The 144,179-nt window shown below is 42.7% G+C and overlaps 1 long non-coding RNA gene across 6 annotated transcripts; it reads right to left on the bottom strand.

The window, feature by feature from the left end:
• Positions 1-44,014: 44,014 nt before the first annotated feature.
• Positions 44,015-135,858, bottom strand: LOC112659692 (uncharacterized). Of its 6 annotated transcripts, XR_004803532.2 has the most exons (11): positions 135,724-135,843; positions 125,784-125,874; positions 85,298-85,647; positions 84,738-84,912; positions 81,442-81,570; positions 80,790-80,887; positions 80,580-80,702; positions 67,760-67,913; positions 57,614-57,685; positions 45,297-45,349; positions 44,015-44,391 (listed from the first exon to the last, which is right to left on the bottom strand). It is a non-coding gene; the product is annotated as an uncharacterized LOC112659692 (long non-coding RNA). The 6 variants fall into 6 exon arrangements; XR_004803529.2 differs by having other exon boundaries at positions 44,015-45,349; positions 135,724-135,858; XR_004803531.2 differs by having other exon boundaries at positions 44,015-45,349; positions 67,760-67,858; positions 80,558-80,702.
• Positions 135,859-144,179: the final 8,321 nt, after the last annotated feature.

The raw sequence follows: 144,179 nt of genomic DNA, 5'->3' as shown, positions 1-144,179 counted from the left end.
AAAGACAAAATCATACAATTTCACTCACGTAGAATTCAAGAAACAAAACAGATGAACATAGGGCAAAGAGAAGGAAATATAAAATAAGATGAAAATTGAGGGGATCCCTGGGTGGCTCAGCGGTTTAGCACCTGCCTTCGGCTCAGGATGTGATCCTGGAGCCCTGGGATCAAGTCCCGTATCAGGCTCCCTGCATGGAGCCTGCTTCTCCCTCTGCCTGTGTCTCTGCCTCTCTCTCTCTCTCTCTCTCTCTGTCTCTGTCTCTCTCTGTGTGTCTCTCATTAATAAATAAAATCTTAAAAAAAAAGAAAATTGAGAGGGAGACAGACCATTAGAGATGCTGAACTCTAGGAAACAAACTGAGGCTTGCTGGTGAGGGGAAGGGGTAATTGGGTGATGGGTATCAAGGAAGGCACTTGATGTGTTGAGCACTGGGTGTTATACGCAACTGATGAGTCACTAAATTCTACCTCTGAAGCTACTAGAAAAATTATAAAATGCATCAGGCAATCAATTTATGCAGAGTAAAGAAAATCCTAAAATAAAATTGCATCAAAATATAAAGTCCTTATAGAGAGTCAATAATAAATTGACTGCAGAAAGTCAGCATCCTTTGAAGTCATAGCTATATGTGTCTTTCCAATTTAGAAATTTGGTTTTGGGGGCATCTGGATGGCTCTGTCAGTTAAGGGTCTGCCTTTGGCTCAGGTCATGATCGCAGGGTCCTGGGATGGAGCCCCACATCAGGTTCCCTGCTCAGGGGGGAATCTGCTTGAGATTCTCTCTCTCTTCCTCTCCCCCTCCCACTGCACGTGCTCGCTCTCTCTCTCTCTCTCTCTCTCCCTCCCCCAAATAAATAAAAATCTTATTTTTTTTTATTTTGGAGTGCCTGGCTGACTCAGTTGGTAGAGCCTATGATTTTTTTTCGTGAGGCCATGAGTTTGAACCCCACATTGGGCAGAGAGATTACTTTAAAAATAATAAAATATTAATGCTTAAAAAATTAATTAGATTTTAATTAGACAAGTAGCAAATGAAAACATTGTTGTAAACTCTTCAAACAATTCAGATAAATATCAAGCAAGCCCCTTCTACCCCATTAGTCAATTCCATTCCCACATCCTCTGGGGGCATGGCAGAAATTTCAGAATTTCTTCTATGCGCTTAGAAACATATTGGTATATAGATACAGCACAATCTATGGATTCATGTTAGACTAAATCAGAACATATTTTATTGTTGTCAGTATAGTTACACATAGGGATGCCTGGGTGGCTCAGCAATTGAGTAGCTGCCTTTGGCCCGGGGTGTGATGCTGGAGTCCCGGGATCGAGTCCCACATAGGGCTCCCTGCATGGAGCCTGCTTCTCTTTCTGCCTGTGTCTCTGCCTCTCTCTCTCTCATCTCTCATGAAAAAATAAGTAAAATCTTAAAAATATATATATATATACATGGTTACACATATACCTCATCCTTTTGCATGGCAGTGTAACATTCCTAAGGTGAATTTTTTGTACGTGGCTTATTTGACCATTTTCATCATTCTTCCCTTGTTAGAATCCTAATTTATTTGCTTATTTTTTCTATTACAAACAATATCACAATAAGCATTCTTTTATACAAGTCTTTGTGTATATCTTAAATTTTAACAGATTGCACAATTTCCCTCTATGATGACTGTATAATTCATATTTGCCATTGCCTCCTCTGATATTAGCAAAGTTTTGGGGGAATTTTTTTTGCCAATTTGATGAGTCAAAAGGGAATCTTTCTTTTTTCTAAAGATTTTATTTATTTGGGCAGCCCTGGTGGCTCAGCGGTTCAGTGTCACCTTCAGCCCAGGGCCTGATCCTGGAGACCCGGGATCCAGTCCCACATCAGGCTCCCTGCAGGGAGCCTGCTTCTCCCTCTGCCTGTGTCTCTGCCTCTGTGTGTGTGTGTGTCTCTCTCATGAATAAAATAAAATCTTTAAGAGAAAAGATTTTATTTTATTCATGAGAGACAGAGAGGTAGAGACACAGGCAGAGGGAGAACAGGGTCCCCAAAGGAAGCCCTGGGCAGGACTCGATCCCAGGACCCTGGGATCATGACCTGAGCCAAAGGCAGACACTCAACCACTGAGCCACCCAGGCATCCCCAAAAGGGAATCCTATTTAGGTTTTTATTTCTTTATTTACTAATGAGGTCAAGCAGTTTTCCATATGCCTGCTAAATTTCATCACTTGTGAATCGACTATCTATATCATTCACATCATTTTTTTAAATCAAGAAAACACATACTAAAATATAGAAAGACCAGGGCTGAATTACCTTTTCTGGAATATACAATGCCTTGCATATACAGCTCCATAAATACTTATATATGAATGAATAAAGCAGCCAACATCATGAAAATCTCTCTGAAATTAAGAGGATGGGGAGGAAAAATTAAGCCCATACTGTTTTGGGTTTTTTTTTTTTTTTTAAGATTTTATTTATTTATTCATGAGAGACAGAGAGAGAGAGAGAGAGAGAGAGAGAGGCAGAGGGAGAAGCAGACTCCATGCAGGGAGCATGACATGGGACTTGATTCTGGGTCTCCAGGATCACGCCCTGGGCTGAAGGCGGCGCTAAACAGCTGAGCCACCGGGCTGCCCATCCATACTGTTTTTAAACTAAGATCCATATTTCAGAATATCAGAGGTAGACAGGTAAATGATAGGTTTATGTCACAACTTCTAAAATTCCCCATTATTCTACTAGAGAACTAAATTCTAAAAATCCAACTAAAAAATATGCATTCTATAACCCCCTCAAAAAGTATTTTTGATGGAACTGTTATTCTAAATCTCAGTAATTTTTTTCTCTAGACTTCAATCTCCCCAAATTCTCCATAACAAAATAAGAATATCTTAATTCATATGCTTTTCATATTTCACAGAGTTGATTGCCACAGCTAAACAATTAGGATAATTCAAGCTACTTTCCATCACAAATACCCCCAAAATGTTTCCACTCCTGCCGTACTTACCAACATTGGCTCTCTTCTGGTAAGAGTACACTTTATTTTCTTGGTGGAATCTGCTCCTGACCAGTCTCAATCCACATAGCATCTGTAAGGCTGACTCCAATCCCAGCCCTCTGGGTGGGTTTAGAAGCAAAAAGTGGAGCCAATTATATATCACCCCAGGGTTTTGCAGCAGCAGTAGGGAGAGGTAGTCTCGTTCCAATGTAAGTCCAAAGTGACTCGCAGCCATTTTGCTACTTGGTCTGAAAAATATGCAAAAAAGAAGCAAAGAGGAACAAAGTCTGGAAATGGACAGAGAAATGGGGCAGGAAAGGAGAGAACCACATCTGGATCATGAAATTTAAACCGTGAGATCAAGTTGCACTTGAAACCACATCTACCCATTGATATCTCAGAGTATCCTAAAATATGAAATAAAAAAAAATTTAAGTCCTTTTTTGCTTGATATCATTGGAATTAGGGTTTTGGTCTCTTATGATGAAAAGTATCCCAACCAACACATTTGGACAAGAGGTGTATTTTTTGAGGAACCATTCTGAATTATTCGGTGTCCAGATTACCTCAGATTCCCTCTGCCTCTCTGGTTTTTAGAGACTTTGTCTGAATCTGCTTGTCTGTGGTTGACAACAGCATCACTTCTTAGGTGTGAAACATTTTTTCCATGTTATATTCTCTCATGCAAATAATGGTGTAGAAGCTATACAGAACAAATGCTATTATCCTTGTTCTAATGAGAAAAATGGAGACATAACAAAGTAACAGTGTTCAAGGTCTGCGACAATATCCAAGATTTCCAACTCTGTTGCTTCTTCTGAGCCCATGAATTTCCCACATGATGCTAAAGGTTCAGTGAATGAGCGGGAAGACCCAAGACTTGACAGAAAGGGTCTGGTGACACCATCCTGGATACTTCCTGGCCTCACGCAGTGATTTCACTTTTAATTTATACTCTACATGAAGGTGTATGGAAACACCCTCCTCTGCAGTAATAAATAGCAATGGCAGAGTCTGCTTCCAATCATAGACAACGCTGATCCCACCAAATGACTCAGTGAAAGGACAGTGGACACTGATACACAATCCATTACACGAAACAATTGGAAGTCACTAGACCTCTGGAATCCAGCTTTTTAAAGAAAATAGGGTAAACTGTAGTGGAAAAGTTAGGAACATGATCTGGAATTAGACAAACTACTCTCTATCATAAATAAATCTTAAAAAGAAAAAAGAAAATGGAATTAGACAAACTAGTGCTTGAATGCGAGCCTTGTCACTTATTACTTGTGCGACATAAGTATGTCATCATGCTCTCTATTTTATTCTCACTGCCTCCTCTGAGTTGGCTCAACTCTCCCAGTTCTGGTGAGTGGCAGGAAGGGGAGCAATTAAGCACCTGTTCCAGCCTTGAGAAGCCCTATCAGATCACAGGCCAAGGAGTCTCTGTCCCATGCCTGTCCTTCTTGCTCCCTTCCAGGCAGTGATGACATGGTATCATGTACTATACAGTTTGTCATCCATCTTGACTTGCATTAGAGCCAGAGGAGTCACAGGACCTGCCCCATACCCAGTACAGGCTCAAAGTCACACCTCATTCTTTACCCACATCACAAACCTCGCCTGAGCTCCGTCCCAGGCTTTCACGGGAGGTGAAACTCAGGAAAACAGGGAATGTGGCTCTGAGTACCACTTACATAGATTATGCATGGTTGGTTGTTTTTGTTTTTGTTTTTGTTTTTATCCATTAGAATATCACGTATTTGGAGAGGAATTCCTGTTGTCTGGGAGTTTGCTGCTGGGTAGAAATAGTCATTTCTTTTTGGATGCTTTGCCTTGTTTGCTCAAACCTGAAAAGTGTCAGACACAGACATTCCTCAGCCCTCCTCCACTCCTTATTTTGTTAGCTTCTGGAGGTGCAGGCATCGGTCAGCGACTCGCTCATTCCACGTATTCCAACTAACCACCCCAGATGCAGAGATTTCTCTGACTAATGAAGAATACTCAAACCGGTCCTCTCTGAGCCTTGATTTCTCCATCTGTAAGATGGGAGGTTAGGGACAAATTTGTGCTCAAATAGAAAACAATGCATTTTCTGGAGGATATTCCTCTGAGAAGTCATTTACAGCTATTCAATCTATAGACCTGCAAATTCTGTCCAGTTAAGTAGAAATTCAGGTGACTTCCGTTACCCTTGCTGTAGAAAAAAATATGTTTTGCCTCCATTTGCACATTCACTTCAAGACTTCCGATCTGCAAACGTTTCTCTTTTCCGGATTCTCTCTTGAATCAGTTGTAACATTCTGATTTATGAACAGGGTAACATCTTTAATACCCATTCTTTTTTACATCTGTAAGATAATCATCATTTCACCCTTTCTGAAAATTATTTTTAACAGCAATTAAAACATGACCTATCTCAGAGGGCTGCATTGAAGCTTTAGGATAGTTGGAAATGTCGAAGAGATGCAGATACGCTGTCAAGGAAGTGATGTTTATAAAACATAGCATGCATTAAATACTCAATAAATGTTATCTGTGATGATTTCAGAAGAGAAGCTCATTTTTCAACCAATCACTTGTTATTTTTTAACATTTAAATAAATCTTTAGATAAATGACTCTATATCAGAATTACTAACGATAGATGTCTGGGAAAAATGGACCTTCCCTCAAAATTATTAATAATAATGGCTCCCAGCCTGACCAACCTAGTTCAACAGCCACCCTTTTCAGGGAATAATGCCTTACTGAAGCTTTTGCCCATCTGGGCATTTTCTTCACAAAACATAGCAATCAAAACATGGTAACAGAAATTTTACAACTGGCAACAATAGGGAATTTGTGTGAAAAGTGGAAGTAATTATTTCCAAGTACGAAGCAAGAATGTGCCTCTAAAAACAAATAGGAAAGGTTAATTCTCAGGCTTCCGGCAGATCCATTCTGCATTGTTCCAAAGTACAACCACCTTGCAGAAGCCCCAACAATAATGATTTGTTCGAGTTTTTCTTATTAAGCTTACAGCTAAAAAGACATTCCTCAGGCATTTGTTGTTGCTTACTACCAACTGCTGGCCTTTCTCCTAAGAAGGACAGAAATTCCTTCAGATGAGCGGGAAGGATGGCAAAGAATGTGAAAGATTTTATCATCTTTTTTTTCTCCAACCATATATTGTGATGAGTGATTATTTGTGTAGCCAGTGATGCAACTTAATAAAGATTGCATTCAATCTTATTTTCCTAAGTGTTAACATTTCCAATATTTGCATTTTCTATCTTGTTTCTCATTTAGAGAAGGAGCTCCTGTCAAATCTTTAGCTTGCATGGTAAGTTCAGCCAAAGAAAACTGTACCCTAAGAAAACAGTCACTGAAATGCTCCATACTTAAGGATCTAATATTATAAAAATTCCAAGGAGATTTTATGTTTTCCTCACCTTTGCTTGCTTGCAACAAACACATCCTGTGTCCAAAAAGGTTTTCTATTTTTACCTTATTGATTTAAAATTTATTTTTTAGGAATGCCTGGGTGGCTCAGCAGTTGAGTGTCTGCCTTCAGCTCAGGGTGTGATCCCCCATCCCAGGATGGTGTCCCACATCGGGCTCCCTGTGAGGAGCCTGCTTCTCCCTCTGCCTGTGTCTTTGCCTCTCTCTGTGTGTCTCTCATGAATAAATAAATAAGATCTTTTAAAATAAATAGATAAATAAATAAATAAATTTATTACTTCTATTTTATTTGTATTTTTTTCTATTTATTTTTCTATTTATTTTATTTTTATTTCTAGTAACCTGATTGGCTTCTTAACAATGATATCTAGTCCTGGTGACCAAATCTATTTCTAGCTTGTCAGTGTAGACATTTGGGTCACCACAGTAGCCACTAGATGGAATTGCCACGTGCTTGATTCAATTAAAGGTCTTCAATATCACATGTTCCCTGTCACATCATGCAGTTACTCTAACCCTCCCAAATCAAATGCACTATGCACATTCCATTGATTGCCTCCCTGATCCATCATTATCACGGCCTAGAAATGTCATCAAAAAGAAAACCATCAATTCAAGCATACCATGCAGTCCTCTGACAGAGTAGAGATCCTGGAACCAAGTTAGTCTGGTGCAATTTAGTAGAGCTGGAACTATCAAAGAGTGGCAGCCACTCTGTCTAAGACTGATAAGAACATTCCCAGTTGGACCCTAGAAGAGTCTATACCAGACACCCATGCCCCCATTCCACCCCTGTAGACCTGATTCACAGCATGGACCCAGGCCCTGCAGAAACCACCACCAAAGCAGAGCATTTCAGTGGTGTGGTTTGCAAATGATAAGTAATTCTAACTTACCAAGTTCTCAAAGAAACCTCAATCGGTAGGGATGCCTGGGTAGCTCAGTTGTTGAGCATCTGCCTTTGGCTCAGGTCGTGATCCCAGGGTCCTGGGATTGAGTTCTGCATTAGGCTTCACGCAGGGAGCCTGCTTCTTCTCCCTCTGCCTGTGTCTCTGCCTCTCTTTCTGTGTCTCTCATGAATAAGTAAATAAAATCAATAAATAAATAAATAAATAAATAAATAAATAAATAAATTTTTTAAAGAAATAGAATTGATAGAAGTGCACTTCCTCGTCATCACGCTAGCTTCCTTATGACTCACATGAAGCATGTTTGAAATAACAGTACATGAGAAGACAAACATAGCGTGAACTCTGCTAATCAGGGAAAGCTTCACTGAACCAACAAAATCCATCCTTTTTTTTCTCACATACTTCTCTGCATGTCTCCTGAAAATACACATGCCTGATGTGTAACCAGCCTCCTGCACCATACCCTAAGAACATTTTATTCCTTTTTGTATTCTCAGCTCCCCAAACCCATCACAACCTATAATCCAAGACCTTTTACCTGAGCTACACACACCACTGGCGTCAGGCAGGCGGGGACCCTCCCAGACTTCTGTATACTGATCCCCTCCACACTTGTTTGGGCCAATTGCACACTTTTTATCGTAATTCTTAAATAAATAAACATGGGAACAAAAAAATCATTGTAGTCCTTCTGAAAAGCAAATTCAGACTTTAGAAAAATTTGATAAAGGTGAGTAACTACGAAAAAAATTGCTGTTACGTTGGTTGTGGACCAGACATATGTAAATAATCAGGGAAAAACACAGATTTCTGCATTCAGGTTGCTCTGCATATACATGTGAGTTCCTGCTCCTTTTTAAACAAACCCTGAAAACGGAAATTCAAGACAATGTATTGTGGGAGTTTAGATGAGAAAAGCTAGAGAACTCCAGGGAGGAGGCTGTGGGCCAGCATCAAAGGTTAGTAAACCAATGTATGTTTGTGTATATTGCATTAAAATATTTAGGTTAAAAAAATTTTTGTGGGGCACCTGGGTGGCTCAGTAAGTTAAACATCTGCTTTTGGCTCAGGTGATGATCTCAGGATCCTGGGAGTCTCACTCTCACTCTCAATAGATAAAAAATAAAAAATAAATTTTTGTGCACAGTTCCCTGGTTTGACTTTTAATCAGCTGAACAAGCGCCTGCCAGTCCCCGTTGCTTCAAATGAAAGAGTTCTACCATAGGCAATTTTCAAAAAGTGTTAAGTGAAAGACTCTCTGATTAAATCAAACTAGAACATAAAGGGTCTACAGACCCAAGACAGCAGAATGGCAGGATGGAATAGTGCTCAGGAGCAGGCGTGGTGAAGTTTCAGAGCAATGGTCCTTGCCTTTCCACAGGCCTGGTTCCAGGGATTTTGCTCTGCTCAGCTGGCCTCATTTTAAGGGACAAAGCTCAAAACTCATTTTCTCCCTCCTGGGGCCTTTATTTGTCCCACCCTCACTTTAAATTACTTGCTCATTAGCTTGAGCCACTTAGAGACATTTAAATTTTTTTTTTAGTCATTTTATTTCACATCAAAATATGCCGTGATGTCAATACAGGTCATGTCTGGATCCAGCCTTAGGTAACACACTGTATTTTCCACATTTTATATTGCTTATTAAGAGATAAAGATTTGGTTTTGTTCATTAATCATCTTCTCAAAAAATGTTATGTATACTTACATTGATTTCCTGTGAGAAATAATTCTTTTGACGTTTCTTAACTGGAAATGTTTTAGGAAACTCCAGACGGCAGCATCATACAGTGAGTTGTTAATAGAACTGTGCCTTTTCAAGGTTTGCTCAAAGAGAAAGAAAAATGCAGTTATAAAGGCTTGGATAAAGATTGGATAACTGAATTCATGAAAATCACCTTTTAGGGGCGCCTGTCTTCAGCTCAGATCATGATGTCCTGGGATCAAGTTCCACGGAGGGCTCCCTGCTCAGTGGGAAGTCAGCTTCCTTCTCTCCCTCTGCCCTTCTCTTCTGCTCGTGTTCTTCCTCTCTTTCTCTCTAATAAATAAATAAAATCTTTTAAATTAATTAATTAAATCACCTTTACCCTCATTTTGAAGTTTACCTTTCCGAAACTACACTGGTATCCATCAGAAGCCTAAGAAGTGCTCAGCGCTCCCCAAAGCTGACAGTTCAGACAAGCCTACAGGATCTTTGATGGGTATCTCTTCCCCTGCTTTCCACTCACTCACTGCTCAGAAACCCTTTACTAATTACTATGGGCCAGGCAGGGGTGGGGGGGGGATGGAGGGATGCAAATGAATCTTCAAACCGACATGTGTGAGCCTGACCTCTGCCTTAATGTGTCTGTTAAGAAGACAAAAAAATGAAAATAAAAATAAACAACAACAACAAGGAAAAAGCCAGGCTGGAAAGAAAGAGCCTGGTTCAGCTGTAGATAGTCACAACCATGATTTTGATGAGCTTCTTATATTTCACATTCTAAACACTGATAACCCTGTTCCATGTTTATAAAATGCCTTTTTCTCCTTCAAAAATATGTGATTTTCCCTGTGAGTGTGGCATGCATAGTGATTTCTTTTATGGGTATGTGATCACAGAGGAAGGGGATCAGTTCCACTCTCGGAAAACAGAGTTGATAAATGATAGAAAGATCAATAGATGATTAGAAATAAAGAGATCTATGATTTGTTGTGTTTGTATGAAGGTGAACCACAAGTGTATTCCAAACATAGATAATATCAACACCCTTAGTTCCTAAGAAATCACTCTTCCCAAATTATTATGGATTCCACATTTCTTAACTTTTCCCACTGGGGTTGGCTGATCCGACTACTTGAAACAAAAGTAACCATATTCTGATAAGGACTTCCGAAAATCCCAGAAACAGTTCTGGGTAAACAAAACTCACAGGGAAGAACTGGCATCTCTCTCTCTCTTTTTTTTAATATATATATTTGGAGCTGTATTAAGGTTCTTAGAGCAGCTGCAGGATTCCTGCCATCCCTCCTATTAGCTGAACGACCAAGGCTGGCTCTGGAGCCTGCAAGGCCTGGGGTCCCCCTCAAGTCTGCTCTTCCACATGCACCAGTTCTTGTCTTGTTGTCTGGTTCAAGTCGTCTGCTCTCATCATACCTTCTCAGAGACATCTGGGGGATTCATTTAACCCTACCATTTTATTATTTGTCATCAACCACAGGTCACGGACACTTAAAACTTTGTGCAAGTTGTTGTTAACAATCCAGGTCTCCTATACTGTTGATGCTGAGCTGCGGAAGGTGGCATGCTTAATAACTCAGCATGTCCGCTGAGAACATGAGGAGAACTTCACTGGGTTATATTTGCTTGTGGCCTTGTTGATCTGAATATAATATGATGATGTATGTTCACAAGAATGCAGGCAGTGGTAACTGTATTTTCAATAAAGTTTCATAAATGTTTCATAGTTTACATAGTACATTAAAAATGCTTTCTGCTGCAAGCAAACAGCTCGTAAGGCTTTATTCAACAGGATTTTCAGAGAAAGCTCAAACATAACTCCTCTCTCCTAATAAACAGGTATACAGTGTCGCAGAGGTTCCCTGATGCTATTTGAGTGAATGAAGTGTTAGATCTGGAAAGTGTGTGCTGTGCTCTATTCTGGGCTCTTCTACTTTTCTTCTAGCGTCCCTCACCTTAGAGCAGCACGTCCGTTAAGCACGGTCCCGGCTACTGTGCCTGCAGCCAACCAGAGAGCTTCGTGGTAGTTTTTGCAGCACTAGCAGGTGTGAAATCCACAGTATCTTAGACTCAGTCAAATTGCAATTGTATCGGAATCTCCAGGATGTCCAAACAGGGTAGGATGTGGACGTGCATATGAGTGATGTTGGAAGGACTCAGAAACCGTGGGGAACAAGGGCAGGGTTGACAAATCCTAGCTCAACAATCACCACTATCGCTCTCTTTCCTTCTAACCAGAACCAGCGTCCAAAGTGCTTCTTGGAGTAACCGGTCTGCCAGTGGTCTCCAGGGACGATCAAACGTGGCACTTGGGGTTGAATCTACTCGCTGTTCCGCCAGGTTACATTTCAGGACACAGTGGTTCCCCCAAATATTGGCGGGCCAGAGGAGAACAGTTCTTCTAAACAAGATAAGCAGACAGTGTTGTTGCATCCTCCCCCTCGCTTTCAGGGGACTTGCCTGTTGGGGGACTAGCATTTTAAAGGCCCAGGGAAGTCCTGCAGACATGAAGCCTGGTTCCTTTGATGAAGACAGCATTTCCCACACTTGCAAAAATAACAGAAGGTCCCTCGGAATGCATGTGGCAAAACCCCCGCACTTAGAATCTCCTCGTCCTCCATGTGTGAGGCCAGTGTGCACACACAGCCCTTCAGTGGGGTGGCTATAGAAAGAGAACCGTGGTTTCCTCTCTGGCGCTCTCACATTCAACAAACAGTCCCCCAGGACGCCCAAAGGCCCCTAGAGATCTTTGCATATAAAAGGCAGTGAACAGAAGCCCCACAGCAGCCAGCAAACACTATAGAGCCATAGCTATGGAGCCTCTGGCCCATTGGCTTCCTGCCCTGGCAAGGGTACTGGTCCCTTTGTGCTGACTCCCTAAATACATGCTGCTTTTCCTGTTTACTAAGAATCTGTAAGTGACCATGTTTGTTTATGAATTGTTGATCAAATACCATAAAACTATGTTCAAATACACTATCGCCTTAATAACCTAAGTTAAATTAGATAAACTGCACTTTGAACTCATGAAAATTAAAAGAATAATTAAATCCGAATTTTCTGCTTGATGAAGATCTCAGAGGTCTAATCCCCTCATTTTACAGGTGAGACAATGGAAGGCCAAGGAAAGAAAATAAATGTCAAAAGAAATTGATTTGGTTGTTTTTATGGAGCAAAAATAATGCGAACTACATGTTGACAATTCATTAGGACGTAGAACAGATTTTTAGGACATTGAATATTACATTAAAGGGGCCTTGGTGATGAGGAAAATCTTAAAAACTGATTGCTTTCAAACAAGCAACTCTCCTTCAAACATGCTTATTCTGGGGCACGTGGCTGGCTCAGTCAGTAAAGCATGTGACTCCTGATCTCAGAGCTATGAGTTCCAGCCCCACATTGGGCTGGAAAAGTAAGTAGAGCTTACTTTTATCTATCATTTATTTATTTGTTTTACTTACTTATTTTGATTACACTTTTTGTTGATTTACATTCCATAAGGTAAAAGGGTACATATCACTTTGGTATACTTGTAGCCACAGAGGGGGGCCCTTTGGTGTTCCGTGCCTCAATTTCATGTCACATAATCTAACCCAAGCCTTTAACACGAAGTACCTGTGTTGACTGAGGCTATGGGTTTGCTTCCTGAAGACAGAATAAGAGGCGATAAATAGATAGGTAGGTAGAATGATAGATGAGAGACAGATACAGCTAGATTTGTCAGTTAAAAAGAGCAATGCTCACAGATCATTTAAGACTTCCTTAAATTTCAAGCTGACATGGGTCCCTAGCTTTGCACTTCACAAACACTGCTAACATCCCCAGTACTGCCTGTGCAAATATCGAGGCAAATAGGCTAGGAGCTCACTATAACAATATCATAGAAGCTGAAACAGCAGGTTGCAAAGCAGAAGACCTCATCTTTAGCTTTTCCACATTTCATTCAAACCTGTCATGTTCTGGGCTGGAGAATGAAAAGGCATCAGAAGGTCAGGTTTTCAAAGATCAAACTTTCCATTGTTCTTTGAATCAGAGATCGGGCTGTGAGTACAGAGCTTTGCATAAGAATTAGTCCTCTTCCTTGTATCAAGTCAGCTATTTTCAGCACAGCCTAGCAATCTTCGATTTCTGGTTGTGTAACTATGGCAATAAGATTAAATGGCATTCAGTAAAATTCATTTTACAAATTAGCTTCGGAGGGTGTCCGTGATGGTGATGAAATAACAATGCAAAACTACTAGGAAACAAGAGGGAAATGAAATAGGGTTTTAGAATCGTCTTCAAAATAATCCTCAAAATCATCTCGTGCCATATGGCAGTTTTCGAGTGATGTGTGGTGACTTGGAAAAAAAAGATCAGATAACTGCTTGACAGGTTCCTTGACTCAGCGGAAGGTACCACACCTCTCCACTTGCCTCTGGACCGTCATACAGTGTCCTTTGTCTGTGAACGCCTATGTGTCTGTGGGCATGCCAGAGTCTTTGATCTGGGACTTTTTATACCAAATAACAGTCAAATCAATTTCAAACACCTTCATTACAGTACACAGCTCATTATGTTCTGGAATAATGTTAGGTTCCAAGCCCCAGGCCACGTTATAATGAGGACAGGAGTGCACCCTAGTCCACACACCACAGTGTCTCCATATTTCTAGGCGATGGTGCAATCACCACTGGTCCAAGTGGAAAGCAGGCACTCATTTGCAGCCTCTAAAGACGGTTTTCTAATGTTTTAAACCATTTGCCATAAAACATAGTCCAAGTTGTTTTTGTTTATTTTAATTGAAGTCTACCTGACATACAATATAGATTAGTTTCAGGTGTACAACATAGTGACTCAACATTTATGTACATTATGAAGTGATCACCATGATAAATCTAGCTACCATCTGTCACCACGTAAGCTTGTTACAATATTATTAACTGCACTGTACATTGCAGCTCCTTGTCTTATTTATTTTATAACTAAAAGTTTAAACCTTTTAATTCCCTTAATTTTGTTACATTGTTAATGTTTTTTCCTTTCTGTTGGAAGCTCTTTTATGAAAACCATATGTAGATATGGAAAAGAAGACGCTGGATAAATATTTTTCCAAATCCTTAACGAGTGGTTACACGCACACATGGTATGGTACATAAAAAGTCATTCTTTTAAATCTATTTTAATTAATTAATTTTAAAACTTTTATTTATTATTTGAGAGAGACAGATCAAGAGAGAGCACAAGAGGGGTAGGAGAAGGGAGAAGCAGGCTCCCCATTGAGCAGGGAGCCTGACTCTGGGCTCTATCCCAGGACCCTGAGATCATGACCTCAGCCAAAGGCAGACACTTAACTTAGGCAAGCACCCTTAAATCTACTTTTTAAAAGAAATTGTCTATATATACAATGTTTATTTCTCTCTACGCCTATGTCTCTATGTGTGTGGGGGTATATCAAATTCTTTTCAAAAAATAAACTTAAAACAATTACTTTACATGAAAAGTTAGAGGACAGATTGCCATCTTAAGCCACTGCTGGTTCACAAAGAAACTCAAGTACATGGAAAGGCCAACAGCTTTATGTGTATTTACCCCTCTTATTTTGGTAAGGCAGGAAAATGAACATAACTCATGGCCCCATTTCTACTCCCTAATATTTGTACCATTTCAGTGCCTAAGTGACCATCCATGAAACTGTGACATTACACTTGAAATAAATGTGACACAATGTTGGCTGCTAGTGTTTTTCCTCTCTGATTTAATTATAAATTCTTGCTAAAAGCCAATAATAAGGGAATTATTTCACTGGACACACAAGACATTATCAAAATTACTTGTGTTTCTCTGTTGCTGGGAATATAAGGTAGTGGGGTAGAAATTCTTCTTGCTGTCACAATTGATTATCAGTGATTAATTGTTTATAACTCTAGATGGAAACAAATGCATACTGGCATATAAATAATCATAACTTGTTCTTTTGCCAGCAAGTCATAGTCTGCTTGGCATCTGAGAAAACGCTGGTATAGCAAAGGAATTGCAATGTTTTTTTTAAAAGGATTGTTACAAAGATAAAACAGATTTTTATGCAGCATAAGCAAGTGATAACAGTTTTCATGTTAACCTTGAAACTCTACTTGAGAACAGGATTCAGCAATATTTTTATAGTTAGCCCTGAATATCTTAGAGGGATCCCTGGGAAGAAAACAGTCCTTATGTAAAAGACACACTGGAACCATCGCTTATAATGTAGTATGACAGCCAAGGTCTAGCACAGGGGCCAGATTACTAAAAGCAGTATGTTATCTGCATAATCCAGGGTCAGCAAATGGAGATGAAACAGACCAAAGGGAAACTTGAAAATCAAGTCTTGTCCTTCAACACATGTCATTAGAAGCCTTGGTTTCAAGTGGCAGAGGTGATCGTATCTCAAGAATGAGAAAGCTCACTAATCACGAAGGATGCTGTTCCCAATAGGTCTATCACCTGGATCCACACCTTGTTTGCAAATGTTGAAATTAAAGACAAAGTGCCAGCTAATGTCCAAAACAGGGAAAAAATAATTCTCGAAACAACCTTCACATCAAGCAAGCACAGTAAGAAATCAATCTAGATTTATGAACAATTTTATTTGTCTTAAAAACAGGTTTGGGGCATCTGAGTGGCTCAGTTGGTTAAACAACTGCCTTTGGCTTAGTCATAATCTCAGGGTCCTAGGATTGAGCCACCTGTCAGGCTTCCTGCTCAGCAGGTAGGCTGCTTCTCCCTCTCCTCTGCTCCCTCTCTCACCTGTGCTCTCATATATTCTCTCTCTTTCTCTCAAATAAATAAATAGATCTTTTTGGGAAAAAAAAAAACTTTTAGGTATATCTCATAAACCTAATACATTATGTTCATAAAATAAGGGTTTTGCATAAATAATGGCATTTGAGGGGCACCTAGGTGTTGAGTGTCTGCCTTTGGCTCAAGTTGTGATTCCGGAGTCCTGAGATTGAATCCTCCATTGGGCTCCCCAAAGGGAGCCTGCTTTTCCCTCTGCCTCCCTCTGTGTGTCTCTCATAAATAAAAATAAATAAATAATATCTTTTTTAAAAAATAAAAATAAATAATAAATAATGGCATTTGAGTCCCTAAAATTCATTCAATACCAAAAATTTTCAGGTCAGGTATAAATGAAGGATACACAGATTTCACTTCCAAAGACTAAATTTCAATCTCTTCAAATTTTAGGGGTGCCCAGGGTGGATCAACTGGTTGAGCATCTGCCTTCAGTTAGAGTCATGATCCCAGGGCCCAGGAATCAAGCCTGTATCAGGCTTCCTGCTCAATGGAGAGTCTGCTTCCCCTCTCCCTCTTTCCCTCTGTTCTCTCTATCTCTCTCTCTCTAAAATAAATAAATAAAATCTTTAAGATAAAATAAAATAGCTGTTTTATATCTTGGCATAAGTGTTTCTATGGATAAAGAAATGAACTGCTTTGAATCAGTATGAAATAAAAGATACGTCTTGAAATGCAAACATGGACCTGTTTTTTAAACAGGCATTAATGACCTGTAATCAAGGTACTAATCATTAAATAGCAAAACAGTGAAGAATGTGAATTTTAAAAAGAAATAAATGTTAGTGCCCTGGAACATATATACACAGAAAGCTAAATGCATAAAGATCCTTCTGTAATTACTGAAGATTATTACAAATCAAATAAGAAATTAGTATTCCAGCTTCATTAGCTTGGTAGCACCTGTTCATTAGACAACAGAAATGTTTGCCATTTGGGAGGAGAAAAGAGACTTCCTAAATAAGTATTAAAATGAACTGCCTGCTACATTTCTAATCTTTCACAGAACTTAGAATCCTACAAATGGGATTTGAAGAAGACTACAAGAAGACAGGTCTCACCCTCATGCAGTGCTGATGGGGAAGAAAAGTGGATCTGCGACGTTGGAAAACAGCTTGGGAGTTTCTCCAAGGGTTCAACATAAAGTTTTTATGTGACCCAGCAATCCCAGTCTTAGGTAAATACCCAACAGAAATGAAAATATGTATCAAACCAAAAACTTGTACACATGTGTTCATAGCAGTATTATTCATAATAGCCCCAATGTGGGAATAATGCCAATGTCAATCCACTGATGAATGGATAAATGTGAGAGCCACACCACAGGATCATATCCAATAATAAAAAAGATAGGAAGTGGGGCACCTGGGGGGGCTCAATTGGTTAAGCATCTGCTTTCAACTCAAGTCATGATCCCGGGGGTCCCCAGATGGAGCCCCACATCTGGCTCCCTGCTCAGTGGGGAGTCTGCTTCTCCATCTCCCTCTGCCCCTCCCCCCGCTTGTGCTCTCACTCTCTCTCTCTCAAATAAATAAAATCTTTTAAAAATTTTTAAAAAGAGGGATGCTTGCATAGCTCAGAGGTTGTGCATCTGCCTTTGACTCAGGTCATGATCCCGGGATCCCTGGAGGGAGCCAGCTTCTCCCTCTGCCTATGTCTCTGCTTCTCTCTGTGTGTCTTTCGTGAAAAAATAAATAAAATCTTTTAAAAAATAAAAAATAAAACTTTAAAAAAGACACAAAGTACTGCTACAACATGGATGAACCCTGAAAACATTAGGCTAAGTGAAAAGAAAACAGCCAGAAAAGACCACATATTGCATGTTTCTGTATGAAAGATTCAATAGGCAAATCTATAGAAACAGAAAAGTAGATTAGCTGTTGCTTAGGGCTGCTAGGGAGAGGCAGGGAGGGTAATAGCAAATGGGTGCTGAGATGCCTTCTGGAGTTACAAAAACTTTCTAAAATGAGATTATGGCTATGGCTACACCAATTCATAAATAAACTAAAAACCATTGAACTATATACCTGAAACAGGTATCTTTTATGGTATGCAAATGGTATCTTAATAAAGTCGAGTTTATGTTTTTGTCTTTTATTTTTCTATTATTTAAAGTATTGGGCAGCCCCTGTGGCACAGCGGTTTAACGCCGCCTGCAGCCTGGGGTGTGATCCTGGAGACCCGGGATCGAGTCCCACGTCGGGCTCCCTGCATGGAGCCTGCTGCTCCCTCTGCCTGTGTCTCTGCCTCTCTGTGCCTCTCGTGAATAAATAAATAAAATCTTTTTTTATTTATAAAAAAAAACTTTTTTAAAAATCTTGTTTTATTTATTAAAAAAATCTTTTTTAAAAATCTTTTTTTATTTATAAAAAAACCTCTTTTTTAAAACTCTTTTTTTATTTATTTATTCACGAGAGACACAGAGAGAGAGATAGAGGCAGAGACACAGGCAGAGGGAGCAGCAGGCTCCATGCAGGGAGCCCGACGTGGGACTCGATCCCGGGTCTCCAGGATCACACCCCGGGCTGCAGGCGGCACGAAACCGCTGTGCCACCGGGGCTGCGCAATAAATAAAATCTTAGGAAAGTAAAATAAAGTATTTTATTTATTCATTTGAGACAGAGGGAGAGAGCTCAAAGCATGAGTGGGGGAGGGGCAGAAGGCGAAGCAGACCCTCTGCTGAGCAAGGAGCCCCACAAGTGGCTCCATCCCACCACTCAGTGATCATGACCTGAGCCGAAGGCAGATGCTTAACCAGCTGAACCGCCCAGGGGCCCCTGTTTTTGTCTTTTAAAAGACATGCTTTGGGGAGCCTAGATGGTGCAGTTAAGTGTGGACTTGTAGTTTCAGCTCTAAGGTCATGATCCCAGGTGATCTCAGTCATGGGATGGAGCACCAAGTTGGGGCCCCACGCTCAGGAGTGAGTCTACTTGACATCTTTTCCCTCTGCCCCTTCTCCCTCGAGTAAATAAATAAATCTTTTCATAAATAAATAAAATAAAAATAAAAGACAAGCTTCACCCAGCTCAGGAAGAGAATTCTTACGTTAGCAACGAAGCTGCTACAGAAAAGCAGCAAGAAGCTTCAAATAAAAGCCTGACTTTAACCCCTGGCTGCCTGTCCCTACTCACCACCAGCCCCCATCCCCCAACACACCCCTAACCACCCACTTCAGTAGCCTGTATAATCTCTCTCTTACTCATTGGTTTGGGTTTGGGCTTTTTTCTAGACAATGGTGTGCAGACAAACACTCAAGGTTTACTAAGATAGGGAATACGGATACCTCCTGTGAATGGTGGTTCTTCCCTTTCTTTTAACTAGTGAATGCCCCGCACCCCCCAGAGCCTGCCTCTGATGGAGTGGGGTGTCCGGTGGTTACAGGAGCCTGTGGATAAGGTTTACTCTCCCTCCTCTTGGGCACAAGGAGAATAATGCAGAAACCATTATAACGCAGGAGCTGTGGCTTGGCTGACAATAGAGCAGATCACAAAGAACCGATGCTTATCTGTGACTGAGAAGCCCCCACCAACCCTCTTTCTACCCAAGTAATCTTAAACCCCTTTTCATTTTTTTTAAATCATTAAGTCAGGAGGCTTTGCTGGTAACTTGAGGGAGCGCCACTGCCTCATACAACTGAATACCAAAGGACGGGCATCTCCACCTGTCCTGGAAAAAAAAAATAGGTGTTGTCTGCTCTGGCCTCCAATATTTTGGGGGAGGAAGGGTGTGTGTGTGTGTGTGTGTGTGTGTGTGTGTGTGTGTGTGTCAGTTCTTGTTCTGTTTTGTTTTGTTTTTTACTTTTCTCCCAGGGGGCAAACCTCATACGGTCCATTGGTAGAAGAAGTTCCCCAGGAAACTTCCATTCAGAGCTGGAAAATGGGTAGAGGTGCAAACTGCAACCCAGGGGAATGTTCCTGGACACTGGGAATGCTTCTGCCCGGTTGTGGGGTTTCCCCGTTGACAATGAGCAGGAAGATCACTTAATGGGAGGCTTCAGAAGGGAATTTCTTTGGTGCTCCACTGTATGGGCCACTGGACTAGGACAGATCGAACACTCTGCTCTAGCACTTGGGCCATCAGCTGTGTGTTCTTATCCGTCAATGTGGAGATCCAGTTCAAGTCCACTTCATCCCTCTTTTACAGCCTCAGATTTCATTTAGACCTTGAACCTCTCCTTCCAAAATGAATTCCCTGACCTATAGGGAAAGGAATGCCACGCCCCCCCCCCCCACTCCCCGCCTGCCTTCGTACTCCCCTTGCCTACAGCCTTCTAAATATTTTGATACATGGTTTAAAAAGTTCAGGTTAGATATCAAATGCACCTGGTTGTTCAAAGTTCCTTAAAGTGAATTTTAAAAATTAGGGATGACATATTTAGATAACACACAGCTATCTTCACTTGCTGTGGAAAGCCCAATTACAATTGATATTTCAAGGTTCTCTGGAGAAAAAGAACTTTCTGTGATGTCTGAAAAGCACAGAGGGTATTTGTTATCAATATTTCCTAAGAGAAAATCATGAAGCATAGTGGCAATACCTTCCATGGGTATAGACAGCCACAAAGCACTCTCACCTCCCTTGTCTTATGGGGGAAATGCCAAAGGTCATTTGAAGTTCAGAAGATAGAGTTGTTTTATAGACAAGGAAATGAGCCTAGCGACAGAGGAAGGCTCATCAAAGACATTAAAACAGTAACGAGAAAAAGCCAAGACCGGAACCTATGCCCCTCACCTCTCATTCAGAACCAATCTGCCTCTTTCAGTGAGTAAGCATCACACCTGATCCTGCCGCCAAATGGAGCCTTGAATCCCTTGTTCTGGTGAGATCAGTCTTGCCCTGGCCAGAAACTACATCAACAATTTAGTCAACCACAAATAGGATCTTCTACTTGCAGAGCTGTCAAGAACAAGTGTTGGAATTCAGAAGGAATAAGAAGACAACATCCATGAGGGGACTGAGGGACACCTATAAAGGGGGCTCCCTGTGCCACCCCTCTACCCATGGGCAGAGGTGAGCCTCCGAGCGCACAGGTAAAATGCCAAGTCTGCCATAGGGCCTCTGGAGTTCTGCAGCCAGACATGAGGTCTGCTCCATGGATGCCACGTCTCCTGTTTCTATTTGGAATGGTGTTGACGTTGAGAAGGAAAGCTGCCTAGCATCTTAGAAAGAGCATAGTAGAGAACAAACTGAGGGTTACAGGAGGGGAGGAGGTGGGGGGGGGTGGGCAAAACAGGTGATGGGGACGAAAGGAACGCACTTGCCGTGATGAGCACCAGGTGATGTATGGAAGTGTGGCATCCCCATGTCGTACACCTGACACTAATAGAACACTGTATATTATATTAACTAGCTAGTCTGTAAATAAAAACCTGGAGGGAAGGAAAAGAGAGCCCTGTATGTGGAGCCAGAGGATTTGAGTTCCAACTGTGACCTCGGATGTGTGACTTGACTCTCTTGCAGGTCTATGGAAAGGGCCAGAATTCAGAGCACTGCTGTGAGGATCCAGTTAGCTAATACTTACAGAACATTTGGCAAAGCTATATCCTCCATAAATGTTAATTATTGTGATTATCATTATTAATCTAACAGACCCATTTTATAGAAAAGAAACCGACGCACAAGCAAAAGACACAGCTTAGGGGCACCTGGGTGGCTCAGTGTGTTAAGTGTCTGCCTTCGGCTCAGGTCATGATCTCAGGGTCCTGGGATTAAGTCCCACATGGGGCTCCCTGCTCAGTGGAGAGTCTGCCTCTCCCCCTCCCTCGACCCTTCCTCCCTGCTCGTACTCTCTCTCTCTCTCTCAAATAAATAAAAAAATCTTTAAAAAAAAAAAAAAGACAAAGCTTATATTGAGGGAAAGATGTGTTAACTACTACTAATAATAATGCCCAACTCAGAAGTTTGCTGTGAGAATTAAGTACATGTGACATGTGCCTTCTGAAATGTAAGTTATTTTTGTTCATATGATCATACACCAGGGGCAGTCTGTCCTTCCTTTTCTCCAGGCCCCAGAGCCTGGAAGAGCCCTTCCACAGAGTCAATGCTAATTGAGTGTTCACCAAATTAAATCCACACACAGCCACTTCAAAGGATGTCAGACATCGGATCCAGAGGTTATAAGCTATCGAATTTATTAAATTTATTGGATCTATGCTTCCAGATTCAACCAAGACCTACTTTTTCACTACATTACCAATGAAACACCACTGATCTTTGATGTGGTAAGTGACCAGCCTGCCCTCTGGTGTAGACAGCCCCTGAAATGGTCTGAACCACTTCCATTGCTAAGCACATAGATTTTTCCTCCTGTCAAGTGGGTCTGAATGTCTAACTCTCAAGCATTCATCTTCTGTTTCCAGAAGCTCATCTCCAGCTAGACCAGGAGGCCAAAGGTAAGGCAAAAGGAAAGCTCCTCAGTAGTAAGCACCATAGTCCTCCTGTATCTGCAACTCACTGACTTCCTCCAAAATCCATGGCTCACTTCTTTTATTTAGCCCCTTGCCAACCACTGTATCTGTTCAGGACAGTTCTCAATTGAAAGGCATCCAGTGGGCCTTGCTGGAAAAAGAGATGTGTAGGTGCCATTGGATATGTCATCAGCATGTCCCCATGCATAATTGCTCAGAAGAGGCTAGACTGGTGCTGTATCAGGGGAGAGACAAAGGCTGCAGGGCTTCAGAATCTAACAGGTGTCTTTTTTTAGATGAGTCCTGACACCAGCATGGAAAGCCCTCATCAGAGAGGTGTAGATGAGCTGCCAGCACTGCTAGTTCCCCTCTTCTTATCTGATCCAGAGAAATTCATCTTGAAACTCCTTTAAAACCCCTAGTTTTATCCAGGAGTAAAGCCAGATCCAGGACATCTACACCAGGTATTCTAGAAATTTCAGATTCAAAGTTCTTAATGGCTGAGAATGAAATTTTAGATCTTTAAAAAAGATTTATGTATTTATTTTAGAGAAAGAGAGAGTAGGGAGGAGGGACAGAGGGAGAGTAAGAGAGAGAAACCCAAATAGACTCCTCACAAAGGTCAGAGCCTGACCAGGGGCTCAATCTCACAACTGAGATCACAACCAAGAGTCAAAAGGGTAACTGGCTGTGCCACCCAGGTGCCCTGAAATTTTAGATTTTCATCTCACCTCTCTCTCTTTTTTTAAGATTTTATTTATTCATGAGAGACACAGAGAGAGGCAGAGGGAGAAGCAGGCTCCCCGTGGGGAGTCTGATACGGGACTCGATCCTGGGATCATGACCTGAGCCAAATGCAGATGCTCAACCACTGCAGATGCTCAACCATGCTCCCTCACCTCTTCTTCTTTACATCAGGGCAACCCAGCCTCGTGAAGCAATGGCCTTTTCCAGTGTAAACACTGGTTTTAACACCAACAAAAGAAAAGTCAACCAGAATCTGGTTCTTTATGAACAAACTAGAAATAGGGCTCGGAGTCACTGGAAGAAGGTAGAAGCCTATTCATTCAATTTTCTGACAAGGAAAAAAAAATCATTCCCTGAGTTTCACACTCCAGTCCTGCTTAGAAATTATTCTAGGAACACAATGCCAAATCGTGGGCATCCAAGGACACCCTGGCTAAACCAAAAAGAAAAGCAGGTGAGCAATGAACCTTATTAGCATGTGTCCTCCCGGGCTGATGACTGTCATTAGGCTGCTAGAGGGTGACATCATTTTCTCTAAGAGGCAGTCAGCTCGAAAATGTCAGCTCTCGCGGTGAATTAATTCTCGCAGCTGCCTCATGTTGCCTTCTGCTCCTTGCTGAAAGAAATGGACGTATTTCATTGCTGGGATCTGTCAGACATGTTGCTGTTTTAAATATTACATTTTAAACCCAAGCCAGCCCGAACATATTGTGTTTGGAGAAGCCCAGTAGAAAAACGTTGCCTTCAATAAAGTAAAAGGCCAAAGTGTAACACTCGGTAATCTCGTTTGAAAAGTCATCACTTTTTTGGTTCAAATTGCTTCCAATTTGTAATGGCATTTTTTTTTTTCCAAAGGCTCCTCTAGTATGAAGTTAATAGGAACTCTTACACTACAAGGATGTAGTCATCAGGTAGTCATATGGGGAGTGGAGGGTGAGAGTGATGGAGGGCGTGAGAAGGGAGACGGCTTTCAGAGCATAGATAACCCTATCTGCAAAACCAACATGTTCCAAAGTTCTGGCCTCTGATTGCAGTCCTTGTTCATTGCACCAGCCACAGGAGAAAGAAATATATAGATGGTGCTATTTATTCTTTTTTTTTCAATAAACATTATTGAATGCCTCTATCTTTTTTCCTGCTCCTGGAAGGGGCACTAGGGAAATGGATGTAAGACACTTCCCACCTGTAAGAGAGCTCCGAGTTCAGTGGGGGAGGGAGACATGTCAAGGGAAATAATCCATCTGGAAGTTCCATAGGAGAAAGAGAGTCAGTAGTTTTCCGAGAGTGAGATTTAAAGGAAAATTATGTGTGGAGGGTTTTTTGAAGATTTTATTTATTTATTCATGAGAGGCAGAGACACAGACAGAGAGAGAAACAGATTCCCCACTAGAAGCCCGATGCGGGACTCAATCCCAGGACCTCAGGATCACAACCTGAGCCAAAGGCAGACGCTCAACTACTGAGCCACCCAGAGTCCCAGACTATATAGGAATCAGGAATAATCTTCACAAGTGAATAAAACACCTTCTCATGGTATCAGAAGCACCAAAAAAAGGTCAAAGGATCCCAAAATATCTTGTTTTCTGTCTAACATATGAAACACTTTGATTTGGAAACTAATACCTTAAAGGCATCATGAGACCTGAGAACGTGAGACCCATGATGCTAATAAACACGAGAGTGTAACTGATACTGTCCTGTCTCTGACAGTAAGTTTACAGAGAAGTGACCAGGAAAGCCTAATGCCCAAAGTAATAGGAAATGAGCAAAATTAAGAGCTAGAAAAAGTGGTATGTTTCCTTTCATGGTTCTATTTTACCTTATTTTAATTTACATGCAGGAAAATACACAGATCTTAGGTGTTCTGGTTTGATGTTTCATGACTGCAACTGTTCGTGTAGCCCACTGCACCCATCAGGACCCAGGACATTTTCATTGTCATAATCTCACCAAGTTCTCCCCAGCCCTTTCCAGGCAATCTCCACAGCCCCCCTGGCCAATCACTGTTCCAGTCCATTTCACCGTAGATGAGTATTGCCTGTGTTCTTCAATTTTGCAAAAATGGAAAATTGCCGTGTGCGTCCTTATTTCTGACATAGTTCTGACATCATCGTTCATACAGCACAAAGTACCCACTTGTTACAAAGACCAGTGGCTGCTTCCTTTGTCTCTTTGAGCGGTGGTCTGTTGTAGGAATGTACCACGCTCAGCTCTGTTGACAGACATTTGTGTTGTTGGCAATTTTCAGCTATTATGGACAGAGCTACTTTGAACATTCTTGTGCAAGTCTTTTGGGGGCTTTCTACTGGGTCAATAGCCAGGAGTGAATTGCTGGGCTCTAAGGTCACTGTGGGTTTTAACGTTTTTAGGGAGACTTATTATAAAAGTAGGAGCATTTAAACTTGACCTCGCAGGATGAGGTAGAAAAGGAAGTAAGGGAAACCCAAGCTGGTGGAGGAGGACAAGCAAAAGCAAGGGTAGAAAGGGAAGTGGCTGTGGAATTTGGGAAGGTGAATGGTCAGATGTGAATCAGAAGGTGCACGGAGGGTGTTCTTTCTGGCAAACAGCTCCTGGGATGTTTCCAAAAGCTTTGTTATTGTTAGCAGAGTCTACAGAGTCTGAGCTAATTACGGGAACTTCTGCAAGTGTTACTAAGCTTCTCAGAAAATGTCATTGTTTCTGGTAAGCCTAAGAAAATAGCAAGAATAAAGTCCTGCCTTCTATTCAAATAGACCCGATTTGGTAGAACTGGTATCCTACTGGGTGTTGGGTAGAGGGCCCCCCACCATCATCCAGACATCATTTCCATTGTATCTTAAAAACAGGGTCTGGACTAGAAGAGGTTCTTTCCCTGGTGGGACCCAGTCTCAGCCACCTTAATGGCACAAGCCAGTTCTCTGTCCTTTTCTCCATACGTACGTCTATACCTAAGAGCTGTTGTAGTAAACAACACAAGACAGCTTATCAGCGGGAAATGTACATCGTTCAAATACTATCAGGTCTATTTTGCCAAAGCCACCTTGAAGTGTATTATTAAATTCTTTGAATGGGAACACCTGGGTAGCTCAGTGGTTGAGCATCTGCCTTTGGTTCAGGTTATGATCCTGGGGTCCTGGGATTGAGTCCCGCATCGGGCTCCCCATGGGGAATCTGTTTCTCCCTCTGCCTGTGTCTCTGCCTCTCTCTGTCTCTCATGAATAAATAAGTAAAATCTTTTATTAAAAAATTCTTTGAATGGATTAGGATTCTTTTTTTTTAAGTTTTTATTTAAGCAATCTCTATACCCAATGTGGGGCTCAAAGTTATGACCTCAAGATCAAGAGCTGCATCCTCTACTGACTGACCCAGCCAGGTATCCCTGAATGTATTAGGATTCTTATCCATTTGATCATTAAAAAGGGAAATGAAAGGTGATTGAGGGATTCAATCTACCCTCTTCTTTAGTTTTGCAACCCAAAATATGGTGCATAATTATGAGCTGATGACCAAGATCTCTAGCTCTCCATTATTTTCCTTGTCTCTGCCAGTTATTCTCTAATAGATCCCCCCCAAAAAAGAAAGAAAAGAAAATAGATTCCCAAACCACAAATCCCCCCCAAAAGCCCTAACTCTCAAGAAAGGTATATAATATTCATAAAATTAAATACAGCAACAGCAATAAGACACACAGAGTCACATCCCCTACTACATGAACAGTCAACAAGTGATCCTGTAGTAAGAGTTGGGTGCTGTTCCCACATCATCCTTCTGAGGGGATCTTATGTGTCCATAGAACTCAACCATTCATAAACTAGTCATACAGAGGATCAGACAGCCTGGGCTAGGTTACCCTTCAGTCATATGGGGAAAAATCTCAATGACATAAAAACAGAGGCTTATAGCTCACTCCCACTACTCACTTGCACTAGAATGTTGTTGGAAAGATAAGGAATAAGGAGCCATGGGACTAGTGTTTCTATCACTAACCATGTCTCCTGGATCAAGACCTGTATATAACCCTCTTCAATCTATACTTCATCTACAGGATATGAATATGGTGCCAGATGATCTCTAAGCCCCTTTCCAATGCTGGAATTCTGTGACAAAGAAAAATCACCAAATCACCAGAACGCTCATCAAACAGGCACATCTTTTACTAGACAGATCCAATTTGGCTGCTCCAATTACTCTGGTCATTTCCACGATCAATAATGTTCTCAGTGGCCCAATCAATTATGCCACTGGCTATGGGGATCATTACGGTGACGATGGAACCCTGACGGACCATGCATGATCTGCCTCTGTGCTCAGCTGAGGCTAAAGGGAAACCTGTCCAAATGTCCCTCTGACTCAGGCTCTTTTTCTCATATCATCTTGGTCCCCTTTTAGTTTTCAAGTGGAAATGACTAACGGTGCCACATGGGTAAAAGATAACAGAGAATATGGAGCCAATATACAATGTTGGAATCTTAAAAACTCCTCCCTGGCAGAGACCCTTGGACGAGGTACAGGAAAAGCAAACTGAGTGAGACTTGCTTCTGGCCCTCAGACACACACGCTCTACTACGTGGGTGAGCAAAGAAAGAACTCTCTCGCCCTGAGATCCTAGCACTCCTGGTTCTCAGGCCTTTGGATTGGGACTGAATGACAACACTGGCTTTCCTGGGTCTTCCGCTTGCATATGGCAGACAGCTTCCATCACTGTGAGCCAATTCCAGGAGCCTGAATACATTTATCTCCACCTGGACCTGTATCTCTGGAGAACTCTAATATACCCACCACTTCCAGACATAAGGGTTCCAGGGCTGAACAGTGTTGGGAAAGGTTACATACCATTTCCCTCTCTCTGTCACAATGGACATCAGCCTAAAGGCTCTCGGGCAGGCTGCAGCTAAGAAATCTGTCCAGTTGTAGTGAATCCAACTCTTCACAAACTTGTGTACGAGAGCACTTTGACATCCTCACAGGATAAATGTTTCAGGGGAACTGACTTTAGAAGACAACTGGCTAGAAGCAACATGATTTTACCATGACTATACACTGCTTAAATATTTTCCTTGAAACAATGCATTAATAATAGGAGCTTTAATTTGATGTCATGTCCAGAATTAGTCTTCCACTTTCTCAGGATTCAAACAGTTAAGTTGAATCAACAACCGTTCATTCATTCATTTTAAATTAATTTTTTAAGCAGTCTCTATACCCAACATGAGGCTCAAAATCACAACCACAGATCAAGAGTTGATAGTCTACTGAGGCACCTGGGTGGCTCAGTTAGGTGGCCAACTCTTGATTTTAGCTCACATCATGATCTCAGGGTCATAAGATTGAGCCCCACATCAGGCTCTGTGCTAGATGTAGAGCCTGCTTAAGAATCTCTCTCCTTCTCCCTCTGCCCTCCCCCTGCACACACCACCTCTCTTGCTTGCTCTCAAAAAAAAAAAAAAAGAGAGAGAGAGAGAAATACATCACTGACCAAGCTAGCCAGGTGTCCCAAATCAACAACTGCTTCAAAACATAGAATTAGGGACACCTGGGTGGTTCAGTGGTTAAGCTTCTGCCTTTGGCTCAGGTTGTGATCCCGAGGTCCTGGGATCGAGTCCCACATCAGGCTCCACAGGGAACCTGCTTCTCTCTCTGCTTGTGTGTCTGTCTGTGTGTCTCTCTCTGTGTGTTTCTCATGAGTAAATAAATAAATCTTAAAAAAAATACATAGAATTAAGGGGTGCCTGGATGGCTCAGTCAGTTAAGTGTCTGCCTTCAGCTCAGGTCATGATTCCAAGGTCCTTGGATCAAGCCCCATGTAGGGCTCCCTGCTCAGCAGAGAGCCTGCTTCTCCCTCTCCCTCTGCCCTCCCACCATTCTTGTTCTCTCTTAAATATATAAATAATATAAATAAATATAAATAAATAAAATCTTTAAAGAATTATGAAAGAAAATATTTACAAAAGACACATATGTATAGGACTATTATTCAAAATATACAAAGAATTCTTAAAATTCAACAATAAGAAAATAAGTAACCCTATTAAAAAATGGACAAAAGATCTAGACACCTCACCAAAGGTAATATACGGATGACAAAAATATGAAAAGATTCTCAACACTACATGTCATCAGGGAACTGTGAATTACAAAACTAGATACCACCACACACCCACTAGAATGGTTAAAATCCAAAACACTGACAACACTCCTTGCTGGTGAGGATGTGGAGCAACAGGCGTTCTCATTCATTGCTGGTGGCAAAGCAAATGATACAGACACTTTAGAAGATAACCAGGTAGCTTATTGTAAAACTAAACATACTTTTACCATAGAATCCATAAATCATGCTGCTTGGTATTTACTCAAGTGAGTTGAAAATGTATCCAAACAAAACCTGCACACAGGGATGCCTGGGTGGCTCAGTGGTTGAGCGTCTGCCTTCAGCTCAGGGCGTGATCCCGGAATCTGGGATCAGATCCTGCATCAGGCTCCCTGCAGGGAGCCTGCTTCTCCCTCTGCCTGTGTCTCTGCCTCTCTCGATCTCTCTCTCTGTGTGTCATTCATGAATAAATTAATAAATCTTTAAAAAAAAAAAAAACCTGCACACAGGTGTTTACAGCACTATTATTCATAATCGCCCAAACTTGGAAGCAATCAAGATGTCCTTCAGTAGATTAATGGATAAATAAATTGTAGTATATCCAGACAAAGGAATATTATTCACTGCTAAAAATAAAATGAGCTTTCTTGCCAGAAAAAAGCATGGAGTGACACATATTGCTAAGTAAAAAAAAAAAAAAAAAAAAAAAACCTGTCTGAAAAGACTATGTATCATCTAATTCCAACTATATGATGTTCTGCAAATGGCAAAACTACAGAGATAGTAAACATATCAGTGGCAGTCAGGGTCATGGCAGGGCAGGTGGGGAGTAGGCGATGGATAGGTGAGATGCAGGGGGACGTTTAGGGAAGAGAAACTGTTCTATGTGATACTATAATGGTGGACACATGACATCACACACTTGCCAAAACCCAAAGAGTTCATAACACAAAGGGTGAACCCTAATGTAAACTATGAACTCTAATACTGTATCAGTATTTGTTCATCAAAGTATACCCCACACTGGGGGACCTGGCTGGCTCACTTGGTAGCATATGTGACTTTTGTTCTCAGGGTCGTGAGACCAAGCTCCTTGTTGGGCATGGAGCCTATTTAAACAAAAAAAAGTATACCACACTAATATAAGATGTTAATAGTAACTGTGGGAAGAGGAGAGGTAAATGGGAACTCCCTGCATTTCTGCTCAATTTTTCTATAAGCTTACAATTGTGCTAAAAAATAAATATCTACTATAAAACACACACACACAAAAATTTCTTTTAAAAAAGCCATAAGCCATGAATGCTGAAATGCTATCTACTAGAGGGAAGAAGGGATGAGGAGGTGCAAGTGGAGATGGAACATCTGGCTTCGGTATTGAGCACTAAGCTTCAAGACCTCCCTTGGTGATGTGGGACCAGCAGCTCCACCTCTGAGCTCAGTGCCCCCAGGTTCCCATCCTGACTCCACCAGCGCCAGCCCTTCCGTGCCACCATGGACAAGTGTCCTGAAGCTCCTTTTCAGATTAATATCTTCCTTTTTAAACCACAGACAATAAAAGTACCTCTGAAAGATTCCTGCAAGCATCAAGTCAGAGAATGCTTGTGCAGCATGGAGCAGAGTCACCGGATGTCATAGGATATCAATAAGTGAATATTATCATTAGTCATCTTGGTCCAATCACTTAACCATTTTGAACCCGTTGACTTGTGTAAAAAAATAAAATAAAGGGCAGCCCCGGTGGCCCAATGGTTTGGAGCCGCCTTTGGCCCAGGGTGTGATCCTGGAGACCCCGGATCGAGTCCCATGTCGGGCTCCCTGCATGGAGCCTGCTTCTCCCTCTGACTGTGTCTCTGCCTCTCTCTCTCTCTCTCTCTCTCTCTCTCTCTGTGTGTGTGTGTGTGTGTGTCTGTCATGAATAAATAAATAAAATCTTTAAAATAAAAATAATAAAAATAAAATCAAGGAAACAGGTACAGGAAGCGCTATGCAAATCGCTTTGTCTTATGTCTCGCCACTGTTTAGGTGATTCCTCAGCTTCTATCTGGACAGTTTGCCTTTGGGAATCACACTGGCCCTTTTCTGACCCTGGGCTTCTCTGTCTCAGTAGCACTAGCATTTTTCACTTTTGTCGTGAGGGCTGTTCTTTTCTATAATCAGCCAAATCCTGCCAGTTTGTGAATGACTCTCTCAAAACAAGTTAGGCCCTTAAGCAAATTATAACAATCAATGCCTTAGGACCGCACAAGGATTTGCTAATAAAATATGCCCTCGGTGCATTAAAGAATATCTTTGTAGCTTAGGTCTGTTACCATCACAATTTGAACTTATTCCCACAGAGCAAATGCTTTGTGTGCTTGAAGAAGGTAATATGACTTGATGTCATTGACAATTAGTATTGAGTTAGAAAGGTCCCATTTTCAACAGATGCAGGTCTAAGATCCTTCAAATACTGCATGTGACTTATTTTATCAAAATAAAGCAACTTTAAGATGAATCATCTTTGTCTACAATCAGTTTAACCACTCGGCATGTTTTCCTCCTAACTTTAACCAAACCAGGAAGTCTCTCAGCCCTTGTAAAAATATTTTTCATTTACGAAATCATAAGCACTGTTCCTATGGGGATCAGCTCAGTCACCATATTAAAAATAACTAATTAACTTCCTGTGTCACTGATGAGACATCGTATCCAATACTAATCATTTTTATCACTCTCAAATTTGTAACCTTGTTTCCCCTTCCACAACATGAAGGATTTCACTGAAAGTGCATTAGCCTTATATCGTGGACTTTGAGTCATTTATCACCAAGAAGTATGGTTCCTTTAATCAACCAGCCTTAACGGGCACTGGGTTTGTCAGAGGAAATAGGTGTGTGTTTTCACCAATCAACCAGCCTTAACGGGCATTGGATTTGTCAGAGGAAATAGGTGTGTGTTTTCACCCCCTTGACTTACCATTATCTAATAAAGCAGGGAAACGTTGTTGAAGAATAAAAAACTAGATGGAAATACCTTAATTTTTTTAAGATTTTTTTTTTTTTTTGAGAGAGAGAAGCATGAAGGGTTGAGCAGTGGAAGGAGCATGAGGAAAGACAGAAACAGACTCCTGGCTGACCAAGGAGCCAGATCCCAGGACCCCAGGATCATGACCTGAGCTGAAGACAGACACTTAACCAAGTGAGCCACCCAGGTGCCCTTGAAATTGTTTTTAAAGTTTATTTAAGTAATCTCTAAACCCAATGTGGGGCTCAAACTCACGACTCCGTGATTATGATCCACATGCTCTTCTGACTGAGCCCACCAGACACCCTATAGATGGAAATACAACATTTCTCTATCTCAGATACCAGTCACCTTATCTCTTGAAACAATTCTGATTGGTATATATTAACATCAAGCAAAACATTTGAAAGACAGGGATAAAAATTCATCCAAATCTATTTAATATCATCTAAATCTACTGGGAAAAACATTCCGGATGATCATACACTTATTGCCTTAAGAATGAAAAATACCAACAAATACCAAGAACTAAAACTGAGGGACATACCTCAGCCTCCAGCTAAGCCTACTCTTGGCAAAGATGGACAAATGCACTTGTCTTTGTCCTATAGTTGATTTTGAACATGTTAAAGCACTCCATCCAGGATGATTGAATTGCTGTAAGAGAAATGCTGTCTGGCTTTTTTTGGTCACATGGAAGCATAATGATGGGCAGGCCAGGGATCTATTTGAACAGAGGAATCCAGCCCTGTTAAGGGAGGTCTAGGGAGGAAAGAAATTGGTGCCAGGAAGCTCACTTTAAGAAAGCAAGAGAAATGAATGCAAGAAAGTAGAGCCCAAAGTTCTGAAGATTTGCAGAGGATCAGAGAAGTGAAAGGATCTTGTGAGCCCCCATGGGTAGTCAAAGTCCAAAGTCATAGTGGACCTTTCAGAGACACAAAAAGGAAAAACATCGGGTCATATAGTGCTGATCTAGCAAGCAGGGTTATGTTACCTAAACCCAGTTTTGTACATCATAGCAGTTTCTCAGTATAGAGGTATGAAAGCCGGGCTACTCGGTGCCAATGTACGTGGAGCCCTGGGGAGCAGCAGTGAATAAGACAGAGTCCTTGCTCTCTTGCAGTTTATAAGTCATGAGACACACAATAGGCTAGGAAACAAATTAACAATACAATTTTAGTAAAGAATACATGTTATGAAGAAAATAAAGTAAGGACCAGAGTGATGACAGGTAAGTAGAATGGACGGAGGGCAACTGTCAAGCAGTATTGGAACAGACCTCAATGAACTCACTGTCCAGGGCTCCTTTCCAAAGGGGCATCAGAATGGGAAGGCCAGAGATTCCCAGGGGTGCTACATGAGCCAATTTGAGATGGCCTTCATGGCTAACTTAAAAATTTAAAGAGTTCTGTGTTTCCTTTGTTATGTCAAGATATACTGCTTTTCTATTTAAGGTAGTGATAAAATTTTAATAAGTTATTTAAATAAAAAGACAGGAACTTAACACTCGTAAGTAAATAACAGTGCAGGTAACAGACAGATAAAAGAAAATTTGGAAAATAGTACAGGAAGAGCAGAATGAGTCAATTGAGTTCATGACATTAGTTGTAAATAATATTGCCGAACTGGAATCTACTGAAATGTTAGTACCCCAACTGGCATGCCCTCCTCCTTCTTCAGATCAAGAGAAAAAGAAAGTGTTGGCACTCAGCTAATTAAAAGAAGTGGGGAGCAAATACTTTTGTTCATGGACTCTAGAAAAAGAATTTAAAAGTCATTATACCCTATTTTAAAATTGCAGGCGTCAACTCAGATCTCACTTCCCCCCTGGGCTGTCCATTCATCACTTGTCCTCTAGTAATCACAATATCTGTCTTTTCAACTCAAGTGTTAAGTGCATCAAGAGCAGTGGCCATGTCATACATTATTTCATATTTATTTTATGTCCTGGCACAGTGTTAATGCTGGATCTTAGGTTAAATGGATATGTAACCAAACAAATCAATTAAGTACCATGGTTTTATGTGACCTGAGGTCGGGCAGTATGATGGTTTAGGTAGTTTTAAATACTCGTTTCTCCAATGGACAATACGTGGTAATGCAGTGTCCTGCCAAGGTGAGTCTAACAGCGGGTAGCAGATCCCTAACCACCCAGATAAAGTCACACAGTGGACAACCAGACCTGAGAGAGGGTTGACAGAAGGAACTCAGCTACAATTCAAAATAGGTAATAGTACTGGTACATTTTCCACTGGCGATGACAACTACATATTCTTAGTGAACACCATACTATGCGCCAAGCATGTTTCTCTGGTCTTCCTATGTATTATTTAATTTAAAGCTCACAACATCCTTGTGAGACAAGTACTGCCATTATCCTAATTTGACAAGTGAGGATGCACCAAAAACTTGCCTAAGTTCAAACAGCCAATAAGTAGAAGAACGAGGATTTGAACCCAGGCACTCTGGTCCAGAGCCACTATATTGACCACTGCTTGTCATAGGCGATTTATAGAGACAGAAGCTCAAAGATTCACTTATTAGCTAGAACTCAGTACAGAGTAAAGACCAAGTCTTGGGGATAGGGCAGAAATCTGTATGTCGGAGCCAGAACGTAAGTTCAGTGAGGTATTGACATTTAAAGACAACTTAATATTCACCCCAGCATGTCAGGCTAGCCTCCCAAAAGTCTCCTGACTCAGGTCAGGAACTGGTCCTGGACATGCAGACAAAGCTAGGCAGGCCTGAGGAAGGTAAGGCTGGGAACTGAACCATATGGATCTTAAATCATAAAGATCTTAAAGGTCCCCTCACTCCAGAGGGCTCTTTGGGGTCTAGCAGCAAATGTCATGACTTTCTGAGACAGAGAGAAGACAAACATAAAACACTCAAGTGGCATCTAATTCAATGCAAACCATAAGTTTTCTTATCAAATTCAAGAAGGCAAACATAACTAAAATCATCATCCTTAACTCTCACTGTTTTAGAAGTCTTAGCCAGAAGGCAAAAGATAGTAGGCAGAGAGAGAAAGAAAGAAAGAGAGAGAGAGAGAGAGGAGGTATAAAAAAAAAGAGGAAGGGAAATTTAAAATGGTAACAAACTAAAAAAAATAAATAAAAATAAAAATAAAAAAAATAAAAAATAAATAAATAAAATGGTAACAAACTGTATATGATACACCACATGTGAGTGAAGGCTGAGCTACTTAGCCTCCATGTGTCATCTGTGCCCCGAACCCTCTGTCATCACCATCCAAAGTAGTTCCCTGTTGATCTGTACTGAGGTGGTCACAAATGTCCTGTGATAACTAGGAGTGACATCTGGTCTCTGCCTAACACACACACACACACACACACACACACACGCCTATAGTCTCTCATCTAAATGATGTGACCAAATCTGAAGAAGCAATCTGTCACTTCAGAAGCTCATTCAGCCAAACAGTGCTGGCTAAAAGCAATTCCTTCTTTACCATGGCACCCAAAAGAAGTTTCCTTGTTGCACTATTTACGTTTAATTACAGTCTTCAGTAGCTAAATGTGGAAATATGGGGAGCTTTATTAGTCACATTTCTAGTTAAATATTATCATATTCCTGAGTTTTATTCTAGTAATAGTTCTAAAATTAGATTGCTTAATAACAATAATGAATGTGCCTTTCTTCTAAATACAGATTAGTAATCTCAGGCTGAGAGCATGCTAAATTAAGAGCTGCAGTGCATTGTAAATTTGGAAGCTCTCCTCAAGAGCTCCTACCAAGTAAACCTAATCTTTCTTCCTCAGGATGGAATATTCCTTCCTCTTGACCCAGACCTTCCCCTTCCGGGATGCTGATTTGCACGGAGAGCAGCCAATTTCATTTCCCTGAGCCGGCCCACACGGGACCATGGGTAGGAGTGAACTGCCCTCTTTCTGCAGAGCATCCTGTACGTCAAACTATTGTAATCCAGAGTGTTTGTATATGTGTGTGTGTGTGTGTATCTGTGTTTGGGGTGGGATGTGGGGCACTGCCTGAGTTGAGAGAAAGCCTCTTTCATCCAACTACCTGCAGGTTACCAGCTGGAATAGCAGACAGAAGCAAAACATGTACTTACGTCACATCAAGAGAAGGAAAGAAAAGGCAAGCTGCTTAAAAGAGGGAGGGGGGAACACCTTTTCAGGGACTTTGGGGAAAAAAATACATTCAAAACTCACCAAATGATTGAAATGGAAGGATAACAGTGAATTATTTTCAAAGAAATAACATTTCTGCTTTTTTATGATTTTTGTATCAAGGTAGATGTGTTTGCAAATAGAAATAGATTCCAATCCTCTCAAGTGTGAAAGGAATGCATGTGATGGGCTCAGTACATCTTCACAATGAGAATCCTAATCCAGTCCTCCCTGCTGAACCTGGCATAGCATTGCTGCCCGCCACCCCCCATGAGCCCTGACATCCTGCCTCATGGTGAGAGTCAGGCTGAGCCTAAGTGAGGTTACGGTGGCTTTAGATCAGGTTCTGTGTTTTTCCTCGCGTGTTCTTACACTTGGAAGGCAAGCCTTCACCTCTGCGGGGGACGTCACAGAGATTTTGGAGAACTGCTGTGTATGTTTTTACACTTAACATACGAGAGGCACCAAGAAGCAACGGAACAGTCACGAAGCTTGGAGTCTGGGGATCTGAATTTGGGGCCAAGCTCTGCCATTTCGTGGACCTGTGGCTTTGGACAAGTCATGCAATCTTTCCTCCAATGCAGAATCGTGCCCAGTCTACTGCAACGCTTTTGTGAGGCTCGCATGAAAGGCAGCACACAAAGGTAATTTGCAAATGGTAAAGCATCATATTAACACAAAATACTGCTCTCATTATGACTATTATTGTTGATTGTGGCTATTCATTCACTAGCTTTTCCCAACACTCCCCATACTAAATATATGGAGCTCTATGGTGAACGTTCAGTTAGGACTTGTTGATGTGCTAACATAGAAGTATTTGGGACTTTTATTCTCTATGAGGAAGATGTATGAGGTTTAGTCTGGAGCTCCCAAGAGCTAAACATGTGAACGTGACCACAACAAAGAAGTCAGCAAAATTAGAAGGCTCAATGAGAGGGTTTCTGGGATCTCTTCCAGTTCATATAGTCTGTAGTTCCTCTCTCCTCTTCATTCATACCATCCCAACCCTGTGAAACCTGACTTTGCCACCACTGTCCCTTGGCTTCTCCCTCATGCCTCTCTATATGTTGTCCTAAAGCACGCTTTCTTCTTTGCTTTCCTCCCTAGGGTCTAACCCGAGGCTTAGCTATGAATCAAGGGATGTGTATACCTCAAAATGTATGAATAGAAACAATGCTATAACAGTGAAATACTCTTTGGCGAACAATGCGAATGCTTCCCTTTCTGTAGGCAGGTAGGTAGGGATGGATGGTTGAAGCAGACACAGGTAGGTTCAGAGATCTTGGAAATGGTCCTGAACATTGGAGGATAGCATGCTATATTTCACATAAATACGTTTAATGCTCTATGCCCTCCTGATATCACCACATCATAGGACAAATGGTGGATTCCATTCAGGCTTAGCCCCTTTAGCTGAGTAAATCTTGATGAGTTATACAGCTCATTCACTCAACACATAGTTAATGACGAAATGTGCCAGTCAGTGCTTTATGCAATAAAGGTGTATTGGTAGGGAGCGCCTGGCTGGCTCAGTCAATAGAGCATACAACTCTTGATCTGAGGGTTGTAAGTTGGAGCCTCACGTTGGGTGGAGAGATTACTTAAAAACAAAACAAAATCCTTAAAAAATTGTTAAAAATTAAGATTAAGGGGATAAAAAAGATATAATGGTGGACACAAACAGGTATGGCCCCTCCCCCATGGAGCTTACATCCTAAACAGCATTACAGTCTTTAATCAGAGAATCCTACAAATGAATTTACAGCTACAGTAAGAGCTACAGAGAAGAGGGGCACTGTGCTAACACAGTGAACGATACAAGAAAACTGATGTGGTCACAGTGGATCAAGGAAGTCTTATCTCAAGATGGTGTGATGGGGCTGGCATTGAAAGGCAAAGTAGGAATTCTGGGGCCAATGAAGATTTGGGGGTGGGGGTGAGGCAGCAAGGACATTCCAGCAGAAGGAACAAGTCCAAAATGCCCACTGAGGCTTAGTTAAGCAAACCACAGGAACGTCTGTGTGATGGAAGAGCAGAACATGAGGAACAGGCATGAACTGGGGCCAGACAGGGAGGCCAGCAGAACATGGCGGCTGGGTGAAGGATCTTGGTCTTCACCTGAAGAGCAGGCCAAAGTCATTCAAGTGCTAGAAGCTGGTGATGGCATAATTGGATTTGCATTCTGAAAAGATCCTCCAGCTGCTGTGGAGCAAATAAGTTCAAGAAAGTCAAGGGTGCCCTGCTGGTGATGGGCTAAGTCGGGATCCCAGACCAAGGTTGGAGATGACAGAGGTGCAGGCCCTCATACATCACCATGCTGACTACCTGTGCACAATTTTGGAAGGGTTGAGTCCTAAGCACCTCTGAGATCCAATTGAGATGTCAAGAAGGCAACTGGATATAAAAATCTAAGGCCAAGAGGAAAGGTCAGGGCTGACAAGAAGATTTGGAACTAGAGCTAACAAATGAACCATGAGACCTAGCCAGGAATGAGGTTATCTCATGAGAGAATGGAGAGGAAGAATAATCTCAGAACCCTCATTTCTTTGGCTATAAAATAGGAATTGTAGCAGCTATTTCACAGAACTTTTGTAGCTGAGCTGTAGCAGGCAGGCAATACAAATTCAGATGTATTCTGATAGCATTAAGAAAAATAAAAAATTAGCCAGTTGCAAAGCAATTTACAGGATGAGCCCATTTTTAAAATTATTTTTAGAAGCGTATTTTAAGTTCTAGAAAGACAGACTAGGACTTTACTTTGCATTTATGAACGAGGGCTGTCAGGTGATCGGGTGAGGACAAAGGATGTAAATTTTCTTTTTTTTTTTTTTTAAGATTTTATTTATTGATTTGAGAGAGAGAAAGAGAGAGAGAACCAGTGGTAGGAAGGAGCAAAGGGAGAGGGAGACAGAAGCAGACTCCTTGCTGGGCAGGAAGCCCGACGTGGGACTCCATCCCAGGACCCCAGGATCATGACCTGAGCCGAAGGCAGACTTTTAATGGACTGAGCCCCTGAGCCTCCCAGAAGCCCCAAGTGATGTAAATGTCTTGTGGTCCTCGATCATTCCTCAATTGCCTGTAGGGAACACGCATTCTTTCTATCGTGAGAAAATAAAATGTCTCACTGTTTCAATTACATGAAAGCACTTTTCCAACATTAGAGCCAAAGATGACGAAACAGCCTGAAACAGCAGGCTGTGAGGGTGGCCTGGGTCTAGCACATGTGGCCGAGAGGCTTTGTTTGAGGCCAGTTTGTTTCCAGGTCTCCGCCACAGACACAGAGAGGTGAAATCCTGGCATCCGACCCACTGACTGTTTCGGTCTCAGCTGACCTGGCTGGCTTTCCATGGCATACACAGCCTGAGAACCACTGGCCTTGCCAAGCCCTTTGTCTGCAGTTGTCCACAAAGAATGGCCACAGCACAGAGGTCCTCAGAGGCCTGGAAAATCCACACCTGATGGCCACACACAAGTGAAGTCTTTGTAGCTGTGCCTAAAATCCTGTTGCTTCCTTCTCTTCTAACCAATAGTCTGGAAGCTTACAATTAGGTTACATCCACGCTAGCATGCTCAGGGTGAGCGTGCTGTCAGGGAACGTGACCCTGAGCATACGAGGGATAACAATGCTTGTCTCTCTGCTTAGCTCTCCCCGGCCTTTGGCCTAAGTGAGGAAGGACCCACAGGCACTTGTGGATAAATGCTGTCCGGTGTGATGGAAGGATCTCTATTGTGGTTGTCAGGAAACCTAGAATGTGGCTCTAATCGCACAGGAATCATCTGCATGACCCTGACCAAGTGCCTTGACTTCTTTCTCTCTTTGTTTTGTTTTGTTTTAAAAGATTTTATTTATTTATTTGAGAGAGAGAGGGAGAGAGCACAGAGGGAGAGGAAGAGAGAGAAGCAGGATCCCAGCTGAGCCCCCTGCGGGACTCCATCCCAGGACTCTGAGATCCTGAGCGGAAGGCGGATGCTTAACTGACTGAGCCACCCAGGTACCCCTCTCTCTTAGTTTTTATCTGTAAAATGAAAACCATTCTCTCTGGAAGATCTCATGCAATACATAGGCTGAATCCACATGCTGACCAGCAAATAATTTATAAAACACATTCATTTGAGTGTTTGGGAGCAGGCTGACAAGGAACACCCTACTACAATACTACCTCCCACACCACCTAAGACACCACCTCCAATCACCACCCCCAGTCAGTCTTCAACATATTCCCTTCCTCCACTTTCTCCAAAATGCTGATAGCTATCAGAAAGTATTTTTTCCTTTAAAGATTTATTTATTTATTCATGAGACATGAATAAATTCATGAGACATGAATGAGGCAGACATTTATTCAGAGACATTTATTCATGAGACGTGAATGAGGCAGAGATACAGGCAGAGGGAGAAGCAGGCTTCTCATGGGGAGCCCGATGTGGGACACAATCCCAGGACCCCGGGATCACAACCTAAGCTGAAGGCAGATGCTTAACCGCTGAGCCATTCAGGCATCCCAGGAAGTATTTTTGTTACACACCTATTTTCTATTTCCCCTCCTACCCAAGAAGGACAGACAGATTGGTTATGTTTGCTTGAGGTATCCTCATGGCTAAAATCGAGTCTGGTAAACAACAGTGCTTCAAAAAAGTGATGAATGAATGATTTTGAATGCCAACAGGTGCTTTTAGGTGATAAGGGTCTTGCAAGTTTCCCAAAATAAAGAGCATGTAGGATTCTGACTAGAGTATTGACACAGAGTCATGGGTTAAACACTGCTCCCCCCCACCCCAAAACCCTTTAGGACATTAAGCCTTGATGCATTGAGAGAAGAGATGCACACAGTGGGTACAAAGACCAGGGATCAGAAGACCTGGTCTTGGTTCACTTACTAAAACTTAGTAAATCTCTGTGAACCTAGGTCTCTACATCTCTAAAATAGAGGTAACAATAGTACTTGCCTTATAGGATTGGGGTGGGGTTGAATGATTTTATACTGGGCAGGGATGGGGTTGGGGAGTTCTAAGTGGAAAAGCATTATACAAATACAAACTGCTGTCCTATAAAGAACCCAAGGCATTTGATACTGCCAAAATGACAAGGGGATGCCAATACAAAAAAAACGGAGCTAGCTTTGACTTGGACATCCGTGAACAGGAACCAAACTAAATGGGCTGTAGTGTATTCTAGGCCCAAAGAAACAGTCTTTGCAAGTACTGCTGGCACTTTCAAGGAGCTTCCCCCCACCACCCCCCTTTTTTTTAATGTTCTAAACACTTACCTGAATCTGTCACCAAAAGATTCATATAAAATGGGCTGGGATACCTTGTTTTCTTCCAGACATTTGCAAATCTTCTTCAGAGGTGTCTGATCTTGGCAAATAATCGATTAACATCAAATTACCAGGATTTTATTTCTGTAACATAAGTAATATAACTAAAGGTGGTTATAGACAATGATGTGTTCCCTGAGCACAGACCATGAACTCATGGATGGCACCTCACAGAACCGTGAGTCACGGGTGGCCGTCCACGGGGTTCAGCAAAGGTTGCCCAAGAGAACCAGCCCTCAGCCATTATGTGCTACTTACACTACAGAAGAGGTATTTCAAAGGAAAAAAAGGGAGCTGATCTGCTATTCCATACGTACCAGAAATGTTAAACTTCAATCATCAGAAAAATATTAGAAAAGCAGACACTTGTAACTACACCAATTGTTTTTTTTTTTTTTACACCAATTGTTAAATATGATTTTTTTAAACGTGATCAATATGGCATGTCTCGGTTTCTTTTTTGTTTTGTTTTGTTTTTCCAGATCAAAGAACTCACTAAAAGTACCCTTCTGAGAAACTTAAAAAAAAAAAAAAGACATTTGTGTAAAAAAAAAAAAAAAAAAAGACATTGGTAAATTTGGCCTTAAAACATATGTGGTTGAAAGCCCTTGACTTTTGGCCTTTATTTTTTTCTCTCTCTCTCTTTTTCAAGGGAGCTTCAAAGTCAGAGCTTGGTGGCTTTGGCAGGGCCCTGCTTTGAAGACTTGGGAGGAGGGAAGTCAATTAAAAACAGGTCACAGGATGTAGCATTTCAGCTAAACTAGCTGCCGATCTTTATGGATTGGAAGCTCTGAGCCATCAGCCCCAACTTCTTAATTGCGGCAACATAATTAGCAGATCATAACATCGGCTCTTTCGGCAGAAGTTGTGACGGGCGGTGAGTGATTCTGACCCCACTCCCACCCCTTTTTCTGACAAGCATGATTATTGGGAGAAGCGATCAAAGTCCTTACAGGACGCAGTCAGATTATACTCTTTAAACCGAGTCTGGACCACCCTCCCGCCCTGGCTGCACTGCAAATGACCCTCGCGGGCTGCTTGAAAGACACATCAGAGGGCATCCGTATGCAAAACGGTTCCTTGCCCACTGTAATTTCACATAATTGCAGGAGAAAAAAAAAAAAGAATTTGTATTATAAGCTGAAAACAATCAAACCAGGAGAAATCCAGAAAGCCCGGCTCTTCACCCAGCGGACTCAAATAAAATTGTGACCTCTTAATTAGAACTGCTGCTGCCACGGCCATTTGTTCCATTCGGATGTGACTCGGGGCCTTGAACTTGAAAGCCTTGTCCCTGTTGTAGCAATCCCTGCTTCCCTCCGCTGACAAGGTTTACTAGCGACGCGGTTGTCCCCTTTAGGAGGTGTGGTCGGTCTCACAGGGTCGTGGGGGTTTTGATTGCTTTTTTTTTTTTTTTTTTTTTTTTTTTTTTTTGCTTTGCTCTGCCTGGACTGCCTGGAGTCCTGGGCCGGCCTCCCCCCGCGGTTGGCAGTGTGCTCTGAGCCACGCCGAGGTCGCCTGGGCCGGGGGCAGGTGGGCTCCCGCAGTGCGCGGGAGCAGGTGCAGCCTCGAGGTCGGGCCCTGCAGCAGGCAGCGCGGGGTGGGGGTGGGGGGGCCGCAGGGGACGTACGGGGGGGGGGCCCTCGGCTGCCCGCAGGTGCCACCCTCCCTGCCGCCCGGACCCCACAGCTCCCGCCCCGGGGGCTTCCTGCATCTGGGCCACACTCGTGGACACCTCCCCCTCCCGACCCCTCCCGGAATGAGAATCAAGGTCAGTGTCCTTTGACCAGTTCAGGAGGCACGGGGCTCATCTGCCGGAGTGCGGGGTACATTTCCTGACTCCTGCATCATTGATCACAGCCCTTTGAATGAATGACAAGTAAGTAGGCTCCGGTGTAGTCTTAGGGGACTTCTCTAAGTGACTTTGGGCTGGGGAGATCCTAGCTGAGCCTCCCCCCCCCCATCCGCACCCCTGGTCACCTGCCTCGTGGGGTAGGAGGCCGCCTGTTACTTCCTCCTGATGAAGGGTAAGTCCTTGGCTGAACTGAGAAGATAAGCGCTGGCCCAAGAGTACATTGCGGAGAGAGAAGCAAAGAAGTCCATGCGTGTGCTTCGAGGGAAAGGAAACAAAGTCTGGGCCCTTCTCATGAGCAGTGGCAAACCCCCGTAACCAAATTACGATCTGTAATCAAAATTAGAGACAGTTTATGTGATCCAGTTACTGTCCTGTCATCTGTCGTGGATGCGAGTCCCCGAGGGGCCTAAAGACAACCGTGTTTATTTTCCTTTACATGGCAATGGAGCTAATTACAAAGGCCACAAAATAACATGGAAAAAATGTTCACAAAGCCGTATTATGTGGGAAAAACCAAAAAACAACGCAAAACTCCTGGACGCAATATGAGTACAAGTATGTAAAATCACATCAGTGGTTTGTTCAAATTATTGTTTTTGCTCTGAAACAATATCATCATTGTTCTCCCTTCACGTTGTCGTATTTTTGCCTGTTGATGCCTTCGGTGGCGTTTGGGGTGTCAGTGCATTTATTTCAGTGTGAAGAATACGTTGGTCTGTTGGCCACAGGTCAGCTCCGCTCTGCTCATGGGGCCAAACGACAGGATGGGACAAGGCCGGGCCACAGTCCTTACAAAGTGATTTGAGGCTTGTGGTCACGTGGTGCTCGGTCTCTAATGAAGTCTCGCAGCGGATGTGGGGACTTGTCCTTGGATGCGCTGGGGAGTGACCATGGCAACAGCTCACAAGTCCCCCAGGCTTACTGCTCGCTGTTACACATCTCTGCTGGGCTTGGGGGGGGGCGGCGGGTAGCCAGGCTCAGACAGGGGAACAAAGTCCTTCCCAGTCCTTCCCATGCACACAAGCTCACCTGGCTGCCAGAATAATGCCGAGACTGGGAGGAAGGATGTCATCCCTACATGGCATGAGGAGCTTGTAAAAGCCTGCCAGCTTTAATCAAGGGGCTGCTACTGAGAAAAATGAGACCTGGCCATTCCCTTGGGTAGGGGGGCAGGCCCGTGGTCCTGTACCCAGCTCTGGGTGGCCTATCCACAGTACTCTGTACCCTGCGTTTAGTGTATTTTAAGTGCATTACACTTACACACCCACCCATACATGGTAGCGGAGGCCTCCGTTGTACAGATCGCTTTCCTACTAGGAACTGCTCAGGGTGAGAGACTTGACATTATACAATCCAACAAACGAGAAATGTAACCAGTATATATGCAGCCCAAAGCATTTGCCTTCCCTTTTAGATTTAAAACAAATCATCAGAAAGAAGAAACTGCCAACAAAACCCAAACCAAAGAAATATAAAACTTCTCTTAGAATAGAGAAGAGCTCTGCCTTGTATCCCATGGCAGAAATAGTGTAAAACCCCTGCCGGGGAAGCAGAGTGAGCGAGCTAGTGGCTGGGTGGGTTGTAACAGATTGGGTTTGTTTCAGGAAACTGTTTTCTAACCTCCAACTTCTCTTCATGACATTCCTCCTCTGCCTCGTCTTTGAACTCTCTGACAGAGAGCACTTTACACTCTCACCTTCCAGCACCCTCTACCTCACCAGCAAACGGATGCCTATATGTCAAGCCTAGCAGGACCTGGGACATCATCTGGGTTCCCGGCCGACAGGTGAGGAAGTGAAGGCTCAGAAAGAGTAAGCGACCCCAAGTCCCAAACCACAGCATCTGTTGGCACACCTGGTCTTACTCTCCAACCCAGCCATCTTCCACCACAGCCAGGACGGTACCATCTGTGAACCAGAAGAGAAAAAGAGAAATAGATGGTAAACACTCCCTAAAAAGTGGCAATAAAATAAATAAATGGTATCCAATCAATAGTCATCACTACTACCTAAAAAAAGAAACAGTCAGTAGAAAGAACCCTCCGGTCTTCCCTCCGTGTTATTTGCACTGACACGAACCAAGCCTCTTCTGTGCTCTGGGCACTTGACACATATTAATTTAATTCCCACATGGATATCAAAGTTTTTTTTTTTTTACACTTATTTACTCATGAGAGACCCAGAGAGGGAGGCAGAGACACAGGCAGAGGAAGAGGCAGGTTCCCTGCAAGGAGCCCGATGTGGGACTCGATTCCGGGATCACATCCCGGGCGGAAGGCAGACTCTCAACCACTGAGCCATCCAGGTGCCCCTTTCATTTTTTAATCCAAAAGAACAAGAAAAGGAAGATCCATAATCTTACTATGTAAATAAACACTGTTGCCATTTTGAAAACAAGAGGGATATGTGCACATGTACAGAAAACTTAAACAGACAAAAAATATATATAAATAAAATGTGTAAACCTTCCTCCTGGCCCCTAACTCTCCATCCCTCTCTCACAAGCCAACTTCACAAACTCTCATGATTCCCATTCCCCCTCCTGTGGATGCGCATTCATAGGATCCACATCTCCCCATGCAACATTCTTCAACATTTTCACCCACACGCACACATGAAAAAACCCGAATATACCCTTTGTTCTGCATCTTACTCTTATCCACTTAATATTTTCAGACAACCTTCCATGCGGCATATACGTCTTTATTTTCAAAGTCTGCCCAGTACACCATCCCGGGGATGTACCACAATTTATGTAATTCCTTCCCTATTTGTAACACCTTGCTTGTTTCCAGTTTTTCCCATCAGGGAGGCATCATCCATTCCACTTTGCAGGGAGAGGAAGTGGGGCTCAGAAATGATAAACGGGCTCATTGTTTGATCTTGCTCTAAAATTTAAAAAACAAACAAAAAACACAGAACTAGCACCTAAATCTACATTTTGTTTTGTTGCCTTTCTTTAATACTTGGTATTTACCCAGCTAACCCAAGGCACGAGATCTGCCAAACACACAGTAGAGCTTTTTGGTTGTTCCTCTGACATCAATTTTTCTATCGATTCCTGAGAGTAAACACTGACCCTCCAGAATGGGAGACTCCCCTCTGGCAGAGGAGAAATGGGACTTTCTGAGAGGTTGAGAGGGGTGGGCCCTTCCTCCTGAACCTCAAGGTCAGGGCAGAACAGCTCACCTCCAAGCAAGATGGAGTGACCCTGGTTCTCACCGCAGCTAACTGTGCCACTCTGTGCACAGGGGCCCACAGGGTAGTGGGGTAGAAAATGCCAGAACCTCAACTGGATGGGTGGTGGTGTGGCAACACAGGGCCCCCAGACTGGCTAATTATCTGGACGGAGGGAAGAGACTGGTTCTTTACCGGCCAGCGGGGAAGGGGAATGTGGCCTCAGTAGGGCCACACAAGTGAACCCAGCCCCCAATACAGCCTGATTTCACACTTGCCCGCAGGGGGTTAATGACTCTGTGTGTGTGTGGCGGTCCCAGATAATAGTTCCCTTTTCCAGAAGCCTTTAAGTCCTGTCAACAAGCCTTCTGTTGCTATGCAAAACTGCTGAGCCTCTTCAGTAATTCCAAGCAAGGTAAAGTGCCCGGCCTCCTGACCCTTTTGTAAGATATTGTGCCGCCACTTGTCCGGGCTATCCCAGAAGATTCCACCTTCTTCTTGTAAACAGTGACTGCTTTAGAAGGCCGGTCTGGCAATCCCTCACAGCAAGGCCACCGGATGGCCAGCTGCACTGGGAGCTGCTACTGGCCTCTCTGATCTCAGCCCCCTGCTGGGCTCCCAGCCCTTCCCTGCAAACCAAAAACACACTTGTCGTGCTGAGGTCCTTGCACACCAAAGAAGTCAAAGGAACTGGTGGAAGAGCTCAAGGCGTGAGCGCTATTCAAAATAACATCAGCTTCCAAGACAGGATGGGGACCCGTCTTGCGCCAGAGATCACAGGGCTGAATGACAGTGTCATCTATGTTGATGAAAGCTGAATAAATGTGAGCACGTAGGGACTAGACCATTAAGGGAAGAATCATGATTTGCTCAGTGATAGGGAAACACATCTAAGAACCTAAGCGCTTTCTAATTTGCCATCAACCTGAAACGGTGGCTTCCCTAGTCAGTTTGTACAGATGGCCTCTCTTTGCTCCAAAAACGATTATCCTGCACCGTGGTTTGCAGTTTTATCATACTTTTATCTGTCGCTTCATTTGATGCTGAGAAAAAAGTGGTTCATAACATTCCAAACTTGTGTTTATCTGAGAGTCCATGACATCGGGAAAACACAGCTGAGGATGTGCTCAAGTAGGTGCTCCGAGACCATTCATCAGCTTCACCAAGTTAGCTCACTTTCCCCCAAACCTCTGCGCTGGTACCTCCTCCTCTCCCGGCTCCGGCATTAGCTCCCCCACATGTAAGCACTGGAAAGAAGTGAGAAGATATTTTGCTTCAAACAGAGCTACATCCCTAAAGAGCTACAAATCCTTGTTTTATACTATCTGAGGCCCATCGGGGGTCTGAATAACACTCAAAAGCTGCACTTGTTGAGAGCGTCTGGATTTGCCAAAAGCCCAAACGTGTAGACAGCAGACAAACTGAACGATGCCAAGGAGGACGTTGAGAGGAATGAATGAACTGTAAACGTGGGACAAATAACACATTACTTGAGTAGAAAAGCTGAGAATTTTAAAGACATATGGGCCTTGCTGTCAGATCTTTATGACTTATCCACTGGGGTTTTGTCCGTTCACATGTGCCGTTTACTCATTGTCTTTCCATTTATATTTGGTTTATGTACAGGGAGCTTAATGCCTATGTATTTATATGGTTGGCAAATCTCCCTCTGGTGCGTCTGTTTTTATTCATCAACTTAAAATACTTGCAAAGACCTTCCCTCTTTAAGTCCCACACTAAAATCAGTGGCTAAAAAAAATAAAAAATAAAAATAAATAATAAAATAAAATAAAATAAAATAAAATAAAATCAGTGGCTAAATGAGAGGGTCCCTTTTAGCAAACGCCAGCCTCTGATTGATGCTGGGGTCCCCCCACCCCATGTTTTAAAACTGGAATTGGGAAAGATGGTCTGTAAAAACAAGGGAGGGGGGAGGAATATTCAGACGTGTAGCCCTAAGACACCTGCTTCCAAGCAACACAGCGGCCTCTGCAAATGTCCCCAGATAGCCTCAGGAATCTAAATTGCAGATAAGAAAATCACTCTGTGGATTATTAGGTAAATTTTACCTTCAAGGTAAAAGGAAAATCACCTCTCAAGCTTAGAAATGCAACCAATAGATCCCATCTGCAAATTCAGCTCTCCAGAGGGATCTTAGGAGCAGCCTTCCCCCACCCCTGCAAGCCCCCTCCCTGCCCCCCCATCCTCCCCCTCAGATCTAGCACAGTTGCCGTCAGAGGGATGATTTGGAGAAAGAGAACCATAAATACATGAACAAGTGGATAACAGGAGCTCAGCCACATCTTCCCAGTCCCCCAAACGTTCTAAACACGAAGAAAAAATGAACACGGGGGTGGATTGGTGACTTTGTTGTTTAACCCACAGTCTGGTTGGCCATCTTTACCCAATTTCTAGCGACTGGGACTTGGAAACTTTGAAGTGCTTTTGATGTAGGGGGATCTCCATCTAGTTCGCGTCTCAGGCTAGAATGGAACACTGCACATTCTCAGTGAAAATTGCAGGGTTTCGCCACCACCGCACCACCATCCAATGGTGTTTTTCTGTTGTGTTGTGGTTTCCAGTTCCAACCTAGTTTCTAAGGCCAGGATGTCGATTATTCAGAATTTACCCCTCATGCCACCAGGGTCTGGGGAGACAGAGCCCATGAATGGATGCTGCACTTTCAGGTAAAGTACCAGGAGGGAGGAGTGTAGCTTGTCTGCACAGGACAGTAGAGGTAGCCCTGCAGTCTGGCCGGGAGCCCTTCCACCTCCAGTCTCTTGGGGTAGTCAAGATACCCCTGGGCTGAGAAACACATTCCTGGACAACAGAACTCACATTGTTCTATGGCTTCCAGAACCTGGTTTTGGGTGTTGCTACACAATCGTCACCCTGTGTGTGCAGCGGCCTCCTTCTCCAGACAATCACTTCCACATGCTGGGTTTCGGAGCTGGGAGGAAAAAGTCCCTGAGTGTGGTTTGGCCACACACATCGAAGAGGACCCCGTCTCACGCTAATGTGGTGTTAAGAAAGGTTTTACGCTATTTACTTAAAAAGCTAACTCTTTACAACAGTCTTCAGTCCAGGCACACCCTAATGTCATTCTTGTTGAAGTTGGGGTTTCTTGCAGCAAAAGGACTTCCCAGCTTGTTGCAGAGAGCCCAGCATGAAAACCGAACCCTCAGGAGATAAATCAAGGGATCCAAGGTGGGGTCTTGAGCAAAGCCATTCTCCACAGCCCCCCATGGACCTGGGAGGGAGCTGAGCTGTAAGCCATGGCAGAGATGCACCAGAGAAGCTCCTGGACCTGGACTGTCTCAGGGGTACCTAGTAATGTCCTGGGAGAACTGAATGTGTTGGGGTGCAGCAGGCTCCAAAGAAACATTTGCAGAAGAGGAATCCCTGAGACCACCGCACATTTGTCAGAATAGCTCAGCCTCTGCTCTGTGACCATCCAGAGCTCCTTCTGAGGCAAGTGTAACACACTTCACTTCACCTTCTAGACAGTCTGACCTACTGGAAAACAATGATAAATGCAAATCAGAAAGGTCCAGTGAGTAGATGGGTCTCTCTCTTGGCATGAGGCATGTGACCTTCTCTTGGTTTCCCCGCTCTATCTTTAATGGATATCTCTGGGTGAATTCTACGTATGTGGATAGGAGATGTTGGGTCACAGGCGTGCGGTCTCTTTTAAGCAAATATACTTTATTAAAATACATTTGGATGTGGAAGATGGTGTGAATTCATTTGCAAATGGATCTTGGCAGCTTTACCACAGCATTTACAATAGAAATCCTGAAGGTACGAGTTTTCTCATTATGTTTCAAGTGAGATCAGAGTAACCAAAATTGCCAACAGTTTTCCAAATCTCACGTCCCAAGCCAGATCTACCTACTTAGAGAAATTATTTTACTCTTATTAATACTAAGGAGAAAAAAGTGAAGCAAATACCTGGAGCACAGAATAACACATGTCTTTAAGATAGGACTGTCATGGGACACCTGGGTGGCTAAGCGGTTGAGCATCTGCCTTTGGCTCAGGTCGTGATCCAGGGGTCCTGGGATCAAGTCCTGCATCAGATTCCCCATAGGGAGCCTGCTTCTCCCTCTGTCTATATCTCTACCTCTCTCTGGTCCCTCATGAATAAATAAATAAAATCTTTTTTAAAAAAAAAGATACAACTGTCACAGTTAGACCTTATGGGACCCCTAGCTCAAGCAGGGCCTCACGGTGGGCACTGCGTAGGAGAGGGAGTGAGGGAGAGTGGTCACAGAAGCTGCACAGGTGTCCCAGGTCATCTGAGCAGACTCAAGGACAGACAGAAGGTAATACGGAAGATAGCCAAGTGTAGGGGATTTTTCCCAAAATCATGAAGGAAGCCTATTACAATCTGATTTTAAATAAAAGCCACTCTACCACAGCAGCTCTGAGATACTTCTTGAATGTGTCATCACTCTTTGCTCTGCTGTTTGGTTCACCTTTACCCACAGCAAAACTTGAGCCCTGTGTCCTACAGCCCAGGAAACATGGACAAGAAAAGGTCAACACGTCCAGTGAAGTCAAGTGTCAGTGAGCAGGATGGACCAGTAAGATTTCAAGGAAAGAATTTGTGAGGCATCTTTTGAATGAAGGGGGAGCTTTGAAAGAAGGATACACCTTCCTTGGAGCTATGTCTTTCTCTTTGTTGACATACAAGCTTGTTTGTTTGTCTCTTGGAGCCTATCAGCTGAGACTGGGCTACTTTCGAGGTGAAACTTTTTGTGCTATGTAGCTTTGCTTTGAGATATTTCCCTAGGTCCCCTGGACATCTCAAGAGAGGAAAACATAATTTCTTTTTCTTTTTTAAAGATTTTGTTTATGTATTTGACAGAGAGAAAGAGCGCACAAGCAGGGGGAGCGGCAGAGGGAGAAACAGGCTCCCCACTGAGCAGGGAGCCCAAGGTGGGACTTGATCCCAGGACTCTGAGATCATGACCTGGGTGGAAGGCTGACATTTAACCCACTGAGCCACACAGGTGCCCCAGAAAACATAATTTCTAATTAAGTCTTTTTTTTTTCACCATTAAGTCACAGCCTTAACAAGAGAACTTAGTAAACTGTGCCCTTGGGTTGGCTACTAAGGAGGTAGCAGCAAGCCCCATGGTTTGTTATCTTTCACTTCCCTCTTCAACCTGCTTTTCTGTTTAAATGGGGGGAAAATGAAACAAAGCCTGTTCTCAGTTTATTGACTGCCTAAGTCACGTCCCATTTAGAAAGAACCTCTCATGCCATAATGTCAAATGTCATTCGGTCTAACATACATAATTGTATTAAGCTACTGTAATGATCTCTAATGAGACATTGAATTTCCTCCCAAGAATCAGTCACCAAAGCACATTTTTTTTTCTGACGAGTTAATTAATAAAATACGAGGCTCCTTATGCAAAATATATACCAATGGTTCCCAAGTGTGGCGATGCCTTCACCACTCTGAATAAAAAAGCTGAGGCTTGAGGATGATACAGTAATGAGGGCTGGGATTCACGCTGATGCAGACAATTTCACAAGCCTTCTCTTACAGAATAAGAAATGTGTGCTGTGCGGTAAGCAAGGCAGGCAGAGAGCATGGCCAGACCACTGCCAGGAGGGGCTTTCCAATCTGACACCAGGGAGGAGTCATTCAGCCTCCCCAGTTTTGTTCTTAAGACTGTAAAAGGCATCTGCCAACACTGCTGTCTGGTTAATGTTGACTGACTTCTTTGAAGATTGTAATTACAAAAAGATATTTTTGGAGAGTCAAATATACAGAGACACAGATGTTCAGCTGGGAAGTACCTGCTCCAAATATACTTTCATAGGATCAAGAAAGAGTTCTACATGTAAATCCCCATGAAACAAGAGAAAATTCTAGCCTGAAATATTTATCAGTCACTCACTGCCATCCTGGAACAGAATTAGATCCTACTTGTTCCAAAGTGCTCTGCAAAGTAATAAGTTGGACCTTGAGAGAACGATGACGAGGCAAGTCACAATTTCGCAGCCATTAGACAGTCACTGTCAACAGGCACTACCTTGGATCCTAGGGATGGTTTCTACTGGTAGAGAATCATAGCCCGGACACCAGGATGCTCCCTGGCCCTGCAGAGCTCCCACCTGGACCCCAAAGGCTCTCGAAAGAGGTGCCAGCCCAGGCTCTGCTTCTTTTATCCTTTTGCCACAGAGAGAGTCTTTGGAATAAAGTAAGTTCTGAGCTATCAGATTTGGCTAACTTATGTAGATCTAGAGAAGCCCCCCAAATCTCCCTAAGTTTTGATGTCATCCAAGTCTTTAGAGAGTCTTGTCTCCCAGACAGACAGGATTCCCAGGGCACAGGAGCCTCATGTAGCATCAAGTGATGTCACTATTGGATCTGAAATCAGTGCTCAGATATAGCTCTCTGTATCAGAGGTAATGCTGGCTGAGTCATTGTTTTTTTCTGGCTTTTCAGACCTCTCTCCAGAAAACACCTCATAATGGACCATCTCCGAGCTCATCACTTACTGTAATATTTTTTTTATTTAATAATGCTGGTGGTGAGCAATGTCTTAGTAAATATTCCATGACAACAACTTGAACCTTCATTATTTTAAAGAAATCAATCTGTAAGGTTGGGCAATCTCTCAAAATCCACATAACCTGTAAACTTTGAGCCTGTGCTTCCTGTTCATTGAGTCACATTACCTCGGTTTACAATTTACTACGTTATATCAAAGTTAAGTCAAAGAAAAAGAAAGCTTCCAGGGTCAGTGTAGAGTGGTGTTTATGTGCATACAGACTTTGGACTGGGTCAGTCCATCAACAACTCTTTATTGACCACATGCTATATGCCAAGCACACAGTAAACAAGAGAGAAAAGATCCTTGCTATCTGGGGTTCGTTCACTCGGGTCGGGATTAAAGATAGAGGGAAACAGACAGACTGGCACACAATATAAATACATACATGAGAGGGAAGGAGAATGAGAAAGAATGCCAGATAATCAGAAGTGCTGAGGGCTTTACCACTGTGTGATACGATCACAAATGACCTGGTGGTTGCTCTCTGAGCAGCTTCCTCCACAACTGAGCCCTGGGGGACAGAAGGAGTCAGCTAGGGTCAGAATCCTGCTCCAGCTGGAAGGATCAGCTGGTGGGGGTACCTGGGAGGCTCAGGTGGTAAGCGTCTGCCTTCAGTTCAGGTCATGATCTCGGGGTCCTGGGATCCAACCCTGCCTCTGGCTCCGCACTCAGCAGGGAATCTGCTTGAGGAGTCTCTCTCCTTCTCCCACCCCCTCTGCCCTTCCCCAGAATTGTTGTCTCTCTCTCAAATAAATTTTTAGAAAATATTTTAAAAAGAGAGAGAGAAAGAACAGCAAGTGAAGCACAGGTAAAAAGACAGACAGCTTTGGTCTCAAGCTCCAACTCTGTTTGTGTGACCTCAGCACACTACTTTCACTAGGCTCTTAAAGATCATCCTTCACAAAGGGCAGAGGATCTAGCTCACAGGGACTTAAAGGAATAAATGGGAATGGCACATAGTTATTACTCATTAAGAGGTAGTTGATTTTCTATCTCGATACACCCTTCAAGATCCAGGGCCACTAAACTCTCACATTAAAACTTCCCTATGTCTTGACTTTTTTGTTTGTTTGCTTGCTTGTGTGTTTTGTTTCTTTGAGCAAGGGGCTACCAACCAAACAAACAGCAAGGAACTTAAAATCAGAGAAGAGCCAGATTATGAGTTCCTGGAAAGCTTATAAGTCAGGGTTAAATTTATAGGAGGAAATGAAATGCCATTTATTTTGGGACAGGGCTGACTCCTGTGTTAGGTAAGTTAGCACGATCCCTTCGGCCCACAGCACTTTAGGTGAGAGTGTCCGCGAACCCTCTTGCTCAACTGCAAACTCCAACAATGAGAACCGGAAATAGACAAGACCGCTCAACTTATGCTTGTCTCTTACTGCACTTTCTTGAGATGATGAAGACATTTTTTCAAAGACGAGAACATGCCAACCACCAGACGAGAAAAGACCTGCCAGCAACGGAATACCCTAGAAGTCCACACCCATGCATCCCCTTCCCTGCCGGTGGTCATGTGCTACTCCCACTCATGATCGTGTCCTTTCTGCCTCCCTGGCATCATTCCCCTGGACTGCCCTCTGTAAAACTGTAGGTGTCCAGCCGTGGGCAGAAAGGTCAGGTGTTAAGGCTTGAGCCTGCCAACTCCTCCGGCTGCCAGCACCCCAAGTATATCCCTCCCTTTCTCTTTTCCAAATCCTTGTGTCTTGAGTTACTGACTTATTTTGTGATGAGTGTATCTGAGTTTGTTCAGCAACAACAGTGTTGGCAAACCAAGTCAGGAGCCGTGCTTTCCATTTGTCCAGCCCCCTCGGGATTCTCAGGACAGCGCAGTTGGCCGACAGTGTCAGGGCTCACCTGTTTGGTTCGCAAGTCACTGGCTGTGATAGATCCATCAGTAACAAGGGGAATCAAAGAAAATGTTCTAATTTTTTTAAAATCACAAGGCAAAAATGAACTTTTAGGTCAAGCGAGGTATTTTAATATCTAAAATTACTGATTTGCCTTTATGATAACACCATCATAAAATTTAGGGTCTCACATTGTCTTGGGGATGGGGTGGGGGCATGGAGGCTAAGTCTGCCACCATCACATGCCCCAGAGGATTTTCTACTAAATTGCTGAGCTCGGGCAAATTGGGTAAAAATCTTGGCGGGTGGTCTAAGGAAAAGCAGGGCTGGGGGTAAGGGGGTACAAGGAGGAAGGACATGCCGTCAGAGGTTCTGGAGACATATGGTGAATGGGGTGAACAGTAATTCCTGTTCTTCCCATAGTTAAAAATGATGAGGTACAAAGCAGGCTCTAACATGATAGAGCCTTAGATAGGTTGGCATGCAGGCCTATTCGGGGCAGCTCCATATGCCCGCACAGAAAGAGCTAAAGAGCAGCGATCTGGTGGAAAGCAGAGCTGGGGTTCTGGTTTCCCATTCAGCCTGTTCATAAAGTACCTCGTGGCCACTTAGGGTATCTGCTTATCTAAGGAAACTTTGAGGCAAAGTGATCAATGGTGGGGGGAGCAGAAGAGCTAAATCTAAACTGAACATAACCCCAGGCACACAGCGACACTCCCATCCCCACAACCCAAGTCTAGGGCACCAGTATATTCCTTAGATTCTTCCCACGTTGTAACTGTGGCCAGGTGCCTAGATTGAGAGAAATGCTAAGAAAGTTGCTTTCCCAAAAGGTAAGATTTTGGACCCATTGAGGAAGGAATGGCAAACTAAGTCATAGAGGTATGCTAGCAATGTCATACCCGTTGATTGTTTTTTGTTTGTTTTTTACAGAAATGAGATGAAAGAAACTTGTAAACATTTGACACTGTGTGTTTTTGCTCTATCATGTCAGAGCCTGCTTTGTACCTCATCATTTTTAACTATGGGAGGAACGGGAATTACTGTTCACCCCATTCACTATATGTCTCCAGAACCTCTGACGGCATGTCCTTCCTCCTTGTACCCCCTTACCCCCAGCCCTGCTTTTCCTTAGACCACCCGCCAAGATTTTTACCCAATTTGCCCGAGCTCAGCAATTTAGTAGAAAATCCTCTGGGGCATGTGATGGTGGCAGGGCAGCCCGGATGCATCAAAGTGCAGAGTAGGTGAGGCCAGTAAATCAGGGCCATGCCAGAGGCACGGGAAGTCCAAGAAGCCCGGGTCCCCAGGCAGACTGGGTGCTAAATGCACACAGGTTTCAATTTTCTGGATTGTATTTCAACAAAAATGACTTGTCTTCTGGGTCATCAGAATGCACAAATTGTTGAAGCCATTAATAATGAGACATGCCGTCACTGCTATAGTCATATTGTTCCTTGGCATGAGCTTTTGTTCTACTTTGGCTGCCCAAGAAGTGTCTGGCCTCAGAAAAGTTACCAAAGAAGTGAGCTGCTTGGATGGGGCTGCCAGTGTTGACTCCAGCAAAAAAAAAAAAAAATGCCAAACTGAAAATTTAAAAACTCCCCCTGGAGACTGAACCCTTAGCAAGGGCAACCACCAGATAAAACTGTCAACTTGGCTTACAGTATCCCCATGCCAGGCACTAGTGGGGCTCCCTTAGCTTGGCCACCTCCCATCAACAAATTTGATCTCAAGGAAACTTCTGCTCATTTACTCTCGAATGAAAGGTGAGCCTTCCCTGTGACCTAGTCCAGGGAAAGTCACATTATCAACCTAACTCCAATTGTAAATAAAAGGCAGTAAGGGGATTCACACACCAAGACATAAGGAGAAATCTCCTATTTTGCAGGCAGGGGCACAGTGGCTACCATGGTTTTTCCTGAAGCTAAAGTTATTATTGTACATTTTTAGTTAGATAACACATCTATAAATACATTTTCCTCTTCCCATTAAAACAATATAGATAAGGGTCAAACCGTCTATCACACAGTGCATTCCTGGTATCCTCAGTTCTGTCTTTCCTGAGGGAGTTGGTGGAGTCAGTAATGCATCTTCCAAGTCTTGTTACAGCCCCCCGCATCCATGTATGTGTATTTACAGGGAAAAATGCAGAGAATTGCTCAGTGAATTTTTTTTTTTTTTTTTTTTTTTTTTTTTTTAGAGAGAAAGGAGACAAAAATACTAGTAAACATTTGACACTGGGTGTTTTTGCTCCACCATGTTACAGCTTGCTTTGTACCTCATCATTTCTAACTACAGTATAACATTTTTTTATTAAAGATTTATTTATTTATTATTTATTTGAGAGAGAGAGAGAATGAGCAGTGGAGCGGGACAGAGGGAGAAAGACGGAAAAGCAGACTCCTCTCTGAGCAGGAAGCCCAATGTGGGGCTCGATCCCAGGAACCTGAGACCATAACCTGGGCCAAAGGCAGACACTAACCAGCTGAGCCACCCAGGTGCCACACAGTTTGACGTTGCTAGTCATTTTCTTTGCCATTCCCTCCTTAATGGGTCCAAAAACTTACCTTTCTGTAAGCACCTTTTTTAGCTTTCCTCTCAATCCAGGCACCTGGCCACAGTTACGATGAGGGAAGAATCTAAGGAATGTACCAGAAACATAAGATCAGAGTGTCAGACTTCCAGAGTCTCTTAGGTTGAAAGAGCAACAAAACAATTTCCAAGAAATGAATCTCTGTTTGCACGAAAAGCCAATGTGGAGACACCGTGTGCATTTACAAAAGGAGAAGCTGAAAAGGAAAACTTTTAAAGGGAAAATAAATTGCTGAGGCCTGATAGTGAAGGAAGGCAGGGATAACCACCATCCTACATCAGCAGGAATACTAACGGAAAAAGTTACTCTTGGGGATTTTATGGGACCTGGACTATTTTTGCACCTCCCCTCACTGGTCATTTGAGAGGACAGTGTCCCTAAGTACTTTTCCAATATTCACACAAATTTTGATAGAAGACATCCTTCATCTACGTGCTCTTGGGATTTGGCTCATCTGGTGTTTGTTCAACTCAATGAACTCAGTTGGGTGGTAGGGCGTACAGGGAACCAAAAATGTGTAGAAAGCAGGTGCCAGCCAAGTTTGTGTTTGAGGTGGTGTGTTAATTTAGATATTATCACTGCTAAGGGAACATGCTCAGATTCAAGTTGCCTGACCTCTGAGAGTTCCCAAATAAGAAACCTAAAATTTTGTATAGAAGGAGAGTGGGAGCCCAGGTAAAAGTACAGTCTGAAGTAATAGAAACCCACAAAACAGTCTACACTCCTGAAGGTACTAAGAGGTCGACCCAGATCCCCAGGTTCCAGTCCCAAGCCTGCTGCTCATTTACGCTACCCCCTTAGGCACATTACTAAACCTCTTTGTTTAAACCTCATCCCTCTTTCCCATCTGTAAAATAGGGATGATCACAACTTTTCATAGGATTGTGATGATTAAATTCAACAATTTATGTAAAGCGCCAATTCAATGCAGAGCCTGGCACACATCAAACATTCAATAAAAGTTTGCTTTCATTAACCTCAATAATGTACCTGGTATTAAGCCACTGAAATCCTGCTATTTGGAGGTCTAAATGATTTTATGATAAGTAAGTATTACTTTGCATTTTTCCCCTACATAAAAGAAGGACCTGGATGACAGTGACTGGGACAAGCTAGCTCCTAAGTAGCTAGGTAGTCCCTACCTCATGACTCAGCCGCTATCATGTGTCTGTAATTCCCAAACCCTAGAAGTGGACTTTTTTTAGAAATTGAGACTTTCTCAAAAGGGTTCTTTTACACTGTAATAATTTCACCCTGGATTCAGCCTCCAATTCTCTAGGACTCCTTGACCAGTCCAGGGCCATCTAGCTCTGAACGCAAGCTTGAAATGATTTAAAAACACACAGACACACACACACACACACACACACACACACACACACAAAGCATAGGTACCATCAGGACAAACAAACTCCTAAGAGAACTCCAGCCAGCATCTGCACTTGAAAGCACGGCCAATTTGCTTTCTCGGGAGGGAGAATAGGAATCACAGAAGGTGGACAGGGCTCGGGTTCAAAAGGATAGTGAATAGCCCGCTCATCTGCCTTAGCCATTAACATCCTTGACTTTTCCCATTTGCCCTCACCTCCTGCAAACCCCAGCATTATCGAGGGCACATCTGAGTGCCTGATTCTATGTCTTTGAACAAGGTAAAGCTACAGTTCTTCCCTCAAGAGCAAAATTTGAGACTTGTCAAGAAATAGCGAGTTCTGTTTGCCGGTGGATTGAACTCAAATGCCAGACTCTGCCTTTGTCCCTGACCACACCAGACGGGCCGTGTTTATTCAGTGCCTTGGGCTCCTCTTCTCTGGGAGCAGGGGAAACAGAATGTGCTCCTCACCGCTGGGTTTATAAAGAGCTCTGAAATCCCTGAAATTGAGTTGTTTGAAGTCAAGCTCTCTCAAGGTCACAAAGGACCATCTTGGAGAGGGAGGGGCTGGGGCAAAAATCCCAGCTCTCCTGGCTCACGATCCAGATGGAGTTACAACCGTGCGCACACACACACACACACACACACACACACACACACACACACGGTTCCCCAGAATCTTCCACCAATAGAGGCCTCTCAGATGTGAAAATGAGGACTCCCTCTCCCCTCTGCTTTCTTCAGAAGAACAGAGCAGGGATTATACCACCAGCTGTTTTCTTCTTCTTCATTTTTGTTTACGGTTTCTTTAGCTAAATGACATCAGGAGGACTGGAAACATAAGGTTCGGTCATGGCATTTTTGCTGCATCACTTGATGCCATTAATCCTGAGACGGCCAAGCAGGTGGTTTCTAGGGGATTCCCCTCCAGCCTGGATGCTCATTAGGCTTTGGGAGAATCGGTAAGAGAGGCGGAGGAAAACAATCAGCCAGGGGCTGAGCCTCCCAACGTGGCTTTCTTTGTGCCAGGAGACTTTCACACTTTCACAGGCGTGGCTCAGCCTCTGTGGCTGAGGGGTGCCCCCCTCCCAGTGCAAGTCTGGGGGGGACGCAGCTCCCAGGCACTGGCTCAGTGGGGGAGAATTTGGTTCTGTGCCCCAAGGCTCTACTTCCTAAATGTGCCTGCCAACTCTTTTCCAATTCCCCTTCTAAGTAATCATGGTTATTTGACTGCAGCCCTGAGTCCCACAGCATCTCAGCCAGACTGGGATGGTTGAAAATGCTTTCAGCAAATGAAAATGAAAAGCAAGGAGAAGAGAAGCAGGAAACACAGCAAGGCAGCATGATGTCTGCCGGTCAAGTTGTTGTCAAAGCACTTGGAGGAGAGAAGGTGTGGGATCTCTGGATTTCTTCTGAATCTACACCTTCCAAGTGATTGATTGGACTGACTCCCTTTAAAAGAAAAGAGTTGGGACATCTGGGTGGCTCAACAGTTGAGCGTCTGCCTTGGGCTCAGGGCATGATCCCGGGGTCCTGGGATCAAGTCCCGCATCGGGCTCTCTGCATGGAGCCTGCTTCTCCCTCTGCCTGTATCTCTGTCTCTCACTGTGTGTTTCTCATGAATAAATAAATAAAATCTTTTAAAAGGGCCCCAGTTACAACCACTTCTCTACAAACTTGTAACCTTACCTACCAAGTGAAATATGAAGAGAGAGGTGCCCTCAATCCCACCTTCCAAATCTCATCCAAGTGCATCTGAGGGGCAGAGCCTAATTTTACCCATGATCCTACCTGCAAATCCAGAAATGTTCAGCAAAGACTATGGAAAAGCATACTGAGTGCCAACTGGCCATATTCCGCACAGACAGATCCATTACATTTGCTGTCCCCAACGCTGATGCCCAATGTGACCTGTCATTTATCAATGTCCCTACATTGTTCTTACAGATGCCTTGGCCTTCCTCCATTACATCCCATCCCTACTATAACTTCAGGGCTATAGCACATTTCTGGGGTTCTACACATGCTGATAGCAAACTCTGGAAGCAATTCAAGTGTTAACAGTAATCTTACATATTTCATTTCACAAAGTTTGCCAGGCTTCAAAATATTCAGTTAGAAGCTGTAGGGAATGAAAATGAAGAAGACAACTCTTTCGTGGGAAGACCTGCCATCCTACTTAGTGGGGCACCCTGTGAACACAAATCACCCTATCACAGATGGAGCACTGTAACGTCAGGTATGTGAACCAAGCAAATATCACACAAAATTGCCATGCAAATTAAATCCAGGGGCGGGATGGGATTTCAAAACAAACAATAAAAACTCCAAGTATTTTTTTTATAGACATATTGTCGGCACATTGTCATACATCCACACATGTAAGTCTAAGTACAGTCTTTACATTTTAAATTTAGTTACATAAACTAAAAAATGTTGCATGTCACTGTTTTCAAACCATCATCACACTGTTTATTCGTTAACATTTTATAAACAAGAAAATCCAGCAATTGTCCTTATAATTAGTCTTTCTTGTTCAAAGAGCTTACCTAACAAGCAAGAATTCCCTCTAAGCCCTTCTAAAATGCCGGTGTTAGATCTGTTGAGAAGCCTCCTTTTTCCCTAGGAAGTTAAACACGGTTCATGAGTGCCTACCCTCCAGAATCTTGCAACAGCTCAGAGGCAAATTAACTGGCAGAAAACAATACCCACTACTTATAAGCAAAGGAAATCCTAACTGAGTAAAAGATCTGGCTATAGTCATCTGCTTTTGCCAGCTTGTATTTTCTCATTAAGATAATACCTGTTTGGTGGGGAACACGCAAACACAGCACCAATTTCCCTTCCCATTTGCTAGGCATCATTTTCCTAACAGAAAATTGCCATGCAAGGAAACATGGTGTGCAGGTGAACCTTGGACAAATAGGAAGGGCCCGTTGAGTGAGAGCCGGAACAATGGAATTGTTCCTCTGGTCTCTTAACCTTATACAGAATCTCTGACAGATCCAAGTTCTGCGTGATTACTTCTACAAACGGGAACATCACAGCCTCCATGAGGTTCTGGGTTTCAATGTGCTACTGGCTCTACTTGGTAGAAGGGGCTTTGCTGGGAGAATTGGCACTCCTGCTACTTAGGGCTTTTCAGAGCTGCAGAGAACACACAGCTTCCTTCCCTTCTCCCCTGGAGCCAGGTGGATAACTTAAATGAATCAAGCAGGTGGGCGATTCCATAAGGCATGAGGTCACTGTAACACACTGGCAAGCCAACGCCTTTATTTTATTTTATTTTATTTTATTTTATTTTATTTTATTTTTCATGAGAGACACACAGAGAGAGAGAGAGAGGCAGAGACACAGGCAGAGGGAAGCAGGCTCCATGCAGGGAGCCCGACACGGGACTCGATCCCGGGTCTCCAGGATCACGCCCTGGACTGAAGGCTGGCACTAAACCTCTGAGCCACCCGGGCTGCCCAACACACACACATGCCTTTTAATTGGAGGTGACGCTGGGCAGTTGCAGAAGCTAAACATGCAAGCCTCATGTTATCTGCAATTTTCAAATTGGGACGTAAGAATCATTATGTAAAATGCTCCTGAAGAAGAAAACTAACAACCACAGCAACAACTATGTGGTCCCAACAAAGCAAGTCCTCATCAAAGACATTTATCCAGATACCAAAAGAAAGTTACGGGGTTTTTCGCCCAAGTCCCATTTTCTGTGGGCTCACCCTGAACTTCCTTTCCTGTGGCTTGTAGGTCACTATCCCCTGGGACCCGGCTAGAGGCAGCATCCTAGGCTCTGGTGTCAGACACACCGACATGATGTTCCAGCTTTCCATCCGTCGGATGTGGGATCCGGGGCAACATTCTTGGGCATTCTGTCCCTCATTTTCTCTTCTGTGAAGGCCTGGGAACATGACTCTTAGAGAATCAAATTAGACTATTTAGGTAGGTGCTTAGCAAGAGCTTGGCCCGGAGTAGGTACTAAGTAGCTTGACAGTTCCTTGTCATGCTTCCTTGGACACACTCTTGTTTGCGCATGCTTATTTTGAAACGGTATTGTCCCAAGTGAAAACTATTCCTGATGGGTTCAGAACAACAAAGTGAGACAGGCCTGTTATTTCACAACATTGCAAGCCTGGGCTTCTACTGTAGCAGTGTGAGACAGATGTTTTAATAGTAGGTCACACTGTTGATTCGGGATTTAGCTCATCATCAGCTCAAAAAAAAAAGCCCTCAGCAGCCTCTTAAATGTCAGTTTCCAATCTGGGCATACCTTCCTAGACTAATGAAATGATGTGTGGGTACCCCAAATATGCTACTGTACATGCCTTACTATTTGATTTCAGATGGTTTGGTCTGAACCCACTAAATCTGTGGTAACAACCAACCTCCCAAGCATACGAAGGATGTGGGTTTAGAGTCCAATGGCATGTGTCGGAATCCTGGCTCAGTTTCCCTATCTGTAAAATAGGGGTAATAATAGAACCTACCTCACAGGGGTGCTATGCAGATAAAATGAGATAATGGATAGAAAGCCATCAGCAGAGTTCCTAGGACATAAGCACTCAGCATGCATTAGTGATGATGATGACGACAATGATGATCATTTTTATGTTATCAAAATACCAAAAAGAGTAGATGGCTCTGCTACTCCAACAGAGCTGGGAAATGTTTGTTCAACGAGACAGAAATCATCTGCCAGAATGATTATTCAGTGCCTATTTGTGTTTCTTGGGTCATTCTGACAAATCATGGGCAAGGATGCAAGAGAATGGGCTGATGAGCTAGGTCCTTAACTAAGGCTTAGTGGACTCCACTTTCCAACGAGTCATCCCTACCTTAAGATCCCATGCTCGTGTTATCAATGCCTTATATATGAACGTAATTTCCTCTAAAGCTATCAGACTCCTGCCTGTCCCACCACCCAGGGTGTGTGTGTGTACTCACACTTATGTGTTGGGGTGGACAGGCGAAGAGGGTGGAGATGATCCAGCTCTGGTGCAGGAGCTCTGGGCACAAAATAAGATTATTTTTCTGCCCTAACAACATATACGGTGGAGGAGCCACTGTTCCTTAGCAATTGTCTCACCTTCCTCCACTTCAATCTTACGTCTCCTGCTTTCAGAAGTGTATGTGAAGCTCCTGCTGATCTAAGAACTACTATCCTCATCTTTATACTCTTAAAAGCAACCTGTGCTCCCCAAACCAAGAAAATAAAATCCATAATCCTCCTACCTCTTCTTTTTGGGGGCCGCCACTGTTGAGACCCCCCCTGGTTCTCCACTGTTGTACTGACTCGACAGCACACGTGCACAGAGGGCTGATTATTTTTGCTTTTGGGTGTTGTTGACACCACATTACAAAGCTTGGTTTGGATTCGCGTACTATCCTATAGGTTTCTTCTCCCTTTTAACAACCCTCCTGGGCAATCCTCCCAACTCAAACTCAAATTCTAAACAGGCGCATAATATTCCCTACTAAATGTGTACCATCACTTGGCAGTTGATGGACTCTTTTTTTATTTTTCTGGATTTTGATGCTAGGAAACAGTACCACTGTGTGTGCGCATGTGAGTGTATGTCACTGGACGTGTCCTTATAAACATTCTTTAATTTCTAGGGCTAGATTTTTGCGGACTCAACAGGATTTGTCACTGTATTTTATTACATTCTGCCAAATTATATAGTTGTACTCTCTCCCTGATTTCAGGTTGTTTAGCCCAAGATCCTGCTCCCCTGAATATTCCCACGGCCCCAAGCATAGCAGTCTGCAGCTGGTTCTGCATGGTCCGTGTGCCAAGGCTGAAAACCGCAGGGCAGCTGGGGCCCAGCACCATGGATTCCCTATCAGCAGGGTCAGGACAAGGGATGCTTATTGTCACTCTTGTGGAAGACCAGGCAGCCGGTCCCCAGCCCCAGTGTGGAAAAAACAAGGACAGGAGTCTGGCATTTTGCACCAAAACATGTCTCATTCTCCCACTGAAATCATTTTTATTTTTTTAAAGTTTTAATTTATTTATTCATAAAAGACACACAGAGAGAGACAGAAATACAGGCAGAAGGAGAAGCAGGCTCCCTGTGGGGTAACGGATGTGGGACTTGATCCCGGGACCCAGGATCATGACCTGAGCCAAAGGCAGACGCTCAACCACTGAACCACCCAGGTGCCCCTGAAACCATATTTAGACAGCAGTTATGTTAAGCTGAAGTGACATCACAATGCTCCCAGTACCAAAGAACATGGGGATGAGAGAGTGAAGGATTTGGGGGCCAGTAGAGAAATCGAACTAATGCTGGCACCACACTTTGACTGGAGAGTGTACTTTGGATGGCCACACAGTAAATGACCGCATAAGCCCCTACTGGTTTCTGAGCTGGGAATTTATTCTGGCATTCTGAGGAGGTATTTAGAAACAGCAGAGTTTACCTTGTAGCGTGGAGCTAATGGCCGAGTCCAAAGCATAGTTAGAGACAGGGTGAGCTAAAACCTTGGACAATGGAGACTTCTTATATTAGCATGCTCCTCGTGGCCAGGGGGACCCTAAATCAGAAGGGGTGCAGGCAGGGAGGGCAGGCTCACGGGGAGACTCTAGCAGGCCCAGGAGGGAGCGTGGAGTCTGCACGCCACCCTTTGGCACCAGGTCCAGCAAGACTTTCAAGAGAGATCCAGTGAGGAAAGGGCAGAGAGGCTCACATTGCAGGGGAGCTCTCAAGTACAGAAGAATTTCTGTATTGGCACACAACTGCCCGAATAATGCCATGGAAAGAAAGACCTGAGTATGGAGTAAGACTCAGCAGAGCATGACTTCTGGCAAATTTTTAAGCTCTCTCAGTTTTGGCTTCCTTTTTCAGAAAGGGTGGATAGTACCAATAGCCATCTATAGGTATCCGTGAGAATTAACAGAGACAGTGCACACGAAGTGCTCAACATCAGATGTGGAACATGGTAGGTGCTTGGTGAGCGTTAGATACAAGGGCTCTGACTACCCCATCACTACGCCTGTTGTGGTCGCTACTCCTCGTCCAGAAGCACCCCCCACCCCCAGTGCTGCATGGCACAAGCTCACTCCGAAATAAGTCACAGAACATCTCAGCTGGCCTGTCACACAACCCTAATCTCTATATGTGCCAAATCCACCAGGTACAAGGGGATGGCAGTGGTGGCCATCCTTTCGGGACTTACGTCCATGGGTAATCATGCCTCCAGAAAAGTGTTAGAAAAATACAGCATGATAAAAATGATGGCTAGGGTGAGGGAAATGAGGCACTGGGGAGCATGGTCATGGTCGATTGAATCCCAAGAATGGCTTCAAGAAGGATTGGACTGGGATTCTGGAGATGGGCCTGGGGTCCTCTGACACTCATTCCAACCCTCTGCAATGCTTTCAAGGTCACACAAAAGAGGGGGCACCTGGGTGGCTCAGTGGTTGAGCATCTGCCTTCGGCCCAGGGCCTGATCTCAGAGTCCTGGGATCAAGTCCCACATCAGGCTCCCTGCGGGGTGCCTGCTTCTCCCTCTGCCTGTGTCTCTGCCTCTCTCTCTCTCTGTGTGTCTCTCACAAATAAATAAATAAAATCTTTTAAAAAAACGAATTCACACAAAAGGAAGAAGTGGACCTATGACCTTCAGGTATCTACTTTTTTAAGGGCCTTTAGTTCTTCTCCAGCAAAGCAATTCTCAGAATCTGACTCTGCAGAACTGTCTGGTCTCTGCGGGCTCGGTGCTGGTGAAAATGAGGCCGAGCACTGCCCCGCTGTCCTAAAACCAACTCGCCACCATTTCCCGGCAGGTGCTGTGAACTGGCAGAAAGTGAGGGACGAGGGAGCCATCTGGACCTGATTCGAGGCGTGTGCTCCCCTTCTGATTACAACACACGAAGTCCAACCATTTCTGGAAGGAGAGAGACTCCCGTGGCCATCGTGTTAGTAACCACTTGAATACAAACGGGACAACATTTTTCTTTTGTCTTCCTGCCAAGTCTCCAGCTCCAGAGATGTGGCTTTTAGGATTTCCCATAAAAGCCCAAAGTGGCAGCATAAATAAACTTACCACAATAATTATTCAACCCCCCCCCCACACACACACACACACTCCTCGCCAGCTGCCCCATGGAAACCCTTATCTTTCCTCTTCACGAAGCTCTCTGAGATTTATGGCCTCATTGAGGATGGATACCACCTTCTTTCAGGGGCAGGCCTGTGCCTCAGGTAGCTGTGGCTCCTGGATGGTCTGCATAATTAAATCGGGGCTGGGGAAGAAGGAGCCTGTTAAGATACTGGCTTGTTTTCTTCAGAATTATATATTCACAAAACAAGCTACTGGCGGTGAACTTTATTTCTCGACTACGTTCCTATGCTGCTGGACGGGAGGGTACAACCACAGTTTTGAGTCACTGCAGTATGGTAAAAATGCATGGGTTTTAGAGGGACCCACCGTTTAACAACTTGGAAGCAGCGGGACCTCAGACAAGTAACTTAAAGATCACTGAGCCCGAGCTTCCTGGGGAAGCTTCCTGTTATAGGGAACAGGCTGTTCCCTGTTATAAGCTTCTTCCTGCTATAGGGAGATGAAAATTCCTAGGAAGGATTCTTGTAAGGATTGGAAATACTATTTACAAAGTGTCTAATGTCATGCCTAGCGCGAAGTGGGTTCTTTTTTTTTTCCTTCAAGTTTTTACTGAAATTCTCATTTGGCAACATGCAGTGTAATGTTTATTTCAGGTGTAGAATTTAGCGTTTCAACACTTACCTTAGGACACCCGGTGCTCATCACAACACAAAGTGGGTTCTTAATCAATGGCACTTATGCTGGCTGTTTTCCCATGGCGAAGAACTGGATCATAGTTCTCTGAAGGGGAGAGAATTTACAGCGTACTAGCTTGGTTTTTTCAGTGGTATTTTCTCTATAAAGATTAACACAAGGTTAATGATACAAAGATTAATACCTTTTATAATATCATAGCATGTAACGACCAAAGCTGACGTAAAACCATTATTTGAAGACTAGGATGGAGACTCCCTGTCTTGGTCCTGTCCTTAGGAAGGGCCTTTCAAAGACAAGACTGGGCACAGCCATCCCAGATCTAGAAGCCACCCTCAGAAGAGGGATCAAGATGGTTGGTGGCCCTGTCATGAGTATCGATCGAAGAGCGATGAGTGTGATTAGTTGTCCTCCTCTCTCATTAATTAATTAGCACATTTAACAAATGTTTATCAAGCACATCCCGTGTCAGGCTTTGTTTTAAGTCTTAGAATAAAAGAGAACAAGTCTTCTGCTTCATGGGGCCCCTGATCTCCCATAACATTCCTATCACTAGATCAGGGACCGAGGTCTTAAAAGCCAACATTCCAGAGTAGGCTATCCACTAGGGCTCGTAGGCACTGGCTGCATGTGGGTTTTCAAATTTGTAATTTAATCGATTAAAATTAAATAAAATTTAAAAGTCAGCTCCTTCAGTCACATAAGCCACATTTCAAGCACTCACTAGCCACATGAGGGCTGCAAGCAGAAAGAGCATTTCTGCCATCACAGGAGTTCTACAGGACAGCACTGCCTGGAGGCTTTGCAAGCCCACACCATATGCACGGTCACAGGCCTACAGGATCCGGGGCACAATCAGTGTGTCCACAGCTGTCTAACCTTCCAGAGCTGTCCCAGGCATGTCTCATCAGAGATGAGAACTGAGGCTAGACATTCTCTGCTGCATCTCCACTAGCTCTCCTCCTTGAATAATCATCAGACAGGAGAGACCCTAGCTTGTCTATAATCAAGTCTTCTTGTCTGAAAAAATGTCCATTGTTTTCCAGCTCATCCAGCACCTTCTTTATACTTTATCTGCCTAAGCACCAAGGAATGAATGGAGGACCTATTTATTGACGCCCGTCTGCTTCATCTGACCCCTTGGACCCATTTGGTTCCCCCATTATGGTTTTCTCATGGAGCCCCAATCTTGTGGCTTTCACATTTCGGTTGAGATAACTACTCTGGGTCTTTTCTACTTTGCTACCATAGCTGGACACAACTCATTGGCTCAGACCCTTGGCACGATTTCTTAAAAATCCCTTTATATAGACATCCTCTGGCCCTCCCTTACTACTTGGTGCTGAATGTCTCATACCAGCAGGAAATAACCAAGGTGCTGGTTTTATAATATTATTTTTTTTTAATTTATTTATTTATTTATTCATGAGAAACACAGAGAGAAAGAGAGGCAGAGACACAGGCAGAGGGAGAAGCAGGCTCCATGCAGGGAGCCTGATGTGGGATTCAATCCCGGGTCTCCAGGATCACGCCCTGGGCTGAAGGCGGCACTAAACCGCTGAGCCACCCGGGCTACCCTGGTTTTATAATATTCTTTAACAAACTTAAGAATATCCTAAAATTCTAATATTAGTAAATTACCATGTCATGAAACTCTATGGTATCAGGATTCGTGCTTGAGGTGTTCCCAGCCAACTACACAGAATCGAATGCCTGACGCACATGAACTCGGTGTTGTGAATACTGTGCTAACTGTTCAATTGTAACTTGAAAACAATGCAGAAAGCTCAGGACAGTCTGTCACAGTAGAAGGGCATTGGCTTGGATAATAAAACTTTCAGTTTGATTTCAGAGTGAATCAAAGGATTGATTCTTTTATGTAACCAATTTATCTTCCTCATTACCTTATGACTGAGCTAAAATCAGGTGTCCCTTAACATGCAAGCATGTTAGATGGCCTCACCTGCTCATTTTTGCCTTCCTAGTCCCTTCTTCCCTTTGAGCAGCTCAAGCATAGGTGCTACTCAGGCACACAGTGTGTCTGGGCAGATCCTTTCACTCTGAAAACATAGATTCACTGTTGTGGGTTCGCTGTGAATACTGGCTGCTGGCTGCCTCACCCACGTCATTTTTCACCTTCTCTCCCTCCCTCTCTGTCTTGACTTACACCTGGCCGTCTCACCTTCTCTAAATGTATCAAATATGTTCCAGCCACAGGCCATTTGCACCTGCCATCTTGTCTCTGAAATAGCTACTTTCTAGGTGTACATAAGTTCAGTCCCTGTCGGGATCCCTGGGTGGCGCAGCGGTTTAGCGCCTGCCTTTGGCCCAGGGCGCGATCCTGGAGACCCGGATCGAATCCCACGTCGGGCTCCCGGTGCATGGAGCCTGCTTCTCCCTCTGCCTGTGTCTCTGCCTCTCTCTCTCTCTCTCTCTGTGACTATCATAAATAAATAAAAAATTAAAAAAAAAAAGTTCAGTCCCTGTCTTCATTTATGTATTTTTCTCAGAAAACACTTCCTTGAGAGTTCTATTCCCTTGTTCTCTTTAAAATTCCTGTAGCAGTTTCCACTAACAGAAAATACAACATACACATTTATAGACTATCTATTCCCACTAGAATGTAAATGCCATGAGAGCAGAGACAGTATCAGTTGACTCTTGCTGCATAATAAATCACACCAAAACTCAATGGCTAAAAACAGTAGCCATTTAGGGGCACCAGTGGTTGAGCATCTGCTCTTGGCTCAGGTCGTGATCCTGGGGTCCTAGGGATTGAATCCTGCATCAGGCTCCCCCTAGGGAGCCTGCTTTCCCTCTCTCTGCCTGTGTCTCTGCCTCTCTCTGCATCTCTCATGAATAAATAAAATCTTAAAACAAAACAAAACAGTAGCCATTTATTTAGCTCCTAACTCTATAGCTTGGCAATTTGGACTGTGCTCTGCTGAATGGTCCTCCAGTCTGGGGCAGGTTTGGTTGATCTTGACTACAGCTTGCTCAAACATCTGCATTCATTAACTAGGTTAGCAGAAAGCTGGCCGGGTTTTGGCTGGGCTATCTTGTTTCTTTTCCATGTGAACTCTTACCCTCTAGCTGTCTAGCTTGGACTTACTCATATCGCAGTCAGGGCTCCAATGCACACCTGATTTTTGTCTCCTTGAATGAATCACATTTGTGACAGGGCCATTAGCCAGCTGAGATTTAAGGAGTAGAGAAATAGATGCAGCCTCTTGCTGAAAGGACCTGTAACACCTTTTTGTAGGATCCTAGATTCAGGGTGTGTGTGGGGGGATTTGTGGTTATTTTTATCCTCTCAGGAACTATCTTTGTTCTAGTCACTTCTGGATCTCTAGCATTATACAGTGGCTGGCTCGAAATAGGCTTTCAACAAATACTTTTTGAATGACTAGAGGTAACTGCAGAGGCCCCAAACCAGGAAACACCAAATCTGTTGGAACACCGTCACAGATGGATGCTAGGGCTGTGACTGTCACGGCTAAGCACCCACCATCACCCCTTGCCTCACGGCTCCCACAGAAGATGTGCTCCCACAGAAGATGTGCTCCAAAGTTCTCCCTTTGTTTTGCTGGCCTAAGGCATCCGATTGGCCCAGCTTAGCTCATGGGACAGCCCCGTGACATGGAGGGGAGAGACCAGGCTACAAACACATACTCTAATTCCCACAAAATAAGAAGGAAATGGATACTCCTCCTCAAACCCCCATAGACATCCAATATAGATACACTATTTAAGAACCTGTCCCAATGCCTATGTTTGGTTAATTGATAACAATGGTTGATGTCAGGCAGCCTGGATGGCTCAGCAGTTTAGCGCCGCCTTCAGCTCAGGGCATGATCCTGGAGACCCGGGTTCGAGTCCCGCATCCGGCTCCCTGCATGGAGCCTGCTTCTCCGCCTCTCTCTCTGCATCTCTCATGAATAAATAAATAAAATCTTAAAAAAAAAAAAAAAAACAATGGTTGATATCCATCTGTGTGTATCCACACACACACACATGCAGTATTTTGCAGAGAAGGGAAACTTTAAATTCAGCCAAATAACAATTCTCTCCAGAAACAGCTGTTTGGTGAATGAATTAGTTATTTTGTTTCTTTAAAAAATCATGTGGCTTGCTCAAAGAGGCTGCAAAGTTCTCCGTGTACCATTATCATTACAAAGGGATCATTAGAATGAGTGGCTAGGAAGTGCTCTATCATTTAAAGCAGTCATATGGGATAACACACAAAGACCCTGTATCACTGTCACTTGAATAAATATGTGTATTAAAAAGGGGAATACCTAGAATTGGTTACTGTCGTGCAGAGCAGCAGACAATTTCAATTGTATTGTATAAAGACTTAGAAGCAATAATAGGATCTCATGGCCTTTAAATCAAAGCTTCTTAAGAAGAAAAGAGAAGCTATAGAAAATAACCCACACAAAACTGGTATAATTTTTCATTTATTCCCTCCAGGCTTTAGAAGGCAGTTACATAACCACCAGCACCCTGACACGCATGCGTGAACACGCACCTACACCATAGTGCCCCAGTTTGGGATGAGATTCCTAACTTGAGGGCTGCGGTTTCAAGGAGTCGGAGGAAGCTATAGCGGCAGGTGGGGCAGTACGCCCGCGGCCTGCCCACCCCCCTGGCCTTGCCATGCCAGGAACTTCAGACTCCTTTCCAAGGGCTAGCACCTGCCTTTCTCTGCTGGAGGGCTTTCTCTAACCTCGGAAGCCTGCTTTCCTGTTTGGCAGGCCAGAAACGGCAGACAGTTAACGCTCCTTGACCAGCAGCCCTCACCCAACAACCAAAGGAGTAGCATACAAATGCCCAAGCCCCCTCCCCCTTTGAACAGGACAATTCCAAGGCATGGGTTCCTCCAAGAGAGCACGTCTGCCAACTTTCCCCGGGTAGGGATGAAGCTCAGCAGCCCACAGGGGCAACTGCTCGATAAAGCAGCTTTGGTGGCTGTCCCCTTTTCTGGTTTATCCCCCCAACCCACTGCCAGAGCCTCCTTGCTTCCGAATAAATTGCTGCCTGCAGGGTTGGTTTATACGGGAAGAGAAAACTAATACAAAGCTCCAACTTTCCAACCACCCTCTCCCCTAAGAGACAATCTGCCCGGGTGGTTCCTTGGAGCTCCTTGGTTTTAGAATGTGGGCCAGGTGAGAACACAGAACCCCCGAGGGAAGCCTCAGGTCAAACATTGTGAGCTATTTATAGCTTAAGGAACAGGCCGGATTTGACTGGAGGATGCTGAGGGTTTGGGGCCTCGAGGAATGCACACCCAGGGTCGAGGGGAAGGAAGACGGGGGAAGGGCGAGGTCTCACCCCCCCACCCCATCTTCTCCCTGGGTTTGGAAGAGTCATGCTAGGGTGGGCTCAAATCAGAACACTGCAGATGAGGCCCATCTCCTTGATTTCACTTGCAAATCCTGCTTTCTCTAAACCTCTAATGTCTTATCTTTAAAATGGGAAGAATAATAATACTACCGACATCTGAAGTTTGTTAGAATTCAATGAAGCGCTCCACGGAAAGCGCTAAACCCAAGCGAAGCCTGGCCCCTGGTAAATCTAACAGGGACTTCACTGTGAACGAATACTTTTTTTTTTTTTTATGATTCTCTTTGTAATTGTAAATAACAGAATTAAACCCTGAGCTTTGAAAAATTAAATAAATAAATAAACCCTGAGCTTTGGATTTGTCCTCCTGACCGGCCGAGGGTCCAAGATCAAAGAGTAACATAAAAAGTCAGAGTTGTTGCTCTGTTTCTAGCCGCTGCGCCACCCCCCCAACAGCCCCTGCCCCCGGTCTCTGGTTCAGGGGCGCACACACCCAGCCCTGCTGACTGTTCCAGTCCATTTCCTTCCTGAGCTGGAACTGGGCGACCCCAGGGCAGGGCGTGGAGGGACAGGGATCTCACGTGCTTTGAGAGATGCACAGCAATCGCAACAACAAAAAAGGGAGAGTGCTCCTGGCTACAAGGTTAAAGTCTCCTGTAAAAAGCGCATTATCCCAGATCCTCTCCTGCTCCGCTCCTCTTCACCGCGTGAGCCATTCTGCAGCTCCGGCAGCCGTCCAGAGCCATTTTTCAGGCGCTTTGCAGCAGATGTGATCATTATAAAATGCACCATCAGAGGACTATGGTATTTATTTGTTTTCCTTAATTTCAATTTTTACTAGCTTTCCTTTAAAGACAGCAAGGCGCAGATTGAGCCATAAACTGTCAGATTCCGTATCTTCTGAGGCTACCAATTTCCTAAAATGTGAGATGATTTAAATTTCCAATCAAACGGACAGATAGGAAAATACATTGCTACTTCGGTAGGAGTTGTAAAGCTCTCAAGCTCTGTTTTGCCCCTTTTAATCTTTATCAGCACAGAGTATTGATACGGACAGAGAGAAAATAATTGCACGTGCAAAATGAGAAGCGGTTCACCAGAACCAGGTCGGGGTACGGGTGGGGAAGGGGGGCTGCAAGTAATTCCGGACGCCTCACGGAAGAACCCCCTTTTTGTCCTGGCCCAGCGGGCTTGGGCGTGATGTCAAGAATCACGAAGCTCGTGCAAACTGCCCGTTAAGAATTAGTAGGCAGGATGGCTGGAATCCTGCCTGGAACCGAGTTTTGGAAGCCAGCCACATCAAAACTAATACGTTGCAAAGCCCAATCCAGACAATGACGATAAGTCCACTGTGGGAAACATAACAGGTGACACTGGTTTTCTTATTGTTGTTGCTCCGGCTTGTTTCGGGCCGCTGGTTTGTTTTGCCTTTGGCCAGACAAGATGCAGGGAGAAGGCAGGACATCCTCTTGGAGCGCAGTGTCCCTGATGGAACCATTTACCTGGCGACTTGAACACCTAGGAGCTTGCTCGCCTGGTGCTGGCAGATAAGGATTTGAATGTGAGGAGCGGAGGGTAGGAGCCCGAGGGGGTGGAAGGCGAGAAGCAAGCTAGAATACACCGCGTCGATAAGCCAGCTTTGACCGTAAGCACTTGAGGCTCTGGCCTGCTGGAGCCTCTGGTGGCTGCAGACACAAGCCTCAGAGCTGTCCCCCTCCGCGGCCAAAGAGGCTGGGCTTTCCCCCCACAATTCCTGCTGGAAAGCGGGCTTCCAGGGTCATCAGCTCCAAGGGCGGAGCCAGACCCTGGGAGTCCACGGGACCGTGCCTGCAGAGGAGAGGAGACAGGACACCAGCAGCATCTGCTGCGAAGTCCACTCTTCATGGTGGACTCTGCTCCCGCCACAGGCCAGCTGGTGGCCGGGAGCCAAAGCAAGCACCAGGAAAACGCGATTCCAGGAAGAGCCAGCAGCCCTGCAAAAAAAAGGCAATGGTCCTGCAAACATGTGGTGATGTTTTGCTAGGCGCACGGTTGTGGGCTCGGCAAAGGGTCCTCTGAGGGGATTTGCAATGCCTATCAAACCATCCAGAAAGGAGCTTCCAGCCCCGCGGTGTGATGGTGTTCAGTGGGTAACAGGCATGGAAAAGCGAAGGCCTCCGGGGACGCTGGGCTCATTAAACGCAATCCTGTTTCTCCTTCCTTCACTGCTGAAACACACAAGCCCAAATCTCCCAAAAGCCCTAAATTTGCAGCCATAGTCATCTCTTTAATTACTGTGTCTGGTTCACTTTATTTGCAATCATGGGAGCTTTTTATAGCCCTTTCACATCTCTGTGCGAGGTGTCAAAGACTCCTGAAGACCCAGTGGGGGAGACGTAAGGGAAAGTGCTCGCTCAGGCCAATGAGTATGCTACTGCCCTTTCTCTAGGTCACTGAAAAGGTAGTTAAAGCTGCTCAAAACTGAAGGAGACAGAAGCCGGCAAAGCACTAAGGTCAGAGGGACCACAGGACTAGACTGATCAAAATATGGGGCAGCCTAAGTAGTTTACAGAGTGAGTACAGAGTATGTTCTAGTAGATCCTCCCGTCAGAACCAAGGGCTTCTTTCCCAAGGAGTGCTGTGGGCTGACAGCGCGTGGCCTGGGTACTGTCTAGGGAATGATCTTAGCGAAAGGGGCTGCCATGCCAGGGAGGCGTCCCTTCCCTGGAAGTAACCCCCCTCCAGTCTATGAAGGGTACAAGCCCCCTCCACCTTGCCTCATTTGGGGTTCTTCTGAAGGTTGTACCAATTCCAGAGCTCCCTTTGGCTGGGCCCGCCATTGCAAGCACACAGTCACACAATTCAGCTGCCTTCCAAACAGGGAGAGCCCTCCCCAGTTAACTTCCTAAATGCAAAGTACTGCTAGAGTCTATGTCTTGGGGAGCCCAACTTAAGGCAGCTGCACACCATAGTTTCTGTATGAAATGACAGATGTGCTGGGGCCCTCCGTGTCCAGGTGTTTCTGGAAAGTGCTATGTTGAGGAAAATATGCTCAAGGCAGAAATGGCACACCAAGGGTGGTTGGGAAAGACCCGGGTGCCTGGCATTCCCATGTATATTATCCTACAGTGTCTCATTGCATTCTGAAAAATTCGTACATTGAGAATGATTGAAAATGTTAGTGCATAAAAATGTAAATTTCTGCACTGTAAAATAAAGAACTAGTACCACAAACAAGGTAACAGGACAAGTGAGAAATTGGGGAAAGGATCTGCAATATATGTGAGAGACAAAGTGATAATTTTCTTCCTATGTAAAGAACTCGTCTTGAAAATAATAATAATAATTTAAAAAGGCCAGCCATCAAAAAAAAAATAAAAATAAAAAGGACAAGAAGAGTGAATTGAGTTGGCAGAAAAACAAATGATAAAATGGCCTTTTCACTTATAAAAAGATATCCAACCTGACTCATAAGAGAATGCAAATTAATACTAACGTGAGATGTCATCTTCACCTAACAGATGAATCAAGATCAAAAAGTTGAATAGCATGCTGGGTTGGCATATGTGTGAAGTAATAGGTATTCTCATAAAATTCTGGCAGGTGTATAAATTGGTACAACCTTTCTGGAAGGCAGATAGGCAGTTTTAAATCCATAGATCCATTGACTCAACAAGAATTTGGCTCTTCGAAGGGTTGATAAATCCAAAATGTGTGCAAAGGCACACCTGCAGGGGTATTCATTTTAACATTGTTTATGGTAGCAAAAAAACCAGAATTGTTCACCATTACATGCGAAAGTAAATAAATGTATAGTAAATCCATTAATACTATACTCTTCACCTGGCTCTGCCCTTCCTGGCCCTGCAAAGGGTCAGGTCCAGGGTGAAAGGGCGCTGAGGTTAGGGGAGCTGACTGACTGTTCAGGCCGTCAGTTAGGCTGAGCCCGCCCCCAGTGCCGCCCCACGCACCTCACTTCTTTCCTGGGTTTGGTCAATTTGACCATCATCCCGCTGGGCAGCAGTACCAGATTCAAAACTGTTTTGCAATGTTCTTTCGGATAAACACTGATATCGAAACACATTGTATCACCGTTTATGTTTTAACAGATTACGTAACTAAGTTGCTCTTGCTTTAAGAAAAAATTACTTCTATTGTGAGTGTAAATTCTGGTATTTAATTTTTGGATGTTCAGACTCATCTAAAGGAACTCTTTTTTCCCAGTAATCTTTCGTCAGGGAGTTTATCAAATAGCTTTCAGTCACAGAATGATTTAAAAGCAAATCTTCCCTAGGTTCATCCTGTTTGTTATGGTCTGAGGCGTCTTTATTCACAAGGGTTCTAAGGATTTTTATATAATCTGTGTCAGCCATAAATTTCTGTGTTAAGGGAGCGAGAATCTTTGGAGCAAAGCTCTCTCAAAATGTTTTTCAAGGTACTAATTTCTGAAAAACAAATCAGAACTTGCCAACCCCAAAGCCTCAGAGATGTTCACCTGCTTCTTCTCGGCAGGATTAAAAATTATTAAAAGGCCCCTTGGATGTTCTTCAGAGACAAAATTCCAGTGGTAGGAGAGGAGGAAGGCGCAGTTCCAATCATCTGTATCCACTGCCCACCCACTAATGCCTGCTGTCCCTTCCATAGGCGGGCCTGGTATCCTTCTCCTAGCAGGTGTCATTCACACACGCACGTTTGCCCAATTCTGTGCGACGCAGGTCACGTGGTACTGTGTCGAATAGTTGCCAAGGCACATCAACCCTGAGTCGCACACCCAGATCTCAGATGCCCGTAAACCCTGGATTAGCACACACCGCCTGCTGACGCAGCTGTGCCCGTGAATCCCTCAGACATGACAAGAAGGGACAGGGGATGAACTGCCCCAGGGCTCTTGTCAATCCACTTCGAGTGTCCAGAGGACACATGAAGGCGCGGGGCTATTTCTTTCTTTGTGGAGCTCTCCCGATGAGAGGGGGAAGGGACCCCACCTTTTGGAGAATGGGGAGACCATCCCTCATGTTCCACAAATGAACTCCTGCGTCATCAATCACTGGCGCTTGAAAGGGCCTTGATGCCATGATGCATCATTCTCGACTGTAACCTGCGCGTCGGCTTTAATTGCTCCCGCTAACTGCAGGAGAGACTACCCACCCGCTGGCTTCGGGAGCAAGCCCGCCATCGGTCCCTTGGCAGCCGGGGCGCCGCGAGGGTCTGGCAATACCTTGCCCTGCCAGCCTCTCCTGGCCTCCTGGGCCCCCCCCCCCTCCTCCCAGCACACTTTCCCACAAAGCCCCTACTCCCTTCAACCCCAGGCCAGGAATTCAGGGTGAGGCCTGGAAGCTCTAGGGGGAGTCGGTGCCCCTGCTGAAAGCCCCAGCAGATGAAGGGCGTGTGCCAGCCCCTGGCGGGGAGCCTGCTCCTGCCTCCTTGGGCTGACGGATCCTGGGAAGTTGTGCCAGGGACTGGGGGGGACGGCCCGTTTTATTAGGAGTCCAGGCTGCGACATGGAGCCCTTCCAAGGTGTCTTTCACATGTCCTTGCTACTCCTCTAATACGCCAGGATTAACCCTACGCAGAGCACACTGGGCCGCAAAGAGCCTGTAAATTTTCTCTAGAAGCCTGGCTCTAAAACGCTGGCCTGGCTTTTGGCAACCACAAAGCCAAGCAAAGGAGCAGCGCCGGGCCCGCCTCCCCTCCGCGCGGCGTGGGCCACACTGGCCAGGAAGCAGAGTGCTGGACCGGGTGGCCGGCCTGGGTACCGGGAGGGTGACTGGAGGTGGCCCTCGGGCTGTGAAACCAACACTTGGTTTCCAGGCATCACTCCCCACACTCCTCACTGGTGCTCGGGGCTCGGGGCTCGGGGCTCGGGGCTCGGGGCTCGGGGCTCGGGGCTCGGGCCCAGCCAGCCTGAGCAGCCCCAGGCTCCCAGGCTCAGCAGGACTCCACGCTTCCTTTCATGCCCTGCTGCTGCCCTCTTGAAGCTCTTCCGACTCTCTCTTTGAAACGAAAAGCCTTGTCATGGCCCATGGCCATGGGCCCTGCAAATGACGGAGCCAGTCCTGCTCCTGGGCTTTAAGGAGCCAGAGGAAGCCCTGCTGGGCAGGAGAACCTCTCCTGGAACTCCTCGTGGGTTTGTTGTTTCGAGATGAGGGCTATGGGCTTTCCAGCGTGTGGGGGGTCAGGTTCTCACAGCCCCACCGTGATGCCTTTCTTTATCGCCAAGGCCCCCTTGACAATATTCTGAAAACTCCCTAGAAATTAATTCCTACTGACTCATCAGTCCACTCCAAGCCCTGCTCTGCGTACTCTGTGTGCATTTTATCATCTAATCCTCACCACGGCACTGCGAGGCGGGCACCATCATTACCCGGTTTTAGAGGTAAGGAAATGGACTCTCAGAGAGCTCAATTTGTCTCAAATCAAACTCAGATGCAGTTAACTCCAAAACGTGTAGTTTTAACCACTAGACCATACGGCTTGATTATAAAAGGAAAATATGTTCTCCGTTCCATTGGCAGTAAGAGTCATGATTGATGTGTCGATGGTGAGTGCGGGAGATGAAGGCTGGTTGGAAAGAGAAAAGTAATACAAAAAGTTTCTCCCCCCCGACCCCCACCCAGTACACAGGAGGAGTTAAACTGATATTGCCAGAATACCATAAAGAAACATGAATCTCCTGTAATTTTTTTCCTGTTCACTTTGGTCTGAGCTTTATTTTTAAGGCTGCTGGTTTGGGGGGAACTGTGCACACTTTTGGCTCTTGGACTGTGGGATTCATTACCCCAAAATGGCTCTCAGGCCTCAGGGTTGGATATCTTCTCAAATGCATTCACCAGACCAAGGATAGGCCCAGAATCCAACATCAGGGAAGTTTCCACAATTATAACCATCATCATCTAACAGTCAAAGCCAATGTTGATTCACTGCTATGAGCCAGCCATATATATCAACTTCTTCAACTCACATCCACCATATAAGGGAAGCATTATGATTGTAATTTTACAGATGAGGACACCGAAGTCTAGAAAGATGAAGTAATTTGGTGAGATCACCTTTCTGGTAACTCTCAGAGCCAGGATTTGAATCAAAAGTCATGCTCTTGGGGCACTTGGGTGGCTCAGTGGTTGAGCATCTGCCTTTGGCTCAAGGCGTGATCCCGGGGTCCTGGGATCGAGTTCCACATCAGATTCCCTGCAGGGAGCTTGCTTCTCCCTCTGCCTGTGTCTCTGCCTTTCTCTCTGTGTCTTTCATGAATAAATAAATAAAATCTTTAAAAAAAAAAAAAAGTCATGCTCTTCATTCACTGCCACACTATATGAAAGCTGAATGTCCTCTGTCAAAGACACTGTTCAGAGGACAGACACCTGGAGATTAATCATCAGGATAGAAGGTCTAGTGAGGACCCCTGGTCTTACAACCACAGTGTCCTTCCCTCTTGCTGCCCCCCGTCCCCCATTGACATACTGCGGGCGGGATGTGTGCTCACTGGGAATGAGACTCCTCTGGACGCAGCCCAGCCAGCACTGGGCTAAATGGTTCTTTATCGATCTTCATTAGATGACAGATGTCCATGACTCAAGAATATCATCTCCCTCAATTTCCTAACGACCTACCGGGGAGCAATAACCGGTTAATCTAAGAGACTGGGGTAACCCCAACGTAGTTCCTGACAGATACTGCTTGTAAAACCACTCACCTAAGGACAGAATTCAGAAGTGAACAGAGAAAACATTTCATGGATCCCAATATAGCTCATTTAATTTCTTGCTGTACCACAGAGAAGTATCGGTGGCCCTATTGGACAGATGGCAAAGTAGAGATTCAGGGAAATTTAGTAGCAGAAGTCCCAGACCACTAAAATAAAACCCAGGGTCTAAACCGTGAGCTGAGTAACATCTCTAAGTCCTGTGCCAGGAAGCCCAGCACCAGCCCGCCGCCTTACACAGAACTGCTTAGAGTCTTCTCTCACAGCATTAACTGTGCTCCCAAGGCCAGGTGTAGCTTCCAACCCTCCCTGCCATGGTATCCTTTTTTTTTTTTCTTTTTTAAGATTTTATTTATTTATTCATGAGAGACAGAGGGAGGCAGAGACATAGGCAGAGGGAGAAGCAGGTTCCTTGTGGGGAGCCCGATGGGAGACTCAATCCCAAGACCCCGGGATCAGGACCTGAGCCACCCAGGTGGCCCCCTGCCATGGCATCCTAATCAGTCCTAGCTACTCATTGAGGTTTTTCTTGCCCCTGAAGAGGTTCTATACAAACCTTTTTTCTCCGGACTGTGTCACACTAATTCAGAATCATTTTAATGGGACAATTTCATGTTTACAGAATATAGTAATAGCAACTTACCTTCTGCCAAACCCATCTATCTTCTTTTTTCTTCCTTTCTTTCCCTCTAATTCTGTGACTGTGGGAACTGATTAGGCTTTAGAAAAAGCATCGCACTAGACGTCATTCACTTTGCAGCTGGAGAGGTTACTGTGCACCAAAGAAAAGCATAATAAGAGAGAGCTTGGGTCCCTCTCTCTGTCCACTCACCACCATCACCTGCGGACGCACGCGCTCAGAGGCACACGTGCACACAACCGTGCGCGAGCCCACAACGTGCACACACCTGCACAGACACACGAGGATGTGCTCACATACATGTGCACACACAGTCCTCCACATACAAACACACACACCTGTGTGTGCACACACAGGATTGGCTCACTCCCTAAGACTCACTGGGAGCAAGGGTTCTTAGAAAGCAGGCTCTTCCTGTAAACAGTGTTCTTTCTGGAAATTGCCCCTGCCCTCTCTACTCAGACACACCCCCTTTTTGCTGGCAGACAGCCTCAGGGACTTACCTGGTGTATTTTATTAAAACAAAGGCTACAGTCACTTTCTAGCAATGACTGCAATGTGACTCCACAGTGTAAACAGAATTTTTATTTATTTATTGAGCAACAGGTTTTTTTTTTTAATCCACTGACAACTTTTTCAGACACATTTCCAGCTTTACTCTAGATCTAGAATTATAAAAATCAAGAGCAATTATTACTCGGAAGTGACAATTTTCTTTATAAGGGATTCCCCATACTTGGAAAGAAGTGTCTCAGTGCCTCCAAGACATGGCTATTAATAAAATCTAACTATATGCCTAGCTTTTCAGAGTCCTCCTTACCCTGTAAAGTTTGGGGGATGATCACCACTGAACCCACTGATAATTATAACTTAAGGTTCTTTGGAATAAACAAAAATGATGCTAAAAGGAACATCTGACTTGAAATCAAAAGTTAAAATGTGTTGAGTAGAATTAATTGCTTGAGACAAAGAAAAAGGAAAACTGCTTCAGAAGGCATTCAGAAATTCCAAAGGTAAACTCAAATAGGTGAGAATAGATGTGATCTGCAGAACTCCCAATGTGGGGCTGCCCTGGAGTCTTTTTCTAAGACTTGCAGTCTTGAGGCTACCTCTATACCCAATGTCCAAATCTCTTTCTCTTCCCTTGCTGCCAGCTGGTCATCAAGCAGGGCTAAATATAGGCCAGCCTTTTCTTGTTGTTTTTCCCTTCACTGGGGAAAGGATCATATTTTAGTCCAGAAGAAAGCAAGGGGATTGACTACTTTTCCTGGAAAGTGTATGTGTCTAATTCTTAATTTTGCAAGAACCAGGCAGCATAAATTCAGTTTATTAAAACTCTCACACATTTGAGAGAGTGGTGATATTTATCCCTCCTGAACTTTAAATTATCTTGGGTAGTGAAAGAGATCTTTAATTATGTATAGACACAAGACAACAGAACACAATGTGCAGGGTTTCTTTATATATATATATATTTCCCAAGAGCAAGAAAATGATAGGTTAAGCATTTAATATTCTTGCAGACTTCATTTTTATTTCCATCAAGTGCTGGAGTAAGTAAAATTTTCATTTTGGCATTAAAAAAAAAAACCCTCCGTGGTATGAAATACATAGGTTTAAAATTGGCCTGATGTTTTCCCATTAGATTCAGGAGACTAGGAATTCGCAAGAATAGGCTTTTCCAATTTTCCATGGCATCTAACTTTACTTCTAGAAAGAGCCAGAGAGGAATAATTGTACATGTGCGAAGCACTGTGCACTTTGCCCAAAACGTTTACATACAGCATTTCATTTTGAGGCTCACAACCCTGACAGGAGCTGCATTATTCTCTTTTCTGATCCTATCACAATGATGAAGTTAGAAAAGTTAATGGCAAAATACTCAAGGTCTAGAAAAGTCGGGCACTTTGACAAAGGTTTACAACCAATAAATGCAGAGATTTGAACCAGAAGTCAGAATTCCCAAATCCTAAATCAGGCCTTTTGACCACACTTACCACTGGAATCTAATTTTTCAGTAGAGCCTCAGATCTCTGGCAACATGGTGTAAGACATTTCTTTTCTTTTCTTTTCTTTTCTTTTCTTGCAACATGGTGTAAGACATTTCTTTTCTTTTCTTTTCTTTTCTTTTTAAACATTATGTATTTATTTATATGAGAGTCAGAAGAGCACCAGCAGGAGAGGCAAAGGGAGAGAGAGAATCTGAAGCAGACTCCGTGCTGAGTGCAGAGCCTAACATAGGGTTCGATCTCACGACCCTGAGATCATGACCTGAGCCAAAAACAAGGGTTGACACTTAACCCACTGAGCCACTCAGGTGCTCCTGGTAAGAGATTTCTTAACAGAGGACTCTCAAGGTGGTGCAGGAGAGTTGTCAAGCCCTTCTGAGGAATTCTGGACTGAACCTCAAAGGACCTTCCTCACCCCGCCTCAAACAGTATCTGTGGTGAGTACACAGGAATTGCCTCTTCTCTAGCTTTGACCTCTCTCCCAATACCCATTAATCAGTCTGACTACCAGGAGGGCCAGGCTGAGAATGTGCCTTTGGCTGATTATTCCAGGGTCAGTGAGCAAAGGCGCCATGAGTGTTGGCCACCACACAAGTACAGGGAGTGGAAGTGTAACTTAAGGGTCAGGGCCATGACTTTGCTTTCCAAGGGGTATTGGGGACCTGAAAGTGTGCATTTTTTTTTATAAGCTAGCCTTCCTGTCCTGAGTACTTCCACTACACATTGTTTTGCCTGCAAATGACTAATTCTGTCTTCCCAGTGCAAGTCCTTTATATTTGGCAGGAGCGTGGGGGGTGGAGGAGGGGTGGAGGTAGTACACTGTGTAAATCATATTCATTAAAATTTTAATTCCACTGCCTTTATCAGATCCTTTTTTTAAGGTTATCAGGAGGAATTTCTTCTTTTTTTTAATTTTTTTTTATTTGAGAGAGAGAGAGAGAGAGAGAGAACATAAGCAGGGTGAGCAGCAGGCAGAGGGAGAGGGAGAAGCAGACCCCCACTGAGCAGGGAGCCTGATGTGGGGCTCTATCCTAGGACACTGGGATCATGACCTGAGCTGAAGGCAGGCAGGCACTTCACTAACTGAGCCCCTATCAGATTCTTTATCAGACCTTGAAAGGGTTTCAAACTGGGAGCTGGTGGAAACTGATGGAAGCCTCTCCACGGAAGTGTTTTATTGGGCAAACTCTGAGGTCAATAGTGCTTTCAACTTGACTGCTCCCGACACAGCACTTGTTCCCTTATGCACTACAGGCTCCTGCGTCCCGCAAGATGACACCCACTGCTTACCTGAAGGCAAGTGTCTCAGGCTGTCCCCCTTAACTTTGGTCTCCAGCTTAGGACAAAGCATGGATATTTCCTGATAGGGTTGAGACACAGGGAGGCAAGAGGCTCAGATCCAGAGAGAATGGGGCATCTCCTCTTTGGAGTAACCAAGCAGTCAAGCGAATCTGAAAAAGAGAAGCTGCCAAGGGAGAAGGGGTTACTGAGATACCACAAAAACCCCACTGGACAGTTGTGCCTCTAATGGAACCACCGTGGTGAGCTCTTGGAGTTCCCCCTACCTCCATTGCAAAAAGCTGACCCTTCAGCACCAAAGGGCATCAGGAAGAGGAGGTCCCTCCCTCTTCTCACCCCCCACAGCCCACACCCTGGCACAGGGCGCAGGGTAGATTTCTCTCCTAATCCCAAGGCAGGAAGTACGAGACCTGGTGACTAGCTTCCTACTCTGTGGAAATGTGCTCTCATTGGCTTGCTCTCCATCCTCACCGCCTCGGTCACGTGACAAACTCTTTGCAGAGTCCCCAGTCCTCTGCCGCCCTGTGCCTCCTGGAGACACACACACTTACTGCTTTTGATCTCCTTTTGACGGGCTAACCCCTCTGCACAGGCGGATCTGTTGTTTGTATGCACTCTTTTTAAACTGATGGAGAAGCAGAGGTGCAGCAGTGGCTCCTTTGATTTTTATCTCCCGCATATTGACCATAAATCCTCTCGTGTGTTTTTAGAAGTGACTTGCTTCCTTCCCGATTTTATTTTCAGGAGGTTAAGAAAGTAATTGGACAAGGAGTAAGGACTCCAGGCATTGTGATTGTGGCCATGCACTAGACGCGTGCCACTCTCTGCTTGTGTTCCAACTGGGCACAGCAAGCAAACAGAAGCATCTTTTCTTAAGTACCTCTAGTCGTCATGTCGAGATCTGAAATTACAATAAGGGACAAGATTATTGTTATTTTATTATGAATCTATATTTATATCTGCTTCGTTCCAGAAACGATTCGAAGCAGCATTATGTATGAATTTCTGATCCATGTGTGGGAGCAGTTCCATTTGTTTTTTTTGGTTTTTTGTTTTTTTGTTTTTTACCAAATCCACTTGTTAATGATTGATATGTTAATGATGTGATTAATCCATTGGGCTTGATTCATTTATATCATCATTTACATTTCATCAAGATGTGTTTTCAAGGAGACACTTGATGTCCTCAAAATGCTCCACTTCTCAGCATGGGGACTGCTATTTGCCATTTAAGCAAACCAAATCTGACTTTCTAACTGACAGGGAAGCTGCAATCTACGTGTGTGGAGGTGAAGGAAGCCCACCAAGGCTTCCAGAACCCTGGAGGAGCCCACTTTTTCTTACGCCTCTGTTTTTTTTTTCATAAGGTACATTTCTTGGTAAGATACACAGGTCTGTACAATGTTTAAAAGGAATCTAGGAGAGAGTAATCACCACCTACCCCCAGAAGACTGAAAAAGTGCCCAAAAAGCCTTGGGCCCCGGGCACTAGAACGGCCCTGCAGCCGGTGAAGAAAGCTATGTGGGTGAGTACTGGTCTGTGACACCTCACCGTTAGGATGCAACCTTCTGGGCCACATCGGTGTAGGCAAAAGTGGAGTCGAGTTCACGGGAGACAGAAGAGTTAGGCCAGAAAGGGGGCACGTGAGTGTTTTCAGTAGGACACAGAACATAAAAACGTTTTGAATGCACAGTGGGAAAACTGGCCTCTGCTTTCATTTTTATTTTCAATTCCCTTTCAGGGCTTCCAAGTACCTTCAGGAGAAAGTCTCTACTGAGTGGTAGTAGACATTTAACACCCCTCTCACTCCGGCTAAGTTGAACTGGCTAAGTAAGGAGCTGGCATCGGGCTAAGAACTGGGCAAGCAACAGTAACTAGCTCCAATCTAGTGATTTGCTTCCTTTCTCGTTGTATTTGGATTAATGGTGAGCTTCTCTTTCTATCAAGGAATGCTAGTTGTCTGCTGAGGTAGTAATGCGAAGGTCTTGTTTAAAATAAATGTATTTAAGTATTTTTATTTTTTTAAGAGTTTATTTATTTTTTCATGAGAGACACACAGAGAGATAAAGAGAGGCAGAGACACAGGCAGAGGGAGAAGCAGGCTCCATGCGGGGAGCCCAATGCAGGACTCGATCCCAGGACCCCAGGATCACACCCTGAGCCAAAGGCAGACGCTCAACTGATGAGCCACCCAGGCGTCCCAAGTATTTAAGTATTTTTAAATTAATTTGCAAAAATTAAAATAAATTATTATATAGGTGACATGTTAATAGTGACATTTGGGGCACAGGAGAAAAACATAAAGGGTCTTTGATGCAAGACATGAAGCTGATGTCCTGAGAACAAAGTTGGCATCAACCCCAGAAGAGCCGAGTCTGAGACCAATATTCCTACTGATAAGCCATAGGAGGGGATGAGTGTCTAGCTGTTGATCTCCCCATCTATAAACTGGAAATGATAAAAATATTAACTTGACTTCTTCACAGATTTGTGCTGAAGGATCAAATGAGACAGTGTAAGGGAAAGCCTATTACAAACTGTGAAGTATGATATCCATGTAAGGGATTATCACAATACTTGAGCATGTGGGGAAGGATCAGGGAGGATAAAGGCAAGCCAGGCGGAAGAAAATTAATTAGCTAGAAAGTTCTACCGTCCTGTTAGGTAGATGGGCCTGGGTTTGGGGCAAGGCAGGTAGTGGCCCAGGTTATCATTTGGTTTGTACCATGACGGCAGGGATGAGAGGGAAAGAAATCAAAAACAAAAAGAAAGACCTGCAGGGAGAGAAGAGACAGTCGGGGAGACCTCGAGTCTGGGCGAAACCATCATGAGGGTAAAACCACCACTAAACCACCACAGAAGGCTCTGTGCCCCTTCCCACCTGCTCCTGCCCCCGCACACGGCTGCCTCCCGCTGGGCCCTGGAGCATGCAGCCAAGCGCTCTGGGTCCACCACACGGGTGGCTGCTGGGTGGCCTGCCTGAGGTGTCCTCGGAGGGGACAGAACGGGGAGAGCAAACCCACGAGGCTTCCCTTGGCTTTTCACAGCCAGGGCCCAGTACAGAGCCTGAGAGAATGGGGCCCAGGAAGCATCTGTGCAGTGAGCGCAAGGATGAAGACATGGAGGGAGGAAAGGAGAGAGAGAGAGAAATAAAAAGCAAGGAAGGAAGGAAATACAAGTGCCAGCTTCCAGACCACAGCCCCAAAGAGCTCAGGTGGTGAGGCCAAGGCCAGCATCACCTCCTGCCCCTTTGCTGTAGCAGTGACAACCAGGAGGCAGCAGTGGAGCCAAGTGCGGGACCTAGAGTCCTATGGAACTGAATGTCACCCTCCCTTTGGCCATCTGCTCGCTGTGGGGCACAGGGCACTGTTCCCACCTTCCCCGACCGTGTGTCTCACGGACACCATGGGAACGCGCAGGCCGGCCTCATGGAGTTACCGAGATCAAATGGGAAAAAACACGTGTACACGGTAGACGGGCCAGGGTTGTAGCTTTAATTCCTACGGCTGTTGTTGTTATTACATATGCTCCACAAAAATGCAGAGGAATTATTTTGATTCCGTAAAAAAGTGTGACACGATATGGATTTTCATTCCATAAACAGATTCTTATACTTTGCTTCCTAATTAGACTGTATCTGTCATGCCTGTAATTCCTGTGTAATTAAATTGAAATTAAATGTCAATTTACTTTGAATTACAGAGTAATTCTATGTATACATGCCACGCAATCTGCATTTTGTTAGGAGATGACAACCAAAAATATCCTGACAGTCCCTCTGTAATTACACAGTGATCTGATTAAGATCAGTGTGACAAACTACCTGCCAAGTCCTGAAGAAGAAAAACTAGGGGCTGCGGGAGGGGTCGGCAGAGGTTAGGTGTGGGAGGGGCGGGGGAGCTCACCGCTGACCCCGCCGCTCCCCCTGCAACCCACAAAAATCCTGAACCAACGGTGATCATGTGCGCAGGCAGTGGGGGAGATCTTTTAAAAGAAAAAAAAAGAGAGAGAGAGAGACCTTAATTATAGAACATGCTAACTGGCACTGCCTCCTCTTCACTCTCTAACCCAGCAGTTTTAATTAGGTTGGCGTCTGAGGTCCCGAATCCCCCACACCCCAAAGACAGTGATAAATGGAGAGAGAATATTTCAAACCTCATCCAGGAATTTTATCTTTCTGTCATACATATAAAATGGCTTCCATCCTCCAACTTTAAAAGAGAAAGAGAGAGAGAGAGAGATGGAAATAATTCATATTCCATTCTTCTGTACCCAACACGCAGGCTGATGTTATATCATTCCTGAGTGCAGGGGCCCCGGGAAAGGTGAGGTAAGTGGGCCCCGGGGGGGGGGGGGACAGAGGCGGCCAGGACAGGGAGGAGCCAGGTCAGGAGCTCCCATCTGGGAAGACGCTCAGGGACATGGAGGCACAGAAATGGAAAAATCACCACCCGTGCTTTCTCCCTCGTCTCCTTGCCCCAAGTCTACTCTGTGACTTTCCCTCAGCCTCCCAGAACCTGGCTTTGCCCCTTGGTGCCCTCCTCACCCGGGGAAGCTTTCTCCCGTCAGTCAGCTAAACTCAATCCTGACACTCCTTTGGGATGAGGAGCTGGTTATTTTCCGCTTCCTCAGCAGAAGTTTCCTTTCTCTGCTCCTCCTCAGGCCTCAGACCCTGTCCTGGTTGAGCCTGCAGGGCCCCCAGTGCCAGCCGTGGGGGCAGTGGGAGGACCTCGGAGCTCACAGGCCCCAGTGCCTGGGAGAAGGGGCAGGGCATGGGCTCTCTTTCTTACAAGATCTGACCCCAAACAAGTTGTTTGACCTCCATGAGCCTCCATGAGCCTCAGTTCTCCCAAATATAAATGGAAATGAATATAAACTGTCCTGACTATTGCATAGGCTCGTTGGAAGGACCCCTGAGCTACGGTAGATGGAGATGTATAGGAAAAAGTAAAGACCAAGGTTTGGTACTACGATCATCTCCATAGGAACTATGTTAGAGTTCTCTCTTTTGCAGACGACTAAAAAGCCAAAATGTTCACAGTGGATGTGGCTTTGGGCCTGGCCAGGTTCAATAATGCAGTGTCGATAGATCCTGTTTCTCTGCATCTCCAGCCTCTGCTGTCAGCAGTGTGGCCTCCACCCTCAGACCCCATGCGGGACCGCATGACCGATTCAGCTCACATCCCACTCAGATCAAATTCAGTGAGAAAGAAAAAAAAAATTCAGTGGGAAAGAGCATATCCCAGAAGCACTCTCTCCAATCCCAGAACGCATGATACCACGATCACTTGGTCACAAAACAACCACCGTGACCAAGGACATCAGCGATGTGAAGTGGATTCTGATACACTTGCCCAATAATTTTTTAAGGTCACTGCAATTGTTGCATGCATTTCTTGTGTTCTGAATATTTCAGAATTTTGCATAATGGGCAACATGGAAAAGTCAACAGTTTCTATTTTTCTATCTGCCAAATTCCATAAAAAGTACAACATTCTCTATGAAAAGGAATTTGTTATAGCTGAATCTCTCTTAAATCTCAGCCTATCACTGCTCGAAAGGTAAAGCCATCTATCATCTGTGGTTACCTTTTCCATCTATTTGGTCATTTTGGAATGTATCTCTAGGACTTCGGCTCCACATGTTGAGCTTGGCTTTTCCTTTAACATTGATTTTAACTTGGCATGGCTCTCTTGATCCAGAAGGTCAATTCAGCTGTTCACAAACTAATAAAGCTACATGTTTGTCCTTGCCTTTATGTTTTCCTTTTTGTTGAACTAATTATTATCTGGACAAGGGAATTGAAAATTCATAGGGTATATAAAGAGATACATGGCAAAGCAAGTGCCCCCAGGCCACAGGCCCAGAGTCTGTCACTATTAAATACCCGTGTGTCTTTTCAAACACATGGGTGTCCTATGTCTATACAACTGTTTATAGTCATATTTCACTTTTCCCATGAAGGGCACATACTATAATTTTTTTCTGTAATTTGCTTTGGCTTCTGTTTTAGTTTTTAAAAAGACACTAGGTCTTTTTTTTTTTTTTTTTTTTTTTAAGATTTTACTTATCTATTTGAGATGCAGAAAGAGAGAGAGAGCACGAGCAGTGAGCAGGGGAGAAGCAGGCTCCCCGCTGAGCACGTAGGCCCGACTTGGCTCCATCCCAGGACCCTGAGATCATGACCTGAGCTGAAGGCAGATGCTTCACCCATTGAGCCCCCCAGGCACCCCAAACACTATGTCTTGAATGTCTTGAAGAACATTCCATACCACCACTCACAGACTATCTGAGCAGCTATTGATGGGCTGTGATATGCAATTATAAACCATTAGATTAATTACTAGGCTATTAGATTAATTACTAGAGGTAGAACTGTCTCATCAATTCATGTGGGCATTCTACTGTTTTTTAAATTATATTAATTTCAAAAGGTTGTATATATTCACACAGTACAATAATTAAAAGGTCTAAAAGTGTACTTAGGAAAAAGTAAGCTTCCTGAATGCCACTGTGTGAAAGTCTTACAGTTTCCAATGCTTCTGTTACCTACTTCCTTTATATGTGTAAGAAATGCAATGTTCTACACCTTCCTTTTTCTTACTTAACCATGTATCTCTGCTATATGGCCATATGTCAGCATGGCGCTCATTCTTTTTTTACAGCTGAGTAGCATTCTACAGAGGGATGTGCCATAATTTAATTCAGCCAGTCCCCTTTTGATGGATTTGTAGGTTATTCCAGATTTTGTTTTGCTAGTTCAAACAATGCTGCAATAAATAACCTTCTAGACACATAATTTAGCAAAAGGACAAATATGTCCAAAGGAGGATACATTTCTAGAAATAAAACTATTTGGGCAAAAGGTAGCTATATTTTTAAATAGGGTATCTATTGCCAAATTGCCCTCTCTGGAGGTTTTACCAATTTATATTCCAACAGAAATTCATTAGGGGTGATTATTTCCCCATACTCCCACCTTAACAGAATACACATAATGCATGAAGGAGCTTTTTGATCTTTTCTAAATTGAGAAATTAAGTGGCATTTCCTTATGGTATTAATCTGAGTATCTCTTCTTATGAATAATCATTTTAATATGTTTTAAAAACATGTATATTTCCTTTTCTGTGTTCTGACCTTCCATAGTTGTCTATTTGTTTTGTTGGTTTGGTGTTCTCTGCCTTACTGATGCATAGGAGATTTTTGTATACTAAGGAAAGTAGCCCTTTATATGAATTTTAAGTTACAATTTGCCATTTGTCTTTGATTTTATTTCTTCGTCATCCTAAAAAATGGATTTTTATATAGCCTAACTATCGGTCTCTGATATTAAAGGCTTTACATGGTACACAGAAATGTCTTCTTCACCTGGAGTTTATTGTTTTAATGTTTTCTTCTCATTTTTTGGCATTGTTTTAAAAGTTGATAGATTTTGCATTTAAAAATTTTTATAGATACTGATAAACTGTCTTGCAAAGAGTTTATATCAACCTATGCTCCCAGGGACACTGAATGTTCACTCTGTGAAGTGTCTGCTGTTTGTCTGCTATGAATTGTCCATTTTTGCCTCAATCTTAATATCCTTGAGAGCAAAGACAGTGTCATCGGTTTAATACATCTTAAGTCACAGGAAGGACAATTAGTGCAATTCTTTTTTTTCCTGGGCATAATTTCTGCCCAAGTAAGGATGGTGTCTCACATCTCTGCTTAGCCACCTTCCACATGCATATATGGTGCTGGGAAGGTAGGTCACGGGTTATCTGAGATCACAGTTCTTGAGGCACAAATGAGAATCATGGTCTAATTGTTCTTGGATTTTAAAAAATTTATACATAAAAATTTACAAAGCATGATAGCTAAAAACATATTAACTGCATATCATGGATTTCCTTTATTGAGGTGAGGGGAATGCATGATATCAGGGCTCCTCCAGAAAGTCCAGAATGCTACCAATTAGGAAATTCAGGGAACTACACTGGTTCCTGAAGGGTGAGTCCCTGGGGAAAGTAGACAATGCAAAAAGAGAGCCTGTGCCTGCTTGAAATCATGCTGAACCCCTAAATAGGGTGTCTATTTTTGCATAATAGAAGATCTGGCATATAATTTATGGAGTGTCATTAAATATTATGAAATATGGACCTACTGGTACCGAGAGGCTCTTGGAAAACAGTTCTCTCCCCTGCGGCCTGCTCTCCTTGGGCTTATGTGTAAGTTAATTCACTCCCTTAAATGAAAAAAAAAAATAATGAAATAGGGCACTTCAGCATCATGTAAAAGCCTTCTGATGAATTCAGCTCTCTTTCCCATAACACTGGCAAACAAATAGACACTGTTTAAACTGGCAGAAGAAGAGGCTGGGGGAAAATCAGACTTCCACCTTTCTAAAACTTACTGGGTTGCTCCCAAAGAATAGATCTCAGCCTCATCTTCCTTTGCTAAGACTCCAAAATCTTGTTTCATATTGAAGGAACTTCGTGCCCAATGAGGTACCTACCAGTGGATACTTGTCCTGTGACAGCTCAGCGTGTTTCTTCTTCTGGTTACAGCCCTCAACACTCCTTAAGGCAATCACCTGTCTCCAATTTCTGTGTTTTTATTTGTTTATTTTTAACTTTTTTTTTAAGATTTTATTTATTTATTCATGAGAGACACACAGAGAGAGGCAGAGACATAGGCAGAGGGAGAAGCCGGCTCCCTGCAGGGAGCCCAATGTGGAACTCCATCCCAGAACTCTGGGATCATGCCCTGAGCTAAAGGCGAACGCTGAACCACTGAGTCACTCAGGCATCCCCAATTTCTGTGTTTAAAGGATGAGCTTGACCCCATGCCTGGAGGGACTGGCATGTGACTTAAGTTCATGAATCACACTGTCTTCTTTATTCCTCAGCTGTGGCGGTTAGAACAAATGAGACCAAGACCTGAAGCTTTTCTTGGAATGACTGGGAAAGAGAAGTACTCTTTCTGTCGGGATACCAAAACTGACAGCCTGGCATCAAGGGTCTGCTTGAGAAGGAAACTAACTGGAACAAGGTAAAGCTGAGGGATTTAGGGAGTGTCCTTAAGGCCTAAAAATGTGATATGACTCTCTGGATCCAGCTATGTCAGAGACAGGTCAACTGATTAATTCCTAGGCTGTTAGAACCAAAAATTCTCACTCCCCCCCCCCCCCACCCCTTTTAAAATTGTAGTTCGAATTGGGTCTCTGTCAATTACAACCAACGGAGTGCCAACTAACACAGTGGACAGACTGGGTGAGGAAAAGTCCATTCTTCGTGAGTGAATCTCTGAAAACTTTCATAAATATGGTCCCACATCAATCAATCAAGACAACATATTAAGCCCGAGAATATCTGTGATGGTTCACATAATCTAATTTAGTAATAATGAGTAAACTGCCATTAATTTCTATTTGCAATCCCTCTGCTAGAAGCCTTTTCTGGCTTTTCATTCCTGTAAATCTCAAAAAGATACTGTACATCCATTCTACTTTGATGGGGGTAAACAGACTTTATAAGGCCTGCTCTGTCACCCAAACTGAAATCCACACAGTCAAAAAAGAGGTCACACAGGGGCAGTTGGGTGGCTCAGTTTGTAAAGCATCTGCCTTCAGCTCAGGTTATGATCCCAGGGTCTTTCGGTGGAGCCCCAGAGCCCCACATCAGGCTTCCTGCTTAGTGGGGAGCCTGCTTCTTTCTCTCCCTCCCCCCTGCCCCCTGCTCACGCTCTCTCAAATAAATAAATAAAATCTTTAAAAAAATTTTTTTAATTTAAAAAAGAAGAAAAGAGGTACACAGGCATACACAAATATCCACGTGATACCATTTCCTGTCAAACTGCTTCATCTTCACAGAGGCCACTTGTGTGAAGGACCTTGGGCTCACCTAGAGCATGATGATTCAGAAAGACAATTTAAGAAGCAATTTAGTGACAATAAGAAGTATTTTGAAATAGATTAATGAAAAGGATTTCAGACTCCACTTCTCTGAAACCCTGCAAATGTAGGATGGGCATCCTCACTTGTTAAAACCAGCTATGTTTTAAGGCAAGAAAATGTCCTAGACCAATGGTTCTCACGCTTGCTTGCATATTAGAATCACCTGGAGAGATGACAGACTCATAGACAGTTTTCTGTGGGCGAGCCAAGTTGACAGAAATGAAGTTAAGTCCTATTCTAATACCTCCTGACTTCCAACCTGAGTTTTAGCCCCAGGATCTAAAAACGGTAACAGTCAAGTGTGTGGCTATATGTGTGTATATTCACATACACATAATCATACACACTCTTTATTTGTGCCATTATCTCATTAAATTCATTAAATCCTCATCATAATGCTACAAATTAGGTACTACAAAGCATGAAGTACTTACTATGGTTATGTCTTATTAAAGATTAAAGGTATAGTCTAAGGAGTTTGAACATTTTTTCCAAGGTCATACAACAGGGCAAATCCAGGGCTTTAAACCAAGACTCTTAGCCACTCCAAATACAGATATGACAACTAGTGTCATGATTGATGCCCGAAGTCAATAACTGAACTTTACTAACAACATCATTAGAGAATTGGATAGAGTAATACCACTCACAAAGGGAAAATAAGCAAAGCAAACAGTTCTTAAAAATAAAGACATAGCATCCTAGAGAGCTGAAAGCAGCCTCTATTTAACCCCTCAGAAGCCAATTTTAAAAGAAAAAGAAAGAGAACTGTTGCCAGCTTATTTGAAAGGTTTACGTATAAGAAACTGTATTGCCCTCTGTTATTTAAAAGACCTATAGCTCATTCTTTCCTTTAAGATACAATCTGAGTCCCAACAGATGTCTTGAATGTTAATGTGTGGGTCCAGAGAGGGGCATCCCACAAGTATAATTCACACCACCAAAAGCCACAGTAACGGGGGTGGAGAGGAACATTAGATTTTTCCAGTGTGTAAATTACACAAGTCCTTTGTTTTTTGTTTTGCTCTCCTTTGACTCCAACTAAATGACATCAAAAACATACCTCTTTGAGAGGCAGGTAGGCTATAGAAAGATTTTTAAACCATCTAGAGGGACACCTGGCTGGCTCAGTGGTTGAGCATTTGCCCTAGGCTCAGGACATGATCCCAGGATCCCGGAAAAGAGTTCCATATGGGGCTCCCCACAGGGAGCCTGCTTCTCCCACTGCCTGTGTCTCTGCCTATCTCTCTATGTGTCTCTCATGAATAAATAAATTTAAAAATCTTAAAATTAAAAAAATAAAACCATCTAGAAACAGGAGCAACAGGTATATAATGAAGAAAAGAGTCTGGTAGAACACTAAATTACAAGTGTTCATGAAGGGCAGTTTATTTTTAATTTTTTTAATAAATATTTTATTTAAAATCAATTTGCTAACATATAGTATAACACCCAGTGATCCTCCCATCAAGTGCCCCCCTCCGTGCCCGTCACCCAGTTACCCCATCCCCCCACCCACCTCCCCTTCTGCAACCCTTTGTTTGTTTCCCAGAGTTAGAAGTCTCTCATGGTTTGTCTTTCTTTCTAAATTTCCCCACTAAATTTCCCTCCTTATAATCCCTTTCACTATTTCTTATATTCCCCGTATGAATGAAACCATATGATGACTGTCCTTCTCCGATTGACTTACTTCACTCAGCATAATACCCTCCAGTTCCATCCATGTCAAAGCAAATGGTGGGTATTCAACCTTTCTGATGGCTGAGTAATATTCCATTGTGTATATAGACCACAGCTTCTTTATCCATTCATTTGTCGATGGACACCGAGGCTCCTTCCCGTTTGCCATTGCTGCTCTGAACATTGGGGTGCAGGTGTCCCAAGTGGGGTGCAAGTGTTCCTTCAAATCACGATGTTGGTATACTTTGCATAAATACCTAGTAGTGCAATTGCTGGGTCATAGGGCAGTTCTATGTTTAACTCTTTGAGGAACCTCCACGCAGTTTTCCAGAGTGGCAATATCAGTTCACATTCCCACCAACGGTGCAAGAGGGTTCCCCTTTCTCCACATCCTCTCCAACATTTGTTGTTTCCAGTCTTGTTAATTTTCACCATTCTCGCTGGTGTGAGGTGGTATCTCATTGTGGTTTTGATTTGTATTTCCCTGATGGCCAGTGATGCAGAGCATTTTCTCATGTGCTTGTTGGCCATGTCTATGTCTTCTTTGGAGAAATGTCTGTCTTCTGCCCATTTCATGACTGGATTCTTTGTTTCTTGGGTGTTGAGTTTAATAAGTTCTCTATAGATCTTGGATACTAGCCCTTTATCTGATAGGTCATTTGCAAATATCTTCTCCCATTCTGTAGGTTGTCTTTGAGTTTTGTTGACTGTTTCCTTTGCTGTGCAGAAGCTTTTTATTGTAAGGAAGTCTCAACAGTTCATTTTTGCTTTTGTTTCCCTCTGAAGGGCAGTTTAAAGAATTGGCCTCTACATTGGTAACAAACAGGACAGTACAATCTCAGGTTCCTTCCCAGCTCTGGTTCACTTGATCTTCCCTAGGCCATGCTTCCCATGAAGTTATATTTTTGATGTGTTAATAAAATCAAGAAAACCTCATGATGTCGTAAGGGTTATTTATATCACAATTCTATGCCAACGTCACTGCATTTTGTATGAGGAGAGCGTCAGTCTTTCAGCTCTGGCCATCGGAGCCTCTAATGGTATTGGTAGCCTGCCTGAGCATCTTTAATGGCGTGCGTCTCTGGTTGCCAACATCCATATGCTTTCGCAAAATATACTGCTGATGGGTACTGAAAAGCTAATGGAAAAATCATTCTTTGATGATAAAACATCAATGCTTGACTTTCTGGCTTAGTAAAGTTTTTTCACATTAGGAATGGCCAATGGGGACCTATCATGATGTCTCTCAAAGAGATAAACATACTTGCAACTGTTCTTGCAATTTCTGATAATGCTAATTTGAATTAGGATAAACTTCATAGATACTTAACGTGTTGATGCTTTTGTCAGGTCTTTCAAGTTTTTGTATTCCCCTTCCTCCTAATATATGGCAAAGAAGGTCTTCTGGTTCCCTGCTTAATAGGAGAGTATTGTGACATTCCTTCCTTCCTTCCTCCCACTCACTTATTGATCACCTACCGAATGTCAGCTATTGTACAGAAAGAGTACATGAAAAAAGACTCATCCCCAGTGTTCAATCCTCATAGTCTAGTGAGAAGTGAGGAATAGCATGCAAACACTCAAGAAACAATGTCATCTGAAATAACCAATTACTGTAATAGAAGTTGGACATGAGTGCAACACCACTGCCCACTTGGAGGCTGAGAGAATTCTTCCTAGAAGAGGTAATATTTGAGCTGAATACTGAAATAAAAGTAAAAGTCAATGGAGAAAATGAGAAGAGACATTTCAAGACATTTCAGTATGTGTAAAGCCAAGACATGTTAAAGAACACAGAATTCTTGGAAATATATCCAATGGCAGATTCTGACTAGGTCTTTAGATGGCGCACTGAGGAGTTTGAATATTACCTTGCAGGCAAGAGGGAGCTCTTTATGAGAGGGGTTATAGAAGGTCAGAGATAAACTCAAACAGATAGTGTGTTGTCAATATGACCTCATCTGACTGAGGTAGAAACAAGAACAACAAAAAAAGTTACTCTGTGGCATGAGAAATTTCACTGAGGCACAAAGGAGCATTTAGTGACAGTATCATTTGCTAAATATTGGAATGTGCTCCTCAGAGAGGTTGGAAAATCACCTCAGGAGGTCTTTAAGAATAGACTAAATTATAATTTGTCTTAGATGCTTCAGATGTGATTACGCGTTAGGGCAAAGGGATTGACTTCAAGTCTCTTCCAGACTTACAGTTCTATTGTTCGTAGGATATCGTAGTGAATAGAGCCTGTGTTGGTTAGCAATTTGTACTTGATCCCGTGGTTGCAGATTGATTACAAGATTACAGAAGCAGAACGTTCACTTGAGAAATATGCATAGAATGAACACCATATGCAGGGGAAGCTATGGATCTGATGAAGATGGAGCAACCTAGTTGATGAGAGTGGTAAATCTCCCCTGACTTTCTCAGAGGCTCATGCTATAATATAACCTTGATGTAACTCCATTTCTCTTAAGGTTATCTGAACACTAGAGCCGGCATCATCAGGCATGAGAAGACGCAATAATGAGCTATAGCAGGAATAAAGGAACTCATCCCAGATTAACTCAGTATGTGGAGTGCCTTGCGTCATTGCCTGGGAAATTAGTTAAAACTAGCTCTTATTGAAGGTGCCCTCTGAGAATATTAATAATCCCCCGAAATTTCATCGTTTTAGAGTTTAGCAAGTATGTCCATGGGTATTATTACCTTAGCGGCTCTTCCCAAGAACACTGCGGTGAATAGGCTTTTACAAATGAGAACACTGAGGCTGGGGAAATTTCAATAACCTGCCCAGTCTATCTAGCTACCAAGTAGCATAACCTGGATTTAGCCAATCTCAAAACACTTTATCTGAATCTCAGTTCCTAGCAATCTTTCCACATTAAGGGAACAACAGTTTGGCAGGACTGGGGAAAAGAAAAAATGAAGCAACTATCTAAATAAAATAATGCTAAATAGGGATCCCTGGGTGGCTCAGTGGTTGAGTGTCTGCCTTTGGCTCAGGGCCTGATCCAAATTCAGGGATCGAGTCCCACATCGGGCTCCCTGCAGCGAGCCTGTTTCTCCCTCTGCCTATGTCTCTGCCTCTCTCTGCGTCTCTCATGAATAAATAAATAAAATCTTTAAAAAAATGTTAAATAAAATGATACCAAAAAAACAGAACTTAATTTTCGTGTCAGGGTCACGAATAACCCCAAAGGAGATTTTTCAAGGGCAAATACCTACTCTTGGTAAAAATCTGCATTCAAACAAAGAAGAATCTCCCAAGATACTGATGAGGTAACAGACTAAGGAGACACTAATAATAATGATGATGACAATGATGAATTAAACCTAGTAGTGAGGTTTCTAATGTCGTTCCACGTGACATATCTCATTAGCAAAATAAAATAACACTGGATTGATAGTTTCATTAAACTATGTATAACAACTGAATTTTATCAAAACTAGAATACCACTGATTTTAAGATGCACTGTTACCTTATGTCCTACTAAGAAAGAAAAAACATGGCCAATTACAATATGCCACTTATTTTCAGGCACATCACAACACCAGGGATGCTAAATGAAGAAAAATTCTGCATTTTAAAATATGTGAAATATAATGGTTAAATACATTTACATCAGGGGTTTAATAATAACTGGAAGCACCAGGGACATATATCCACTTTGGCATCAGTGATCTGTCTCTGAGCTGGGTTTTAGATCAATGGAGGACCTCCTATATATTCGTAAAGAAGTCACAGTCCAGGAGCTTAGTTTTAACGCCAGAAACATCGTCTTATTTTTTAAATATTTTCATTATACTTTTTTTTTTTAAGATTTTTATTTATTTGTTCATGAGAGACACAGAGAGGGAGAGAGAGAGAGGCAGAGATACAGGCAGAGGGAGAAGCAGGCTCCATGCAGGGAGCCTGACATGGGATTCAATCCCGGGTCTGCAGGATCATGCCCTGGGCTGAAGGCAGACGCTAAACCGCTGAGCCACCCAGGCTGCCCAGAAACATCGTCTTTAGAGGTAAATGGTAAAGGGTTTTGTTCTGAGAAATCATATACAACAGTATAATAGTAGGAAAGAGGAAAACACTTTATTAATGTAAAATATTCTAGGAACCATGGAGTTATGGATTCATCTAACAGAATGTGGGGTAGTCATCTGACCTGTAAAACCCAAAAACTGGAAGGGGAGCCACCCAGGAGATGGAACCTAGAGTATGGAGACTTCAAGACCAAGAAGAGGAAGGTGACCAAAGCATCTGGGTAGCCTTTGCACTTGTCAGTAGAAAAACTTCCATATAGGGCAGCTGGGGTGGCTCAGCGGTTTAGCGTCGCCTTCAGCCCAGGGCATGATCCTGGAGACCAGGGATCGAGTCCCGCATCAGGCTCCCCACATGGAGCCTGCTTCTCCCTCTGCTGTGTCTCTGCCTCTCTCTCTCTATGTCTCTCATGATTAAATGAATAGAATCTTAAAAAAAAAAAAAAAAAAACTTCCATATAATAAACCTTGAAATAGTATTTTCCTATCAAAAAGCAGAAATATTTTCAAATGTGATGAATACTATCAAATTGCCTTCCAAAATGTAATAATTTACAGGTATTAAAGTACATGGAAATTCTTATTTTCCCATAACCCTACCCCTCCTGGGTATTGTAAGTTACTAAATTAAGAATACAATAGATACAATTAAGAATACAATAGATAAAATATGAAAAATCATATCTTATATGAATTCAAATCGTAACATTGTTTTTTAAAAACATTTTATTTATTTATTGACAGAGAGCACACAAGCAGGGGGAGCAGCAGGCAGAAAGAGAGGGAGAAGCAGACTCCCTGCTGAGCAAGGAGCTCCATGCAGGTCCTAGGATCATGACCTGAGCCAAAGGCGGATACAACCTACTGAGTCACCCAGACACTCTCCAAATCTTAGCAGTATTTCCAAGGTTTAGAATACTCTTACTTGGTTTCAGGGATGTTTGGGTCACTCAGTGGTTGAGTGTCTGCCTTTGGCTCAGGGTGTGATCCCAGAGTGCTAGGATCAAGTCCCACATCAGGCTCCCCTCAAGGAGCCTGCTTCTCCTTCTGCCTATGTCTCTGCCTCTCTCTGTCTCTCATGAATAAATAAATAAAATCTTTTTAAAAAGAGAACATTCTTACTTGGTTTTACATTATCTGAATTTACTCTTCTAAATCATTTGTTCATGGGTTTTGTACAGTTTCTTATATTTATTATCTTCGATGATTTGTACAAACTCTTTACATATAATTGATATGATACTATAATATATAGTTATTATATATGTATTTACTCAAAGGTTATTCCTTGACCTGTCATTTGTTAATGTTATTTACTGTGTGTATGTGTTGTTTTTTTCTACCATAGCATGTTTTTAAAATTTCATATAGTGATACCACTTACTTAATCTTTTTCTTTATGATTTCTGAGTTGTTTCACATTTAAAAAGCTTTAGTTACCTGAAAATCATAAAGTATTGTCTTTAGTATTTTTATTGCTCTATTTTTTTACATCTAGACCTTTAATTCTATGGAATTTATTTTTATAATTTGGTATGAAATAGATATTTAACTTTTTATTTTCAAAAAGAATTCCAATTGTCCTACTGTCGTTTATTATAAAATACAGTCCTGCCTCATAGATTTCAAATGTAATCATTTTTTAAATCTTAAAAGCCTTCTTTACTTTTCATTGATTTATTTGCCCAGTATGCACCAATACCACAGTGTTTTAATTATATTATTAGAGAATTTCTTAATATTTAGTAAGGTAAGTCTCTCCATAAGGAAATCACTTTTAAAAAATTGTTCAATCTTTTGAAATTTCTTGAAAGTGTTTGAGTAATCTTCCACATATAGTTTTGCAAATAATCTTAAAGAAAGAAAGAAAGAAAGAAAGAAAGAAAGAAAGAAAGAAAGAAAGAAAGAGAGGAAAGAAAGAAAGAAAGAAAGAAAGAAAGAAAGAAAGAAAGAAAGAGAAAAAAGAAACAAAAGAAAAGAAAAGAAAAAAAGAAAAAGAAAACTTGACAAATCCCCTTCCACTAACTTCCCACCAAAACTAAATTAGGGTTATGATGGGAGTTTCAGAAGATTGATAATGAATTTAAGAAAGATGCCCTCTTGAATGCTACATTTATTCAGCCCTAAATCTCTGTGGGCAAAAAGCCATTGCTGACTTCATGAAGACTTAACGTTTCTTATTACATCTAGTCTAAGACTTTCCATAGTTGTTGTTGCTATCATTAATGAGATTTAAAAAGTTAATGTTAATTAATTATTTCTTGCTGAGTACAATTAAACTATCTCTAGATACTCACCTTGCTTCCAAACACCTTGGTAACTTTATTATTAGTTTGAATAGTACTTCACTGAGGTTCATTTGACTTTCTAGGCCTATGTTTTTTGCATATAATGGATGGTAACTATGTCCCTTCTAATACAGATGCTTATTATCTTATTGCATTAATTAGAATCTTCAAAAAACTTGAAAAAATAATGACAAAAGCTATTCCCTGCCCTCACCTCCTGCCCCGAATTTATTATTTTTTATTATTTTTATTTGTTTTTCCTGCCCCGAACTTAAAGAGAATATAGTTAGTATTAAATGTGGTAGATGCTATACATGACTAATACCAGTTTCATTTTCTTTTAAGCTTTTATTTTTATTTTTTAAGTAGGTTCCATGCCCAGCATGGATCCTAATGCAGAGCTTGAACTCCTCACCCTGAGATCAAGACCTGAGATCAAGAGTAGGATGCTTAACCAAAGAGCCACCCAGGTGCCCCTTAAGATTTTATTTGTAAGTAATCTCTATACCCAACACGGGGTTGAACTCAACCCCAAGATCAAGAGTTGCATGTTCTACCAACCCAGTCAGCCAGGCACTCCCGTTTTCTGATATTTTAGGATTTTCCATTTCTTCTGATTAGTTTTTGAGCATCCACAAAGAATACATGCTAAGTTGATATAGTTACTAATGTACTATCTTCATACTCCTTGAATAAGTCCCATTTGATTACACTCTATTTACGAAAACAACTTAAAGCATCCTGGCATGACTAGAATAAATCTCACTTGGCTGTAAGGTATTTCTTTATATAGTCTTAAATCTATCATCTAAGATTTCTGCACCTGTAGTCATCAATAAGACTAACTATAGTTTGGGAGTACTTCCTGTGCCCGCACACTCCATGAACCACTGAGCACGTAACCCCACAGTCATCCTTTGCCCTGCTTTATGGAGTTTCTCTTTATACCCTCTCAGCAAAATCTTAAGAGAACGCCATACTGGTCTTAGAGCTTACGTTGCTCTGCAGGGCCTTCATTTCTGGAACTCTGCATTGCAATTTCTGGTTGTTTCCACCCCCACACACACACCCCCACACCCCCGCCAAACTCCACAACTAAGCAAAGCTTGCTTGGTCTTACTTGGGTTTCTTATCCTTGAACCTAGGTCTCTGGGTCTGAATATTTCCTCCAAGCAATAACCCAAGATTGTAGGGACTACCTCATCCACTCCCTTGTCTCAGGGATCATGGTGTACACTGCCTGTTGTCCAATTTCTAAAAATAGTTGTTCTGTATACTTTGTCCAGTTTTACTGCAGAAGGTTAAATCTGGTCACTGTTACTCCTCCAAGGGTGAAAGCAGAATTCCTAATGCCTTTCTGATGACAGATATTTAATACCCTATTTCATTCTGCATCAATTCTTTGTTCAGTTTGGATTTTGTTCTCTTGAAGTGATTTGTGTCATTTTAATTCTATTACAAAATGATCTAATTCATCTAGGTTCTCAAACTTAAAGAACTATTCTCTTCCATTGGTAACATTGCCAGATTTAGCAAATAGCAATAGAGGACACGCAGCTAAATGTGAATTTCAGATAAACAATTAAAAAAATGGGGGGGGGGGTACCTGGGTAGCTCAGTGGTTGAGCATCTGCCTTTGGCTCAGGTCATGATCCCAGGGTCCTGGGATTGAGTCCCACGTTGGGCTCCCTGCAGGGAGCCTGCTTCTCCCTCTGCCAATGTCTCTGCCTTTCTCTGTGCCTCTCATGAATAAATAAAATCTTAAAAAAAATTTTTTTTGTACAGGTATGTCCCATATTTGGGATATTATTTGAAATATCCCCCACCGTAGATTATGTGTTGTTTCTCAGAAATTCAATTTGACTTAGTGTATGGTATTTTATCTGGCAAGCCTATCCATGAAGCATTTTTGTAAAAAAAATTTTTTTTGGTTTTAATTGATGAAGCCCAGTGTACTTGTAGATTGTAGTGGTAGGTTTTTTAAATTATAAACATTTCTGCCTGATATTTATTAACTTCTTGCTCTCTTGCTTTCATTTGTGGTTTATTTTGTTATCCTTTTTCTAGTTTCCTAAGTTAAGTGTTTGAGTCATTTGTATTAAAATAAAAAAAAAAAACATTTAAAGTCATGATTTTTGCTCTGAGTACAGCTCTATTCACATAATGGAGATTTTTCAGCAAAGAGAGCTCATTTGCATTAATTGCTAAAGCATTTGTAATCTCGGTTTTTTATTTCCTCTTGATTCAAGAGTCATTTAGAAAAGCTTTTTTTTTTTTTTTTCAAATTCTAAGTGGTTTTTTATTATTTTGTTTTACCATTGAAATCTAATATTTTGGCTTTTTGGTCAGAATGTGTTCTACAAGTGTTCTAGTTTAAGAAAAAACGTTAAAGCTTTTTGCAGGCCAAGTATATAATTAAATTTTGCACACACTTTATAAACATAAGAGGAAAATACACGTATTCCCTCTTTATTGGGTTTAAATAGAGAAATATAATAAAGTTGGTTAACTGCGTTATTTAAATCCTTCAAGTTTTTACTTGTCTTTGGCCCAGCCCAGTTCACCTTGAACAAAATCCACAATGAACTTTTGCTTACGACCTGCAAATGCAACAAGCTTTTCTCTCCACGATTTATGAAGCATTTTGAAACATGGCTGAGTAGCTATGAAAAAGTGTCCTTTTACAGGGATTCATTAGATAATGTACCATCGAAAGCCAATTAGCTCCTTGTCTAGAAGATAGTAAAGGCCAAAAACATGAATGAGATTATGTAAGCAAGATGCCTTATACAATTCACCAAAGCCAAAACTTGCCCATTCTTCTACATAAAAAGCATGATAGTCATTGTTTTCATTAATGGATTGCTTGAAGGGATCTAGAGAAGGCTCTGAAAGATTTTTGTAAGGTTTTCAGTTAGCCTCCAAAGAAAAAGTAAAGCAAAAATCAGAATTTCCCCCCCCACTCTAAACAAGTTGGTGAAAGCAACAACAAAAAACTAAAGGTCGGATACCATTAACACTAACTTGTCAATCACAAAATGAAAGCAAGAGTGAAGACTACATTTATATGTAATAAACAGTTGTCTTCAGTCTTCAGATTTTTGTGAAATAAGTAGACTACACTTCCAAAATGTGGACTTTTTTAGTTTTCCAAGCTTCTTGATGGACTACCTATTTTTTGAAATAGAGTTGAGCCTTGAACAACACAGATGTTAACGGCACAGACCCCCAGCACAGTCAGAATTCACATATAGCTTTGGAACTCCCCCAATACTTAACTACTAATTACCTACCCTTGACTGGACACCTTATTGATAACATAAAGAGTTACTTAACACATAATTGTTAGTTATATGTATTTTACACTGTATTCTTACCATAAAGTAAGCCAGAGAAAATATTTTTAAGAAAATCATAAGAAAGAGAAAATACATTGATAGTACTGTACATGATATTTATTTATCATTTATCATTTATGAAATACCTAGACCAAGGAAGGAGTGGTATTACAATTGCAAAAACACAAGGAGTCTGTGATACACTGATATAGCTAGTGCTCTCAACTTCTCTAAGTTTCTTAGAATCAAACCCTAACATGCATCACTAACCTTCATCTATTTCATCAGGTGTCTTTCACTATGAGGATTACTGCATAATGGTCAAAGCAAAAGCTGAGGAATTAGATCTCAAAGGCTCAAATTCTAACTCTGACACTTGGTAAATAAATTATGTAATCTCTAAGGCTTGGTCCCTCGATTGCAAAATAGAGATGATGATGATAATGCCTCCCTCTACAAAGCATTCACTGCAAACCTGACATTCAACAAATATTACATATTGTTAGATGGTATGTTGCAAGCATACTGTCTTGATTTAGCAAAATCTCTAAACAGAAATCATTTTCACATGTTTTCTCAAGAGCAACACCATCCATGCTTTATACAATGAGAAATCCAAATCAATTTCAAAGACGATCAATGGCATCATGTTCCAATCACTACAACTGTATACCATTTTAGAAAATTCATGAAAGGTCTTCACCTGAACCATTGACCAAGCCAAATCAATGACCTCAAGCATATAGTACACATGACTTCTCCAAGAAGGCTGTTCACAAACACTCTCCCTCCAACTGATCCAAGAAGGATGACATTTAGTAATTCACCCTACACTGAAAAAAAATTCTGCGTTTGGATTGCAGATTTCATAACAGTCAAGATCCTGCCTTTTTTCCCGTGTTGTATCCAGAAGCTATGACAATGCCTCGCTCATATCAATGTCCAATATGTATTTTTTATTGAGATGTAATTGACATGTAACATCGTATTCGTTTCATGTGTACAACATAATGATTCAATCTTTGCATAGGTTGCCAAAACAAACAATCACCATGTTAAGTCTAGTTAACATCCATCACCAATGCGTACTTTTCAAACAAATGACTGCAAACAGTATTGACTGGGAAATAAAGTACCTATTTACATTCTTCAGTGAGTATAGAGAAATGCAAATTTACGATCATCCTGCCAAAGCCAACCTAAAATTTAAGTCTGACTTTGAGAAATTGTGGTAAACTTCACAAGGAAGCAAACACAAGAGGGGAGGCAGGATGGCATAACAGAAAGCCCAAAATATTGGGAGTCAGAGTACCTGGGTTTCGGACCCAGCTTAGCTGCTGAGCAAGTCACTTCATCTCCCTGAGCTTCAGTTTCCCAGTTTGGAAAGCAGCAGATGCTTTGCCTGTATCACCACAAAGTTCCAGTGAGGCAGAGGGTTAAGGAGGGAAGGCTCTGAAACCTGGAAAGTACTGCACACTACAAATGAGTGTCTGGAAATGTAAGGTATAGAACTGTATTCATTACACCGAGCACAAGAGGCATAAGATGAGTCATAAATGGAAAAATGCAAGAAATAAAAACAAGCAACAGAACTAGTTCCTTAAAAGAAAAAAAATCCAAAAAGGGTTTCTAGATAGCTGATGTTCATTGTTTGATATTTGAAAAGAACACCTAATTATGTATGCAGTACTCAACTACTGGAAAAGATATTTTGTTTTGTACACCCTTTCCTCTTAATTTTTGCACAGAATTAAATTTATTAATGGTCTTTATTTATAGAACAAGAAATAGCTCCGCTGCTTACGTGGTTCCTTTCCTAACTTGTCAACAGAGCCCAGAAAATGGGTGAAATATGCTGATGGAAGAATTTAAGAATCTCAGAAAACAGAGGGCACCTGGGTGGCTCAGTTGGTTAAACATCTGACTCTTGGTTTTGACTCAGGTCATGACCTCAGGGTCCTGAGATGGAACCCCATGTCAGGCTCCCTCTTCAGTCTACTTGCGATTCTCTCTCTCCCTCTGCCCCTCCCCCCAAATCACATGCTTTCTTCCAGTCTCTCTCAAATAAAATAGATAAAAATCTTTATAAAAAAACAAAAAAAGATTCTGGGACACCTGGGTGGCTCAGCGGTTAAGCACCTGCCTTCAGCTCAGGGTATAATCCTGGAGTCATGTCCCCCGTTGGGCTCCCTGCAGGGAGCCTGCTTCTCCCTCTGCCTGTGTCTCTGCCTCTCTCTGTGTGTCTCTCATGAATAGATAAATAAAATATTTTTTAAAAATAAATTAAATAAATAAATAAAAAGAATCTCAGAAAACACATCTACTAGCCTATGTGCAAATACAAAAGATTGCAGAAGAGAAAAAAAAAGAGGAAAAAAAAAAAAAAAGAGGAGAGGACATCCATGCAACACGTAAATTCCTTCTAGCAGGTCTCTGAAAAGCAATTAGGAAAGAATGTTAGTCAACTTTTGCAGTTGTTGAAAAAACTGCTGAGATAGCCAGTGACAAAATTGCTTTATAAAGATGCTGAGGAACCAATGAAATGCTAGTTGCATCTGCTTTTTCTTTTACTGGGTAGTTTGATGGAATATTCTTTATAGTTATCTGGCTACTTGTTAGAAAATCTTTGTTTTGAAGATTTATTTACTTATTTATTTGAGAGAGAGAGGGAGCAAGGACACAGGGGGAGGGAGAAGCAGACTCCCCACTGAGCAGGGAGCTGGATTTGGGGCTTGATCCCAGGACCCCAGGATCATGACCTGAGCCAAAGGCAGATGCTTAGCTAACTAAGCCACCCAGGTGCTCCAGAAAATCTCTCGTTTTAACAGCTTAACCTATAGAAAAAATAAGCCATGGACAAGGTGGGTAAATGTTTAGAACAGCATACAGAATCTCTTGATTATGAATGTCTAAATGTTTTCTACCTTCATATACATGTGCAATCAGAGCCACTAAGAAAACGTAAGAGCCATGATTCATGCTGTGGGAAATAATGTTTCTGAGGAGAAGAAAACGTATTTTCTTAATTTCAAATAGTCAAAATTTTGTCAATAATTTCCTTTTAGCTAGTGCCCATTGCAGTTGAGCAAACTTTTAAAATTCCATTTCTCCTAAAAAGCTGTATTTTGTTTCCTTTCACTGTATTTTCTAGAATTATCATCATTTCCTTCTTCACCATATCACTTCCATCAGCGCACAAACATTTTGTTTTTTCTTTCATTAAAGAAAGCACCTGGATCCCGTGGACCCTTCCACTCTTGCCTCATTTCTCTGCCTCCTTTTGTATCAGAATTTTATGAAAGAATAGTTGATGCTTCTTCACCTCATCCTCTCCCCTCAACTCACTTCAATAAGGACTTGGTCCTCACTGCTCCATTGAAACCACTCTTAGGGACATCACTGAGGCTCTCCCTACTCACCAAACACCATTTCACTCCATTTTTCATCGACATTTGACGCAGCTGCTTCCTTTTTCTTTTTTCAAATGTTTTCTTCACTTGGATTCCAAAAAAAACACTCTTGTTTTCTTCCAACTTGATGGGCCACTACATTTTAGTTTCCTATGCTAATTCCTTCTCCTCCAAACATCAAAGCACTGGAGTATTCCAGTGCTCAATCCTGCCTCCTCTCCTTCCCTCTTTCCTATGTTTGTTTATTTATCCATAAGCCTCTTAACCAAAGTCTGTGGCTTTGATTAAACTTTGACTTTGATTAAACTTTGATTAAACTTTGCTTCCCACATTTACATCTCTGCCTCACTTCTCACCTCTGCTCTAGAATCATATATAGAACCACCCGCTTGACATTTCCACTTTGATGTCTAATAGGTTTCACAAACCTAAGATTTTCAAGAAGCAACTCCTTAGTCCTCCCTCTCATGCCAGGCTCCCCCAGTTTTTCCTAGTAATAAAACGAGAGTTCCACTCATCCACCCTCTTGTCCAGGCTTCTATCCCTTCCCTCCACTTTACAACCCATTATCCCACTCCCACTACTTAGACTCCATCTTCAAGATGTATCCTGGCTCCTTTCTGGCATCTACTACTACCACCACATCAAGTCATCAACATCACTCACCCAGGCAGCATTGCTTACCAGGCCTTCCCTCAGGATTAGTCTCCTTGCTCCTCCAGGATCACCTCCTAAAGACCTCTGTTGACCCAGCCGCCTGAGTCATCTGCTAAAGACAAACGTCTTATCACAGCTCTGCAATCTCATCTATCACAGGCAGCACATGCACAATGCCGTCTTAAAGAGCACATGTTCACGTGGCCGGTCCCCTCTGGACGTTCAGAACTGCATTCAAATAATGGCTCCTCAAAGAAACTTTCTCAGTAAACCTAGAATAGCTCCTCCCCATCTCTTTGCTTTCCATCTTCTTTAACAGCAAATATATTTTGCTTTATAGCGCTTGTCACAACAAGAGAGACTAATTGGGCCAGTAACACTTTGAGAATGTGACCGGGGTGTAGCACTCCCCAAGGGTAGCCAAAGTGTCTTCGGCTGTCTTTTAATTATACACCTGTAAGATCACTATAAAAGAGCAAGCTTTAGCAAATGTTTCTGTGTATGCAGGGACAAAAGCACGGCGGGCAGCTGAATAATACATGTGATATAATTGACTCCAATAAGCAAGAGATAAATAAGTAAGTGAAAATTAATCATTCTCAATAGCCACACGACCCATAAATATAGGAAAAAATGCAACCTCATTAGCAATTGGGAAATGCAAATAAAATTATAATGAGATGCTACTGTTCAGCCCAAATGGCTAGAATCAAAAATAATCACAAGACCAAGTGTTTATCGGCATGGAGAACAATGCAAACTCTCATACACTGCTGGTGAAAGTGTAAATTGGTGTAATTAATATGGAAAACTGCTTGGCAGTAGCTATTAAAATTGGTAAAAAGAAAAAAACAAAAACACTCTAGTTCCCACAATTCTATGCCAGTTATATAACCAAGAGAAATGCAGCTATGTGTGTATCAAAGTACAAGAAATGATCACAGCAACAAGGTTTTTACTATAAAAAACCAGAAACAACCTATATATCCATCACCAGTAGAAGAGATGAGTAAACTATCATAGATTCATACCATGGAACAATGCTACTCACCAGTGTAACCGAATTACCAGCTCTATCCAACTAGAAGCTTGCTCAGAGTAATTTACAGTACAGGACTCCATTTTTATAAAGATTTTAAGAGGTAAAGTTAATTCACGCGATTGGCAATCAGGAAAGTAACAGGAAAGGGAATGCTGGGGAGTGAGAGGATTCTTTATGGAGTACTGGTAACATTCCACTTCTGGCCTTCATTGGGGGTTGCACAGGTGTGTTCACATAGTGATAAACCCATTTCAAAATAAGTTGTGACCTATTCATATAATTTATCACTATTAACAGGTGTAAATGAATATACTGCTGCTATATCCAAAATTTGAATGAATTTCAAACATAATCTGAAGCAAAAGAAGCCAACATAAAATAGTACATACTACGTGATTCCGTTTTTACAATAAATTTAAAAAGCAAGTAACATTAACTAATGGTTTTGGAAATCAGGAGAGGAAGGGGAAAACAATGAAGGAATCTTGTCTTTTTATATCGAAGCACCTCATTCGGCTGATTTTTCTCGGGCTCAATTTTCACTTTTCTCCATGACAAAAACTTGTCTCCTGGCTGCTTTGCAAAAAGATCTCCAGGAATGTAGAACAAAAGAGAATGGGGGTAAAGCCTGAACTATGGCCCAGGACAGAATGGTTCATTCCTAGAGCACTTATTTGCATTCAGCTTGAAGGCCAGGAGATTAGCATTTCCAAGAGAAAACAATTCCCTGGCCCTCCGGGTCCTGTCTCATCCTAGAGCCCTGAATCACTCCTTTTCCTCGCTGCTGCCCTTCTCCACCAGAGACAGAGCTGCACAGAGATGGGGACAAGAGATTTCAGAATCACATTTAGTTTGTAAAGGGCTCTGCTGTATTTGGGGGATAAAAGCACTTTGGAAATATATGTGATTATTGTTGCATTAGAAGTAAACCTAGGATAAGAAAAATCCATTAGCAAGTGTTTCTGCAGAATGCTTTCTCAGGTGGCCATTCAGAGATACATTTGAAGACACAAAACGGAGGAGGATCCAATTATATCTTCCTGATAAGAAATACTTTAAGTGTCCAACAAGTGCTAATCATGGGAAGCCATCGGAGGGCTGCAATTTCTAATACAAGCAAAAAGCAAATCCCTCCCTTAAGGGTAACAGCCAAAAGACTTGCTTAAATAATACAATTTTTGAGACTTCCAAAATAACTTGCCTGTATTTACCCAAGCAAAGGCCATAATAACAACTTGATCTTACAGTGTGCCACCAGCCCAGCAGATGTGAAAACCCTAGAGTTTTCTCTCCCTCTCATAAATCTGTAACATTAGGTCAAAATCTATTACTTCAAATTAGGGTTGAAATGAGAGCAGAAATTGATGTGCGTATTCTAACACTAACAAGCTAAGCTATCTTGTTAAAGATCCTTTCAAATTTGTACGTAATGCGTAGGCTCAGCCTGTACATAGGGGAGAACAGTGTTTCGGCCAAAACATGAGTGTCATCTGTAAACCCCTTAAGTCTCTGAGCACATAACATAGTGACGGTTAGTTACCTTCCCTTTTCCCTGGGGAGTTACATCCTTCTCTCAAATTTATTTAATCCACTCTGAATAAGAAAAATAACACAGCATAACTATATTGCAGTTGGTGTCTGGGAGATGGGGTCATTATGGAAACCACTATACATTAAATACTCTCTAATTTGACCAACCATGCAATAGATCATACCAATATCCTCATTTTACATATGAGGTTAAGAAAACGTCCACAATTTAGAGAGCAGGTTTTAAAGAGGAGGATTGTCTCCTCTCCCACACTGGTCACAAGGGAATATCCACAGATGTCTTTTGACACATTGTAATGAATCTTTGAGACAGAAGATTGCTGGTTCTAAACTGGGCACTCTTTAGATTTTACTGACATCTTGAAAAAGTCAACTTACTCAAGAAGATTGGTTAGCTGTTTTTCTATTTACAGAATTCATCCTTCAAGATTCTGTGTTTGTGGTAGGTGACTAGGTACTCAGGTAGACTTTGGAAAACATCTTTCAGAACAAATTCCTTATTTTACTTTCTTTTTTTTAATTAAAGATTTTATTTATGTATTTGACAGACAGAGAGAGCACAAGGAGGGAGAGCGGCAAGCAGAAGGAGAGGGAGAAGCTGGCTCCCCAAGGAGCAGGGAGACCAATCTGGGGACTTGATCCCAGGACCTTGGGACTGTGACCTGAGCTGAAGGCAGATGCTTAACCAACTGAGCTACCCTGGTGCCCTCTTATTTTACTTTCTTAAGGGTAGGGTTAATTTATGTAAACCTTCACAGGGAGCCCTATAAATATGAGCCATATGCCTTGAGGTAGCAGAACACTCAGGATGTTGCTGAGGCCAAATGGAATCCTATCAAAAAGTCCTTCAGAGTTCATTTCTCCTCATCCTTGAAAATGAGTTTAAATTACCTTATTAGTGAATACTGCTATATGTTTCCTGATTGCTCTACCACCCAGAGATTACATGGTGTTTCATTAATTACTTCCAACTATCAAATTTTCAGAGCAAGGTGATCTTATTTGTGGGATCATTTCTCATAATGAAAGAAAACGTCAGTCTCTAAAATAGGTCCCATTCATTCTTAACCCTGTATCTTCATTCATGTTATGGTCCTTGTTGGAAGAGCCACACCCCTATCTCTTTAAATCTAATCATTCTTCAAGACCTAATTAGATTTTGCATCTGCAGCCATCATTGACTTACATCTGCCTACTGCTTTCTTGATTATATGCACTTTACCTCTCCTCTCTCGGCTCCTTTGAAGGCCTATCTTCGTGTCCTGCATACACTGGCACTCAAAACAATATTGTTGATGATATGTCATTTGTGGACTGTAGTACACACTTTAGTTCTGAGTCATGTGTTGTTCTACACTGTTCACCTCTAAGTTATAAGTGCTAGTCTGGCGTATTTAACTGAATTACATGTTCCTTAAGGGCAGAAATTAAGCAGTATATACTTCTTTTTTATCAAACATAACCAAGAACATACTAGTGCTGGATGAATAGAATCCTAGAATTGCTGAGTGAGTCACACATGCATGCACACACACACAATGTTCATAAAGCCTAAATGAGATGATTTATGCAAAGTTTATTAAATACCAAGCTCTCAGCAAAAAAGTACTTACCAAGAATACACACATACTTGATTTCTATTTAACCAAAGACTGCCGTCTTCATTTGAAACAAATATCAAAGTGACAAAAAGGCAAAGCAAATCACACTCTGGTGTTTGGGAGAGTGTGAGGAAAGGGCACTTCCATAAACTATGAAAAGTGAAGAATATCAATATATCCTTTTTTGGAGGGATATTTGGCAATATGAAATGATACTACAAATAATCATCTGTTTCTTAGTTCTTTTAATTTTTAAACTCAAAATTTTCCCCATCATAAATAGACCCATAATGCTTTTTAACACTGATACTATATGATAGTTTGAACATAATAAGAATAATGATCAGTGATAAAATAACTCAAAAATAAGCCCAAATAGAGCAAACCTGTCTTACACTAATAAGGAACTCTTTGTGTTTTTGTTTGTTTGTTTGTTTTTAGGAACTCTTTGGACACTATAGAAACGGAGGACAGTTGCTGCACTTTTGTTTCGGAGTGGTTTTTTTTTTTAATTGATGTGTAGTAAAGCTCTCATATTAAAAATTTTGAAACATTGCTACATTGGGTGAGAGCACAGATTTGGGGGCCCAGGCTGCTTATATTCAAGACCCAATTCTGCCTTGACCTTGAGCAGGTGACTTATCCTTGGGCAGGCGACTTAACCATTTCTCTGTGTCAGTTTCTTTATCTATAAAATGAGAATAATAGTAATACCAATTTAGGACCATAGTGAGGATTAAATGTGTTCACAGATCTCACACTTAGAGCAGTGTTATGAGGAGCTTCATGAGGGTTTGTTTGATTATTATCATCACTATTTATGTATCTATTACGTGCTAGGGGCTGAGGATATAGTGGTGAAAACTTCATAAGACATATATTCTAATGGAAGAAGTTATATTGTTTGTAACAATAATGGTAGAGGACTGTAACATCCAGTGAAGTGAGTGGATAGATCATCCAGATGGAAAATGGACAACAGAACAGTGGATTTGAATGACACATTAGACCAGCTGGACCTAACAAGTATATATAGAACATTGCATCCAAAACCAGCAGAACACACATTCTTTTCAAGAGCACATGGAACATTCTCTAGGATAGATCACACGTTAGGCCATATAACAAGTCTCAATAAATTGAAGAAGACTAAAATCACATCATGCATCTTTTCTGCCCACAATGCCATGAAACTAGAAATCAATTACAAGAAAAAAATCTAGAATCTAAATACATGGAGGCCAAACAACATGCTACTGAACAATGAATGGACTAACCAAGAAATCAAAGAAGAAATGTAAAGAGTACATGGAGACACATAAAAATGAGAACACACACACACAAAAAAAATGAGAACACAACGATCCAACATCTTGGGATGCAGAAAGCACTTCTAAGAGGGAAGTTTATAGTGATAATAGACCTACTTCGAGCAAAAGAAAAATCTCAAACAACCTAACCGTACAGGTAAACAAGCTAGAAAAAGAACAACAAAGTCCAAATCTAGTAGAAGGAAGGAAATAATAAAGATCAGAACAGAAATAAATAAAACGAGGACTAAAAACATAGAAGAAAAAAAGAAATTCAATAGGTTGTTGACTAAATCAACAAATACACACTCCTAAAATTATGATAAATATCCTAACAGAAGAATCATAGTAGATAACAAAAAAGATACTAAAGGAACATTAGGGCTAGTCATATAGGATTATCCAAAAATCAATGGGAAGAAGAATATTCTAGACAATGTGAAGAGGATATGCAAAGGCACATTCAATAAACTGAAGAAAACTGAAATGGCTCAAGACCAGAAGACCAGGGAGTGATGGGGAGACTGCCACAAGATGAAGTTGCAGATGTTGGCAGGGGTGAATAGATCAGAGACATAGGGACCATGTTAGAAATTTGGGATATATTGCTTAAGCTCAGCTGAAAACCAGTGAAGAGTTTTAGGCAGGGAAGTGACATGATTAAATTTACATCTTAAAAAAAAATCATTTTGGCTGGAAAATTATGTAGATCTTGAGTTCTTATACATGAGCACAAAGACACACATAAGTTATTCCATACTTGGAGGAATTCAACCACACATTCTTTTTTTTTTTTTTTTTAAAGATTTATCAATTTGAGAGGGAGAGATTGAGAGAATGTGCATGTGCACCAATGAGGGGTGGGGCAGAGGGAGAGGGAGAAGCAGATTCCTCCCTGAGCAGGGAGCCCAATGTATGGCTCCATCCCAGGACCCCAGGATCATGACCTGAGCGAAGGCAGATGATTAGCCAATTGAGCCACCCAGGTGCCCCACATTCTTTTTTATATATAATTGAAACACTGTAAATTATATAAATCTATTATATACCATACATTATACGTTTAAACATAATATATTATATAACTATACATTTATATATATGCATGACTGTGAAGATTTGTACTATACACAGTGAAAGTTATTCTGGATCCAATCTCACCTAGCAGCAAGGTGGAGGGTTCCCTCACATTTCCAATAAGCAATTCTTAGACAGCAGTTAGATGTCTGAGAACTCAACTCAATTCTGACACTCTGTATCTACCCAGAGATAGCGTCAGATCCCTTAGGTTAAGTGCTCAATCCTAAAAGTCTTCCCCCACTACTCAGGTTGAGCCATAAAATAAATGATACACATCTATATAGACAAAAATGGAATAGTTAAGGGCAGGGGAAAAGCAAGTTCTAGGAACACGCAATTAGTAATGATAAGATTTTTGTGAAAATAAAAAAGTATCTATGAATAAATGAATACAAACGTAAATGTTTATCCAGATCTAAAAGTATACACATCAAGCCATCAACACTAATTACATGAATAGTAGGGTCAAAGAAAAGGTGAGCATTTACTTTTTACTTTACCTGTTTCGGATTATTTGAATCCTTTATAATGAATATCTATCAATTTGCAATCAAAAGCAAGCAATATGGGCACCTGGATGGCTCGGTCTGTTAAGCCTTTGGCTCAGGTAATGATCTCAGGGGTCCTAGGATAGAGCCCCACATCAGGCTCCCTGCTTCTCCCTCTCCCCGCTGCTTGTGCTCTCTCTTGCTCGCTCTCTCAAATAAATAAATCTTTTTTAAAAAAGGCAAGCGATAAGATATAAAAATAAAATCAAGGCCTACCTTTGCTTTATGTCTGTTTAGTAGAAGTAATTTATAGCATAATAGAGAATAAAGACACAAGCAGCGAGTGAAGTGAAAGAAGATTGATCTATGCTATTTATAATTTTTAAAAATAGAGGCATATAATTAAAGTATTTCCTGTTAATTACTGACAGGCAGAATTAAGGAATCTCTGTCAGGCATTATTGATCAGGTAATACAACCTGATGTCAGACTAATATATGATCTGTGTGGGGGTGGGCTTTCTTCTACAACAGCTTCCTCTTCTGCCGGCCTGCTTCAGTTTGTCTTTTTGAGAATAAATGGATGTTGAAAGACTTTGATCAGAGTAGAATTCAGAAAATGTCAACTCTACAAAGCAGTATTACGAAGTCCTGTAGCCTATGCCTGTCCACAGGTGTCTGAAAAAATCATGAAGCCTCTAACAGCTCCTAATTAGAGGGACAAGCTAATTATATCATGGGATTAAGATGTTCTCAGCAGAGACATGAGAGGGTAAAGCCATCTAATTCAGTATGATTCATTTCTGACTCAGCTGAATGACGGCTCCCAAAATACCAGTCCTGTCTTCAGTAGTTTCAAGATAGCTACTAGGAATTTGTACCAACAAAATATTCTGGTATTCTCTCAATGAATCCACCATATTATAGACCAGCCTTACTAAAAACATCTTCTCCAGAACACTAATTCTGAGGGCATTTAATAGGTGTTTTTAAAAGGTGAGGGTGGGTCACTGCTTAAATGAACTTCAAAAATGCTGAGTAAAATAAGTTCAGGAAGTTTTTTTCTTGGACTTTACAGAGCTTTTTTCCTTCAGACTTCATTAGTACATAATCGTACTAATGTCAATTCTGAATCTTCAAGATATTAGTAGAATAAGTAGTATCTTCAAATTCCAACTTTACTCTAGAAAATCCTTTTGTTGGTAATATTAGGGAGATGCGAAGGATATAGTGGGGTTTACTGTTCTTTTGGAACCCCGTGATCAATCCTAAATCTGGTGCTTTAGGCTCTAAAACAAGTTCTGGTTGCCCTCTTGCTTTCCTTTTTTAAAAAAGTCATGTACTCCTAACTCTGGGAAACAAACAAAGGGTTGCAGAAGTTGAGGAGGGTGGGGGGATCAGGTGACTTGGTGACAGGCACTAAGGAGGGCACTTGATGGGATGAGCACTGGGTGTTATACTATATGTCGGCAAAATGAATTCAAATATTTACAAATAAATAAGTCAGTCAGTCAGTCAGTCAGTCAGTCATATAACCTCAAAAACAAAATTTGCCATGTTGTCCCTCTAAAGAATATTTCCAACTTTGGCTCCGCATGCTCAGTGTGGAATGTGTTTGAGTTTCTCTCTCCCTTTCTCTCTGCTCCCCCCGACAAATAAATAAATATTTTTTTAAAAAAGAATATTTCTGTCCTGTCCTAGTACAGTTACAAACACATCAAAGGCTGAACTTGAAAGGAAGCCAAGGTATACTGAGTTCTTCATTCATTCCCTCCTACCGTCTCCCGTCCGGCTTAGCCATCTTCTGGCGAGAAACACACAGATAAAGCTCGGCCTTGGCTACAGCAAATTGGGTTGGCAGATGTGAATACACAAAAGGAGACTTGAGTCTTCAAGTTGAAAGTGGTTAGTATTCCTCAACCGTGTCAGGTCATCACTCGCAAATTTCCTAGCTAAGACTTTACCACTTTTTAAATATAAATGTAAGCTAGTAGCTGGACAACTCATGTTGAAGTCACCATAAAAATATAAGAAAAACATTCCTGGAAACATGGGGCAGCACACATTTAAAAGTCTCAAAAGTGTGTCTTTCCACTGATCCACAGATGAGTCCACTTTTACAAACTGATGGCCAAAATATGCGTAGCAAATGGTCATAGACACTTGATTCACAGTAGCCAAAAAAAATCATAGATTCGCACGACAGAACTTTATTTAGAACATTAAAATGATGCTGTGGAAAAATATCTATTAATGTGGGAAAATACATATGGCCACATATATGCATTTTTAAAAAGAGATATACCTAAATGCATATGTACATATATACTGTATTTGCATAGATTATATTAGAGGACACATAAAATGAAAATGGTAGGTACATCTGGAATGGAAAACTGGAAGATGGAGGGATAGGGGAAGGAGATAGACTTCTTCCACTATGTCTTTTGCAGTGTCTGAATCATTTACCATAAATAAATTAAAATAAGGATAAGAATGAAATGGAGGGAAAGAGGGCAGGAGAGAAGGGAGGGAGAGAAGGAAGGATAGACAGAAGGAAAAAGTGGGAGAAGGGAGGGAGGGAGAGACTCTAGGGTGGCATAAAGAAATTACCAAACAAATTTTATTTTAATAAAATTTTATTTTATTTTACCAAACACATTTTATTTTTAAGTTAGGGGGTTGGGGAGTGTACACACAAGCAGGGGGAGAGGCAGGGAGAGAAGCAGGCTCCCCACTGAGCAGGGAGCCCAATGCAGAACTGGATCCAGGACCCTGAGATCATGACCTTAGCCAAAGACAGATGCTTAACCACCTGAGCATTCCAGACACCCCCCAAAATGCATCTTCAATCCTTATAAAGCCTCAAGTAATCCACTCAGGAGATTGATAATTCAAGCACATCACTTGATAATTGTTATTCAAATTCTCTACAGATTATTTTAAATTTTGCTCATTTGATCACTCTGTTTCCAAAACAACGTTAATGTACATCTTCTCCTATTTTTTGAGATTTCTGCCTTCAGTAGCATGAAACTAGGGTGCTCTTAAAGGTATTCTTGTTAGTTTCAATCTTTTATCACCATGATATAGACTGTTTTTTCCCTTTACATAATTTTAGTCTAGGATTTGATTTTCTATTATTAATAGGTTTGGCTTTTGTTATCATTATTGTCATTATTGGTATTTGCTTACATTATCTTTACTCATCCATTTATTTTCATCTCTGTTGGGTCATTTCACGTTATATGTCTCATAGGAAACATACAGATGGATATTAACTTGCCAAAGCTGTAGTTCTTTTTTTTTTTTTTTAATAGAGTTCTTTAAAGCATTCACATTTATTTCTTAGACTCTCTATTTGTCCCAGTCATCATTTTGGTGTGTATTATATCTATTGTGCTCTATTGTTTATTCTTTGGTAAACATAGCAGATTGATGGTATTTGCTTTATGCATTGTTTTTATTCCAGGTTTCTGCTTTAATTGCTTGGATATAATACTCCTGTTTCTGTTACTTGGTAGTTTACTCAAGTATCTAACACACATATTTAAACTTATGTTAAATTTACAAAAGGCTCGCATTTATCTATTGAAGCCTAGATTCAATCAGTACTTATAACCTCCCGTCCTCTCCCCTTCCCCCTGAGCTTCCACACCATGAAATTATATGGGAATTTAGTTCTAAATCTTATTATATTCTAAATAATTAATGTTCAATTAAATAATTAATGTTCCATTATAAATTATGCTTATTTTTCTGCTCAGTACTGCTTCCATATCTTCCTTTTGAGTTGGTTTTTAATATTGCTGAAGTATATTGTCTATGAATCATTTCATGTTAAGTTTCACAAGTGGCATCTTTTTAAGTGTTCTGTTGCTTAAAACATCCTACTTTACCTTTATATTTGAGTGGCAGGTTGATATGGTCTAGGATGCTATTTTCTCAGAACCCTCTACAAATACTAATTATATGCATTCTAAAGTCTCCTTTTGATTGCTCTATTAATTATCTCTTCAGATATTTCTTTTTCTGTAAAACGCAATGCCTGTCTTTCATGCTAACTGTTCTCTACTAAGGTATCACGATTTTTGGTTGTCAGGTCATCATTTTATTAACCCTTTCCTTTTAGCCCTGTCCATGCTTAGCCTCCAAGCAATGACCAAAGTGGTACTTTCCTTGTGAGCTTCACCAGCCACGGCAGACATTGCCCTGTCTCCCAGCTTTGCAATGACTACCTAGAAAGGGGAAAGGAGGAAACTCCCCTCCAGAAAGCCTCCCCAGCAGCTCCCAACCATGCCCATCCTGGTCCCTACCCATTGCCTCCCAGCTCAGAGCTCCCCTGGGACCATTAGCACCTCCTGCATCACCTGCTCCTGCTCTTTCCTATCATGTGCTGTGGATTCCTCCTTCAGTATGATCTCATCTAAACTCTAGCTTTCAGAGCTGCCTCATCATTACTGGTCCACTGACGCTATGCCTTCTCTTTACATTTATTTAAGATTTGTGTGTATTTGTGGATGGAACTGGAGGGTATTATGCTGAGTGAAATAAGTCAATCGGAGAAGAACAAACATTATATGGTCTCATTCATTTGGGGAATATAAAAAATAGTGAAAGGGAATAAAGGGGAAAGGAGGAAAAATGAGTGGGAAATATCAGAAAGGGAGACAGAACATGAGAGACTCCTAACTCTGGGGAACGAACTAGGGGTGGTGGAAGGGGAGGAGGGCGGGGGGTGGGGGTGACTGAGTGACGGGCACTGAGGGGGGCACTTGACGGGATGAGCACTGGGTGTTATTCTGTATGTTGGCAAATTGAACACCAATAAAAAGTAAATTTATAAAAATAAAAAAATTTTAAAAAAAGGTTTGTGTCTATTAATTATAAGGACTTGGGGGATAGAGGAGGGCGACAGTAGAGAGAAGGTAAGTCTGCTCAATCCAGGCCTTTGGTTTCACCCTCAGCCTTACTAGCATTTTAAGTGACACACACCCACACACATGCACACGACCTCCGTATTTTAATGTTAAGTCTAAATAATGAGGTCTGCATTGCTTCCTCTCAGGAAGAGCAAACCACACTACCTCAGTGACATGCCTGAAGTGTACAGTCTTCCCTAACCACCTTTCTATCCACAAAATAGTTCCCTCAATTTATTTTTAACTCTCTTTCAGAATGAAGATTTGGGTTACCTGATAAGGAACGACTGCTTCTTGGTTTAGTGACCCTTGGTACTTTTGTGTACCTGTCAGACACTTCCCCCCACCCCACACCCCCAGCCTCCCTCACCAAGCACTCACAGTCTGCATGAGAGACACACAGAGAGAGGCAGAGACATAGGCAGAGGGAGAAGCAGGCTCCCTGTGGAAGCCCGATGTGGGACTCCATCCCAGGACCCCAGGATCATGACCCAAGCGAAGGCAGATGCTCAACCACTGAGCCACCCAGGTGCCCCTGGAATTTGCATTTAGATGAAGTTACAAGACCCTGTGCCAGAGGCCACAACTACACACACAGAACCAAACAGACACAAAAATGTGGTCCACTCATTTTCCCGCTCCACACATGCCACCAAGACCAGCATGTGCACTTCACATCAGTCGTCTCTCAGGGCAAATGTGTAAGGACCATTACTAAGTTCTGTATAGAAACGTAGAGGCCCATGCTTAGGGCTGAAACGTTTTTGGCCTCTGAGATAAATCTGCTTATGACTGCTAAATACAGCCAGTTTCCCTCACACTGTGATAGGTACAAATAAACACAAAAATGCACCAGGGAGGGGCATTAGTGGCTCAGTGGCTCAGTCTATTAAGTAAGTGTCTGCTTAGGCTCAGGTCATGATGCCGGGCCCCTGTGGTCAAGCACCACATCCCTCGGGCTTCTTGCTCAGCAGGGGGTCTGCTTCTCACTCTGCTTGTGCATGAGTTCTCACTCTCTCTGTCAAAGAAATACATAAAAATCTAAACAAAAATATGCATCAGGGAGAAAATTCACAGTGAAAGGCAATCTAACATTGCCTTTGAGCCCAGACTCTGGTTGAATTAATCTTCTCTTCAAATGTGTGATCTTAGCCAAATTACTTAACCACTCTGGGCCTCAGTTTCCCTGTGGATAAAACAGGGAGAATCATGGTATGAAATCCTGGGAATTGTTAGGAAGTTAAATAACTTAGTGTATCCACAGTGCCTAGGACTGACACCCAGGAAGCCCCCGCAAGTATCTGCTAATTGGACTAATTTTACTCATAATTGCTGCTACCCTGTTCAGCAAAATAGACTAACTAGTGACTCTACTTTGGGAAGAAGTACATCTCTCTCTCTCTCTCTCTCTCTCTCTCTCTCTCTCTCTCTCTCGGCATTTTTCTGACTTCCTACAAAGAGATTATTGTCACGGACATCTCTGCTGAGCAGAGCCCTCCGAGGGTGTGGAGATTACAAGCCCGGTTGCCTGGGCACCCAGGAGATGCGTGACTGTATATCCTTCAGAACTCTTAGAAAGTTGGGAATAACTCTCTGTAGCTCAGCAAATTCATCACCCCTCAGCTGTCTAGGGAACCAACTGGCCCATAGGTGCAGACCTGCTGTGTCTCACACTCTCTCTAGGCACAACTCAAAGAACCTGGCCCCAAGGCTCAGACAGCCTGCTTCTGCCTGGATCATGCACATGATCAGCTGCTGCAGTTTTTAGACTTCACAGATGGCAAATGGCTGTGAGCTTATTGGAGTATTGCTCAGCCTCTAGCTGAGAACATCTCTTAATCAGTCCTAGGGGTCCAGGCTGACCAGGATTGATCACGAAGGCACCCTCACTGCCAGGCCCTGCCAACAAGTCTCTTTTCATCCCCTTATCTTAATTTAGCCAGCATCCAAGCTTTGCAGATTACCGGCTTAAGTGCTTGAGGAGGATGGGAAGGACAATGAGAAAGCAGTTAAAGATGGTGTTGCTCTTGGGTTATAGAAAACTGCTTATGATTTAGGGGGTGGAAGTGGATAGAAAGAGCAGAATGATGAAAGGTTCTGTTGTGTTTTTTCCCCCCTTCTCTTCATATTGACCAGATGGATAATAGTTTGAGCAAATATTTCTTTGGCCTTCCCCCTACCTCTTCCATTGTTACTTTGGCCTCAAAACCCCATTTGAGGATGCATTTGTTTGCAGTTCTCATGAATGCAACAGGTCTATTTACTAAATCCTATAAATCAATAGTCTACTCTGAAGACATGAGCCCTTGTCTTGCTTTCCTGGAGAGGGTTGCTTAAAGCATAGAAATGCATTGTGCACACACAGCTCTGTCATTTCTTCGATGGTCAACTGACCCACACAGTCCTACCCAACCTCGGTCAGACAAGAAAAGCAGCTATAAGAAAAATGCTTTTCATCAGAGCATGCCAGGGCCACACCAAGACATGGGGGTGCCCCCAAGACTAATGATTTGCTTTCTCAGCCAATGGATTTTTATTAAGATATTGACAAAAAGGACACCTGCTGGATAAATTAAGAGAAGAGTGGAATCCCAGTGGCAGCCTGCCTCGCTCTGCTGCCCCAAGCAATCCACCTCTCCCTCACACTTGCACACTCAACTCTGCAAAACAAACGCCCTGCAATTAACCAAATCTACATACCCTAAAGGCCATTTAGTGACCTGAGGATCTGCCTGAGGCCCTTTGGTTCCTTACACCCTGCAGGCAGAGCATCGTGCCAAATTATTCCAACAATTCAACCAGAGCCATTCTCATCCAGAAAGGAATTCTGGTCAATATAAATTTCCCCATTTCATTACATTTGCAGGGATGCTTTTGTGCCTTTCATATATCAGCGCCCCAGACAACTCTCCAGCCCTGCAAACCCTGAATGGGAACCAGGTGGAAAGAAAGAGGAGGGGGTGGAAGGGGAAGCCTTGCTCTTAAGCCTCAGGGCAGGCTTTCTGGAAAGGAGGGCAGGTCAGAGGCCAGACAGACCTGAGTGTCCTGTGAGTATGAGGCCATTTTCTAAACACAAAACCCACAGGATGAAAGGGACCAAGAATGTGAAGTCACAGAGAAGTGCCAGCTTTGGTCATATGGAATATCATTCACAGAATTTACAGGCATTTCATTTCCAGTGTTCCCTCTGGTTTCTTTCCTTTACAAGCTTCTTAACAGAACACTTGAGTTGGTCTCGCATGGCGTGATCTACCCCTTCTATAGTGCTGAGGTCCGGGAGGAACTAACGAGGGCCATAGATGTAACTGTTAAGTTTTCTAATAGCCACATTTTTAAAAAAAAGAACCAGGTGAAATTAAATTTAATAACCCCTTTAACCCACTGTATCCAAAATAGAATCATTGCAACATAGAGAACTATTAAAATGCATTAATGATTTTAATACTGTATATTGGACGATGCAGTTCTGGAGGCTCTTAGCCTCATGGTGAGATTAGTTCTCCTTCTCAGGGAGTTTCAGTCTGAAGAGACAGAGGAAGTTTGAAGACTATATGTCTGTAAGTTAGAGTTACTGAAGGTCTAGTCCAGAAAGGAAAAAAGGAAAGAGGGAAGGAAGGCAGGAAGGAAGGAAGAAAGAGGTGATATAGTTTAGTGATTAGAGGTCAAGGTTCCCAAGTAGGACATAGACTCAACTCTACCTTTTCCTGGAGGAGTGACTTTGGATGATAAATGTACTTAACTTCTCCAAGGTTGTTTCTTGACATCATAGGGCTGTTTTGAGGCCTGAACCTAATAAGTAATAGAGAAATATTATCTCCAATTACATAAATTATGAAATCTTTATTATTATTCATATAAACATTATATATATCATATATATCAAATACATTTTTTTTGTTTTTTAGTTTTATTTCATTATTTTAGAAAGAGAGAGAGTGCGAGTAGGGCTGGTGGGGAGAGGGAACAGTAGGGTCCCCCCTTGAGCAGGGAGCCTGGCACAGGGCTCGGCCTCAGGGTCCCGGGATCATGACCTGAGCCAAAGGCAGAAGCTCAACTGACTGAGCCACGCAGGTGCCCCCAAAATACATACTTTGGCAAGGGAGGGGCAGAAGGAAAGGGAAAGAGAGAATCTTCTATTTTTAAAGATTTATTTATTCATCTGAGAGGGGGCCGGGGGTCAGAGATAGAAAGGGAGAGGGAATCTCCAGCACACTCCCCACTGAGCACGGAGTCTGATGTGGGGCTCAATCCCATGACCCGAGATCATGACAGGAGCCGAAATCAAGAGTCAAACGCTTAACCGACTAAGCCACCCAGTCACCCCTATCATTCATATTTTTATGAAGAATTGGGCATATTCTCTCATCTCCAGCTCACTGAAGAGAAGATTTCTAATTTATCAATGGCTGATAAAGCTCTATGATGAGAGCGAGAAAGAGAGAGGAGAGAGGTAGTTAGCTAGTGAGTGAGTTAGAGGAATAGGGAAAGAGAAAGTCGATGTGGAACTCCCCCGTAGGGAAACAGGGATTCCCTGTAGACAGAGACCCAGACCCCGGATTGGCCCTGTTCTGTGTCTGAAAACACGGAAAGAAGGACAAATTCAGAGTTTAATACGTGGGAGCATTCCCCCGACTGCTCTAGGGCTGGTACACAGGGCCCACAGTGACCAGAGCCCCTGCTGGCCACCTTAGCATGTTAGCTCTAAGTACAAATCTGTGCCTTATGGAGAAGAGGAGGAGAGAAGTGAGCAAGGACAGGGGAGGTCCGCCAGCACCCGGAGTGGCCTTCATACCCCCAGCTCTTCCTCCATGGGCAGCAGGGTGGTGCCCAGAACACAGTCCCTCCTCCCTGTCACTGTCCTGTTCTCAGGACCAGGTGATAAGGTGCAAATTAGGACATCAGTGGAGAGAAACACAAAGCTTCTGAAGTGCGAGGTTGTAACCCCATCTGCCATTTTCCCCCCTCCCCCTCCTTCCCGTATCCCTTCCTACAGGTCCTACCAGGGACCCTTAATCTCTGCTGGGCCATGTGTTCACGGGAGTTCTTTAGCTGGCAAGGTAGCTTCTGGCTCTGCATCTTAAAAAGATCTCCCCTCTACGGAGCCAAAAGATGCTTTTGCTGTCAGTTCTAACTCACCCCCACGGTTGGTTCTGCCCTTGGGACATGTGTAATATCTTGTCTACGGGCCCTTCGTCAAATCCACCAGGGCAGCCGTCACATTCCCTCTTGCGCTTTTTGTGTGCCAGGCTAACAACTTGGGATTCTTTAGTTCCCTTCTTCTAGCCAAGGCTTCCAGACCCTTCCTTGCTCCGGAATCTGCTACTTTTTTCTTTTTTTTTAAATGTTCTCTGAAATTGCAATGCACAGTGTGGAACACACTCCTCCCACCATGCCCCGAGCAGTGACCAGTACAGTGGGCTATTGTTTGGGGCACTCGGCTTGGCAACCGCGCTGCACGTCCGCCTCACCATCCTCCCGGCCCATCAAGGCTCCCTCTTCTCCCACAGTCGAGGCCGATGCCGTCTGTTCTCCTTCCACAGGGTCTCTCCTACCTGCCCCCCACCTCATCCGCCCACCCCAGCCCTGCCCCTGCCTAGGGCTTCATCATCACTCACCTGGATCACTGACATGGGCTCCAATGGCTTTACTGACCCCGGCCTCTCCCCCCTGCAATCCATCTTCCACCCTGTTGCAAGATGGATCTTTCTGATCCATAAATCAGTTCACATCACACCCTTAGACAGAAACAACTGCAACTCCCTGTGGTCTTTGGAGCAAGCGTTAACCTCATGGTATATCATCCCGACTTCCAGTGATCTGGCTTTAAGCTATTCGCTTGACCTCATTGTCCTCTACACCCTTCTACCCATGCTGGACCTTACTCTTCCCTTCAGCTTCAAATATTCATACTTCCTCCCTGGCTGTAGAATGCATTTTGGTTATCCTTCAAAGCCCAAAGTCAAAGGCATTTCTCCATGATGCCCTTAACGACCATGGAAATCCTACACCATATTTGTCATATTGCCTTACTGGGCCATTCATTTATCATTTCTTTTGCTCCTTTTTTTTCCCCCCTTTCCTTTTCAACCACACATTGTCCCTATACTCAATGAGGCTCCAGTTCTAATGAGAGAAATGGCCAAGCAAAGAGCAAACAGAATTATGAATGCTTTAGAGGACGGCTGTGGGAACCGCAGGTATAAGGGGTAGGTGTCTAACCAGACAGATTTGGGTGGCACAGAGCCTTCACAGAGAACAGTTCATTAAAACAGAATCCTGACATGAGTGGGAGCTCCAGGCAGAGGGAGTTATCTGTGAAGAAGACGTATGACAAGTGAGATCATGAGCCACAGAGAGCAATGAGGTTGCCAATTTGTGGCTGCTGTGTAGCAAAGGGATGGGTCGTGGAGGGCACAGAGCTGGGACATTGGTCGAGGCCAGTTCACACAGGACACTGAAGGTTACATTTACAATGTGGGGCGTCAATGAAGGATTTAAGAGGGGGGTAGTGATGTGCTGAGATTTCGAGCTTGGAAAGACTATTTAAGCAAGAGTGTGGAGAATAGAGGAGAGCCAGGTTGTAGTGGAAACAGGGAGACCTTTTAAGAGGCTGGAACAGGGATCGCCTGGGTGGCTCAGCAGATGAACATCTGCCTTCGGCTCAGGGTGTGATCCCAGGGTCCTGGGATCAAGTCTGACATTGGGATTCCTGCATGGAGCCTGCTTCTCCCTCTGCCTATGTCTCTGCCTCTCTCTGTTTCTCATAAGTAAAAAAAAAAAGAAGAAGAAGAAAAAAGAGGCAAAGACAGGTGAAGAGACTAAAAAATGTGAAGGAATAAGAAACATCAAATGGTGAACTTGAACGTGGACAAGGAGGAAGAAGGATAAATGCTGGGTCTCTATTTTGTCTTGTTTTGTATAAACCACCTCCTAAGAGGTAGCCCCACCCTCAACAAAGTTTAAAGTCCCTGGTAACAGGCACAACCAACCCCTCAATCGGCTCTAGATCCTCCGTGTTGCCATCAATGGTGTTTTGCACAAGTAGAGACTTACCAAGCTTTTGCCAAGTTTGCCCAAACATTGAATTCTGGGCAGGCCCAAACATTGAACTTATGACAATGTCAGGTCGGGCACCAATTTTGGAAGGTCACTTGGAGAAAGGCCTACAGTTGGGTCATTCCATGTTCATCCGTGCATTTTTCACTCCACAGCTATTTACTGAGTGTCTCTCAAATGCCACGCATTATTTCAGGTGTCAGAGACACAGCAGTAAATGAGGCAACAAACTTTCTGCCTTAATAGAGCTTATTCTGCCAGAGGAAGACAAAAATAACTAAGTAACCAAGTGAGATAAAAATATAAATTCACAGGATGCCTGGGTGGCTCAGCGGTTGAGCGTCTGACTTTGGCTCAGGGCGTGATCCTGGAAACCAGGATCGAGCCCCACGTCGGGCTCCTTGCAGGGAGTCTGCCTCTTCCTCTGCCTATGTTTCTGCCTCTCTGTGTCTCTCATGAATAAATAAAAAAATATATTAAAAAATATATAAATTCACTTAGGTATAATTGCCAAGGGGAAAAAAAAACACAGAGTATGAGGTGGGAATAACCAACCAAGGAGGTAATAATTAAGATACAAACTAGGTGAGGCACCTGGGTGGCTCAGTGGGTTAATGTCTGCCTTCGGCTCAGGTCATGATCCTGGGGTCCTGGGATGGAGCCCCATGTGCTCTGTGCTCAGTGGGGAGTCTGCTTCTCCCTTTCCCTCTGTGCTCACTCTCTCTCTCTCTCTCTCTCTCTCTTTCTCTCTTGCTCTCTCTCAAATAAATAAATAAAATCTAAAAAAAAAAAAAAAAGAAAACAACAAACAAACCTGGATGACAAGAAGGCAGGAAACACATGTTAGGAAAGTATTTAGGTACAGAAAGAGCAATATGCAGAGAACCTGTGTATCTGGGACATAAAAGGGAGGGAGAGTTGGGGAGGAAAGGGCCAGGAATGAGTTCAGAAAGGTGGGAAGCTCACATAAGACCTCACAGCTCATGAAAAAAAAAGTTTGACTATTCCACAGGAGATTGGCATGATTTGACCATGAAGGTAGCCTTCCCTCCGTCTGAGGTTGTCACAACCTGTTCCTCATATCCTTGGAGAAAAGCAGAACAGTTTCCCATGACTGGGCTTTTCCTGGGAAGTTTCCACAGGGAGCCACCCAAATCACATGAGCAACCTTAATTTAGGAAAAATTTCACCCAGTATCTTTAGCAATATTATTTATCATGTATCCAGGCACAGAAGGGTACCCAGCACTTGGTCTAATGAGAGGACCTGAGCCAAAGAACAGTCTCTATGATCTGCCCGCTGTGCATGGAGCCTTTACCTCTGTTACCTATCTCTTCTCAGAACATGAGGACCTGGAACATGTCAGCAGACTGGGACAGAGCCAACAATGCCTCTTGTAACTGGAGCACTGTACCAAGATGCAAGCAAAGGGAAGGAGGCTGGTGCCCTGGTCATGCCAGGCAGTGGCAAGAGTGCCTATGCAATGATTTCAGATGAGTTTGAGGTTTGAAGATGAAGGAAGAAAGGCTGAGGAGAAAATCTGGCATTGTGCCTCTTACAATGAGAGAGTGACTCAGCATTAAAATCACAGCTGTGGGTGGCTCAGTCAGTTGAGCAGCCAACTCTTGGTTTCGGCGCAGGTCATGATCTCATGGGTTGTGGGATCGAGCCCCTCATCAGGCTCTGCACTCAATGGGGAGTCTGCTTGAAATATTCTCTCTTTCTGCCCCTCCCGCCCCCAAATAAATAAATAAATCTAAAAAAAAAAAAAAATCACAGCTGTGGGACGCTTCTCTCTCCGGGTTTCCCCAAGAAGAAATGGAGGTCATTAATTCTGAAGCTCCAATGGAAAAAAAAAAAATGGAATAAGCCAAGATCAAAATGAAACCATACAACGAAGCTAGATGGGACAAGTCCTCCATTTCCCTCCATACCCTTTCCATACCAGGTCTTCTCTGTACCTTGAGGAGCCAAGAGAACTTTTTAGAATAAGAAAAAAGAAACCAATATAAAGTGGGAAATCATCAATGGCAAATGGACCTCTGATTAGCGAGCACTGTTTTGTTTTCTCTTATAAAGATTAAAAATACGAGGGCCTGCCATGGTGTTTTAGTCACTGTCAACCCCACCCCTACCCTGCCCTGACTCTCCCAAAACAACAAAAGAAGTCCCCATCCTTAGAAGAAGCCTGTTTTCAATGATCTCTCAATTCAAAGATGATTGTGCCTTTTGCTTGCTATAAATGTGGTTGGGGCCATAGCATACACTCTGGGGTCTTGGGTTCTTTTGCCCAGTCACTGGGATTTAATCAATGCCCTCATAGTCAAATGGCGACCATGTGTTAGTGATCTCACAGATACCCCATTGTAGTGCTTCATTATGGTTTTCCTTGGAGGGGGGAGGAGTCAGGGGGAGTTCTGCTTAAGTTCCAGCATGTACAAAACACTGCTGTCAGAATTTTACCCCTAGTAGTAGCCTGAGCATGTCATTCTAATCCCAGAGGAACCATATTGGCTCCTTGTCAAATGTTGAATTGATTTTAAAATTGCTTTGATGACTTATATATTCAGTGCACAGACTGGGGCCTCTGTTTATCTCTCCATATGAGCCGAGGCGCAGCTTGAGAGCATTTGAGGCTTGTTCTATTGGCCATTTGAAAATATAGGTTTAAGTCACATGGAGCATGTACTTTCGGTTGCAAGAGTCTCACATTTGGAGTTCATTCCTGGCTGGCCTCCAAAGCACTGAATGAATAGATCTATTTAAGATGAAATTTCAGCTTTATCTTTACACAGAACGCTTTTGAATTAAACATATACATAAGTTGCGCATGATTTTATTTTGGGTTATATAGCACATGAGAGCTTGAAAGAAGAGAAGAGGAAGAGAAAACAAAAACACTGCCCAGCCTACTGGTTAAATTGGTCACATGCTACCTAGTTTCCCTTCCAAGTTCAGCCAGGTGTTCCATACAGCAGGAGATCTGACTTTTGCCTGAGTCTCCCTCCAGGATAGATAAGAAAATCTTGCCAGCATGGAGTGAAAATTCAGAATTGGACTAGAAAGATGAGACTTTTGTTCACCTAGGAATTGATTAATAAATAAAAGAAAGGCGGAAGAAACTGAAATAAAATCAGGAGGAAATCTTAACTGTGGGCCTGCAGGGGAGACTAAGCTTTTGTGTTACGGGTTAGATTAGTGAGGATGATCATTAGTTGAAATTAGGAAAATGGGAAGCAAGACAAGAATGTGATACCCTGAAAAACCAGGGTCCTCAGAGCTCTGCTTGTTTGATCATGACTAATACAATTCCTCCCCCCACCCCAGGGGGGAAGGGTGCTACACAAAATTCCTTATGCTTATGGACGTGTTTGATGGATTAAACAAAAATCTAACCTGGGATAGCTATTACATTGCAAGATGCATGCTTAATACACGTGGACTTGGTAGGAAATGTTTATGACAGAAGGCAGAGATGAGTCAAGGCTGCTTTTTAAAATTCAGAAGGTTAAGGCTTATGTTCCCCAAGGTCCAGAGAGCTAATGATTTCACTTTCTGATCATGCTGTGTTCTATCTATATTGGAAAGAATTCAATTGTTTCAATCCTGTCTCTAGAGAATTAAAATACCCTTAAGTCATCTCCCTGGATGTGAGATGATAGCAAGCAAGCCCTGAATTAGCACTCCTCACCCCATTGCAGGGTTCAATGTCCACTGGGTGAGTCAGAAAGAAAGAAAATGATGTTACAGCCAATCCTGGCCATGATCTATCAATACCATCATTCCATTTTCTAAAACATTGGGCCTAAATGCTGAACTCAACAGAGAAAAGTATACTGAATCTGGGGTATGAGGACAGCTGAAGCATTCACAGCACTGAAGTTGCCAATCCAGTTCAGAAAGGGTTAAGACCTTAGGTCAAGGCAAGATGGGATCAGTTTGTGTCTGTCAGTCGACATGTTTCAGAATAATGGTTTTAAGTCTCTTTCTTTCCACTTTGACTTATTCTCCATCACACTTCTCCTCAGGTTGAGAGGCCCCAGAGTGGCCGTGGGCATGGTGCATAACCGATAAAGGGAAGTCGAGTTGGGGAATCCCTTGGCTCGGTTTAGGATGCTATATTTATGAGGTGTTCAGTGGCTTCTATGTATAGTTAAGTGATCACTAGTTATACCAGAATAACAAATGACTTCAGAGACAGTCCAATCACCCATAGTGCCAATTCTCCCAGTGTTGAGACATGAAGAGACAAAGTCTGAAATAATATTATGATGGGAATTTGCCCCACAGTGCCCAGTACTAAAAGGCTGTGGGTGGCAAAAGAGAAAAAAAGTTGTGTAATGCTAAGATCCTGAAGCTATTCTGTTTGGTATCTTTTCTGGATTTGTCATGTTAGTTGTATCTGATGGCTTTATCGAATGTATGATTTGTTGTGATTTCTTTGCTCAGTCTAAATTAATATTTATTTTTACATCTAACTTATATTTGTAGTTATGTATTATTTTCCTAAAGAGCCCTAAAAGTGATTCACCGCTGTGGAGGATCCAAGAAGTCAACTAGATAGCATCAGAGACTATAGACAAAAGGTTAGTAGAGTAAAACTTTATGGAACCGGAGACTCCAGAAGCTGAAGGACATAGACGATCAACATTGCCAGAGATTCTGGTGTAGCCTCCAGATAAGCCTGCTCTGACCAACCCTGCCTGACCAGACCATCACTGGATTCTGAACAAGATCTTTCATTCTATTTTTTTTTAAAGATTTTATTTACTTATTAATGAGAGACACACAGAAAGAGGCAGAGACACAGGCAGAGGGAGAAGCAGGCTTCACACAGGGAGCCCGATGTGGGACTCGATCCTGGGGACTCCAGGATCACGCCCCGGGCTGAAGGCAGGCGCTAAACCACTGAGCCACCCAGGGATCCCAAGATCTTTCATTCTAAACAACTTCTTCCCAAGAAGGACAGAGTACCCTTGAAGGAGAGCTTAATTCCTGCTAGGGTCATAAATCTTGTGCCATGCTCCTTCCCACCACAGCTATAATCCTTCAAGGGCTGGACAGAGGACCCTGTAAAGAAACTGTGATATTCTATCACAACTCTTGGTTTGATTCCTATTATCACTTAACCTCAAGGTAGGAGGTATCAAATCCCAGGCCCCTCCCCATCACCTCAAATCCCCATTTGTTTCTCTAGGAGGCCAGGCTCCTCATACCTTCCAGGATAAAAGGAAACCAAGCTCAACATGATTTCCTTAATCACTAGAACACACTCCTTCCTTCTTCCAATCCGTAAAGCCCTTGAATGAGTCTTCTTTTCTGTAACATAAGACTTTGTGTAGTGACCTAACGTGATTCCATTATCTCTCTACCTCTCTGCTTCTTTCACAGCCCACCTATAAACTATTCTCCAAAGGATGTTAATTAATAAAAGAAAGTAGCTGACAGACTGTAGTGTGGTGTCAGGACCTATTATCACATATACTTCCTCCTGCTCCATGAAACATAATTGGGACATAAGGCCTCAAAGCAGTTCAAGTCCATCAAATGGGTGAAAGGAAGGTATTTTCAATATAGGCTATTTTCATATTTATTCTTTTTTGTTGTTGTTTGGGAATTTATTTATTTATTTATTTGACAGAAACAAAGCACAAACAGGGGTAGTAGGAGAGGGAGAAGCAAGCACCCTGCTGAGCAGGGAACCTGATGCAGGGCTCGATCCCAGGACCCTGGGATTCTGACCTGAGCCGAAGGTGGACGCTCAATTGACTGAGCTGCCCAGGTGCCTGCTCCCCTTGCCCAATAGCAAACTCAAGATAATCCATTTCCTTTGTCCATGTAGAGAGGCAGCCAGGTTTCTTTTTTTAAAACACAAGACAATTCAAAAGAAAAAAATATATAGTAACTTTGAAAAAGTAAAGCTTAGGTAAGTTTAAATCCCATGTAATAATACTGACAAAAAAAAGTTCTCAGGTATATGAAGCTACTTTAAAGTGTGTACGCATTATATGGATTACTTCCCATAAATGATGTTATGCACAGGTCAGCAACCAGTTACAAACCCACATTCTCTGAGATGTGTTGTCAATTACTTGTTAATGAAGTTGAATCTTGTGTTCAAAAGCATCAGACTGCAAGCATAATAAAACCTAGCCCCATCATTTCGAATGTCCGCAAGTCAAGACAGCACTGCAGTGAACACCACTGAACCTCCTGCTTCCTGTATCCTCTACCAACATAACATAAACAGTAAAGTTTTATCAGAAATTTCCCCAGACCATAAACAGCATCCTATAAGAGCCATCCTATAAAGCCAATGGTCCTGGCTTCCTGGAGTTCACACCTCTGTACAGTCTCTTCCCACCCTGGATAGGGTTTGGTCACTGTGGCCTTTAGAATACAGCAGAAGTCATGATATGTCACTTTTGAGATGAGGTTATAAGACTGTGGCTGTTGGGGCAAACTTGTTCTTTCATTCAATCTCAATCTCTCTTTTTCTTCTCTCTCTTTCTGCCCCCCACCCCCCTTTCTCCCATCACTTCCTCTGGGGGAAGCAAGTGGCCATGTTGTGAGTTGCCTTACGGAGAGGTGCATGTGGTGAGAACACAGAAGCCTCTAGTCGACAGCCAGTAAGAAAATGAGGTCAGCCAACATCTGAGCGATGGAAATTTGGTTGCTGCATCCCTCACACCAAAACCCAGTCCAGACTTCAGTAACTTATTGGTTGAGGCCTATCTCTATGACCTCACAGAGATGAGGAAAGCCTGTGTATCTGAGTGGGTCACATGCTAAAGACCTAATCACCTCTCTTGTTCAACCAAAATACAAACAAGTGTATTTAAAGGCCATGAGAATAGGGTAGAGTACAAACACAACCATAAATGGTTCTGGTTCTGTTTTGGCTTTAAGCACATCATGTCTTCTTAATCCAGGAAGAAGAAACATGCTCAGACCCCACATTTTATTTGCTTATTTATTTTAAAGATTTTATTTGCTTGAGAGAGAGAGCACGTAAACACACAGAGGGAGAAACAGACTCCCTGCTGAGCAGGGAGCCTCACACGAGACTCCATCCCAGGACTCTGGGGATCATGACCTGAGCCAAAGGGAGATGTTTCACCAACTGAGCTACCTAGGCGCCCCAAGACCCCACATTTTAGGGGCATGTTTAAATCGCCTGGCACTGCGTTTCCTGCAGGAGATTTCTTTGATTGACTTTGCATTTGCTGTGCATTCAGAGATTTTTTCTGATAAGTCAATTAGTGCTTTTCAGAAACTGTTAACTTATGCAATATGTCAAGTAGGAAAAGCATTTTTTAACCTACCAAGGGAATAGAATATGAGATATTCGATTCTGAAAGTTCCCAAGGTAGAGGTCAATAGCCACTAAGTCACTGGTATTTCTGGTGCAGATTCTATGGACAAGAACTCAATATTTCTATCCCAGAACTTTGCAGAGAAGTAGATTAGATTTCCAAGTGACTGTGCATACTTCTTATAGGGCTTATCACAGAGCAAGTGTACCCTGGACAGACCAAATAGTTTGATGTCAAGCCCCTCCTTCCCAGGCAAAAGCTAATGAAATTATAAAAGAAAGCAAGCCACAATAAAATAAAAAGCAAGTAACATTCTAAAACAGCAAGAAAAAGGGCACCTGGGTGGCTCGGTTAAGCATATGCCTTCGGCTCAGGTCATGATCTCAGGGTCCTGGATTGAGCACCGTATTGGGCTCTCTGCTCTGCAAGGAGTCTGCTTCTCCCTCTCCCTCTGCCTGCCGTTCCCCCTGCTTGTGTTCACTCTATCTCTCTCTGTCAAACAGATAAATAAAATCCTTAAAAAAAAATAAAAGAGCAAGAAAAGTAATACACAGGCACCCTGTGATATCCTCCTCATGAATTTTTGCTTGATTCAAAGATGAAATATACTCAGTATACTAAAATAGAACAAGAGCTAGTGTATAACCAAGGAAGATATAGAGCCAAAGCAACATATACTAATTTGCCAGAACAAAGTAGGGATTTTTCTGATTTCATAAAAATTACCAATCTTTGCACATTTTAAACAATCAAAACAAGAAACGTGCTATGTTTTTATATGTAATAATGGGTCATAGTGAGTAATTTTTCTTGTCTATGTTCCCACTGAAACTGTTTTTCCATGAAGAATTTACTGCTACTCAATCCTGGAATTTGTCTCATAAAAGACACACAGAAATCTACTCAGTTATGTCATAAACTTCTCATTCCAGGCAACCAGGAAATAGAATCTTATTTACAAACTTAAAATAGAAGCTGCAATAAATAATTACTGCCAGAAGGCTAAAAATAACTTTTAGTCCTAATTACTATTAAAATAATACAAGGAAATGCGGGAGCCCTATTTTCCAGCACTTCCTGGCGATGCAAATGCCAAAGTGTCACTTGGCAACAGTTGGACAAACAGAGTTTTGTGTCAATCAAAACAAAGCAACTGGGATGCCTTGGGGGCTGGGGGAGTTAGGGACGGGGGGGGGGGGGGGGGGGGAGGGTAGTTGGCAGCTTCTTTATGAACAAGATTATTATCTGTACTCTACCCCAGCCCTTTCATATTTCTTGCTTTCCCCAAAAATCACTTATTAATTTCCCATTAGGCTGAATCAAGAGGAAACGTTCTCAAGTATTGAATAAGCATCTGGTCATAATGCGAAACAACTGTGTCCATGAATCGGCACCTTTCTAAAATTGAGTTTGACCAATGAAGCAAGCAGTCTCTAAGAACTCTCCTGTTCAACGACATCTGTCACTAACTGAGATATTTCCAACTGCTCCAAATTTCCTATCTGCCGAATCGTTCCCACATCACTAATAAGTTCAATCTGACTTTGCTAAACGAGTATCTTCTGTGGGATTGGATAGCAAGTACACAATGCCCAGCAGAACGGACGGCCCGGGTTTGAACCTCACTGCACCACACTGCTACGTGGCTCTGGGCAAATAACTTAATGCGATTTGCAACAATGGCCAAGAGGAGCAATAGAATCTATTTCATAGGGTGGCTCTGGGTATTAAAAAAGATAATGAACATATCACATGCCTGGCAGAGTGCTGGGCATCAAGTAAGTGCTTAGGACGTGTTGGATCTCACTATTCCTGCCTTTTTTTAAAGTCTTATTTCTGTTGTTAGTATTATGATTATTGCAAAACGAAAAAAAAAAAATGATTATTGCAAAACGATGACATTTGACCTCCTAAAATAAATGTCCAGGGGCATACTCACAAGTAAAAGCTTGACTATGGCCAATGCATTGACAGGCAATGTCATTAAAAGATACATTTATCAAGGCGCCGGGGTGGTTCAGTGGGTTAAGGGGTCGACTCTTGATTTTGGCACAGGTCATGTTTTTAGGGTCATGAGATCAAGCCCTGTGTGGGACTCCGTGGGTGAGGAGCCTGCTTAAGATTATCTTTCTCCTTCTCCATCTGCCCCTCTGCCCCTCCCCCTCCATGCTTGCTCCCTCTCTCTTAAAAAAAAAAAAACAAAAAAAAAAACTGTCCATTTATCAAGCCCAGACAAGTGTATAGGCCCATGATAAGCACAGAAGAAACAGGGTGCAGGCTTAATACTCTCAGAATCAATCATGTGTATTCTCTGTCCCTGTCCGGAGTCGCCAAGCTATTTCTCCCAATGTTCTTGTGTGATAACTATTTCATATCTGCTATTAACACATATTCCATTCTCTTCTTGAATCCAGACTCTTAGTCCCCCCCACACAGCCGGCCCCACGGTAATTCTCAACTTCTCCAGGGATAGAATTCAACAGGACAAGGGATGAAAAGAATTCTTGAGAAATTCATCTCCGCACCGAAGAATAAACTAGAACCAACAGGAATTCTGTAATTTACTTATGTCCTTATTCAAGCGAAGATAGGATGCACCAAGAAAAGAAGGCAGGAAAGCTGTAGGCTAAATAACTCATCTGGAAGGTGGGGGGAGGGGGAGGAGGGGTGGAGGGGGCAGCTCTTAAATGAAGTCTTCTTCATAAGAGCAAAATTCCTGCAGGGTAAGTCAGCTGATTGGTTTTTAATGTAGTGCAAAGTTTAATCCAGTTACAAACTAAATCGTACCTAAATCAAATCGGAACCCCTCCAGCTGACTATAAAAAGAATCTGAAGACGTGCCATTCCTGTTGCTTTTCCAAAGACCTCACACCTCCATGCAGTAGTCATCACCATATATAAAACATAGGAATCATTTACTGGTAACTCTTTGGGTTAGGATTTACATTTCATCAACTGCCTTTGGGGACAAAAATAAAAAAGAAACTGTCTTCTCTTTCTAAGGTCAGGAATAATCTGGGGCTTTTTTTGAATAATGGAAGAGACCATATACTCTGAAAGAGGGTTATCAGTCATGAAAAGGTCAACTTTCATCTATTTTGAACTCAGCAAAAATAAACCAGATAGTTGATGTGTTTGAAGTTCTGACAAACTGAGAAAATGATCAATTACGTCAAGGGATAGAACTCATCTGCCCATGGATTAAAAAAAGAGAGAGACAGAGGGGGGAGTGGGGGAAGGACTTCCCATCCATTAAGAATCTATTATGTGTCGAACAGTAGTGTTTTATGTAGACTAAGTCATTTACTCTTCATAACAATCCAATGGTGAGAATATTACTATCCCCATTTTAGAGATAATCAAAGAAACTCAGGTTCAAAGAGCTTAAATGACTTGTCCAGACTCCTACAGCTAGTAGTGACTCAGCCACGCACGAGAGACCAAAACCCATCCCTGGTCTTTGCACTGTACCATAACCTCCAAATGGACCAAGTTACTTTACACATGTCCACAGACTTTAACTTTTAAACACGTTTAAAAAATTATTAACCCAAGTGTTAAGAACTCAAAGTGAATTTTTATAGAGAAATAACCATATAAATTGAAGGCATGAAGACCAGTTTGCAAAAGAGTAACAAAGCCGGAATCCCACAAAAGTAAAGAGTTTAACAGCTTTAATTGCTGTTGCATACTTGTTGGTTATTTTGGTTTTCTTCATTTTCTCAGGTAAGGTGTTTCAGTTTGTGGGAGAAGAAAGGTAAAGAACTGCAGTCAGTGACACCAGATATTAGCCAGGGACTAGTATTAGCCAGGGACTAGCTGGTTACAAGAAACAACTCATTTAAATTAATTTAAGTAAAATAGGAAGAACAGGGGGACTCAGGCTGGGATTGGCAAACTGGAGTGAACATGTATTCCATCCCCCACCTTGAAGGGTTCACTTCTTGCCTTTGCTCTGCATTGTCAGGTTGCTTCTTTCTTCTCTCTCTGAGGATAATTCTTCCTGCCTCTCCACACTTGGGGTAAAAAAAAAAAAAAAAAAAGTCCCACTTTTATCATGTCCCAGTTCAAATACTTCCCTGAAAAAAAAAGAAATCTCTGAATAAATTTGCAAATATTCCTTGGAATATCTGGTTCACTGGAAGCAGATTTCTTTTCTGCTCCAGTAGCAGAAAGGGGTTTTTCAAATACTCAGCACATAGACCTGCGACTTAGTCTGCTCAGGCTGCTAGGATAAACTACTATAGACTGGGTGGCTTGAAAAACAGACATTTATCTCTCACAGGTCTAGAGGCTGGGAGGTCCAAAACTGAGATAAGTAGGTAGCTGCTTTCTCACTGTGTCCTCAGATGGAAGAGAGGGAAAGAGAGCTTTGGTCTCTTCATCTTATAGTAAGGGCACTAGATCCCATCAGAGAGACTCCATCTGCTGCCTCATATAAATCTAATAACCTCTCAAAGGCTCCATCTCCCAGTACCATCCCACTGGGGTCAGGAATACAAACATTCAATCAATAACAATCTGGGGGGACCGCTGCCTTGGTTCTCAGACCAGACCCCCTTACCAAGGAGTCCTAGTCCCACATTTCCTGGCCTCTCCTTCCATCCCCAATCTTCCTTCAGCTACTGGCACTTCTGCTCTCTGTTTCATCAACCGGTAAAGCTCTAGAAGAGCTATTGGACGACTTTGGAGCAGGGGTAGTTTGGGCACTGCAAGCTCTAGCAGCAGGTACACATCTCCCCACTGAGTCTCTGATGGTGGTCCCAAATATGGCAACCTGAGACCAGATTTAGGAATAGACCTTTCCAGATATTTTTTTCAGACACTGCCCCCTGCTATGGTATCTTGGGCAAGTCACTTCTTCCCTCTAAAGTTCAGTTAAAAAGTGAGAAGATCTGAGCAGATGAACCCTGAAGTCTACAGATCTGGGACCAAGACACAATGCCAGCTTTTCCACGCTACCATTCATTTACCCTGAAGTCTATATGACTAGACTGGGTGCTTAAGCTACATTTACCCTAGTTTGTGTCACAAACTAGCTGATGTGTATACTTGTGAATACACTTATTTTGAGTTCTTCAAAAATCACAATCAATCAAAAAAGTTCTGTTGTCTTTACGAGCTCTTCACCGCAGCCAGAACTCCAGGGGATTCATCTATTCATTCATTTCTTTCAACTATGGTGAGCACCTATGCCAGGCGAAAGGAAAAGTGCAACACACAGCAGAAGCTCAGAGGAAGCTGATCTTCAGTGGGGAGACAAATCGCCTTCAAACAACAGCAGAGAATATGAGCAGCTTTAATGAGGGTTAACCATTATAGCAAGCTAAAAGACCTTTAAAGTTCAGAGAAATGGGAAAAAATATCAGTGATGATGTTTGTCAAGTTCTTAAATGTGTCTGAGAAAGCTGAGTCCTTACCAGACCACCTTCAATAAGCTGTCTCTTGGGAAATTAACAATGCCACAAAAATATATGGCAAAAATTGAGCACAAAGGAAAATGGGAGTATTGATTCTTGGTTGGTTCCTAATCCCATCCAGCTCCAGTTCTTATGTTGTTACTACAAGTGGGGAGGGGTGTGGCAGAGAAGGTAAGGGTGTCAGATGTGTCATTCATGATGCCATACTCCAGCTGTCACATGGATATTTCATAGAAGTCCCAGGCCAGGGTCTTCCTGGTCATTTCATTAACGCCCATCACCATCACCACCCAACCCAATAAGAGAACCCTGTGTTTTTTGTGATTGAATTTTCCCCATCTGTATTAGTCAGAGTTCTCCAGAGAAATAGAAATCAGTCTAGCTACTACCTACATATAGATAGTGATTAGGAGGAATCAGTTCAAAAGATTATAGAGGCTGAGAAGTCCCACGATCTGCCATTCAAAAGTTGGAAACCCAGGAAAGCTGTGGCATAATTCAATCTGAGTCTGAAGGCCTGAGAAACCATGGGAGCTGATGGGGATAAACCCCAGCCCAAGGTTAGGAGAAGATGAAATGAGATGTCCCAGCTCAAGTGATGAGGCAAAAAAGGTGGGGGGGGGGGGCGGGGGGCATGATTCCTTCTTCCTCCATCTTTGTTCTATTTAGCTGTCAACAGATTGGATGATGCCCACCCCCAATCAGTAAAGGGCAATCCTCTTTACTGAATCTACCGATTCAAATGCTAATCTTATTCAGAAACACCCTCACAGACATGCTTAGAAAAATGTTTAATTTGCTATCTGGGCCTCCTGTAGCCCAGGCAAGTTGACACATAAAATTAACCATTACACCACCTACCACACTAAGACATGGGTGTACTCTATGTGAATGGCTTATAAGGAGGGCTAAGGAGATATGGGAGCCCAGAGTAATTAGAGAAACATGAAGTAAAAGTAACTATCAGCTTCCCACAGGCAAGAAAATATGCTGGAAGTCTAACCAAATAACAAGAAAGATGATGTATAAAGCTCCGCTTTTCTGAATGTCTTCATGCCCATGTTTTTTCTCCATTCCCATGCTGCCATCTTGACTCATTCACCATGGGCATGGGGTTCCCAGCTGGCCTCCCCAGGGCTATGCTTCGGTATCCTCTAAATGTATTTTCTAAACTTCCTTAGATTATCTTCTCCTAACTGCTTCCATCACATCACTCCCTTCTCAGAAACCTGATTCAGTCTACATCAAATACTTGGACCTAGGATTCAAACTTCCTGTTCTCCATTCCAGTCAAACTGGTCTCACTCCCACATGCGGCATGCTCGTTCCTGCCTCTCTGCCACGTTCCTCTTCTTGAATACTTGACTACTTCCCCTGTCACTGGCTTGAATCTTCCAGTCCAGAAAAGTTCCCCTCTCTTCATGAAAGTCAGCTGCAACCACTCAGATCCTCCCCAGTGGATGGTCCCTTCTATGAACATCTGCAATGCCATGTCAAATGAGTGTGCAAGGAATGATGTATTTTAATACCTTTTATTCTTTATACCTTTTTAATACCTTTAATCCAGTTAGACTATCAACATCTGTCAGATAGGCTGTATAGGTGTTTAATAAATACAAAAATGAACAATTGTACTGGCCATAGGATCTATACTCTTTATCTCTTATATAATAAGTCACACAAGGCAGTACTGATATTTTATCCAAAGTAGGAGTTAAATGGCTTCCAATGGTAGCACCTGGAGGAGTTGTGGGGTGATAATACTTTAGGCAAACTTATGCCTTCACAGGGCAGCACACAAGAAAGAAAAATAGCATCAAAAGTACAAATGGGTGATTGAAATTCTGGATGTATCAAAGATGAGGAGATAGTTGTCACATGTACAGACCAAGAGCTCATGTGTGAGAGTGGATTTGAGTGCAATGAGGTGGCAGGCAGAAAGCAAGAAGTAGAGCAAGGACTGGATGAATAATGGAGAGGAGACACCTGGGTCGCTCAGTCACCTGGGCATCCAACTCTTGATTTTGGCCATGGTCAGATCTCAGGGTTGTGGGATGGAGTCCTGCACTGGGCTCCTCACTGAGCATGGAGCCTGCTTGAAATTCTCTCTCTTCCTCTATCCCACCCCTACCCCCCAACCCCTACCCTGGCTCATGTGCATGCTCTCACTCTCAAGCACTCTCTCTCTCTAAAAAGATGAAAAACAATTATGAAGAAGAGCATGAAAAAAAAAATGTGTCCATACCTCAGCTTGGATTCTTTAGCAAAGAATCAAGATGCAAGTACAACCTGGTACCTATTT

The sequence above is a fragment of the Canis lupus genome, chromosome 11 (genome assembly GCF_003254725.2).
Source record: "Canis lupus dingo isolate Sandy chromosome 11, ASM325472v2, whole genome shotgun sequence".
Classification (NCBI taxonomy): domain Eukaryota; kingdom Metazoa; phylum Chordata; class Mammalia; order Carnivora; family Canidae; genus Canis; species Canis lupus.
This window is presented reverse-complemented; position numbering and strand designations above follow the sequence as displayed.